General features: G+C 43.6%; 4 protein-coding genes, 1 long non-coding RNA gene and 1 pseudogene across 7 annotated transcripts; 2 read left to right on the top strand and 4 right to left on the bottom strand.

The window, feature by feature from the left end:
- Window positions 1-8,329: 8,329 nt before the first annotated feature.
- Window positions 8,330-14,564, top strand: LOC308254344 (general transcription factor II-I repeat domain-containing protein 2-like). 2 transcript variants are annotated; one of them, XM_080680322.1, is made up of 7 exons: window positions 8,330-8,630; window positions 10,313-10,392; window positions 11,118-11,167; window positions 11,477-11,586; window positions 11,676-11,743; window positions 12,195-12,258; window positions 12,661-14,564. In XM_080680322.1, the coding sequence occupies exons 3-7, from the start codon at window positions 11,143-11,145 to the stop codon at window positions 14,503-14,505; spliced, it is 2,112 nt and encodes a 703-aa protein (XP_080536448.1). In that variant the 5' UTR covers window positions 8,330-8,630; window positions 10,313-10,392; window positions 11,118-11,142; the 3' UTR covers window positions 14,506-14,564. The 2 variants fall into 2 exon arrangements, with proteins under 2 accessions (XP_080536448.1, XP_080536449.1); XM_080680323.1 differs by lacking the exon at window positions 11,477-11,586 and having other exon boundaries at window positions 8,352-8,630.
- A 1,063-nt stretch (window positions 14,565-15,627) lies between these two features.
- On the bottom strand, window positions 15,628-25,118 carry LOC308252592 (polyunsaturated fatty acid lipoxygenase ALOX12-like; annotated as a pseudogene). Its single transcript has 6 exons — window positions 24,945-25,118; window positions 23,633-23,822; window positions 20,568-20,683; window positions 17,176-17,336; window positions 16,527-16,670; window positions 15,628-15,909 (listed from the first exon to the last, which is right to left on the bottom strand). The product of its transcript is annotated as a polyunsaturated fatty acid lipoxygenase ALOX12-like (transcript).
- An 11,784-nt stretch (window positions 25,119-36,902) lies between these two features.
- LOC308254347 (polyunsaturated fatty acid lipoxygenase ALOX12-like) lies at window positions 36,903-49,523 on the bottom strand (the record flags this gene model as incomplete). The annotated part of the gene is made up of 14 exons (XM_080680325.1): window positions 36,903-37,082; window positions 37,207-37,377; window positions 37,482-37,582; window positions 40,392-40,513; window positions 41,235-41,404; window positions 41,644-41,730; window positions 44,399-44,608; window positions 45,251-45,394; window positions 45,928-46,088; window positions 46,354-46,457; window positions 46,551-46,673; window positions 46,777-46,858; window positions 48,633-48,834; window positions 49,389-49,523. The coding sequence occupies 14 exons, from the start codon at window positions 49,521-49,523 to the stop codon at window positions 36,903-36,905; spliced, it is 1,992 nt and encodes a 663-aa protein (XP_080536451.1).
- Window positions 49,420-101,641, top strand: LOC308254354. Its single transcript, XR_013961217.1, has 3 exons — window positions 49,420-49,531; window positions 53,581-53,732; window positions 99,580-101,641. It is a non-coding gene; the product is annotated as an uncharacterized lncRNA (long non-coding RNA).
- Window positions 72,879-86,237, bottom strand: LOC308254349 (polyunsaturated fatty acid lipoxygenase ALOX12-like; the record flags this gene model as incomplete). Its single annotated transcript, XM_080680326.1, is given in 15 exon segments — window positions 72,879-73,058; window positions 73,186-73,356; window positions 73,485-73,585; window positions 76,998-77,010; window positions 77,014-77,119; window positions 78,443-78,612; window positions 78,843-78,929; window positions 81,191-81,400; window positions 82,040-82,183; window positions 82,717-82,877; window positions 83,132-83,235; window positions 83,329-83,451; window positions 83,555-83,636; window positions 85,497-85,698; window positions 86,103-86,237. Coding segments are annotated over 15 exon segments (1,989 nt in total).
- Window positions 101,642-114,895: 13,254 nt separating the features above from the next.
- On the bottom strand, window positions 114,896-129,355 carry LOC308254346 (polyunsaturated fatty acid lipoxygenase ALOX12-like). The gene is made up of 14 exons (XM_080680324.1): window positions 128,939-129,355; window positions 128,223-128,424; window positions 127,099-127,180; window positions 126,883-127,005; window positions 126,663-126,766; window positions 126,285-126,445; window positions 124,990-125,133; window positions 123,719-123,928; window positions 119,230-119,316; window positions 118,639-118,808; window positions 118,015-118,136; window positions 115,917-116,017; window positions 115,625-115,795; window positions 114,896-115,503 (listed from the first exon to the last, which is right to left on the bottom strand). Exons 1-14 carry the CDS (start codon window positions 129,071-129,073, stop codon window positions 115,324-115,326), a joined length of 1,992 nt encoding a protein of 663 aa, XP_080536450.1. The 5' UTR covers window positions 129,074-129,355; the 3' UTR covers window positions 114,896-115,323.
- Window positions 129,356-143,731: the final 14,376 nt, after the last annotated feature.

Below are 143,731 nucleotides of genomic sequence, written 5' to 3'. Positions count from 1 at the left end.
TCCATCTTGCCCTGTTCTATGTAATTCTTTAGCACCTGCCAAATTCTTTAGCAAAGGCCCAGGCATAGAGGTCGTCTGGCCACCACTCAAGATGTGCCTCGTATGTAAGTCCCCTTAATGAACTCATGATGAAATACTGGAGTTGTCAGCCTCCTTCTTCATTAAATCTCTTGGCCCCTGGAAGATTTTCTCAACATCCGCCTCTGAGAATCTGCTCCTGTAGGATTTTCTGTGGACAATATTGGAGAACATGATCTGTACTACGCAATACTTGGCTCTACAGAGGTTGTGCCTTTTCTTCTTGTGTGTGTGTGTGTGTGTGTGTGTGTGTGTGTTTATATCCTCATCTGAGGATATTTTTTCCATTGGGAGGGAGGAGGCGGGGGTGGGGGGAGAAATTTCAACACGAGAGAGACACATCAATTGGTTGCCTCTGGGGGGATCAAACCTGCAACCTAGGTATGCGCCCTTGACTGGGAATCAAACCTGCACACTTCAGGGCCAGTGCTATATCCAGGATGACGCTGTGCAGTTTTGAAAGGTGCTGATAAGGATCTTGGCAGAGATCCTCATTTTTTTTAAATATTTTATTGATATTTTACAGAGAGGAAGGGAGAGGGATAGAGAGCTAGAAACATGAGAGAGAAACATCGATCAGCTGCCTCCTGCACACCACCCACTGGGGATGTGCCCGCAACCAAGGTACATGCCCTTGACCGGAATCGAACCAGGGACCCTTCAGTCCGCAGGCCGACGCTCTATCCACTGAGCCAAACCGGTTTCGGTGAGATCCTCATTAATTATTCCTTTATTGCTGCAAATCACAACTGCAAATCAACAGTTTTCAAAAGAATCCCAACCATCCACCAACTCAGGTGGAAAATTGTGTCCTCCCAGCTTTCATTCTGAGTGACTGTTTCATTAGAGCTATATTTATTAATTTAAAGGGCCCTCTGGAATATGCTCAACTATAACATTTTCCTGACATATCAGAAAAATTTGACAAGCGGCTCCAGGAGGAGAAAACTCCGGCCTGTGATGCCTTCTCAGTGTACCTAACACTACCTGAATGATAAAGAGAAGGTAGATTGCATGTTAACAACCAATCTTTATTAACTATGTGATTCAGGCTTTTTCGTTTAAGTATTTCCCCTCTCTGTTTGCAGGAATTCTAGGTCAGGTTATCATTCACAATTCCAGAGACACTATAAAGTAACCATCATTATATTTTTAGTTGTAGGTAATATATAGGAGAGTTATTGCAACATTCTAAGCATGGTAACTGGTGTTCCTGGGAGTATCCAGGACAACAGTCACTTCTGGAACTATCTAAGGCCTTATGGTATCAAACACACATCTGAATGGAAAATATATCTGACCTGAGCCAGTGGATGGTTGGGATTCTTTTGAAAGTTGTTGATTTGTAGTTGTGTCAAAAATACAAAACTGTTTTTACCTATAACCTGCTTGAGAGTAACCATATACGTAGTCAATTCTCCAAACTACTTTGCCATTGAGGGCATTTTAATTATGTTAATTACATAAAAGCAAAAATAGAGCAACACTGCTCCCCGGCAGGGCAGTGAAACATCACTGGTTCCCCTCCTTGTTGTGCATTTCAGTCACTTCCAATTGTCCTCCAAAGCACGTCTCCTAAAGAAAGTATTTCTTTTTTCATGCTCACTCAGTTTAACACCCTCTTCTGATTTGTCTAACCAGGAATAGTAATTCATCTTCATTTTAAGAAGTACATACTTCATAAGTTAGGTTTCCTTAAATTCTTTCTAAAGACAAATCTAGTTTAGTTTTATAACTATTTAACAAAAAACACACTGATTCCAAGTTTTTTTTTTTAAAAGAATATTATTTATATCTAGACTATAACATTTTAAAATTAATAGATTTTATTTTTAGAGCAATTTTAGGTTTACAGAAAAATTGGGTGGAAAGTAGGAATTTATTTTTTGAACAGAAATTCTTAAAAGCTCATGAAGTTCCAAAGCCTATCATGATTGTTGGGCTCCTATTCCAATGAGCTTGTGCTAATAAGCTCAATACTTATAACCTAGAAGCCTGTAACCAAGTGCAAGTTAGTACCCATTAAAAGTCCATGAGTGATATATTTTGCTTTGAATCACAAGGCTGTGAATTACAGGTTTTATATACCTATATCCTCACTGTGCTATTTCTATACCATAGTTGCTGTTATCCTCAATATAGTATTTCTAAAAATGTCCATATTACTTTTGGCATCGTTAAAGCATGATCTAGAAACTGAACTTCCCCACACTGAACCCACCACCATTTCTTCTGTTTAAGTACAGTGAGTTGACCTGGCCAGCATGGCTCAGTGGTTGAGCATTGACCTATGAACCAAGAGGTCATGGTTCAATTCCCAGTCAGGGCACATGCCTGGATTGCAGGCTCAATCCCCGGTGTAGGGGATGCAGGAGGCAGCTGATCAATGATTCTCTCTCATCACTGATGTTTCTCTCTCTCCCTCTCCCTTCCTATCTGAAATCAATAAAATATATATATATATTTTTAAAAAGACAATGAGTTGTGCAAACCAAAGTTACAGAGCAGGGTTGATACCTCTTGGATTTCATGTGTGAACTACTGAATGGCTCGGAAACCATCCCCAAGGTCTGACTAGAGGGTTTTATTCTTTCTAAAGTCACAAGCAGAATTTCTTTTACTACTAAGTTTGCCTAAAATGGTTTGAGCATCTCTACATTCATCACTTTCAAGAAGGTTTCTGAGGTGGTCTCCATTCAGTAGGAATGTCCCCAGTCTTTTCTATGCTATTTGTGGTTTCAGAAGACTTGTCTCAGATCAATTGTGTTGCTCAAGGAGGTGGGGTAATCCAAATGACCTACTTTGTGGCCCAGAAGGCCTGAAAAAAATATATTCCAGGCCCCTGTTTTTGTGAGTTTCCCCCCTTATTCATAAGTTTTATTGTATCTGTGAATCCCTTGAAATTGGATGCAAATTTCCTGTAGATGAGATTTCTCTGGAGAGTTTTCAACTTTTATCAGGTTCTTCAGGAAAGGATGCATCCAAAAGGATAAGAGCTACCAGTCCTATCAATTTCCTTAATCTACTATAACTTATACAACCTGCTGCTTGTTTGTATTTCTAACCAGTGAGAAATGAATTGTTTTTACCAAGATCTTAATCTTAACAGTCCCTCCCAGGCTGTGCCTCTTTTTTGCTATAGTTCTTTTCACTTTGCTGCTATCACTAACCTTCTTAGGACCCATGGTGATAATAAGCAGTATTTAGTAATAATAAGCAGCAACAAAAGCAAAGAAAAAACCATGAAAATATTCGCAGTACAATTTCCTGAGATGTTAACACCACCACTGACTCATACTCGTGCTTCTCTCTTTTGTTTGTCGCCTGAGAGATGAATGACTGATCATATAGGTATCAGCATAAAAGGGTTGTTGGGTCAACACCTGTTTTTTTTCGACAACCAGGACATTTTTTTCTGTTAACTTGGTCAAGAACTGAATTGCTTGAGATGGGAGACATTTGAGAACCAAGGTTTGACTGTACTTCCCCCCCTTTTCTGAATTAGAAGCTACCCATTGTATTTCTTTTGTGTGTGTGTTTAACTTTATATTTTTAAATCACAAAACTATAAATTTTCTTTTTTTTGTTTGTTAATTTTTTTTTGTTAATCCTCTCCCAAGGATATTTTTCCATTGATTTTTAGGGAGAGTGGAAGAGAGAGGGAAAGACATAGAGAAACATCGATGTGAGAGAAAAATCAATTGATTGCCTCCTGCAGGATCCCCAAGCAGGGAGGAGCCTACAACCAAGGTACGTGCCCTTGACCAGGATGGAACCCAGAACCCTTTGGTTTGAAGGCCGACACTCTATCCACTGAGCCAAACCAGCTAGGGCTATAAATTTTCTTTAAAATCTTAAAAATGGTTGTTATGATTGTTTCCTTATAGTGGCTAATCAAATCCCTTAAACAAAAAATTAATTAAAGTGAACAACGTATTTATATATTTTTGTACTCTTGACATCCCATGCCTTCCTTCTGAGATACTCTCTCTTCTCAAGGAAGTACATATCTTTCAGTAGTTAAGTAGTTGAGGACCTCAAGTGATATATATATATATTCCAATTTTTCATTTTTGAAACTATAAAGAACAGCAAACCATAAAGAACATCGAACAACAAAGGGAATTAAAATCTAATTTTCAGCAATACAGGAGACAGAAAAATGCTTCAAACTCAAAACTATGTGCACATGTGTCCAAAGGCAGCAGAGGCACAGAAAGCTCTTCAGTAAGAGCTCCGTGGAAGAAGGTGTAGTTACAGGGTCTTACGCGTAGCAGAACTCAGAAATAACCCATTTGGAAGTGAGGAGATGACACTGAAAGACACTGGCTGGGTCCCTTGGCAGTGCTCAGTGAAGGGACCAAGCCTTCTTTCTTGAACTCGCATGGGTTTGGGGAGGCACACATATTTAAAAACATCATATTTGAAGGATAGGGCCTATCTTTCTAGAAACAGGAAAGGGAACCCTTGAACTGCACACCACAGAAGGCTATTCTTGTCCCTCCATTACCCAGTCTCAACAGGAAATTTCTGCAAATAACTGATAGAGAAAAATTTAACTCATTCAAATATAAGTTAAAAAAGCAATGAACACAATATTTAAATAGAGATAGTATATACTTTTAAACATAAAAATAGGATGAATGATTTCTATAGAAAACACTAATCAGAAATATATTTTCACGAATTGAATAAAAACATATATCCAAAGATACCACCAGGAACTTAAAAATATGAAGCAATTGCCACTAAAAACACTGTAAAGTAGAAAATACAATAATTCAGTAATGATTTGACCAGACAATAGCAGGGATGAAAATGAGAATTAATAGAACTCAGAAAAGAAATAGAAGTAAAAGAAAAATCACAACAGTAATAAAGACAAAAGAAGTACAATGGAGGAACAGATATTACAGAAAGCACAGTAACCTAGAAGATAAAAATGAGATAAGTGAATATAATGAAATAAATTAAGAAAGTGATCAGGAGATTAAGAGCACTGAGAGGTACAGAATACAGGTAACAGCTTGGTAACGTACACACAACAGAAGTCCCTGGGGAGGAAACCATGGCTCCTCTCTCCCACTAATTGCAGCTGTGAAAGACCCGAGAAGGATGCATGCAGCAGCTTTTTAAGGGCTGCGATAGTAGCAGTAGCAGGTGGATTGAGGGAAATGACCAGAATGCAAACCGGGCAGTTTACTATTTCCCCCTCCAGTAATTCCTAAGCTGACTTCAAGGCAGCCTAAAGCCCAGAAGTGTTTGTCAGCATGGACAGAGGACGCTTCAGGGGAAATCATCAGGTCTGGCTTAAAGAGTGGGAATGACCACAGAGTGGGAACCTACAACTCTGAAGAAGGGGAACCATCCTCTCCAATCAGAAGAGGTGTAGTCCCAAGAGAATGGGGAAAACCCCAATTGCTTTTTTTCTCTCTCTGTCCTCTTACCACTTGAATTCAGATGAAGGCACAGTTGCAGTAAGTGTATGGCAGAGTAGGGTAAGTTAAACCCCAACTTTTGCTTGGAGGATCAAAAAGGGAGAAGCCAGGAAACAGGGAAGCACTGGAGATATCAAACAGATGGAGCTTAGGAAAGGAAACCCAAAATGTTGTTTATGAACTCCTGAGCTCACTCCTGAATTGCATATGTCAAGATCGTATCACAAACAGAGTACCAAAGACTGTGAAACTGGAATTGAGACAAGCCACCACCCAGGTTCCAGACTTGCCATTGGGTGGTACACACATGGGACAGATCTAAATAGCATTAAAAAAGTCTGGAAAACAAAGCTGGCATTAAAACCACCACCACAGAAGACTGATGGGAATTTGCTACTTAAACCCAACCAGCCCAACAGCCTGATAAAACAAAAATATCAGCATTCTCTAACAAGATTGAGTCTCATACCACTACATTCAAAACACCCAGAATATAATCCAAAATCCTTGGGCAGGTGGCCACCTGTGGCTGAGTAGCACTCTCATTTTGTGTAAAGCAAGTACACTCAGAGCTTCCCTTCAGCAAGGGCTGTGGATGGGGCAGACTTCCATATAAGGGGACAAAGGCATAATGATTGCCATTTGGACACACAGCTGCACTAAACCTTGGTTGGACAACCATGCCATACACTTTCACCCCCCTAAGCCTTTATATGGCCTACTCCTTTTTCCTGGAATGTCTTTTCCTCTTCTCTGCCTAGAAAACTTGTATATGTTCTTTAAAACCAGCACAAAGACTAAGTTGCTCCCTCCCTTCCCAGTCCTCACTGCCCTCACTGCCCAACAACCTCGATTCAAACATTTAATATGCTGTTTGACACTGCTTGTCTATGCATTTGTCTCCTCAGACAGACAGCAAGCTCCCAAGGGATGGATTCAGAAGATACTCATTGCTGCATTCCCACTATCAAACACATTCATTCATGCATTCAGTTAGTCATTCAGCAATTATTAATTAAATGTCCACTGTGTATGAGTCACTGTACCCGCCACTGGGATGCAAATGTGAGCAAGTCAGATAGGCCTCTGATCTTTCTCAGACATTAAGGTTTTCACATATACAAAGCAGTGGACAGTTAACTGGGCCATAAACTACCCCTCTATAATAACTCCAAGAGGCACCTCAAACTTGGTTTGTCAAAGAGCAGGTTTATCATATTCCCCAGTCTTTCCACTCCTTATGAGTCCCACATCTCAGTAAATGACATCATCCTATAGCTGGTTGCCCGAGCCAAGAACCAGGGCATCATACTGGATCAATCTTTCTCCCCCTCCCTCTCTCTCACATTCTTCTCTCCCTATCAGCACCAGCTGAAAATGGAGTCTTCCACTTCCTTAGCATCTATTTTACTCTCCTCCAATTCTATTTCTGCTAACGCTGCCTTGTTGCAGGCCCTTGTAATCTCTCCCCAGCACACCCCACGTCTCCTCATGGATCTCCTGTTTCTTTCCCACCACATCACTTACCTCTTCCTGGTCCCAGCCTCATGAGTTTCCTTAAAATTTACCAGCTCTCTGAAACTCTTGCTGCCTATTTGCTCAGAATGTATCCCCTCTCCCAATCCTCCTATACTCCCTTTGCCTATCAAATTTCAAGGCTCAGTTCAAGTACTTTCCCTGAGAAGCCTTTTCTGTTTCCCCAAGGTAAACCCACCCCTCCTTGCTTTGGGCCCCACAACACCCTGTACAGAATTCTTTCTTTTTAGTAACACTAGAAGCCAGATGCACGAAATTTGTGCAAGAGTAGGCCTTCCTTCCCCTGGCTGCTGGCACTGGCTTCCCTCTGGCACCCAGGGCCCACACTTCCCTTGCAGCCTGGCTTTGGCTGGAAGGTTGTCCGGAAGGACATCCAGGCTAATTAACATATTACACTTTTATTATTATAGGTACCGTTGCATTTTTTTACATATTTATCTCCACCCTAGACTAGAAACACCTTAAGGGCAAAATCTGTTTTTATCACTTATTACCTCAGTACCTGGTGCTCAATAAACACTTTAAAAAATTGATTTTATAGAGGAAGGGAATTCATTCACTTTTTAAGTGAATTCAGTCCTGTTTAAAAATAATTTTTATTTTTATTTTTCAATTACAGTTGACATGTAATATCATATTATTTTCAGGTGCACAACATATTGATTAGATATTAATACAACTTATAAGGTAGTCACCCTGCTAAGCCTAGTATCCACCTGACACCATATATAATTATTACCCATATTATTGACTATATTAGCCATACTGTACCTTATATCCCTGTGACTGTTTTTATAACTGGCAATTTGCACATCTTAATCTTTTCCCTGTTATCACCCATCCTCCCAACCTCCTCCCATCTGGCAACCATCAAAATGTTCTCTGTATCTATGAGTTTGTTTCTGTTTTGTTTATTTATTTAATATATTTTTATTGTTGATAGTATTGTTGATAATATCTCCCATTCCCCCTTCCCCCCAAGCCTCTATTCCCCCCCCCCCCCCCCCGCCGATCTTCACTACCCTATAGCCCATGTCCGTGGGCTATGCATAAAAGTATAAAAGTTCTTTGGTTTATCTCTTCTCATCCTCCCAGCCCCACATACAAGCTGAGGGCTGCCAACGCCCTTTTGCAGGGTGGGCTGCGCAGACTTTTGGCGCCAGGCCCGCGCGCACGAGCAGGACGTGTAAAGCTTGGAATGGGAGGGGGCGCGCGCTACCGGGAAAGCACGCGCGCGCATCCGCCGCGGCGGAGGGGTGGGGCCCGCTTGGGAGTGCGCGTGCTCGGTGGGAGCCCGGCTAGTACGTGGAGGAGGTGGGGGTGAGGAAGGAAGGAGTCAGGTTGAAGAGGGCTTGTGCGTGAGGGGTACTGCGCGGGAAGAGGGGCTCCTGAGCACGCGCGTGGCGACGAGACTTTGAGAACTCTCGCGAGATCTTCTGGTGCTGTCTCCTGTTTCTGCACTGCAGAAGCTGTTCCTGTCCGCCCGCCTTCTCTCTCACCTAAGTGCGTGCTACCACCCCATGGAAGATTCTGTGGACATGGACATGAGCCCTCTGAGGCCCTAGAACTACCTTTTCGGTAACTACTGGGGTGTCGGAGGGAGGCCGAGCAGGACCTAGTGGCTTTGAGTTGGGGGGCCGGGGGGTGGGGGTGGGGTGGATATGCGGTCGAGGCCCGGCTGTGGAAGGAAGCAAGGCAGGCTGGAGGCCTGAGAGAGTGGGAAGCTAGATGGTAGGGCCTTGCAGCCTAAGGGATGGAGAACCAGGAGGGGTGAGCACTAAGGGATGGGAAGGAGGGGTGGCCTGAAGCTTGGGGGTGAGCGGTTCGAGACCCAGAGTCTGGGGTTCCTTGGAACCGACTTGCTGAGGGTTCAGCATTGCCTGGGGTAAACTATAGAGCTCCAGGGGGTGTGTGAGTGCATAGGCTTTTGATTCTCTGCCAGTGTCTGGTGCAGGGCCCCAGATTGGTGCAGGAGGTTGTGTGGGCTCATGGTGTGGGGCGTAGGCCTTCTCTCAGGAGGAGAGGATGGATAGAGCCTGGCCTTGCTCTCCATGCCTCAGGAATTCTAGAGCCCAGACAGCCCCAGTGCTCAGGGGCAGGGGTGGCGCAGGCGCTGGGAGCACGTGGTTGCTACGTGGTTGGGGGAAGGAATGGTGTGGGCGCTATATCCAGGGCTCACTGGTGTCTTGTCACCCCTGAGCCCGGGATCCTGGGGCTTCATTGGGGCTGTTGGGCGGGAAATGTTAGGTGAAGTGGTTGGTAGCACCGGTATGGTGGAAGTCTTTGTGCAGGCAGGCCTCACCAGACTTCACCCCGAGAGGTGGGAATTGCCCACTAGGCAGGTGAAGATAGTGATGCTCACAACTAAAGTGACTTAAGGAAGGTTGCACTTGCAGGTAAATTGATAAGATCTAAACCACAATTCTTGACTCCAGAGCTGGCGCATTATAAATGACATTTCTTTAATGTGTGGAATTGTGCAAACAGCTTTTTTTTTTTTTTAAGATGAGAGATGTGCTCAGGTTCAATTTGGGTCAATAAGACTTGGTACTGTTACTATACTATATACCAAGGTTTTGGGATTGCGCCTCTTCCCAGGACAGTACATATCATACTAAGGAAAGAGCAGAATTGGTGTTCAGTAAACTTGTTGAAATGTTCTTTGTGTCAGTCAGGCTTCAAGTAACTGCAAATTCTGCCCCAAGTTTATTTTGTTTCGTATGCCATGCTGAGTTTTGTTAATTAAGAAATAACATTTAAACATCTGTGTACTAGTAACTATTACAGTGCAATTAAATGGAATCATTTAAATTAATTAAAATTTTACTCTGATGGTACTTAAAACAATTTGCTTATTAGTGGAATAGCTAGTATGCACTGTACATTAGTGCTTTTATTTCTAGCCATTTTGAATAGCTGGGTTTCTGATCAATTGATATCAAGATATTTTTTGTTGACCCTTTTCATTGGAAATATTCCCTAGGATATGTCAACATATTGTTGAAGTAACAGAAATGATGTACATTAAATTATGTCAGAAATTATGTTTAAGGCAAGAATAGACATATTCTAGGGATGGTAAAAGCCTGTATGGATGTTATTTGATTGTAGGCATTTGTGTTCAAGAAATCTAGGAAGAGCGGCCTTCTGGTAGAATAGTGAAAAATCACAAGTTAATTATTTCCTTTTTGGTTACCCATACTGAAGTTTCAGTATTATTTTTTCTCCATGTTATAGTTGCTTTTTTTCTTCATTTACAGGTTGTGAACTAAAGGCCGACAAAGATTATCACTTTAAGGTGGATAATGATGGAAATGAGCTCCAATTATCTTTACAAACGGTACTTAAACTTTTCAAAATAAACTACTAAACCTTTCTCGATTTCAGCCTTAGTTCCTATTCATGTGGCTTAATATTTAATTTTTATGATAGTATTTTTATAACTGAGTATTGTATATACTGATTTTCTGTATACCTGTGATACAAAACTTGGCATTTTTATCACTCCTTTGGTAATCATATAAAAATCCAGTTACACTACTGTTCAACTTTTCATATTTATATACTTAAGTTGCCTTATAAAGTCCTTTAGGGTAGTGGTAAATCTTCTTTGTCTCCTGCAGAGACTAGCCCATAGCTTGCTGCTCAACTTGTAGGTGGTCAATAAATATTAGATAATCATACTGTAGATAGGTGATGACATGTACAACTATAGGGTGTCTCCCCAAAATGTATACACACACTTTAAATAATTATAAAGGTGGTGTTTATTAAAATGCATTTCGTTTAATTGAACTATCGGCTATTAAAGTGTGTATGCAATTTTTGGGGGCACACTGTATGTCATCAAATGCATTTTTATGCATTTGTTCAAATTTATTGAATATGAGAAATTGTCAAAGTCCCATAAAACTTGAAGACAACATTGTGCACAAATTAGTTTTCCATCAGTGGTAACAGTGAAAAGTTTATAAGTAACTTTTTTTTTTTTTTTTTAACATAAGAACTCTTGGGGGATTGCATAATACAGAAACTTAAGTTGAAGTGCTGTTTTTCTGTTCACAGGTCAGGTTAGGGGCTGGTGCAAAGGATGCAAAGTGGACAGCACTTAGTAGGTATGTTATTTTTATTATCTTATGCAGCTACTTGTCCCAGCTGGACTACTGTCTTTATAGTAGGTTCAAAAGGGAATCTAGTAGTTATATTACTAATTTGTAACTGGAAACATCTGTTACTTTGCATATAAAACCTAGTAATGAGTGTTAGGCCCCACAGTTACTTTTTGTAAAAAATTTTGTTTGCTTTTTGCCTTGTTTAAGTAGTAGAATCTGTTTTTAAATACTGATTACTGTATATTAATGCCCTTTTTTCTGAGTTCTTGCTTCTGGGTTGAGTTTTAGTAGTGGCTAATAAATTTATTTTAGCTGTGGAGGAAGATGCAGAGTCAGAAGATGACGAGGAGGAGGAGGATGTGAAACTCTTAAATATGTCTGGAAAGCGTTCTGCCCCTGGAGGTGGTAGTAAGGTTCCGCAGGTATAGATGTAATTTATTACAGGTATCTTATTCTGGTTTTTGGTTTGGGCACTTGCTCATGATGTTTTTTATTGTTTTTCTTTTTAAAGAAAAAAGTAAAACCTGCTGCTGCTGAAGATGATGAGGATGATGATGAGGAGAAGGATGATGATGAAGAGTAAGTATGGCCCTGGCCGGTTTGGCTCAGTGGATAGAGTGTCGGCCTGTGGACTCAAGGGTCCCAGGTTCGATTCCGGTCAAGGGCATGTACCTTGGTTGTGGGCACATCCCCAGTAGGGGGTGTGCAGGAGGCGGCTGATTGATGTTTCTCTCTCATCTGATGTTTTTAACTCTGTCCCTTTCCCTTCCTCTCTGTAAAAAATCAATAAAATATATTAAAAGAAAAAAGAGTAAGTATGGATTCAGAAGCTTGATGAGGTTGTATGGGGGAGTTTTCTAAAATCTTCCTGTGAAATTGAATAATAGCTTTAAATAAAGGGTAAATGGTCAGTGGTTGTCATTTTGGGTTAAAGGAGCCGAGTTAAAGGATACTGTTGGAACTATGAACCTTTAAAGTTTTGCAGTGCATTGAGAATTTTCAGAACTATTTCCCTGATGTGTTTGACTAGGTACCGCAAGCATGTCAAACTTGCAGCCCACAACGAATATTTTTGCGGCCCAGCCAATACAACGGTATGTGAGAAACGTTTTAATAAAAAGTTTGTAACTTAATTTTTACAATATCCTGTTATACATAATTATTTATAATGTACTTACGTTCGCTAATGACTGATTACAGTAATTATGTTGCATTCATTTCCCTTACGCACCTTATGCGCAGGCGCACCATTTCTCTCCATTAATACTAGCGTGAATGTTTTAGCAGCCGATTGCCACATCATTAGTCTTGTACTGACTTGTTTGGTGTGCGCAACAGGAAATATTTCGCTTTTGGAGAACAAGAAAAATAGGTTTATTTGCGTTACGCTTATTAATTTGTGCAGTTATTCAGTGTCTGGTAAGTTAATGTTCAAGAAAAAATATTAATTTTTATTAAAATGTTTTATTATGTTAATGATTACTCATTTATTTCAGCCCTTTGTATTCAGCATGTCTCTATCGAAATCAAGTGGTAGCAAAAATAAACGAAAAATTGCTGATGAACATCGAAATTTTCAAGAAAAGTGGGAATTGGAGTATTTTTGCTGTGAAGTAAAAAATAAAATAATCTGCTTGATATGTAATAACGCTATTAGTGTACCAAAGTTATACAACATTAATCGTCACTATGAACAACATAAATCAAAATATGATAATTACGAGGGATTAATGAGACAAGAAAAGTTGAAAGAGCTCAAGTTGGGACTGAATAAACAACAGTTCATGGTTACTAAAGTATCTCAAGAAAGTGAAGCAGCGGTGCATGCAAGCTATGTCCTGTCTGAGTTGATAGCTAAACACTCGAAACCTTTTAGTGAAGGTGGTTTCATCAAGGAATGTCTAATTAAAGCTGCAGAAATTATTTGTCCTGGAAATGTGAAGTCTTTTCAAAGAATCTCTTTGTCTCGAAATACAGTTGCGGAAAGAGTTACTGATTTGGCCGACAATTTAAGTATTCAGATCAAAGCAAAATCATCTAGTTTTGAAGCTTTCTCCATTGCCTGTGACGAGAGTACTGATATTGGAGGCGTAGCTCAGTTAGCTGTGTTTCTTCGCGCTTGTGACACGGATTTCAACATTTTTGAGGAATTGTTGGAACTAGTACCAATGCACAACACTAGTACAGGACAAGATATATTTAATTGTGTTTTTAAGCTTCTGCAAAAATACAATCTACCTCTCTCAAAATTAACTTCTGTAGCTACAGATGGAGCTCCTTCAATGACCGGAAACAATGGTTTCGTAGAATTACTGCAAAAAAAACAAAGTGAAATTTATGACGGATCCAAGATTCATCATACGCATTGCATTATACATCAAGAAGTATTATGTGCGAAGGTAATAAACATGGAAAATGTGTTGACATCTATCAAAAAAATTATCAATTTAATAAGATCTCGAAGTTTAAATCAGCGACAGTTCTCTGCTTTCTTAAGTGAATTAGACAGCGAATATTCCAGCTTGTCCTACTATACTGAGGTACGTTGGCTATCCTGCTCCAAGGTTCTTAAACAATTCTGGGACTTGAAAGAAGAAATATGTCAGTTCTTAATAACTAAAAATCAAGACACAAGCCTGTTTTTTGACACAACATGGTTGCAGGATTTATCCTTCATGGTTGATATAACAAAACACTTATATGATTTAAACTTAAAACTGCAAGGAAGAGATCAGATTATTACAAACATGTGTGACCAAGTGAAAGCATTCAAATGTAAGCTAGTTCTTTGGGAAAAGCAGTTGAAAAATGAAGATTTAACGCATTTTCCAACATGCAACATGAACAAATCAAGTTTAGGTGAAATTGCATCGTATCAAAAATACGCAGAAAAAATTTTAAGCCTTAGAACTGAATTTGAAACAAGATTTGCAGATTTTAAGTTTTTAGAGGACAAGTTTTCTTTGTTTTCTTCGATTTTTTCAATAAATATAGAATCAGTACCTAGTCAATTGCAAATGGAGGTAATTGAGATCCAGTGTGATTCAGATTTGAAGGCAAAATTCAGTGAAGTTGGTGTGCCTGAATTTTACAAATATTTACCTGCCAGGTTTGAAAATACTCGAAAATTCGCGTATGAAATTATTTCTATGTTTGGAAGTACTTATCTGTGTGAGCAGTTATTTACAATTATGAAAGGAAATAAGTCTCCTGTCAGATCCAGAATTAGTGACGTTCACCTTGGGTCAGTTTTGAAAGTAATCACTGCGAACAAGATTTCCCCTGAAGTAGGGAAGATAGTAGCAGAGAAGAGATGCCAAGTATCAGGAAGAAAACATTAATTTTATCATTGCTCTTTTTTTTTTATACTATTTGAAATAAACCTACATTTCTATAAAAATTGAAGCTTTTGTGTTTTTTTTGCAGCCCACATAAACCTTGTTTATTTGGCCCATATTAGCCTTTGAATTTGAGATGCTTGATTTACACAGCATGTACTCACATAACTTGCTACCACTATAAACTCCATGTATATGAAACTGAACATATCTTTGACTTCAAAATGGGCTTCTGTTGAATATTGTTTCTGACAATTGTTCTGGTTCATAAGCTTGTACCTTTCTTGCTCCTGCTGCTAGTGTCATCAAGATTTCAGAAATGTTTTGTAGGCTAGCAAAAGGCTATTTTTGCTGCCTTCTGGTTAGCAATAGCTACTAGGCTCACTACTGTGTATAACAATATTTCTGGATCAGTACAACTGTATCTAGTTGTTGCAGCAGCCCAGACCGCTGAGCTTTCTCTCCAGTCTTGCACTCGGGCATGCTGCAACTACTATTTCCTCTCATCACAAAGTCTCTGCATTTTCCTTTCCATTGATCTAACTACCATGTCATGCACCTCTCATTGGGCAGGTTAAATAACCTCTTGGGCTGGTCTTTTGTCCCTTTGACCTTCTATTTAATGAATCCTAAATTGTGGTGGAAAATTCTCCATAAAAAATACGGTGTTTATTGCTTTCTCTTGATTTCTCACTCTGTATCTAGTTCTCTGATTATTTTTCATGTGTACCATTTGTCTTGCCAGTTAACTGCTAGCTCTTTGAAAGCAGAGCAATACTTTTATCAAATTACATTCCTGCTCTACAGCAGACTCTGCTGGAGAATATCAGAACTGCCTTAGAATAAATGCTGAATATTTGCTAAGTAATTTGACTTAATAAAATAGATGGCACCTCTCTGTATTATTTCTTCAAACTGCATGAAGACCTATGATTACCTCAGAATAAAATAATTTAAAAATTAGAAATACAGCCATAAGTTGCAAGGTCCTGACACAATAATTTCCCCTTGTCTGTTTACAAATTGCTATAAAGATTTTTTTATTACAATAACACGGGCACACATTCAATTAGAAGAAGCTTTGTTAACTTCTTCCCAAACCAGGTGGCTTCTGCTTTTTAAATCCTAGAGAATTGTTGCGTTGTTTCCTTCCTCTGGCATGTGAGGGAGATGGGACACGGAGGGTAGAGGATGTACTTTGAAGACAGGGTGCAGTTCTGGGAGGCACCTCATGGTGGCCACAGAGATGACCTCACGCAGCAGATGAGTGTTCAGCAAGTGATACTGGAGCTCATACAATTGGAAATCTGAACTTCGGACCCAGGGCTTTGCCAAGAGCAAGGCAAGTGGAGGATCTGAGGGCAGGAACAGTGGTGGAGTGGAGCAGCTGGGGCTGGGAGACTGGATCTGAAACGGGAGCTAAGCATTCATTGTCTTCATCCTATGTTAGAAACTGCTTATTATTCTGGGGGAAACACTGGTGACTGATTATTGTCTCCCAGGGATTATAATATAGTAGGAGGAATGAAGGCCCTTCCACTCATCCTCTCAAGCGCTGTGGGGAAGTGTCAGTGCCATGATGGTCAGGTTCAAAGCAAGAGGAATTGGAAAGAGGTGTCTAGTATGACTGAGGGAAACTTGATGCGGGTGTGAGTTAGGATGGTAGAATCAGAAGGAGAAGCTGGACATGTGAGATAAATGACAGTTCTTATGGACTGATAGATGAGAAAAGTAAGAGGGAAAACATGAAAACCAAGGGAGAAAATATGTCAAAGAAGGGATATTCCACAGAATCATAGGTCAAAAGGATTAAGTAGCCTTATCATGAGAACTAACAGCATTCTGACTCAAAAAGGCAATTCCAGGTGAGTAGTAAGTAGGCTGTAAGGTAGGAGATACTGAATACAAGGGCAGGTATCAATGAGGCAGGGGTGGGTGACAAGATCCTGCTGTCTTTGTCCCTTGGCAGAGGTTGGGGATGAACACAGAGTAGTGTTGGGAGGAGGATACCATTATCACCTCACCTGGATGACCATGGGTAGCAGCTTCCCACTGGGCTCCATCTTCAGCATGACAAAGGGGGCAGCCAGGTACTGCTTCTCTCCTTGGATCACATTGGCTGGAATTCCATCCAGTAGGATGAAATCAGCCTCAAAAAGAGAACCTTTCTAAGGAAAGAGGAATGTACCCATGGCCAAGGAAAGGGGGAGACAATGTAAAGACATTCTCTCACTTGCCATTATCCCCTATCAGTACCAGATCCCAGTGGCAGAAGTGAAGGAAGCACCAGAGCATCAAGTTCAAGTTCTCTTATTTTACAGGGAGGACTAAGACCCCATGAAAGGAGGCTTCCCTACAGACATGCAGCTTGTCTGTGTCAGAGGCAGTTTTAGGACTAAGTATGCCAGTTGATTCTGTAGCACAGGTATGCCCAGCGCTCCCCTTGTCAGGCTGCCCAAGCTCCTTTCCCCACCATCTCCTAATGGTCAGCTTTACTGGCAGAATCCAGCTTCGATGCTTTCCCTACATTTTCACCTCTAGGTTTTTCCAGCAGAGGACTCTACCCACAGGGATAGTGGGTTACCACAGCCTCCCTTTCCAGACTCAACTTTGGTTCCTCCCCTTCACCACCTCACAGACAAGGAGAAGACAATCAAGGGCTGGAGGGTGTACCTGGAGTTCTTTCTCCAATTGGGCTTGAAGCTCCTCCATCCCTGAGGGCAGCACCAGCCTGGGGGGCAGAGAGGTGGAGCGTCTCAACAGCATGGGGTTGGCGCCATTGAGGAACTGCTAGCCAAAAAGCTCATCATCCTGCCAGCGCTGGTGAACCTTCTCTGTGGGGTCAGAGTGGAAGTTAGGAGGAAGATATTCACCATAACTGATGTTCCTCTCCTTCAGGGTCTACTACAGGGATTAAGTCACATGACTCCTCCATACCCAGCCCATATATTTTCATTCATGAGGCCTTTGTGAGATCCCTAGTTCTTAAATTTTTTTTGTTTTTATTTTTATTTTTTTTTCTTTATTAAGGTATTACATATGTGTCCTTATTCCCCCCCCACCCCCCACCTTCCCCCACTCATGCCCTCACCCCCCTGACGTCTGTGTCCATTGGTTATATACATGCATACACGTCCTTTGGTTGATCTCTCCCCCCTTACTCCTGCCCTCCCTTACTGTTCCCTCTGAGGTTTTATGGTCTGATGGATGTTTATCTGTTTTTGTTCATCAGTTTATGTTGTTCATTATATTCCACAAACAAGTGACATCAGGTGATATTTATCTTTCTCTGACTGGCTTATTTCGCTTAGCATAATATTTTCCAGTTCCATCCATGCTGCTGCAAATGGTAAGAATTCCTTCTTTTTTACTGCAGCGTAGTATTCCATTGTGTAGATGTACCACAGTTTTTTAATCCACTCATTTGCTGATGGGCACTTAGGCTGTTTCCAAATCTTATGGTGAATTGTGCTGCTATGAACATAGGGGTGCATATATCCTTTCTGATTGGTGTGTCTAGTTTCTTGGGATATATTCCTAGAAGTGGAATCACTGGGTCAAATGAGAGCTCTATTTTTAGTTTTTTGAGGAAACTCCATACTGTCCTCCACAGTGGCTGTACCAGTCAGCATTCCCACGAGCAGAGCACAAGGGTTCCTTCTCTGCATCCTTGCCAGCACTTGTCATTTGTTGATTTGTTAATGATAGCCATTCTGACAGGTGTGAGATGGTACTGCATTGTCATTTTATTTGCATCTCTCCGATGATTAGTGACTTTGAGAATGTTTTCATATGTCTCTTGGCCTTACTTATGTCCTCTTTCGAAAAGTATTTATTTAGGTCTGTTGCCCATTTTTTTTTTCTCTTAAAAGAAACAATATTTTATTTTATTATTTTTTTAATAAATCTTTATTCAGATTATTACAATTGTTTCTCCTTTTCCCCCCCTATAGCTCCCCTCCACCCGGTTCCCACCCCACCTTCTGCCCTTACCTCCCCACCACTGTCCTCATCCATAGGTGTATGATTTTTGTCCAGTCTCTTCCTGAACCCCCCAAACCCCTTTCCCCCTGAGAATTTTCAGTCCACTCCCTTTCTATGCCCCTGATTCTATTATATTCACCAGATTATTCTGTTCCTCAGGTTTTTAATTCACTTGATTTTTAGGTTCACTTGTTGATAGATAAGTATTTGTTGTTCATAATTTTTATCTTTACTTTTTTCTTCTTCCTCTTCTTTAAGAATACCTTTCAGCATTTCATATAATACTGGTTTGGTGGTGATGAACTCCTTTAGCTTTTTCTTATCTGTGAAGCTCTTTATCTGCCCTTCAATTCTGAATGATAGCTTTGCTGGGTAGAGTAATCTTGGTTGTAGGTTCTTGCTATTCATCACATTGAAAATTTCTTGCCACTCCCGTCTGGCCTGCATAGTTTCTGTTGAGAAATCAGCTGACAGTCGTATGGGTGCTCCCTTGTAGGTAATTAACTGTTTTTCTCTTGCTGCTTTTAATATTCTCTCTTTGTCTTTTGCTCTTGGCATTTTAATTATGATGTGTCTTGGTGTGGTCCTCTTTGGGTTCCTTCTGTTTGGGGTTCTGTGCGCTTCCTGGACTTGTAAGTCTATTTCTTTCACCAGGTAGGGAAAGTTTTCTGTCATTATTTCTTCCAATAGGTTTTCAGTATCTTGCTCTCTGTCTTCTTCTGGCACCCCCATAATTCTGATGTTGGTACGCTTGAAGTTGTCCCAGAGTCTTACACTATCTTCAACTTTTTGGATTTTTTTTTTCTTTTTGCTTTTTCGGTTGAGTGTGTTTTGCTTCTTTGTATTTCAATTCTTTGACTTGATTCTTGTGTTCCTCTAGTCTGTTTTTGGGTCTCTGTATAATATTTTTTATTTCAGTCAGTGTATGTTTAATTTCTAGTTGGTCCTTTTTCATATCTTCGAGGGTCTCGTTATATTTATCGGCCTTTTCTAGGATATTCTTAAAAAGCCTTATAACCGTGGTTTTGAATTCTATATCCAGTTGTTTGTTTTCCTCTATTTCTTTCGTTTGTGATCTGTTTCTTTGACATCGCATTTTCACTGCTTCCCTGAGTTGGTAGGGTAGATTTGTGTGCTAGGTTTCCTATATGGCCCAGTGGGTTGGCCTCCCCAGTTAACCTGAGGTGGACACTCTTGGTGCACCCCTTTGTGGACTGTGTGTACAGCCTTGTTGTAATTAAGTCTTGATTGTTGTTGGTATCACTGGGAGGAATTGACCTCCAGGCCAGTTGGCTGTAAGGATCAGCTGTGTCTATGCTGGGAGAAGTTCGGTGCTGGAGACAGCCTTATAGGATTAGACTTGCCAAATTGCAATAGCCTCTGTGCTCAGCTTGGATGGGGTGGAATCTCAGGGCGGAGCAGAGAGTCTTGGCTTCCCGTCAGCCTTGCCCTTGCGCGCACGCGCACGCCTTCAGACCTCTGCCTTCCCCGGCTCCTGAGTCTCCGCCCGAGAGTCCAGATTCCCCCCACAAGAGCGTGGGTTTCCAGGGGCTCGCCTGGAACTGGGGTTCAGTGCAGTCAGAACTGGGGTTCAGTGTGGTCGGGGGCTTCCTTCCCCCTTCCGCCAGAGAAAGTCAGCCAGGCTCTCAGCCGCCCTTCCTCTCTGCGTGCACAAAGACCATTTGCTGTACCTCCAATTCTCTGTGAGCTTTTCTCTTTCCTTCTAGTTGTAGAATTTTTTACTCAGCCAGCTTTCCTGTGGTTCTGGATGGTGTCCGTTCTTTTAGTTGTAGTTTTGAAATTGTTGTGCGAGGCAGCAGTTTAGGTGCTTACCTATGCTGCCATCTTGGTTTCTCTCCTGTTGCCCATTTTTTGATTGGGTTGTTTATTTTGTTAAGTTGTATGAGTTCCCTGTAAATGTTGGAGATTAAACCTTTATTGGTGATAACATTGGCAAATATGTTCTCCCATGCAGTGGGCTTTCTTGTTGTTTTTAAATTATTTTTTGGCAAGAAGTTTTGGAGACTATTCAATGTGATACATGCCTCTTCAATAGGGTCATCAAGGGGTTATGAGGCTCCCATCCAGGGCAGTCTTTTGTCCCCAGAAGATCTGATCAAAATCTTCCAGGAGTTTTCAGGGCCTAGGAGGGTGTAAACATATTTGAGGTCCATCTCCATAAGCCTAGAGCAGATACCTAGGATGAAACCATCAATTTACCAAATCCTACCTGTTTCTGGATCCACCAGCTCCACTCCATTCTGACCATTTCCTCACCCTGCAATCACTGTTCATTCATAGTGAAGCCTCTTCTGCTCATAGAATCTCATATTTGGAGGTAGATCATCTATAGTGCCTTCAGCAGTTGTCTTGGGTAACCTTTCCTTCCAGGTGGCCCAGCTAGGATATGGGGACAAAGGTTAATGGAGGGGGTAGAAGTCATTGATGGAGAAAGTTGTCAGGGAAGGGGGTACAGCTGGGAGGCTTCTAATAAGGTGGTCACCAGTAGGTTTGCTGTCTTTCCTCCAGTTCCTTTTCTCGATGGTTCTGGAGCACATCCAAGGTATTGTTTCCTGCCAGGCAGGCTGTGGAGACATCAAAGCAATTCTCTTCAATGCTTTCTTCAGTTTCATGCTATGCTCTGGCTTCGTCCAATATCCTGTTTTTTTATTTTTATTTTTAAACTAGAGGCCTACTGCATGAAATTTGTACACTCGGGGGGTTCCCTCAGCCTGGCCTGCACACTTGCAGTCTGGGAGCCCCTGGGGAGCCAGCCCAAGCTGTCAGTCGGACATCCTTAATGCTGCTGCGTAGGCAGGAGAGGTTCCCACCACCGCTGTTGCACTGGCCCGCTGTGAGCCCAGCCTAGGGCTTCTGGCTGAGTGGTGCTCCCCATCTGGGAGCACACTGACCACCAGGGGGCAGTTCCTGCATTGAGCGTCTTCCCCCTGGTGGTCAGTGCGCATCATAGCAACCGGTCATTCCACCATTTGGTCAATTTGCATATTAGCCTTTTATTATATAGGACTAGAGGCCCTGCACACTCTCGCAATCCGGGACCCCTCAGGGGATGTCTGACTGCCGGTTTAGGCCCTATAAACTGGTAGTCTGACATCCCTCTTGCAATCCGGGACTGCTGGTTCCTAACTGCTTGCCTGCCTGCTCGCTCCTAACCGCTAGCCCCTAATCACTCTGCCTGATTGCCCCTAATTGCTCGCCTGCCTGATCGCCCCTAACTGCTCACCTGCCTGCCTGCCTGATCACCCCTAACTGCTCTGCCTGCCTGCCTGACCCACCCTAACCACTCTGCCTGCCTGTCTGATCGCCCCTAACTGCTTGCCTGCCTGCCTGCCTGCTCAGTGCATGTCATAGCGACCGGTCATTCTGCTGTTCGATCGATTTGCATATTACCCTCTTATTATATAGGATTGTTGACAGTATTATAAATGTTCTCCAGTTATTACCTCCTTTTACTCCTCCTCCCAGCCCCTGCCCTATATGAGGTCTTCACCACACTATTGGATGTATCCATTGGTTATGCATGTATGTACATAAATTCTTCGGTTAAGCTCTTCCCATCTCAACCTCCATCCCCACCCCCACCTCTGAGTATGTCAGTCTGTTCCATGCCTCTGACCTTTTTTTGTTCATTAGTTTATTGTGTTCATTAGATTGCACTTATAAGTGAGATCATGTGATATTTGTCTTTCTCTGACTGGCTTATTTCACGCAGCATAATATTGTCCCATTATTACCCTTTGCAACAGCAGGTCTATCCATGCTGTTGCAAAGGGTAAGAAAGCCTTCTTGTTTACAGCTGCATACTATTCCATTGTGTAAGTATACCACAGCTTTTTATCTACTCATCTAATCATGGGCACTTGAGCTGTTTCCAGATCTTAGGCATTGTAAATAATGCTGCAATGAACATAGGGGTGAATATATTTTTTCTGATTGGTGTTTAGGGTTTTTTAGGATATATTCCTAGAAGTGGGATCCAAATCTCCTGTTTCTTAACTGTATGGCATCATACTCCTTTGCTTTTTTTTTCTTGCTCTGTCTCCCCTGCTTAATTCTTTAGTCATTCATCTTCATCCTCTCCATTTTCTTGATTTCACCAATCTCCAATATCATATTTGTCCCAAGAGGAAAATCCAATATTTTGATGCCTTATTTTAACCATTAACTCAAAATTTTCTATCACTGTTCTTCATTACAGTAGCTATAAACTTCATTCTTAATCAGCTGAAATGTCCACACCGTCCACACCTATCCTACACCATCCCATATTCCTTTGTTACTTTCCCCTGTCCTGGTCCTCCCCTGTCCACACCTTAAGCTGTTCTCCAATATGACATCTTTCAAGTTAGGCACACTTACATACTCTGACCTCAACCTACTTCCACTGTCACCTGTTCCTTGGGATAAGGTATTCTATGTGTGCCAAACCAAGTAGTAGACCCACATTGCTACTTTACCTGGCTTCACCTCACCTATCCTCAACTTCACATAGTTTATAGTTGGCAACCTGGCTTAATCCTGCCCTCATCGGTACCTATACTTACTTTTGCCTCAAAGACATTTTAGTTCAGGTTTCCAGTCTTACCTGTCATTTCCCTCAATTGTCTCTCGTACTTATTTCCTAAGGTGGCAGATTCTGTTTGCTGTCCTCATTCATCCCCACCCCAGTCAGTGTACTTCCTGTCCTCACAGTTGTTTTTCATGTTTTCTCACCCAAACCAGCTCTTCACATCATATTATTTGTTGCTTCCCTTCCCTGCCTCCTCTCAGGGTTCCCATGTACTAGCCTTACCTGTCCTTGTCCCAAATTGCTCCCAGTCACATGGAGATCTCCTGTCCAATTTACTTTAGCTCTTCTGTTTCCCAGCATGGATGCCCCTCCCATTCCCTCTGTTCACCTTTTGGGGAAGTGGGATGTACACATCACTCATTTCCCTGTCCAGTCTCACTTCTAGCCCTTTTAATTCTATGCATAACTTTTCTCTTGTTTCCTGTCTTGTCCACCTTTAACCTGCTGAGCATGTACCTTTTCAATCCCTAGGACCTTCCTCAGTGCTATCCCTGTCTCCCCCGAACTCCAGTAATCCTTGGGTCCCCCACCCACTTCCCTGAGGCGGCCCCTCACCGGTGCCCTCAGGCAGGGTCAGCAGGCCCTTGCCCTGCACCCAGCGGTAGCAGGGGAAGGCGGCCTCCTCTAAGGCTCCTGGGCCCTGCACAGTGATGCAGTCGCAGAACCAGGCGTCATGGTGTTTGTGCAACTTCACGAACTGCAGTGGCCCCAAGTACTCAGGAACTTCCTGCTCAAACTCCTCCACCTGTGGGGACCAGAACCCGGTGGGACTTAGTAGCGGGGACCCGGGAGAGGATGTTTAACTGAGGCTGTGGGGTCCTTTGTGGAGTCCAGTGACAAGGCCTCCAGATACAGCATTGCCTCTTCCCAACACCTGTGCTGTGGTCTCTGACGCACATTTGATTTCTGAGAGAGCGAGAGAGAGAGAAAAATCAATGAGAAAGAATCATCCATCAGCTATCTCCTGCACACTCCCTATTGTGGATTGAGCCTGCAACACGGGAATGTGCCCTGATTGGAATTGAAAGGTGGCCTCTTGGTTCATAGGTCCATGCTCAACCACTGAGCCACACCGGCCAGGCTGAAGGAACTTCTTGAGGGACACTACAGAATTCAGGGATAAGTCAGAGTATTTTCTGTAATAAGACTTTTGGCGTCCATGCACCTAGAGTAGGTAATGCATCCCTCTTCTCCCTTTTTTTATCCACATCCCCTTTCCAAGACAGACAACCAATGTCAAAATCTGCTGTTTCTGCTTGCCCACTCCTTTTTGTTGATAGGATTGCTTCATATGGCTTGGGTCATTTCTTCCACAAAAATGAGGTCTCACTCTACATTTTACTTTCCACAGTTAACAATACATGGCCCTGGCTGGTGTGGCTCAGTTGGTTGGAGAATCGTCCAGTACATGGAAAGGTTTTGTGTTTGATTCCCGGTCAGGGCACATACCCAGGTTACAAGTTTTATCCCTAGTTGGGGTGTGTACAGGAGGCAACCAATTGATATCTCTCTCTCTCTCTCTCTCTCTCTCTCTCTCTCTCTCTCTCTCTCTCTCTCTCTCTCTCTCTCTTTCTCTCTCTCTCTCTCTCCTGAGATCACTCCTGAATTGCACATGTAAAGATATCACAGGCTACCAACAACTTTGAAAATGGAATTGACACAAGCTACCACCCAGGTTCCAGACTTGCCATTGGGTGGTACACACGTGGGACAGATCTAAATAGCATTAAAAAAGTCTGGAAAACAAAGCTGGCATTAAAACCACCACCACAGAAGACTGATGGGAATTTGCTACTTAAACCCAACCAGCCCAACAGCCTGATAAAACAAAAATATCAGCATTCTCTAACAAGATTGAGTCTCATACCACTACATTCAAAACACCCAGAATATAATCCAAAATCCTTGGGCAGGTGGCCACCTGTGGCTGAGTAGCACTCTCATTTTGTGTAAAGCAAGTACGCTCAGAGCTTCCCTTCAGCAAGGGCTGTGGATGGGGCAGACTTCCATATAAGGGGACAAAAGGCATAATGATTGCCATTTGGACACACAGCTGCACTAAACCTTGGTTGGACAACCATGCCATACACTTTCACCCCCCTAAGCCTTTATATGGCCTACTCCTTTTTCCTGGAATGTCTTTTCCTCTTCTCTGCCTAGAAAACTTGTATATGTTCTTTAAAACCAGCACAAAGACTAAGTTGCTCCCTCCCTTCCCAGTCCTCACTGCCCTCACTGCCCAACAACCTCGATTCAAACATTTAATATGCTGTTTGACACTGCTTGTCTATGCATTTGTCTCCTCAGACAGACAGCAAGCTCCCAAGGGATGGATTCAGAAGATACTCATTGCTGCATTCCCACTATCAAACACATTCATTCATGCATTCAGTTAGTCATTCAGCAAATATTAATTAAATGTCCACTGTGTATCAGTCACTGTACCCGCCACTGGGATGCAAATGTGAGCAAGTCAGATAGGCCTCTGATCTTTCTCAGACATTAAGGTTTTCACATATACAAAGCAGTGGACAGTTAACTGGGCCATAAACTACCCCTCTATAATAACTCCAAGAGGCACCTCAAACTTGGTTTGTCAAAGAGCAGGTTTATCATATTCCCCAGTCTTTCCACTCCTTATGAGTCCCACATCTCAGTAAATGACATCATCCTATAGCTGGTTGCCTGAGCCAAGAACCAGGGCATCATACTGGATCAATCTTTCTCCCCCTCCCTCTCTCTCACATTCTTTTTTTTTTTTTAAATAAATCTTTATTGTTCAGATTATTACAGGTGTTCCTCTTTTTTTCCCCCTAGCTCCCCTCCACCTGATTCCCCACCCCACCCCAAGCCCTTACCCCCGCCACTGTCTTCATCCATAGGTGTAAGCTTTTTGTCCAGTCTCTTCCTGCACCCCTCACACCCCCTCCCCCCTGAGAATTGTCAGTCCACTCCCTTTCTATGTCCCTGATTCTATTATATTCACCAGTCCATACTGTTCTTCAGATTTTTTATTCACTTGATTTTTAGATTCACTTGTTGGTAGGTATGTATTTGATGTCATTTTGTTGTTCATAATTTTTATCTTTACCTTTTTCTTCTTCTTCCTCTTCTTAAAGAACACCCTTCAGCATTTCATGTAATCCTGGTTTGGTGGTGATGAACCCCTTTAGCTTTTTCTTGTCTGTGAAGCTCTTTATCTGACCTTCAACTCTGAATGATAGCTTTGCTGGGTAGAGTAATCTTGGTTGTAGGTTCTTGCTGTTCATCACTTTGAATATTTCTTGCCACTCCCTTCTGGCCTGCATAGTTTCTGCTGAGAAATCAGCTGACAGTCGTATGGGTGCTCCCTTGTAGGTAACTAACGGTTTTTCTCTTGCTGCTTTCAAGATTCTCTCTTTGTCTTTTGCTCTTGGCATTTTAATTATGATGTGTCTTGGTGTGGTCCTCTTTGGATTTCTCTTGTATGGGGTTCTGTGTGCTTCCTGAACTTGTAAGTCTATTTCTTTCACCAGGTAGGGAAAGTTTTCTGTCATTATTTCTTCTAATAGGTTTTCAATATTTTGCTCTTTCTCTTCTTCTGGCACCCCCAAAATTCTGATGTTGGTACGCTTAAAGTTGTCCCAGAGGCTCCTTACACTATCTTCATATTTTTGGATTTTTTCTTTTTGTTTTTCTGGTTGGGTGTTTTTTGTTTCCTCATATTTCAGATCTTTGGTTTGATTCTTGGGGTACGTTGATCTATAGTTGAGTTTCTGTATATTCTTTATTTCAGACAGTGTATGCTTAATTTCTGACTGGTCCTTTTCCATTTTTTTGGCATTCTCATTAAGGTCCTTGAAGGTCTCACTAAGCTCCTCGGAGGTCTCATCAAGTTTCTCGGCGGTTTTTAGAAGATTCTTGAGTAACCTTATAAATGTGGTTCTGAACTCTATGTCGTCCATTAGTTTGCTTTCCTCCATTTCTCTCATTTGTGACATGTTTCTTTGTCTCCGCATTTTGCTGCTTCCTTATGTTGATGGAGTGGCTTTGTGTGGTAGGTGACCTATAGGGGCCAGTAGCTCAGCCTCCCCAATCACCTGAAGTGGACGCCTTTGGTACACCCCTTTGTGGGCTGAGTGCAAAGTCTTGGTGTAGTTAAGCCTTGATTGCTGTTGGTACACTGGGAGGAATTGACCTCCAGGCCAATTGGCTGTGAGGACCCGCTGTGTCTATAATGGAAGAACTGCTGCACTGGAGACACGCTTATGGTGCAGGACTTGTTTCAGTGGGGCTTTGGTGCTCACTGAGTCTGCCTCTTGAATGTATCACTTATGGATGTGAGGAGTTGAAATCTGGTGTCTCACACTGACCACTAGGTACACTGGCTTCTGGATCTCCAATGGGGTGCAGGTCAGCTACTGTCTGAGGCCACCCAGCAGGAGCTACAGCAAGAACTACAGTTTTCTCCTCTTTGCTTGGAGTTTGGAGGTTTTGGAGCTGTCTGACCCGGGCTGCAAGTTTGCCAGGTTAAGCTGCGATAGGGCAGGCCATTCATATGCTAAAGCCACTGCTTGGAGCTTGGGTGGGTTCGTAGATTGTGCAGGGCGGGGTCTCAGGGCGTGACTAGGCTAGGGCGTGGCAAACAGCGAGGGCTGCTAGTAAGTGGGCTCTGTGGCTCTGCGTCTCCGACCGTGTCCTCGTGTCCCGGGCCCCAGCACAATAAACAATTGTTCCTGCGCGCAGCCCTGCAAGCAAGCCTCCCTCACTTTCCGACCCCACGGGCAGACAGTCCAGCTTCTCCCCGTAGGAGTTTGGGTCCCCTGCGTCTCCCCAGAAACGAGTTCGGAGTAATCGGGAGCTTATCTCCCTTCGGGTTGAAAACAGCAGGGCTTTCAGTCACCCGTAGCCAGCCCGATTCGCGCGTCTCCGTACCTCAGCTTTTCAGCGCTTGTGCACCCCTCAATGCTATTTGCTCTTTCCTTCTAGTTGTAGAACTTCCACTCAGCCAGCTTTCCTGTGGTTCTGGGTGATAGATGTTCTGTCTTTTAGTTGTAGTTTTGAAATTGTTGTGCGAGGCAGCAGTTTAGGTGCTTACCTATGCCGCCATCTTGGTTTCTCTATCACTTCTTTTGTAAAAGTATTTTTTGTTCGTTTGTTTTTCATTGATTTCGGAGAGAGGAAAGGAGAGGGAGAGAGAAAGATAGCAACATTAAGGATGAGAAGGAATCATTGATCCGCTGCCTTTTGCACCTCTCTACTGGGGTTGAGCCTGCAACCCGGGCATGTGACTGGCCTGGAATCCAACTGTGACCTCCCCTCTCTCTCACATTCTCCTCTCCCTATCAGCACCAGCTGAAAATGGAGTCTTCCACTTCCTTAGCATCTATTTTACTCTCCTTCAACCCTATTCCTGCTAACGCTGCCTTGTTGCAGGCCCTTGTAATCTCTCCCCAGCACACCCCACGTCTCCTCATGGATCTCCTGTTTCTTTCCCACCACATCACTTACCTCTTCCTGGTCCCAGCCTCATGAGTTTCCTTAAAATTTACCAGCTCTCTGAAACTCTTGCTGCCTATTTGCTCAGAATGCCTCCCCTCTCCCAATCCTCCTATACTCCCTTTGCCTATCAAATTTCAAAACTCAGTTCAAGTTACTTTCCCTGAGAAGCCTCTTCTGTTTCCCCAAGGTAAACCCACCCCTCCTTGCTTCGTGCTCCACAACACCCTGTACAGAATTCTTTCTTTATAGTAACATATCGGTGCATTTATTTTTTACCTATTTATCTCCTAGACTAGAAACACCTTAAGTGCAAAATCTCTGTTTATATCACTTACTAGAAGCCTGGTGTATGAAATTCGTGCACGGGGGTTGGGGAGAGAGGAGGGTCCCTCAGCCTGGCCTGCACCCTCTCCAATCTGGGACCCCTCTGGGGATGTCTGACTGCTGGTTTAGGTCTGATCATGGGAAGCCTGGCCACCCCCTAACTGCCCCCCCTGCTGGCCTGGCTGCCCCCTAACTGCCTCCCTGCCAGCCTGATTGCCCCTAACCGCCTCTGCCTCGGCCCCCGCCACTGTGGCTTTGTCTAGAAGGATGTCCAGACGATGTCTGGTCTAATTAGCATATTACCCTTTTATTAGTATAGATTACCTTAGTACCTGGAGTATAATAGGTGCTCAATAACACTTTAAAAAATTGATTTCGGAGAAGAACGGAATTCATCCACTTTTTGAATGAATTCAGTCCTTTTTAAAAATATTTTTTATTTTTAAATTATAGTTGACATGTAATATCATCAGTTTCAGATGTATAACATATTGATTAGATATTAATATAACTTATAATGTAATCACCCTGATAAGTCTAGTACCCATCTGACACCATATCTAGTTATCACCCATATTATTGACTATATTAGCCATACTGTACCTTACATCCCTGTGACTGTTTTTATAACTGGCAGTTTGCACATCTTAATCCTTTCACCATTATCACCCATCCTCCCAACCTCCTCCCAACCATAAAAATGTTCCTGTATCTATGAGTTTGTTTCTGTTTTATTTATTTAATATATTTTTACTGTTGGTAGTATTACAGATATCTCCCATTCCCACTTTCCCTCCCTCCTCTAAGCCCCTATCCACCCTCCCAGATCTTCACTACCCTATTGCCCGTATCCATGGGCTATGCATATAAGCATGAAAATTCTTTGGTTTATCTCTTCTCATTCCCCCCAACCCCACATCCAGGTATGTCAGTCTTTCCTTGCCTCCATGTGTTGGGTCTTATTTTGTTTGTCAATTTATTTTGTTCATTAGATTCCACCATAAGTGAGATCATGTGATATTTGTCTTTCTCAGTTTGGCTTATTTCATTTAGCATAATATTTTCCAGGTGTATCCATGCTGTCCAAAATGGTAAGAGATCCTCTTTATTTTTACAGCTGCATAGTATTCCATAATACCTTCCAGGTCTATCTATGTTGTGGCAAATGGCAACATTTCATCCTTTTTTTATAGCTGAGTAACATTCCATTATATATATGTACCACCTTTATCAGTTCGTCCATTGATGGACATGTAGGGTGCTTCCATATTTTGGCCATTGTGAACAGTGCTGCAATAAACATAGGGATGCATATGTCTTTTCAAATTATTGTTTTGGTTTTCTTTGGATAAATAATTATTGGTGGAATAGCTGGGTTTCCAGTCAAGATGGTGGGGTAGGTAAATGTAGTAAAATTACACATCAAAATTACAACTAAACTACAGAACAACCATCATTCAAGTCTAGCTGAACAACAGTCCTATAACTAGAGACACAGAAGAAGCCATATGGAGATTGGTAGGAGGGACAGAAAAAGAAGAACCCACTGGTCCCACACCTATGTGTGGTGGTTAAAGATTGAGAGGATGTCCCAGCTACGTGTTCCCTGAGGAGCAAGGGGTCCCAACCCCACATGAGACTCCGAAGCCCAGGGTTCCAGTGAGAGGAAGAGAAGTCCTCATAGCGTCTGGTTGTAAAAACTATTGGAGAGGGTGGCTGAGTGAGACAGAGGTCTGCTGGAGCCCAGGCACTCAATTAAAGGGCCTGCACATGGACTTCCCTGGACTCACTCTGAGTCCCAGTGCAGGGGCAGCAGCTTGAAAGGTGCCAGGCACATATGGGGAGGAACCAAATTGTCTGGCATCAGGGCAAGTTTTGGAGGGGCAGCTTTCTCCCAGATAGAAGTGCTGGAAGAGGTCATTGTTCCTTTTCTGAGCCCTTTCCCCACAGAGGTGGCAGGAGGGCACCATATCTGAGTCTCCATAACCTGGCTATCTCAGTTCCACCTGCCCTGGTGATTCCCTGAGATCCTACCCCACCTCACCCAACATTCAAATACACTGAAGCCATTTCTAGCAGCTTTTCGATACAAATGGCCTGTTTTGGTTCATGCTGTGGACTTTGCTAAAATCCCTCAAAGGTTCACAAACCCAAAAGGAGCAGCATTTGGACTCAGTGTCCCCATACTTCTGGCTAGGTGGCCCCAGGCTTGGCACTGGTGGCAAGCGGACTGGTTTGCAGCTTGCCTCTCATGGGCATCTCCAAGTCCAGCACAAGTGGTAGCCAGATATCTGCAGATCACTTTGTAGCTCCTAACAGGCGGCTCTACAACCAAGATTACTCTACCCACCAAGGCTATCAAGAGTTAAAGGTGCTTCCTTAAGGAGAATAAAAAAATAAAAAATATGAATAATAAAATAGCAATAACTATATACCTACCAACAATCACTGTAAATATAAATGAATTAAATAAAAAAAGGTGGATGGATGAATAAGAAAACAAGACCTATACATATGTTGCCCATAGGAGACTCACTTCAGATAGAAAGACATACAGACTGCAGGGGGTTCACGTACATGTGAATTAAAAAAAAATAAATACATGCAGTGCTGTAAATGTATTTTCTCTTCATTATAATTTTCTTAACACTTCTTATTACCTTATTGTAGCAATACAGTATATAATACATATAACATACAAAATATGTGTTAATTGACTATGTTATTAGTAAGACTTCTGGTCAACAATAGGCTATTGGTAGTTAAGTTTTTGGGGAGTCAAACATCATATGCAGATTTTCAATGGTGGTGGCCGTTGTTCCTTTTCTGAGCCTTTCCCCCACAGAGCCGGCAGGAGGGCACTATATCTGAGTCTCCATAACCTGGCTATTGCAGTTCCACTTGCTCTGGTGATTCCCTGATACCCCACCCCACCCCACACAACATTCAAACACACTGAAGCCATTTCTAGTGGCTTTTCCAGTTGTTATTGGGTCAACTGTACTTCTTTTCCTTCCTTATTGTATTAACTGGACTCTTCACAAAGAATGTGGAATAATTGAGGTGATAATGGTGATCTCTGTCCTGGTCCTGATTTTAGATGAAATGATTTTGTTTAATATAACATTTTCAGTTCATTTCTTATATGCTTTGTAATATGAATAAAGTTTTCTTGTATTTCTGTTTTACTTAGATGCTTTATATGGGATGGATGCATAATTTCAACAAATGAACTTTTAGCATCTAGTTATAGAATTTTATTATTACTAGTGGCCTGGTGCACGAAATTGGTGCACATCAAAAGGGGGACCCAGAGTCAAGTCCCTGCCCACCCACATGCACCTCAAAATCGCGTGAGACCCAGACCTGCCCCCCCCCCCCATTGGGCTAGATCCAGACCCGGCCAGTCCCACCGTTGTCAAGCCCCGCTAGGTGGGGGACACGGCCTGAGATCCCCTGTCAAGCCCCGCTGGGTGGGGGGCATGGCCTGAGGTCCCCCGGCATGGTGCCAAGGCAGGAGGCACGGCCTGAGGTCCCCCAGCTTGATGCCAGGGTGGGGGGCACGGCCTGAGGTCCCCTGTCAAGCCCCACTGGCAGGGGGTGCAGCCTCAGGTCCCCTGTCAAGCCCCGCTGGACGGGGGGCATGGCCTGAGTTCCCCCGACCCAGCACTGGGGGTGCACCGTGAGGTCCCCATCAAGCCCTGCTGGGTAGGGAGCACAGCCTGAGGTCCCGTCAAGCTCCGTCAGGCAGGGGGGCGCAGCCTCAGGTCCCCTGGCCTGGTGCTGGGGCGGGGGTACGGCCTGAGGTCCCCCCATTAAGCCCCACTGGGCTGGGGTGCAGTCTGAGATCCCCGGCCTGGTGCTGGGTTGGGGGAAACAGCCTGAGTTCCCCTGACCCAGCACTGGGGGTGCACCTTGAGGTGCGGCCTGATGTCCCCCGGCCTGGTGCTGGGGTGGAGGGCGAGGCCTGAAGTCCCCTGTCAAGCCCCACCTGGTGGGGGGCGTGGCCTGAGGTCCCCTGTCAAGCCTTACGGGGGGGGGGGGAGGGCATAGCCTCAGGTCCCTGCTGATTGCTTGTTAAGGCTCCTTATGGGAACTTGGCTTCAGCTGTGGGTGCAGCCATCTTTGTGACAGAGTGATGGTCAATTAGCATATTCCCTCTTTATTAGATAGGATTATTTTTCCTATTAAGGCAATAAATCATTACAGCAGAGTGCTTGTTATTGCCTATCTGCAGGCCTCCATGGCTCCAAAGAGCTTAGAGTAAGTTTGCCCTTCTGCCCAGGTTCTTTGGGCAGCAGTTGATTTAGGGAAGTGCAAGGCGCTGGAGTAAGACTGTCCCTTTGCCTGGGTCAGCAGGCTTCAAGTGAGAGCCCCAGAAATGAGACTTCATTTTTCTTCCCCACACCCTCCAAACCTCATTATGTCAATCTGCTTTTGGATTATTGAGACGAATATTTCCACACTCTGTGTCCCTGTTTATATCACTGATTACAAGTTGTCCAATTTTTCTGGACTCTAATCTCCAAGAATTTCTTTTTGTTCCTTTTCATGATTCCATGAATTCTCTTTCTGCAGTATTGAAATTTTAATGTTGTATCCCCTGGGAGATTAAAAGTTGGTATAGGCTAAATGTTAATGTCTACCTTTTCCCTCTCAGTTCATATATTGAAATCCTAATGTCCAATGTGATGGAATAAGGAGTTGGGGCTTTTGGGAGATGCTTATGTCCTGAGGGTAGTCTTCATGAATGGGATTAGTGCCTTTATAAAAAGGCCTTAGAGAGGTTCCCTGTCCCTTTGCCATGTAAGGATACAAGTCTGCAACCTGGAAGAGAGCCCCCTCCTGACTATGCCAGCATCCCGATCTTAGACTTCCAGCCTCCAGAACTGTGAGAAATAAATTTGGTGGTTTATAAGCCATACATGTGATATTTTGTTCTACTAACCCAAATGGACTAAGACAAATGTTCTTGTTCCTCACTGACACTTCTAGGTCATTTCCTCTCTCTCCTTCTTAAACATAACCAGTTCTGAATCTCTTCATCAATTTCTACCAACTACTTTTTTTTTTTTGTAGTAATTATCTACTTATTCTCAAATCAGTTCCCCTCATTCCTAGAAGATTTCATTTCTAGATCATGATCTCTATTCCCAATACTATTTTTTTTAAAGCATACTCAAGGCATTGTTTTTTTTTAAAAAAAATATATATTTTTACTGATTTTAGAGAGGAAGGGAGAGGGAGAGAGAGAGCTGGAAACATCAGTGATGACAGAGAATCATGGATCGGCTGCCTCCTGCACATCCCACACTGGGGATCAAGCCTACAACCTGGGCATGTGCCCTGACGGGAATCGAACCTTGACCTCCTGGTTCATAGGTCAATGCTCAACCACTGAGCCATGCCAGCCAGGCCCTATTCCCAATACTATTATCATAATTCCTGGTGAGTAAAAAAAAGTGTTGATATATTCTGCCATATCTCCCTTTTCTACAGGTGAAATATCCCTATCATAAAAACAGGCCAACCCTTCACTTGTGAATTAGGTGCCATTATCTCTCACCTACCCAAAGACATCATGCTAACTTTTCTTATGCATTACCAATTTTTCTTTCTCTCTTGGATCTTTTTCATCAGCACTGAAGCATGCTGTTAATTTTCCCCATCTTTAAAGTCCCTGTATTCACATTCTTTTTCTTAAAATGAGGTCACACTTTTGGTAGATTAAATATCCAACTTATGAAATTAGAAAAAGAACTAAAGAAAAATCCCAATAAGAGTAGGGAGAAGAAATTGTGAATATAAAAACATAAAATATAAAACATATTAGAAAACAAAAACATAATTGAGAGGAACAAAAAGTCAAAAATTGGTTCTTTCAGAATATCAGTATAACTGATAAACTGCTGGCAAGATTGATCAAGAAAAAGGAAGTTACAAACAGCCATATTAGCAATGAAAAGGAACAATAATAGCATTTGCTGTATATAACTAAGAAAATAATATTGAAAAAACTAAATGACAATAAATATAATGAAATGTAAAAAAAAAAAAAATCCTAGAAAAGGTAAAGCTAAATCCGACTAAAGAAGAAATAGAAAACTTGAATAGCCCTATAACTATTAAACTTAATATGTATTTTTAAATCTTCCCATGAAAAAAACCACCAGACCTATATAATATCAACAGGTGAAATTCTATAAAACACTCTAGGAAAAGGTAGTTTCAATCTTAGATAAAATCTTCCCCCAAATAACACAGTATGAGGACGACTACCCTACTTATTCTTTGGGGAAATGACAGCCTTCTTAACGAAAATGTGACAAGGATAGCTCGAGATAATTATAGGCCGGTCTTATTCATGAACACAGATGTGAAATATGTAAACAAAATAAGCAAATTCAATTCACATTGTTTTAGATAACTCAGGGTATATGTTTCAGAAATGCAAAATTGGCTTAAGATTTTAAAAAAATTATGTAGATGGAAAGCAACGCCAATAAAAAATTGTAAGTGGTTTTATTTGTGGAACTAGAAAACAGATCCTAATCTATATAGATATATATAAAAGCCTAATATGCTAATTGTCCCTCTGACTGTTTGACCATTCGACCAATTGCTATGATGCGCACTGACCACCAGGGGGCAGACACTCTGACTGGTAGGTTAGCTTGATGCTTGGGTCCAGCCAATTGGGACTGGGCGAGACGGGCCGGACACACCCTGGAGCCCTCCCTCGGTCCCTCCCTGGCCCCGATCGTGCACCAGTGGGGGTCCTTTGGCTTGACCTGCGCCCTCTTACAATCCAGAACCCCTTTGGGGAAGTTGGATAGCCGGTTTTGGCCCGATCCCCACAGGCCAGGCTGAGGGACCCCACTGGTGCACGAATCCATGCACTGGGCCTCTAGTATCCTATATAATAAAAGCCTAATATGCAAATTGTTCAACTGGGAGTTTGACTGGGAGTTCAACCGCTTACTCTGATGTGTGCTGACCACCAGGGGTGGCGCAGAACATGGTGGGCCGCAGCTGCTGGGACTGCAGGGGACAGTCGGGTTCCTCATGGGTTCACGCAGGAGCTGGCCTGTGAGGCCGGCCGGGAGAGAATGTGCTGCCCACCTGGCTTCAGTGCGGTGCTGCTGGGCAGCCCAGAGGCCCATGCGCCCTGGCCTGTGGCGTCTGGCCATGCTCACCGTATCTCCGCGTGGGGACTCAGGCGGGGGGCGGGGGGTGAGCGGGGCCTGGGGACCCAGGTGCTGCTCAGGGCCCAGAGGTCAGCTGGGACCTGCCCTTCCATGCCAGATGCTCATGCTTCGATCACTGGCCAGGCCTAGGGACTGCACCCGTGCACAAATTTCGTGCACCAGGCCTCTAGTTTATATAGGAAGCCAGAAGCCCAAGGAAAGCTAAATTACCTCTAAAGAACAAATTGGATGAATACGTCAGTAAAAGGCAGGCTATGTTAAGTATAAAGCTGTGGCAATTATGTTAGAGTGGTATAAATACTGGACAGCTAAGAACTTATTTATATATAGATGGCAACTTAATCTATGTCAGCATTATAGATTATTAGGGAGGATGGGCTTTTCAATGAACAGTGCTGTGATAACTGATATCCAGATCAGAAAAAAAGGAATGGAATTAACTTCTATCTCCCACTGTATTAAAAATTAGGTACACCATTAAAATATTTTTAAATCACTTATATCAATGATAATGTAATGTCGTTATATAATGATTTATTGACAAATGGAGAAGGCAAAATATCCAAAGGAAAGAAAACATTACATGAGTAGCTATTTGCTTTCTCTAAGGGAGTTGGTTTCAAGTTAAAGATCATTCTATTAAGGAAACTGGAAGTAAGGACAATGCCTCATGCAGGTGAGATATTCAGGTAGGGAACCCAAGAGGAGAAAATAGAACCATAGCAAATCAGACCCATGAAAACAGTAAAAATCAGGGGGAAATGTTAAGCATGGTGGTGGCCTCAAGTATTTGAAGGGTGAACAATTTGGGCTCAGATAGTGACACTGCTCTCTATGAGGCTGGGCTTCAGGTATTCATAGGGAAGTTCTAACTGCTCATTCCGGGCCACAATTTCCCTTTCCAGGTTGTCCAGATCAGCCTGAAACTGCCTTAAAACAGCCTTGGGCTCAGGACCTGAGAAATACTCTTCTTTGTGATGCCCCAGTGGTACCTGAAGCAGAAAGAAAGGATCAATCATCTTCTAGTTCTAAGAAAAAGGAACCCAAACTCCAGTCCCTCACCCTTAAGTCTTGTCAGCCATCAGTCCCCTCAGAATTCCAGAGGTCCCCTCTCACCATGTCTAGCGGGGGCTGGCTAACGAGCCATGTGGCTAACATTTGAAGACTGGTCTGCCAGACATTAGGCAGTGAGCCCATCACTGTGTCCATTGTGACATCGTCTTTGGTGGTGGGTGGGGGCATCCGCATTGAGCTTGGGGCATTAGGGACCCAGGCATACCAGTCGAACTGAAAGAAGAATAATCTGGAGTCACTTAGAAACTCTGATTCAGGACCTTAGACCCCAGCTCTGTTCCTCAAGTATCCCCAAGCTTTCTCTCAGAGACCCAGACCTGGCCCGTGTTGACTGCTGCATGCTGGGCAGAGCATGTGAAGATGCACATGGTAAGGAAATGGCAGAGCTGAGCTCGAGACTGGAAGGACACAGGGAAACCTAGAGAAAAGAACAAATCTTAGACACTGCAGTTCCAAAGGAGATAAGGAAATAAATGCTGATATCTTGGCATGTCTTTATGTTAGAATTAGTGTGTTCATTCATTCATTATTTAAAAAGTCATGAACTACTATGTACCAGATATTATATAGGCACTGGGAATATGTTGGTGGACAAAACAGACTGTAGTAGTGAAGAATGATAATAAACAGAATAACTAAGTAAAATTAAACACAGTTTGTTAGATAGTGATAAATATATAAGTAAGGCAGGAAAAGGAGATATGAGATGTAAAGGGGGATAGCTAATAATTTAGTCAAGAGACCAGTCCTGCATTACCTTGGACTGACTGCTTAGCTTCTCTGAGCTATTTTTTTTTTTTTACTAAGAAAATAGAGATAATAATTGTTACCTTATAAAGGGACCATTCATGCAAAGCCCCTCAGTCCATTGTAGGTATGTTTATAAGGTGGAGAGTGGGCAGGGCCGAGAGGCTGGTTGGTCAAATATCCAGCGTTCAAAAAGTGGTTAAAAGCAACAGGAGAGAGGTAGACAACCCAAAATAAAATGGTACAAAAGAGTAACAGGCTCCACACAAAGGAGGATATCCATGTGGCTACTAAACCTAGGACAAGTTCCTCGGTTCTACCAGTCACTGGGAGAATACAACTTAAATGTGAAAACATAACATATTCACAATATGACCAAAGTATGTTTTCAAATATTTGAGAAGATACTGACTATACCTCATACGCTGTGGAGGGTGAGTATATGTATACAAGCACATTGGAAAACTGTCAGAAACCACTAAAACTGAACATACACATATCCTATGACCATCAATTTCACTACTAGATACATAACCAACAGAATTGTACACACAACATTATTCACAGCAGCAATGACATTAATAGCTTCAAAATGGAAACAACCCATATGCCCATCAATGGGAGAAAAGAAAAATAAAGTCCACCATATTCACAAAATAGAATAACATACATGAGAACAATGAACTACATGCTACATTTCACAGCAGCATGGGTATATTTCAAACAATTTGGAGACATTAGCGAGTGCGTGTTTTTGTGTAAAGTTCAAACAGGTAAAACTAACTTGCACAGTATGAAGTGGCTACCTTTGGGTGGGCAAGGACTGGAATAGCACAAGGGGCTTTCTGGGGAGCTAGTAATGTTTTTTTGTACTTTGTGCTAATTATACAGGTATGTCACCTTACTAAAAGTAACTTTTCTCTAGGTTTATATTATTTTAATAAAATTTCCAACCTCCCCCAAAGCGGTTAAGAATACCGAGGTTGCTCCCCTATTTCCGGAAAGCAGTTTCAGGTATCTGGGCTATAATGTAGAAAAAAAGAGAAGTCATAGACTCATTTTGGAACTGGAACACCATCAAATCCACTGTCCCATCCACTCAATTTACAGTTGAGATGCTGCTCAGGTGTTTAAGGACCTGTTCACATATTACACTTACTGACCATATTGGGGAGATAATTTTTTGGAGTGGGGCATAGGATCACAATAATTTTATATTGATTGTTTTTACACATTTCAACTTTGTCACATTCATTATTTCAATTGGGACAAGAAATACATTCATTTCAGTCAAAGTATATTAAAAGTCAATGAGATTAAATAGCTTTCTCAAGCATAGTTCTGGGAAGAGAAAATCTTAACACACTGCCTTTAATGAGGGTGATGAGAGAATGTGGCACAAAGAGAACCATGAAAGTTGCCGGAGACACAGTGTGGGTGCAAGAGGTTAAAGCTCATATTCAAATAAGTATTACAAGTGCTCTGATGTGGATATTTCACGGGGAGAAGCAAGAAAGAGAGAATGAGAAGGGTGTTTTGGATCAGATGGAGCCTGATGGCCAGAACTGAGACATACTACAGAGATTTTGGTCATGAAGGGCTTTGGAGGTGTTCTTGGATGAATGGGGAAGGTACAGCCCCAGATAATTTGAGATAGGACTCCAATCCATGGTAGGCGTGTGGTTTATGATGTGCGCACCCCCTGGGCCTGGTTATAAGTAATAGATCTTAGCTGTTGGCTACAGTTATTGCACAGAGGGAGTGTAAGGGATTCAAGGTATTGGTGTGAAGACTGAAGGGGGAAGGAGCTAAAGGATGATTCAAAACAGTCCCTTCTGGCCTATGTGTATTAGAGGAATATGAATCTAGGAAGAGTTCAAGAAAGGCTATTTCTTCCTTATGGATATAAAATGGGGTAGGGGACCTACAGGTGGTTAGTTCACTGGTGAGGAGTACACTTTTTCCTAAGAAACTTCAGTCCCAAGGATCATGACACTGAGTTTGGGTTTAAGTCAAATATATACAGTACCGAGACTACACCTAGAAATGGCCCTGCACTTGGCAGGCGTGTAGGATGTCTGGATCCTGTGTGAGTGCTGGACAGTATTAAGAAGGAGAAAAAGGGAGGGAAAGCTAGGGTGGGCTTTCATGGGCTCCCCATTTCTATCCTTAATAAAGAAAACAGACAATAATTAGAAGAGAGCCTGGCAGGGCCTGGGCAGATCCCTTACTGACTATGGTTCTGGCCTTATCAGTCCTTATGACAGATTAGGGGCCTCTATGAAAAGGAGGGGGAGAACAATTCTTTGGTTTCTAGAATTGTCCTGAGACTTAGGAAGTGGGAATGGGAATAAGATGCTCCATGTGTGGAGGGACTGGGGCTGATGAGGGGTTGGGATCATGTTCCCAGAAGGGCAAGGCTGAAAAGGGCCTCTGGTCAGAGGGTTTAAGGTGCTCCCTTATCTAGGGAGGGATCTTACCTCGGTCCTGGGCCTGGCACAGCCCCACCTCAGTGATCTCCCGACACCAGGCCTGCAGTTCAGGGTCCCCTCTCACGATATCATCCCCGTGGTAGAAGAGGTGGACAATCCCCTCCACATACCTGCCCAGAGAAGGGAACTGAGCTCCTTGAGAGTAGAAGCTCTAGTCTCTGGCTACTACTCCTTTTCTGTGGTGTCTATCCAGCTGATTCTCACTGTATCTGGGGACAGATCTGATAAGACTTTCCTTTTGGGACATCCTGAAGCTCTTTCTACACGCTAGTTTAGAAAGGAAATGTGGGACGTTAGTTTTAAGAATTTCGTCTGGCCAATGTGCTTCAGTGGTTGAGTGTGGACCTATGAACGAGGAGGTCACAGTTCAATTCCTAGTTGGGGCACGTGTCTGGGTTGCTGGCTAGATCCCCAGGAGGGGCCAGCAGGCGGCAGCCAATCAATGATTCTCTCTCATCATTGATGATTCTATAACTTTCTCCCTCTCCCTCTCTGAAATCAATACAAAGAAATATATAAAAAATAGCATTGCAAACACATGGTTTATAGTCACTCTTCATAACAAAATGATCTACCCTCTTTAACTTTAGTATAGGTGTCTGATTCCACCAGATACCTTAGGTTTACTCACCCACACAACTCTGCTTACTTATACTGTCTATTTCAGCCTTCTCATCCTACTCTCTGTTCCTCATCTCTTCTCGATAGAGTCCTATGCTTCTCCTGTCTGGACTTTCTTATTTCATATTCCTTTGGCCTCATTGTGACCTTAGGTTAAAGCCCCATTCTCACTGTTCCCAATGTCCTTTTATTTCTCCAACTCTCACCCACCGAGCAATGATCTCCCAGAGCCGTAAAGCATCATGGGCATAGAGGGCACTTGGTATTCCCAGCAGGCCCCGGTCAGCCAGATCATCAGGAGGACAGAGGGAGCGGTAGGTCAGCTGAGTCATGGCCCGACGGAGCACCTGCACATGACCCCCTCCGCCTGTGCTCCATCCCTGTGACAACAGAAATGAGAGACAAACAGAACTTGAGGGGACAAATAGAACTAGAAAATATGGCATACTATATAAAGTGGTCAGATGTGGCCTTTTCGATTCAATTACATTGGTATAAAGGGACAAGGCTCCTGGGTTTAAGGGTCAGGACATTCACACAGGTGCCCCCAGAATGTTGAAAGTGATAGGAGGTCATGCAGACTTGGGTGATTAGGTGGTCTCACAATCCAACTCCTTACCTTATCAAATAAACCTCCATCTGAGATGAGTTGGTTCCGTGCCCTGGTGTTGATGTCCATGGTGTAGCGGGTGTGTGGGATCAGGAGCTGGATGGAGAAGATTGGAGGGGGTGGTTTATGTACAACATGCTTGGATTCTTCTTTATTAGTGAGTGGCACTCAGCATGGTGGCTTTCTCTCCCTCTTCTCTGGATGCTTTCCTACCTGCTGGTGCCTTTGCCGGATAGTCTCCTCCCTCTCTGATCTCTCAGCCTCATATTCTCCTATTCTCCTGTGAGTTGAGCTTTGGAGTCTGACTGACCTGGATTTTAATATACACTTCACCACTTACTTTGATACTTGACCAAGATAATAAACCCTCTAAGCACCCATCTCTTTATCTCTTTACAGGGGATGACAATAGGGTCTCATCACAGGTGCTGTGGTGATGCTTATGTGTATTACATATGAGAGTGTTCAGTACATTGCCTAGCACACAGATGTCCTTGAATGGTAGTTGTTATCATTATTATTATTCCCACCTTGAGTATAGGTGTCATTTGAGAATCAGTCCTTTATCTTTGGATTTTAAAAATAATTTTTCTAGCATACACATCCTTACAGTTTAAACTAGCCTTTCTATTAATTTTCAAAGTTGCTCCTCCAACCTTTAGTTATTTTACTCTTGCATTTTTAAAATTTCGGGGTTTGGTAGGGTACTTCCAGTCACAATTAAAGGAACCTTATTGATCTACCCTCTTTAACAGCAGAGGGGCTATTGTCAAATCTCCTCCCACCTCCCAATTAGGCACTGTTAGTTAGGGCCGCTCTCTCCTGCTTTCCCTTTGCCCTTCAAAAAGGCCATCTGATCTTCATGTGCATTTCCTTTTGTCTTAGACAATTTTGTCTTCATCCTGAGATGGGGGATTCATGCAATATTGGTATTTATGTGAGTTGGTGATGCTGCAGAGAGGGAAGGACCCAACTGAAATAATTGGTACCAACATAACAAAGCAACTCACATTGGTCTGAAACCTCTGAAAGACCATTAAGGATGCTGAGTGTCATAGGTAACCCAAAGTCTACATGAGGAGGGAAGAAACCAGAAGACAAAGAACTAATCATAATAGCAAGAACTACTATTTTTTGTCGCATTTAATCTATGTAACGCTGTTATTCACCTCCATGATAGAGTGCCCATTATCCCCATTTAGAGATGAGGACCCTGAGCACACATCTGGTAAGAACTGAGTCCAGGATTCAGGATCCAAACACCAGCAGTCTAATGCACAGCCTGCACAGGTAACCTTTATGAAGGGGGCAGGCCTAGCCCTCCTGGGTGGCCTGATAACAACTCAGTTATTTGCTGTGGGATGAAGTTGTTATGGTGAGGAGAGACAGGTGTAGAGGGAGCTGTGAAAGGGGGGTTTTGAAATGTAAAAGTTGGTTCAATCACTAAGATATACAGCAAATAGTGATGAAAAAGCATCATAAAGTCAATTAACTCCAACATCAAGGAATTCTGTTAAGGTCTATTTTGTCTATGCTACCCCAGGACCCAAAGGGGTCACTGCTACCAATGGACAGGTTTGGAGATGAAAGTTGGGACTCCTGGAAGAAACACAATTCAGATGTTCTACCCAGCATGCACTCACATATCTTGCCACCACTTCCAACTCCATGTACCTAAAACCGAACATATCTTTGACTTCAAAATGGGCTTCTGCTGACTGTATTGTTTCTGACAATTGTTCTGGTTCATAAGTTTGTACCATTTTTGCTCCTGCTGCTAATGTCATCAAGACTTCAAAAATGTTTTTAAAGCAAGCACATGGCTATTTTTGCTGCCTTCTGGTTAGCAGTATATTCTAGGCTCACTACTGTATAAAATTACAGTATTTCTGGATCAGCACAACTGTATCGACTGGGTGGGCTCCTAGTTGTTGCAGAAGCTCAGACCACTGAGCTTTCTCTCCAATCTTGCATCCAGGCATGCTGCAACTACTATTTCCTCTCATCACAAGGTCTTTGCATTTTCCTTTCCATTGATCTAACTACCATGTCACACACCTCTCTCATTGGCAGGTTAAATAACCTCTGGGGCTGGTCTTTTATTCCTTTGACCTTCTACTTAATGAATCCTAAGCTGAGGTGTTTATTGCTTTCTGTCTTGATTTCAACTTTATATTCAGATTCTGTTCTCTGGTTCTTCTTCTTATTTTTTTTAATTTTAATTCTTTATTGTTTAAAGTATTACATAAGTCTCCTTTCCGCCACCCCCCATTGACCTCTCCCCAGCTGCTTGGTTATTTTTCATGTGTACCGTTTGTCATGCCAGTTAAATGCTAGCTCTGTGAAGCAGAGCAATACTTTTTATTTATGAAATTATATTCCTGCTCTACAGCAGACTCTGCTGGAGAATATCAGAGCTGTCTTACAATAAGTGTTGAATATATGCTAAGTAACTTGGCATCTCTCTGTATTATTTCTTCAAACTGCATAAGAATCTATGATTATCTCAAAATAAAATAATTTAAACTTCAGAAATAAAGCCACAAGTTGCAAGGTCCTGACACAATAATTTCCCCTTGTCTGTTTACAAATTGCTATAAAGATTTTTTTATTACAATAACACGGGCACTCATTCAATTAGAAGAAGCTTTGTTAACTTCTTCCCAAACAGGTGGCTTACGCTTTTTAAATCCTAGAGAATTATTTCGTTGTTTCCTTCCTCTGGGATGTGAGGGAGATGGGACACGGAGGGTAGAGGATGTACCTTGAAGACAGGGTGCAGTCCTGGGAGGCACCTCATGGTGGCCACAGCGATGACCTCACCCAGCAGATGAGTGTTCATCAAGTGATACTGGAGCTCATGCAGTTGGGAATCTGAACTTCGGACCCACATCTTTGCCAGGAGCCAGGCAAGTGGAGGATCTGAGGGCAGGAACAGTGGTGGGGTGGGGCAGCTGGGGCTGGGAGGCTGGATCTGAAACAAAGAGCAGCTAAGCATTCATTGGCTTCATCCTATGTTAGAAACTAAGCTTATTATTCTGGGGGAAATACTGGTGACTGATTATTGTCTCCCAGGGATTATAATATAGTTGGAGGAATGAAGGCCCTTCCACTCATCCTCTCAAGCGCTGTGGGGAAGTGTCAGTGCCATGATGGTCAGGTTCAAAGCAGGAGGAATTGGAAAGAGGTGTCTAGTATGACTGAGGGAAACTTGATGCGGGTGTGAGTTAGGATGGTAGAATCAGAAGGAAAAGCTGGACATGTGAGATAAATGACAGTTCCTATGAACTGATTGATGAGAACAGTAAGTGTGAAAACACATTAAAACCAAGGGAGAAAATATGTCTAAGAAAGAAAGAATATTCCACAGAATCATAGGTCAAAAAAGAGATTAAGTAGTCTTATGGTGAGAACTAACAGCATTCCGACTCTCAAAAAGGCAATTCCAGGTGAGTTGTGAGTAGGCTGTAATGTAGAAAGGACATATTTGATACAAGGACAGGTGTCACTGAATGAGGCAGGGGTGGGTGACAAGAGCCTGCTGTCTTTGTCCCTGGGAAGAGGTTGGGGATGAACACAGAGCAGTGTTGGGAGGAGGATACCATTATCACCTCACCTGGATGACCATGGGTAGCAGCTTCCCACTGGGTTCCATCTTCAGCATGACAAGGGGGACAGCCAGGTACTGCTTCTCTCCTTGGATCACATTGGCTAGAATTCCATTCAGTAGGATGAAGTCAGCCTCAAAAAGGGAACCATTCTAAGGAAAGAGGAATGAATGCAGGGTTAGAGTTGAAAGCATACCTCCACAGGTCCAAGGCAAAGGGGAAGCAATGTAAAGACATTCACTCACTTGCCATTATCCCCTATCTGTACCAGATCCCAGTGGCAGAAATGAAGGAAGCACCAGAGCATCAAGTTCAAGTTCTCTTATTTTACAGGGAGGACTAAGACCCCATAAAAGGAGGCTTCACTACAGACATGCAGCTTGTCTGTGTCAGAGGCAGTTTTAGGACTAAGTATGCCAGTTGATTCTGTAGCACAGGTATGCCCAGCTCTCGCCCTGTCAGGCTGCCCAAGCTCCTTTCCCCACCATCTCCCAATGGTCAGTTTTATTGGCAGAATCCAGCTTCGATGCTTTCCCTACATTTTCACCTCTAGGTTTTTCCAGCAGAGGACTCTACCCACAGGGATAGTGGGTTACCACAGCCTCCCTTTCCAGACTCAACTTTGGTTCCTCCCCTTCACCACCTCACAGACAAGGAGAAGACAATCAAGGGCTGGGGGGTGTACCTGGAGTTCTTTCTCCAATTGGGCCTGAAGCTCCTCCATCCCTGAGGGCAGCACCAGCCTGGGGGGCAGAGAGGTGGAGCGTCTCAACAGCATGGGGTTGGTGCCATTGAGGAACTGGTAGCCAAAAAGCTCATCATCCTGCCAGCGCTGGTGAACCTTCTCTGTGGGGTCAGAGTGGAGGTTAGGAGGAGGATATTCACCATAACCTGATGTTCCTCTCCTTCAGACTCTACTTAATCTAGGGATTTAGTCACACGACTTCTTCATACCCAGCCCACATGTTTTCATTCATGGGGCCTTTGTGAGATCCCCAGGCCTCAAATTATTAATTACTTTTTGGCAAGAAGTTTGGAGACTATGCAATGTGACACATACCTCATCAATAGGGTCATCAAAGGGTTATGGGGACCTGGGCAAACAACTGACCAGCCAGGGCAGTCTTTCGTCCCCAGAAGATCTGATCAAAATCTTCTAGGCATTTCCAGGGGCTTGGGAGGGTGTAAACATATTTGAGGACCATCTCCGTAAGCCTAGAACAGATATCAAAGATGAAACCATCAATTTACCAAATCCTACCTGTTTCTGGATCCACCAGCCCCACTCCATTCTGACCATTTCCTCACCCTGCAATCACTGTCCATTCATAGTGAAGCCTCTTCTGCTCATGGAATCTCATATTTGGAGGCAGATCATCTATAGTGCCTGCAGCTATTGTCATGGGTAACCCTTCCTTCCAGGTGGCCCAGCTAGGATATGGGGACAAAGGTTAATGGAGGGGGTAGAAGTCATTGATGGAGGAAGTTGTCAGGGAAGGGGGTACAGCTGGGAGGCTTCTAATAGGGTGGTCACCGGTAGATTTGCTGTCTTTCCTCCAGTTCCTTTTCTCGATGCTTCTGGAATACATCCAAGGTATTGTTTCCTGCCAGGCGGGCTGGGGAGACATTACAGCAATTCTCCTCAAATGCTTTCTGCAATCTCATGCTATGCCTGGTTTCATCCAGTATCCTGTTTCTTTTTATTTTTAAATTGTTGACAGTTTTATAGATGTCCTCCAATTATTCCATCCTTTCTGTCCTCCTCCCAGCCCCCGCCTGACTTTAGGTCTTCACCACACTTTTGGCTGTATCCATTGGTTATGTATGTATGTATATAAGTTCTTTGGTTAAGCTCTTCCCATCTCACCCCCCAACCCACCTCTGAGTATATCAGTCTGTTCCATGCCTCCATGTCTCTGGACCTTTTTTGCTTATCAGTTTATTGTGTTCATTAGATTCTGCTTATACGTGAGATCATGTGATACTTGTCTTTCTCTGACTGGCTTATTTCATGCAGCATAATATTCTCCCATTATTACCCTTTGCAACAGCAGGTCTATCCATGCTGTTGCAAAGGGTAAGAAAGCCTTGTTTACAGCTGCATACTATTCCATTGTGTAAGTATACCACAGCTTTTTATCTACTCATCTAATCATGGGCACTTGAGCTGTTTCCAGATCTTAGGCATTGTAAATAATGCTACAATGAACATAGGGGTGAATATATTTTTTCTGATTTGTGTTTAGGGTTTTTTAGGATATATTCCTAGAAGTGGGATCCAAATCTCCTATTTCTTAACTGTATGGCATCATACTCCTTCGCTTTTTCTCTCTGTCTCCCCTGCTTACTTTCCTAGTCATTCATCTTCATCCTCTCCGTTTTCTTGATTTCACCAATCTCCAATTTCATATTTGTCCCAAGAGGAAAATCCAATTTTCTGTCGCCTTATTGTAACCCTTAACTAAAAATTTTCAATCACTGTTCTTCATTACAGTAGCTATAAACTTCATTCTTAATCAGCTGAAATGTCCATACCATCCACACCTATCCTACACCATCCCATATTCCTTTGTTAATTTCCCCTGTCCTGGTCCTCCCCTGTCCATACCTTAAGCTGTTCTCCAAAATGACATACTTCAAATTAGGCACACTTACATCCTCTGACCTCAACCTACTTCCACTGTCACCTGTTCCTTGGGATAAGGTATTCTATGTGTGCCAAACCAAGTAGTGGACCCACATTGCTACTTTACCTGGCTTCACCTCACCTATCCTCAACTTCACATAGTTTATAGTTGGCAACCTGGCTTAATCCTGCCCTCATCGGTACCTATACTTACTTTTGCCTCAAAGACATTTTAGTTCAGGTTTCCAGTCTTACCTGTCATTTCCCTCAATTGTCTCTCGTACTTATTTCCTAAGGTGGCAGATTCTGTTTGCTGTCCTCATTCATCCCCACCCCAGTCAGTGTACTTCCTGTCCTCACAGTTGTTTTTCATGTTTTCTCACCCAAACCAGCTCTTCACATCATATTATTTGTTGCTTCCCTTCCATGCCTTCTCTCAGGGGTCCCATGTGCTAGCCTTACCTGCCCCTGCCCTAACTTGTTCCCAGTCACATGGAGATCTCCTGTCCAAGTTACTTTGGCTCTTCTGTTTCCCAGCATGGCTGCCCCTCCCATTCCCTCTGCTCACCTTTTGGGGAGGTGGGATCTACACATCCATTATTTCCTTGTCCAGTCCCAATTCCAACTTTTTCATTCTCTGTATAACATTCCCCTTTTTTCTCGTCTTGTCCACCTTTAACCTGCTGAGCACGCGCTTTTTAAACCCTCAGGACCTTCTTCAATGCCCTGGGTCCCACACCCACTTCCCTGAAGCGGCCCCTCACCGGTGCCCTCAGGCAGGGTCAGCAGGCCGTCGCCCTGCACCCAGCGGTAGCAGGGGAAGGCGGCGGCCTCTAAGGCTCCTGGGCCCTGCACGGTGATGCGGTCGCAGAACCAGGCGTCGTCCACCAGGGAGCGGTGTTTGCCCAACTTCACGAACTGCAGTGGCCCCAAGTCCTGGGGAACGTCCTGTTCGAACTCCTCCACCTGTGGGGACCAGAACCCGGTGAGACTTAGTAGCGGGGACCCGGGAGAGGACGTTTAACTGAGGCTGCGGGGTCCTTTGTGAAGTCCAGTGACAAAGCCGCCAAAGACAGCATTGTCTCTTCCCCAAAACCTGCGCGGTGGTCTCAGACGCCCCATCTCACAGGGAAGACCCGGAACGCGGGACGAAGCCCTGAGTATTTTGAATTGAGGACTGAGCATCATCACCTACACCTGTCCATTATCTGAGCTCTCGCAGCCTTCGCGCTCTCCTGGGACCTTTTCTTTGACCACTGACCCCACAGTGACACTGGCCTCTGGTAAATTGGGGAAGTAGTGGCGGCTGCGTGGACCACTAGCGCAGGGAGCTCAGCGCCGGCCCTGACTCTGAATCCTTCACCTACTCAGGTACAGGCGTCCCTTCTCATTGGAAGTCCCAGCCGGCGTGGTTGTGCTGTGACTGGCTCTCAGCTTCCCAGGTCCCACCCTCCCGCCCTCCCTCACGCAGCAGCGAGCCCAACCCAGTTGAGGTCTGAGTCCCCGCTTGCCCCGCCCACCTGGCCCCGCTCTGGCCGCAGGTGCAGCTGCAGCTCGGCCTCCCCGCGCTCCCCCACCAGCCACAGCTGCACGCGGTTGAAAGACCCAGAGAAAAGCCAGGCCCCGGTGGCCACGTGGATGCGATAGCGGCCCATGGCAGCAGGTGGGCTCTCCTGGGTGGCAGAGGTCCCGTTACTGGTACCAAAGATTCTGCGGCCAGGCTTGGTCCTGCTGCCTCAGGACAAGTCCAGGGCTTAATAAAGCAGGACTGGGTGTGCCAACCCACTACAGGATTGGGCCCCACCCCAGACAAACCAGAACCTGGATTAGCCCAGAGGGCGGGGGAAAGTGGCTGCTCCTCTCAGCAAAGTGCTGAGAATGGGGCTTAGGGGAAGATGAGGGGCTGAGGCTGGGTGCAGGAAGAGATGGAGAGGGGGAGGGAGAATCGACCAGAATTTTCTTTCTAGGCCCTCATTCTCCCCTTATGTACACTAGGCTAGAGTTTTACTATTGAATAGCGTTTTCTGAAGGTGCCTGGGTTCCAATCCCTTTTCTTGCTGGCAGTGCCTGATGTCCTTGGGCGATTGTACCCATTTTCTCTTTACCTACTTGCTAAACGAGCATTGGGATTGTCATTGTGGGCCATAGAAGGCCCTGCTTCTTCTTTTAAAAAATATTTGTATTATTTGTATTATTTATTTATTTATTTTTATTAATCCTCATCTGAGGATATTTTTCCATTGATTTTTAGGGAGAGAAGAAGGGAGGGGGAGAGACACAGAGGGAGAAACATCTATGTGATAAAAGCACATGGGTTGGTTGCCTTCCACTTCCCCTCCTCCTCCTTGACTGTGGCCTGCATGGAGCCTGCAACCCAGGCACATGCCCTTGACAGGAATTGAAACTGGGACCCTTCAGTTGGAGGGCTGACGCTCTAACCACTGAGCAAAACTGGCTAGGGCTAAATATATATATATTTTAATTGATTTCAGAGAGAGAAAGAGATAGAAACATCAATGTTGGGAAAGAATCATCAATCAGCTGTCTCCTGCACGCCTTCTACTGGGGATTGAGCCTGCAGCCCAGGCATGTGCCCTGATGGGAATTGAAAGGTGACCTCCTGGTTCACAGGTCCATGCTCAACCACTGAGCACACAGACTGGGCTGAAGGACCTTCTTGAGGGACACTATAGAATTCAGGGATAAGTTAGAATATTTTCTGTAATAAGACTTTTGGCGTCCATGCACCTAGTGTAGGTAATGTATCCCTCCTCTCCCTTTTGTTTTCTATCCACATCCCCTTTCCAAGACAGACAACCAATGTCAAAATCTGTTTCTGCTTGCCCACTCCTTTTTGTTGATAGGATTGCTTCATATGGTTTGGGTTATTTATTCCACAAAAATGAGGTCTCACTCTACATTTTACTTTCCACAGTTAACAATACATGGCCCTGGCTGGTGTGGCTCAGTTGGTTGGAGAATCGTCCAGTACATGGAAAGGTTTTGGGTTTGATTCCCGGTCAGGGCACATACCCAGGTTACAAGTTTGATCCCTGGTTGAGATGTGTACAGAAGGCAACCGATTGATGTCTCTCTCTTTCTCTCTCTATCTCCCTTCCTCTCTCTCTAAAAACAAAACAAAACAAAACAAAACAAGACAAAAAAACATGAAGAGAATATCTCCAGATCCATAGATGGAGATTTAACTGCTCTCTTTGATAGCTTAAGGATTACTGCCTTGATGGGCATTCAGTATTAACTGTGATGAGTGTTTTAATGAATACCTTCATATGTATACCCTTATATTTATAGTATAGATTCCATAAATAAGATTTGTTTTTTTCTTTGTTTTTTTAAATAAATCCTTATTGTTCAGATTATTACAGGTGTTCCTCTTTTTCTTCCCCCCCCATAGCTCCTCTCCACCTGATTCCCCACCCCACCCCATGCCCTTACCCCGCCACTGTCTTCATCCATAGGTGTAAGATTTTTGTCCAGTCTCTTCCTGCACACCTCACACCCCCTCCCCCCTGAGAATTGTCAGTCCACTCCCTTTCTATGTCCCTGATTCTATTATATTCACCAGTCCATACTGTTCTTCAGATTTTTTATTCACTTGATTTTTAGATTCACTTGTTGGTAGGTATGTATTTGATGTCATTTTGTTGTTCATAACTTTTATCTTTACCTTTTTCTTCTTCTTCCTCTTCTTAAAGAATACCCTTCAGCATTTCATGTAATCCTGGTGTGGTGGTGATGAACTCCTTTAGCTTTTTCTTGTCTGTGAAGCTCTTTATCTGACCTTCAACTCTGAATGATAGCTTTGCTGGGTAGAGTAATCTTGGTTGTAGGTTCTTGCTGTTCATCACTTTGAATATTTCTTGCCACTGCCTTCTGGCCTGCATAGTTTCTGCTGAGAAATCAGCTGACAGTCGTATGGGTACTCCCTTGTAGGTAACTAACGGTTTTTCTCTTGCTGCTTTCAAGATTCTCTCTTTGTCTTTTGCCCTTGGCATTTTAATTATGATGTGTCTTGGTGTGGTCCTCTTTGGATTCCTCTTGTATGGGGTTCTGTGCGCTTCCTGAACTTGTAAGTCTATTTCTTTCACCAGGTAGGGAAAGTTTTCTGTCATTATTTCTTCTAATAGGTTTTCAATATTTTGCTCTCTCTCTTCTTCTGGCACCCCAATAATTTGGATGCTGGTACGCTTAAAGTTGTCCCAGAGGCTCCTTACACTATCTTCATATTTTTGGATTCTTTTTTCTTTTTGTTTTTCTGGTTGGGTGTTTTTTGTTTCCTCATATTTCAGATCTTTGGTTTGATTCTTGGGGTATGTTGATCTACAGTTGAGTTTCTGTATATTCTTTATTTTAGACAGTGTATGCTTAATTTCAGACTGGTCCTTTTCCATTTTTTTGGCATTCTCATTAAGATCCTTAAAGGTCTCACTAAGTTTCCCAGAGGTTTTTAGAAGATTCTTGAGTAACCTTATAAATGTGGTTCTAAATTCTATGTCATCCAGTAGTTTGCTTTCCTCCATTTCTTTCATTTGTGATGTGTTTCTTTGTCTCTGCATTTTGGCTGCTTCCCTGTGTTGATAGAGTGGCTTTGTGTGGTAGGTGACCTATAGGGGCCAGTAGCTCAGCCTCCCCAATCACCCGAGGTGGACGCCTTTGGTACACCCCTTTGTGGGCTGAGTGCAAAGTCTTGGTGTAGTTAAGCCTTGATTGCTGTTGGTACACTGGGAGGAATTGACCTCCAGGCCAATTGGCTGTGAGGACCCGCTGTGTCTATAATGGAAGAACTGCTGCACTGGAGACACGCTTATGGTGCAGGACTTGTTTCAGTGGGGCTTTCGTGCTCACTGAGTCTGCCTCTTGAATGTGTCACTTATGGATGTGAGGAGTTGAAATCTGGTGTCTCACACTGACCACTAGGTACACTGGCTTCTGGATCTCCAATGGGGTGCAGGTCAGCTACTGTCTGAGGCCACCCAGCAGGAGCTACAGCGAGAACTACAGTTTTCTCCTCTTTGCTTGGGGTTTGGAGGTTTTGGAGCTGTCTGACCCGGGCTGCAAGTTTGCCAGGTTAAGCTGCAATAGGGCAGGCCATTCATATGCTAAAGCTACTGCTTGGAGCTTGGGTGGGTTTGTATGTTGTGTGGGGCGGGGTCTCAGGGCATCACTAGGTAGGGCATGGCAAACAGTGATGGCTGCCAGTTAGCCGGCTCTGTGTCTCTGACCGCGTCCCCGCGCCCCGTACCCCAGTGCAGTAAACAGTTATTCTTGCACGCAGCTCTGCAAGCGAGCCATCCTCACTTTCTGACCCGATGGCAGACAGTCCAGCTTCTCCCCGTAGGAGTTTGGGTCCCCCGTGTCTCCCCAGAAACTGGATTTCAGAGTAATTGGGGGCTTGTCTCCCTTTGGGTTGAAAAAAGCAACGCCTGCCACCAGCCCGGATCGCGCGCCTGCGTACCTCAGCTTTTCAGCGCTTGTGCACGTCTCAATGCTGTTTTCTCTTTCCTTCTAGTTGTAGAACTTCCACTCAGCCAGCTTTCCCGTGGTTCTGGGTGATAGACGTTTTGTCTTTTAGTTGTCGTTTTGAAATTGTTGTGCAAGGCAGTAGTTTAGGTGTTTACCTACGCCACCATCTTGGATCCTCCCCATAAATAAGATTTCAGACTAAAATGTATACATATTTTTTTATATTAGATGTTTTCCTCCCATATGCACCATGACCGGGGATTGAACTTGCAACCTGGCTATGTGCCCTGATTGGGAATCAAACCAGTGAACTTTCAGTACATGGGACCATGATCAACCAACTGAACTACACCAGCCAGGGTGAGAAAACCACCTTTGAGGTATGCTTGACATGTAAAATCTGTACATATTTGATGTCTACAATTCAATGAGTTTGCCAATAAGTATATACCAATGTATATTATTGTCACCTTGTTTCCCCAAAAGGCTATAGCATGGTACCAGAGGGCTCTTTTCTCTGCATCTCCACCAACACAGAAAGTTATCACTTTTGAATTTTTGCCAATAGAATGTGTGTAATTTTCAAGAATAGTGAAAGGTCTGTGATTTTACCCAACTTAAAAACTAGTTAGATTTGCTGTTTGAAGGATGATGGCAGAAGACACAAAACTTCTAGTTTAGTAAAAAAGGGGGCATTATTACATGGAACAAAAGCAATAGCCACAGCTCCTCACATTCATATCAGTTCCTCATGCCCAACCAAGTCCCATGAATATGATGCAGGTGTGTCTAGGTGAGTGGCAGCACATACAGGGGGCTCCATTATAGGAGAGGACCACGGAGTTTGGGGAACTCATCACTCTTATGGTAAGCAGGTCATGTTCATTCTCTGTCTACAGGAACATGACCTTATTGCTCATGGTTACTCACTGCAGAAGGCAGTCAGGGCTTTGCATTTCTGACATACCCAGCAGGAAGACCAAGCTGCACGCAAGGCCCATGACCAATCCCACTAGAATGATGGTATCAGCTGCTTAACCCCTTCTAAGAGCTTCCTAATGAATAAAAAATAAAATCCATGTTCCTCACCAAGGTGTGGTTTCCACAGTCAAACGTGCTGTCTGTGTAATGATAAGGAAATATGTAGAAAAGGGAAGTATAGAATTGTAGCCCATAGAAAGTTCTATATACATTAAGAAGGTAAACCCTGTGTTTTGATAGAGCATGGCCTACACATTTTTATGGATCTAATACTATAGCAGCAAGCCTATTATCCCAGGCTCTCTGCCCTGGTGGGTCTGCACTCTGCATGAGTACAGTGACCACTGAACATCTAACATGCCTCCACCAGAAAAGGTACTCGACAGGAAACCACAGCTACCTCACTCCCTCAGACCCCAATGCTTGATCTTCGGTATATCACATAAATGACATACTTGCAGGTGCAGCAATAGACTGACCCTTAAACCAATTCCAATTCCACATTCTTGCAAACTTCTAATCCAGACATCTTTATGCAATATTTCACTTCTTAGGTATATTCAGGCTTAGAAATGATGCAGGAATGATGGAGTTAGAATACCAATAGTTTGCAAAACCTAATAATACATCTAACAATGGTTATCTGTAGTGGCTAAATTCACAGGAAGATACATTGGCAATAATTATGTACCCATGGCAGAAATATTAAGCACCAACTATGAAGGCATCTTGAAACATAAATAGTGATTCTCATAGAATCTATGGATATAACCATTAACGTGTAGGAAGTATAGAGGATAAAGGAACATGTTAAACCACCAGGAAATAACTAGAAAAAATCTGTTTGAGGAGGCAAACAACCTTGTTTCATCACCATAAACATGGCAAGACATGAAAAGAGAGAGAAAATGAGACATACAGATGAAATACGAGTGACTTCAGAAACAATTGTAGCACATGAGCCATAAATAACATTGATTGTGGGGTTGGGAGTTGGCAGGGGACTGTTGCTTTTCACTACAATTTTTTTGTGTCAGTAGAATGTTTGAACATGGTGTTGTGATTGATAAAATCACAGCAAAATTCCTACAATTAAAAATAATGAATGACTGTTAGGGAAGATGAATATAAGGAGGTCATGTTGGTGTTATAGAGAAAAGAGGGGCCAGAATGCAGCAAGAAGTGTGAGAGGTCAAGGCAGGAATTCTCTTTGGAATGGAATAGGTTTGAGGATATTTGGATGGCAAAGAACTAGTAGAGAGAGAACATTTAAGATGCAGAGTGCAGAAGGCATAGCTGAAGAAGGGACAACATGATGGGTGTGGGATGATGAAATTCAAACCATATATGGAAGAACTGATGTTGGATGGACAGGGAGACTCTTCCTTTCTAACAGAAGGCAGGGCATAGAAAATTCCATGTAAGGATATTGAGGAGGTTCCCATCTCACAGTTTCCATGTTCACCCCACCCCTCTTCCTAACCCTAGATGTACTCTACTTCTCAAGGACCCAGGTATCACAGTCCCAGAGCTGGGCCACAATGGCAGCACTGACCTTCTCAGTGCTCAGACAGGCAAGGTTAAATTCCAGATGAGAATGGAGCCCACCTAGCCTGCAGAGGGGGCAAAGACTACCTGACTTGGGGGGAGGTGTCTCTGCTTACAGTTCCAAGATCCATTTACATTTATTTTCACCAGCTCTTTTTTATTGAATTTTTGGTTTACATTGGTCAATCAAATTATATAGGTTTCAAGTGTACAATTCTGTAATACTAGTACATCATCTGCACATTGGATTGTGCACTCAAAATCCAAATCTAGTCTTCTGTCATCATTTATCCCTGTTTACCCTCCTCCATCTGCCCCCACTCCCCTTTCCCTCTGGTAATCACCATAGTGCTGTCCGTGTCCATGAGGCTTTTTTCCTTACACCTTTCACCAATTCATTAGCTCTTGTTCTAATATCTTTCCCTCATTATTTCAACTTAAATCATTACTTGCCTACTGGTGCTGCTCTCTGCTCTGCTCAGATGACCCAAACTTAAAAGCTATTCCTCCCAGAATGTTGTTGCTCATGCAGTCACACAAGTTTTCTAAAAGTTGGCATAATGGAGTGAAGGATTATTTCATCACATCTATACTAATAAAAGGGTAATATGCTAATTAGACCGGGAGACCTTCTGGATGTCCTTCTGGACAAAGCCATGGTGGCGGGGCCAAGGCAGAGGCAGTTAGGGGTGATCAGGCCAGGAGGGGAGGGCAGTTGGGGGTGATCAGGTCAGCAGGGGGGGCAGTTGGGAGCGAGAAGGTCGGCAGGGGGGCCAGTTGGGGGTGAGCAGGCTGGCATGGGGTGGCAGTTGGGGGCGAGCAGACCAGTGGGGGGGCAGTTGGGAGTGAGCAGGCTGGCAGGCAGAGTGGTTAGGGGTGATCAGGCAGGCAGGCAGGTGAGCGGTTAGGAGCCAGCGGTCCCAGATTACGAGAGGGATGTCTGACTGCCACTGTGGGGTTGGGCTTAAACCGGCAGTCGGACATCCCCTGAGGGGTCCCAGATTGGAGAAGGTGCAGGCCGGGCTGAGGGACACCCCCACCCCGTGCACAAATTTTGTGCACCGGGCCACTAGTAATATAATAATATAGTCAGCATAATGGCACTTGTTGTAAGACATTTATATTGTTAAATGTTTTATGGCTTTCTTTACAACAGGATTTCCCTGTGCTGTCTTTATTCTCAGTACTTCCCCTAACACACACACACACACACACACACACACACACACACTCTCTCTCTCTCTCTCTCCCCCCATATGGCTCAGGTCTCTCACTTTCTCTTCCAGGCACTCTCACAATGCTTCCCTTTCCCCATTTCTATTTTAATTACCATTGGAAAACAAAAATTCTCCCATTTTATTTTAAAGAAGAATTCAAATAATTTGACCATTTATTGTTTGAGCAGCATAAAGTAAAGGCAGAGAGTTTGGGAGATCATTAATAGGGTCAATTCTTTGCCATCACCTCTTTCCCAGCAGTTGTAAGTAGAAAGAAGTAGATATTGATTCTCCCAATTGTTTGATTTAAGTGCCACCAACACTCTCAAAGAAAAAGTGGCTACGATCAGTTTTCTGGTGGAACAAAAATATAAAATGCCTTTCATTTAGTCCTTGCAAAAAGTCAGTGAGGTAGCTCTCGTTGTACCACTTTTTAAAAATTATGTTTTATTTTTATTGTTGACATTATTACAGATGTTCTCCATTCCATCTCCCCATTTGCCACTTTTCACCTAGACCCTGCCCTCCCCTCCCTCTGGCCCTCACCACATTGTTGTCTGTGCCCATGGGCTATGCATATATGTACTTTGGCTATTCTCTTCACCTTCTTTCATCCTGTCCGCCCCACCACCTCACCTCTGACATCTGTCAGTCTGTACCATGTATAAATGTCTCTGGGACTGTTTGGTTCATTAGTTTATTTTGTTCATTAGATTCCATATGTAAGAGAGACCATATGGTATTTGTCTTTCTCTGACTGATTTATTTTGTTTAGTATAATTCTCTCCAGGTCCATCCATGTTGTTGCAAAAGAGTTCCTTTCTTTTTTTTATTTAATAAATCTTTATTGTTCAGATTATTACAATTGTTTCTCCTTTTCCCTCCCATAGCTCCCCTCCACCTGGTTTCCACCCCACCCTTTGCCTTTATCTCCCCCCACACTGTCCTCATCCATATGTGTACGATTTTTGTCCGGTCTCTTCCTGCACCCCCCATACCCTTTCCCCCTGAGAATCATCAGTCCACTCCCTTTCTATGCCCCTGATTCTATTATATTCACCAGTTTATTCTGTTCCTCAGATTTTTAATTCACTTGATTTTAGGTTCACATGTTGATAGATATGTATTTGTTGTTCATAATTTTTCTTTTTACTTTCTTCTTCTTCCTCTTCTTAAAAAATACCTTTCAGCATTTCATATAATACTGGTTTGGTGGTGATGAACTCCTTTAGCTTTTTCTTATCTGTGAAGCTCTTTATCTGACCTTCCATTCTGAATAATAGCTTTGCTGGGTAGAGTAGTCTTGGTTGTAGGTTCTTGCTATTCATCACTTTGAATATTTCTTGCCACTCCCATCTGGCCTGCATAGTTTCTGTTGAGAAATCAGCTGACAATCGTATGGGTGCTCCCTTGTAGGTAGTTTCCTGTTTTTCTCTTGCTGCTTTTAATATTCTCTCTTTGTCTTTTGCTCTTGGCATTTTAATTATGATGTGTCTTGGTGTGGTCCTCTTTGGATTCCTTTTGTTTGGGGTTCTGTGCGCTTCCTGGACTTGTAAGTCTATTTCTTTCACCAGGTGGGGGAAGTTTTCAGTCATTATTTCTTCCAATAGGTTTTCAGTATCTTGCTCTCTCTCTTCTTCTGGCACCCCCATAATTCTGATGTTGGTACACTTGAAGTTGTCCCAGAGGCTTCTTACACTATTTTCAACATTTTAGATTCTTTTTTTTTTTTTCTGGTTGAGTGTTTTTTGCTTCTTTGTATTTCAAATCTTTGACTTGATTCTTGCGTTCCTCTGGTCAGCTGTTGCGTCTCTGTATAATATTTTTTATTTCAGTCAGTGTATGTTTAATTTCTAGTTGGTCCTTTTTCATATCTTCAAGGGTCTCGCTAAATTTATTGGCCTTTTCTAGGATATTCTTGAAAAGCCTTATAACCGTGGTTTTGAATTCTATATCCAGTCGTTTGTTTTCCTCCATTTCTTTCATTTGTGATCTGTTTCTTCGTCTCCCCATTTTTCACTGCTTCCCTGAGTTGGTAGGGTAGCTTTGTGTGCTAGGTTTCCTATATGGCCCAGTGGGTCGGCCTCCCCAGTTAACCTGAGGTGGACACTCTTGGTGCACCCCTTTGTGGACTGTATGTACAGCCTTGTTGTAGTTAAGTCTTGATTGTTGTTGGTATCACTGGGAGGAATTGACCTGCAGGCCAGTTGGCTGTGAGGATCAGCTGTGTCTATGCTGGGAGATTTTCGGTGCTGGAGACAGCCTTATAGGATTAACCTTGCCAGATTGCAAAAGCCTCTGTGCTCAGCTTGGAAGGGGTGGAGTCTCAGGGCAGAGCAGACAGTCTTGGCTTCCTGTCAGCCCTGCCCTTGTGCGCGAGTCTCCAGACCTCTGCCTTCCGCGGTTCCTGAGTTTCTGCCTGATAGTCCAGATTTCCCCCGTAAGAGCGTGGGTCCCCAGGGGCTAGCCTGGAACTGTGGTTCAGTGCAGTCGGAACTGGGGTTCAGTGCAGTCAGGAGCTTCTGACTCCCTTCCGCTAGGGAAAGCCTGTGGTAACCTCCGCAGTCAGTCTTTGTGCGCACTTGTGCCTCCAGACCCCTGCCACCGCAGCTCCCCCAAGTCTCCGAGTCTCCGTGTGCCTTTCTCTCTACCTGACAGTCCAAACTCCCCCTGTATGAGCATAGGCCCACAGGGTTTTGCCTGGAACTGGGCTTCAGTGCAGTCAGAACTGGGGTTCAGTGCAGTCGGGGGCTTCCTTCCCCCTTCTGCCAGAGAAAGTCAGCCAGGCTCTCAGCCGCCCTTCCTCTCTGCACGCACAAAGACCCTTTGCCGTACCTCCAATTCTCTGTGAGCTTTTCTCTTTCCTTCTAGTTGTAGAATTTTCACTCAGCCAGCTTTCCTGTGGTTCTGGATGGTGTCCGTTCTGTCTTTTAGTTGTAGTTTTGAAATTGTTGTGCGGGGCAGCAGTTTAGGTGCTTACCTATGCCGCCATCTTGGTTTTTTAGTTCCTTTCTTTTTATAGCCTCATAGTATTTCCATTATATAAACATAACACAGCTTTTTTATCCCCTCAACTACTAATTGGCACTTGCATTGTTTCCAGATCTTGGCTTTTGTAAACAATGCTGCTATGAACATAGGGATACATATATTGGTACATAAATTCTTTCTGATTGGTGTTTTGTTATTCTTCGGATATATTCCCAAAAGTGGGATCACTGGGTCAAAAGGCAGGTCTATTTTCAAATTTTTGAGGAGACTCCATACTGTTTTCTCCACTGGCTGTACGAGTCTGCATTCCCCCCAGCAGTGTACTGGGGTTCTCTTTTCTCCACATCTTCTCCAGCACTGTTTTTTAAAATTTATTTATTGACTAGAGGCCCAGTGCAGGAATTCATGCACGGGTGGAGTCCCTCTGGGTAGCCTGCAGGGATTGGCCCGAAACCTGCAGTCCAATGCTGCCTGCAGCTCCTACCTGCCGCTCCTGCTCATCCTGGCCCCACTATGCCTGCTGTGGGCTCACGCCCCATCAGTCCTGATCGGGAGAGGCTCATGCTGCCGTAGCCCTGCGTCTGGCGCCCTCCCAAGGGGAGTGGCCTGCAGGATCAGGCTGAAACCGGCTCTCAGACAGCCCCCGAGGGGTCCCAGATTGCGAGAGGGCACAGGCCAGGCTGAGGGACCCCGCCAGTGCATGACTGGGCTGGGGAGGGACAGCAGGAGTGCTCCAGGGCATGTCTAGCCAATCTCACTCAGTCCTGATCTGCCAGACCCCAGCAGCAAGCTAACCTACTGGTTGGAGCATCTGCCCCCTGGTGGTCAGTGCATGTCATAGAGAGCATTTGAGCAGTCTTAGCATGTCATTAGCATATTACACTTTGATTGGTTGTTCTGCTGTTCATCTATTTGCATATTACCCCTTTAAAAATATTTTATTGAGTTTTTACAGAGAGGAAGGGAGATGGATAGAGAGTTAGAAACATCAATTGGAGAGAAACATCGATCAGCTGCCTCCTGCACACCCCCCACTGAGGATGTGCCTGCAACCAAGGTACATGCCCTTGACTGGAATCGAACCTGGGACCCTTCAGTCTGCAGGCTGATGCTCTATCCACTGAACCAAACTGGTTAGGGCATACCCTTTTATTATATAGGACTAGAGGCCTGGTGCATGAAATTTGTGCACTGGGGGGAGGGTGTCCCTCAGCCCAGCCTGCACCCTCTCCAATCTGGGACATCCCTCTCACAATCCGGGACTGCTGGCTCCCAACCGCTCGCCTGCCTGCCTGCCTGATCAGCCCCTGACTGCTTCTGCCTGCCAGCCTGATCATCACCTAACCACTCCCCTGCCAGCCTGATCGACGCCTGACTGCTCCCCTGCCTGCCCTATTGCCCCCAACTGCCCTCCCCTGCTGGCCTGATCGCTCACAACTGCCCTCCCCAGCTGGCCATCTTATGGCTGTGGGCACCTCCATCTTTGAGGGCGGGGCAGTCAATTAGCATATTCCCTCCTTATTGGCTGTGGGCACCTCCATTTTTGCAACGGTGTGAGGGTCAATTAGCATATTCCCTATTTATTAGATAGGATGGTAGCCATTTTGGCAGATGTGAGGTGATTTCTCATTGTGGATTTAATATGGATCTCTCTGATGATTAGTGATGTTAGGCACTTTTTCATGTCTATTGGCCATCTGTATGTCCTCTTTGGAAAAGTGTCTATTCAAGGGAGAAACCAAGATGGCGGCATAGGTAAGCACCTAAACTGCTGCCTCGCACAACAATTTCAAAACTACAACTAAAAGACAGAACGGACACCATCCAGAACCACAGGAAAGCTGGCTGAGTGAAAATTCTACAACTAGAAGGAAAGAGAAAAGCTCACAGAGAATTGGAGGTACGGCAAAGGGTCTTTGTGCGTGCAGAGAGGAAGGGCGGCTGAGAGCCTGGCTGACTTTCTCTGGCGGAAGGAGGAAGGAAGCCCCCGACTGCACTGAACCTCAGTTCTGACTGCACTGAACCCCAGTTCCGGGTGAGCCCCTGGGGACCCACGCTCTTACGGGGGGAGTCTGGACTCTCGGGCGGAGACTCCGGAGCCAGGGAAGGCAGAGGTCTGAAGGAGCACGCGTGCCAGTGTGCACAAAGGCTGCGGAGGTTGCCAGAGGCTTTCCCTACTGGAAGGGAGTCAGAGGCTCCTGACTGCACTGAACCCCAATTCTGACTGCACTGAACCTCAGTTCCAGGTGAGCCCCTGGGGACCCATGCTCTTGTGGGGGGAGTCTGGACTCTCGGGCGGAGACTCAGGAGCCGGGGAAGGCAGAGGTCTGAAGGAGCACGCGTGCCAGTGCGCACAAAGGCAGCGGAGGTTGCCACAGGCTTTCCCTAGTGGAAGGGAGTCAGAGGCTCCTGACTGCACTGAGCCCTAGTTCTGACTGCAGTGAACCCCAGTTCCAGGCGAGCCCCTGGGGACCCATGCTCTTGTGGGGGGAGTCTGGACTCTCGGGCGGAGACTCGGGAGCTGGGGAAGGCAGAGGTCTACGCGTGCGCGCAAGGGCAAGGCTGATGGGAAGGCAAGACTGTCTGCTCCGCCCTGAGACTCCACCCCATCCAAGCTGAGCACAGAGGCTATTGCAATTTGGCAAGTCTAATCCTATAAGGCTGTCTCCAGCACTGAACTTCTCCCAGCGTAGACACAGCTGATCCTTACAGCCAACTGGCCTGGAGATCAATTCCTCCCAGTGATACCAACAACAATCAAGACTTAATTACAACAAGGCTGTACACACAGTCCACAAAGGGGTACACCAAGAGTGTCCACCTCAGGTTAACTGGGGAGGCCGACCCACTGGACCATATAGGAAACCTAGCACACAAATTTACCCTACCAACTCAGGGATGCAGTGAAAATGCGGCGTCCAAGAAACAGATCACAAACAAAAGAAATGGAGGAAAACAAACGACTGGATATAGAATTCAAAACCACAGTTATAAGGCTTTTCAAGAATATCCTAGAAAAGGCCGATAAATATAACGAGACCCTCGAAGATAGGAAAAAGGACCAATTAGAAATTAAACATACACTGACTGAAATAAAAAATATTATACAGAGACCCAACAACAGACTAGAGGAACACAAGAATCAAGTCAAAGAATTGAAATACAAAGAAGCAAAAAACACTCAACAGAAAAAGCAAAAAAAAAAAAAAAAAAAAAAAAAAATCCAAAAAGTTGAAGATAGTGTAAGAAGACTCTGGGACAACTTCAAGCGTACCAACATCAGAATTATGGGGGTGCCAGAAGAAGACAGAGAACAAGATACTGAAAACCTATTGGAAGAAATAATGACCGAAAACTTCCCCCACCTGGTGTAAGAAATAGACTTACAAGTCCAGGAAGCACACAGAACCCCAAAAGGAATCCAAAGAGGACCACACCAAGATACTGAAAACCTATTGGAAGAAATAATGACCGAAAACTTCCCCCACCTGGTGTAAGAAATAGACTTACAAGTCCAGGAAGCACACAGAACCCCAAAAGGAATCCAAAGAGGACCACATCATAATTAAAATGCCAAGAGCAAAAGACAAAGAGAGAATATTAAAAGCAGCAAGAGAAAAACAGTTAATTACCTACAAGGGAGCACCCATACGACTGTCAGCTGATTTCTCAACAGAAACTATGCAGGCCAGACGGGAGTGGCAAGAAATTTTCAATGTGATGAATAGCAAGAACCTACAACCAAGATTACTCTACCCAGCAAAGCTATCATTCAGAATTGAAGGGCAGATAAAGAGCTTCACAGATAAGAAAAAGCTAAAGGAGTTCATCACCACCAAACCAGTATTATATGAAATGCTGAAAGGTATTCTTAAAGAAGAGGAAGAAGAAAAAGGTAAAGATAAAAATTATGAACAGAAATACATATCTATCAACAAGTGAACCTAAAAATCAAGTGAATTAAATACCTGAGGAACAGAATAATCTGGTGAATATAATAGAATCAGGGGCATAGAAAGGGAGTGGACTGATAATTCTCAGGGGGAAAGGGGTATGGGGGGGGTTCAGGAAGAGACTGGACAAAAATCATACACCTATGGATGAGGACGGGGGGGGGGGGGGAGGTAAGGGCAGAAGGTGGGGTGGGAACCGGGTGGAGGGGAGCTATGGGGGGAAGAAGGAGAAACAATTGTAATAATCTGAATAAAGATTTATTTTTTTTTTAAAAAAAGGAAAGTGTCTATTCAAGTCCTTTGCCCATTTTCATTTTTAAATTTTAATTAATTAATTAGGTAATTAATACATTGGATTAATGTTGAATTGTATAAGTTCTTTATATATTTTGGAAATTAACTCATCAGATATATCACTGGTGGATATGTTTACACATACAATGAGCTCCCTTTACATTTTGTTGATGGTTTCTTGCTGTACCACTTCTTTTATATAAAGACATTCAGGTTCAAAGAGATGAAGAGATGTCCAAGTCACCTGAAATACTGATGGATGATCCCAGAAAGAGTCAGGAACACTCACTGATTCATATCCTAACCACCCATTCTCTATTTGAGCCTATGGGTGTTGGGTTCTGGCCTTAGTTTTCTACTGAAACTTCTCCTAAAGCTTCTTTATGGCATGTTGATTTTTAAATCGCAAAGTTGTTTTTCTCAGTGATCACTGTTGTCAAAGCCTCTGATGGTTTTACATTTTGTCACTTAGCTGCATTGTTGCCAGAGGTTCTGTTATAGTTCATTGACCTCTGGCCATTCTTCTGTTTCATTTGGATGCCCTGGGGTTCAAGGAGCAGAGAAAGTGTATGTCCACAAACCACATCTCCTTCAGCCTCACCAAATCATGGACTGTTTCATTTCCTATTCTTGACTAACCAATCCTAGCAGAGTAATCTGAGAATATACAGTATACATCCTGTACCACCCAACCTACAATCCTGAAATAAACTGCTCTGGTGCTGATATATTCCACAGGGTCTAGGCTTTTACCCTGTTACATGTTTTTAAAATAAACACTAAAATATGATAGGATCTTTTAAAATTGACAAATATGAACCTGATACAGAATTCTAAAATCTGAGTGTTGTATGTAGGAGTCACTGTGATACTGATTCATTATAACTACACTAAATGGAAAAAAAAATAATTATACCAAATCATACACACAGCATTTTATTTCTGAGCTATTAAATATATACTTTTTCTGTTTTCTTTTTTTATTGATCTTTTTTTTTTTACCAGTTCTTCATTTATGTTGAATTCTTGTTCATTAGTCTAAGTTATTATTTGACTTAAATTTTTTGTTTTATAAAGTATTGAAAGTGTTGCTTTTGCTTTTGTGGTAAAATAAACATAATATAAAACTTACAATTTTAACCAATTTTTATTTTACAGTTTAGTGGCATTAAGTATATTGACATTAATGGACCTATCCTTCTCTAGAATTTTTTTCATCTTCCATAACTGTAACTCAGTATCCATTAAACAAAATCTCTCTGTTTCCTCTTCCCACCCGACCCCAGCAACCACTATTGTACTTTCTATCTCCACAAATTTGGCAATACTAGGTTCCTTATATTAATGGAAACATGCAGTATCTGTCCTGTAACTGGCTGATTATATTTAGCCAAATGTCCTCAAGGTTAAGCTATGTTATGCCATGTGTCTGAATTTGCTCATTTTTTAAGGCTGAATAATATTTTGTCCTGTGTATATGTCACATTTTGTTTATCCATTCAGCTACTGATGGACACTGGATTGCTTTCATTTTTTGGCTATTGTAAATAATGCTGCTGTGATTAAAAGTGTGCAAATAACTATTTGCATCCCTGCTTTCAATTCTTTTGCTTATATATCAGAAGCAGGATTACTGGATCATATCGTAATTGATTTTTAATTTTTTTGAGGATCTACTACACTGGTTTTTACAGTGGCTGCACCATTTTGTGTTTCCAGCAGCAGTGCACAGGGATTTTAATTTCTCCACATCCTTGTCAGCACTTGTTATTTGTTTTATTGATAGTAGCCATCCTAATGGATGTGAGATGACATTTCATTGTGGTTTTCATTTGTATTTTCCTAATGATAAGAGTACCCTTTATTAATTTGACATTAACACCTTATTAGATATATGACTAGTACACATTTTCTCCCATTTTATGGATTGCCTCTTAACTCTCTTGCTAGTGACTTTTGATGTACACAAGTTTTAAATTTTGGTGTAGTCAAAATTATGTAGTCAAATTGATGTTTTTTAAAAAATTTGTTACCTATATTTTGGTATCATATCCAAGAAATAATTGCAAACCAATGACATAAAGTTTTCCCCTAAGTGTTTTATAGTTTTACCTCTTGCATTTTGGCATTGATTCATTTTCAGTCAATTTTGTATATGGTGTCTGGTGAGGGTCCAGCTTCATTCCTTTACATGTGGGTATCGGTTTTCCTAGACAGCACCATTTGTTGAAAAGACTGCCCTTTCTCCATTGAATGGTCTTGAGGTCCTTGATGAAAATTGTTTGACTATCTGTATATACAAAGTTTTCTTCTTGAGCAATGTATTGTGCTCTATTGGGCTATACACTGAGTGGCCAGATTATTATGATCTCTGAATGCATAATAATCTGGCCACTCAGTGTATATCCTATATAATAAAAGGCTAATATGCAAATTGTCCCCTTGACCAGGAGTTCGACCAGCAGGAAGGCTGGCCAACTGCCCATGTCCCCTCTCCCTGGCCAGGCTGGCCGGACCCCACCCATGCACGAACTCATGCACCGGGCCTCATATATATATATATATATATATATATATATATATATATATATATATATATATATATATATCTCCTATCTAATAAAGAGGGAATATGCTAATTGACCCTCACGCCATTGTAAAGATGGCGGCACCCACAACCAATAAGGAGGGAATATGCTAATTGACTGCCCTGCCCTCAAAGATGGCGGCGTCTACAGCCACAAGATGGTGGTGCCCAGTCCCCTCAGCCCCCCAGCCGCCCAGGGCTGGCTCAAGGCACAGGCAAGCCTCAGATGGTGGCTGCCTGGGCCACCCAAGGCTCAGGTAACCAGGGCCGGCCGAGGCTTGTGCTGCCAGCAGTGGCAGCAGCAGAGGTGTGATGGGGTGTCGCCTTCCCCTGATCGCCGGATTGCCTCCCGCCCTGAGGGCTCCTGGACTGTTAGAGGGGGCAGGCCGGGCTGAGGGACACCCCCCTCCAGTGCATGAATTTTCATTCCCTGGGCCATATATCTATATCTATATCTATATCTATATCTATATCTATATCTATATCTATATCTATCTATATCTATATCTATATCTATATCTATCTATATCTATATCTATATCTATATCTATATCTATATCTATATCTATATCTATATCTATATCTATCTATATCTATATCTATATCTATATCTATATCTATATCTATATCTATATCTATTGAGTGGCCAGATTATTATGTGTTCAGAGATCATAATAATCTGGCCACTCAGTGTATGTCTGTTTATAGCTCAGTACCACACTGTTCAGACTATTGTAGTTTTGTAGCATTTTTTGTAATCACAAAATGCGGGTCCTCCAATTTGTTCTTTATATGATAGTTTGGCTATTTGGGGTTCTTTTGCTATGCAGAAGCTTTTTATGTTAATGTGGTCCCATTTGTTTATGTTCTTCTTAGTTTTCCTTGCCTTAGGAGATGTATCTGCAAATGTATTGCTACGAGAGATTTCTGAGATTTTTCTGCCTATGGTTTCTTCTAGGATTTTTATAGTTTCATGACTTACATTTAAGTCTTTTATCTGTTTTCATTTTATTCTTGTGTATGGTGTAAGTTGGTCTAGTTTCATTTTTTTGCCAACACCCTTTTTTTAAAAAAAATAAATCTTTATTGTTCAGATTATTACAGGTATTCCTCTGTTTTTCCCTCATAGCTCCCCTCCAGCTGATTCTCCACCCCACCCCATGCCCTTACCCCCGCCACTGTCTTCATCCATAGGTGTATGATTTTTGTCCAATCTCTTCCTGCACCCCTCACACCCCCTTTCCCCTGAGAATTGTCAGTCCACTCCCTTTCTATATCCCTGATTCTATTATATTAACCAGTCCATTCTGTTCTTCAGACTTTTTATTCACTTGATTTTTAGATTCACTTGTTGGTAGGTATGTATTTGATGTCATTTTGTTGTTCATAACTTTTATCTTTACCTTTTTCTTCTTCCTCTTCTTAAAGAATACCCTTCAGCATTTCATGTAATCCTGGTTTGGTGGTGATGAACTCCTTTAGCTTTTTCTTTATTTTTATTTCTCTCTTTTTTTTAAAAAATAAATCTTTATTGTTCAGTTTATTACAGGTGTTCCTCTTTTTTTTCCCCTAGCTCCCCTCCACCTGATTCCCCACCCCACCCCATGCCCTTACCCCCCGCCACTGTCTTCATCCATAGGTGTAAGCTTTTTGTCCAGTCTCTTCCCGCACCCCTCACACCCCCTTTCCCCTGAGAATTGTCAGTCCACTCCCTTTCTATGTCCCTGATTCTATTATATTCACCAGTCCATACTGTTCTTCAGATTTTTTATTCACTTGACTTTTAGATTCACTTGTTGGTAGGTATGTATTTGATGTCATTTTGTTGTTCATAACTTTTATCTTTACCTTTTTCTTCTTCTTCCTCTTCTTAAAGAATACCCTTCAGCATTTCATGTAATCCTGGTTTGGTGGTGATGAACTCCTTTAGCTTTTTCTTGTCTGTGAAGCTCTTTATCTGACCTTCAACTCTGAATGATAGCTTTGCTAGGTAGAGTAATCTTGGTTGTAGGTTCTTGCTGTTCATCACTTTGAATATTTCTTGCCACTGCCTTCTGGCCTGCATAGTTTCTGCTGAGAAATCAGCTGACAGTCGTATGGGTACTCCCTTGTAGGTAACTAACCGTTTTTCTTTTGCTGCTTTCAAGATTCTCTCTTTGTCTTTTGCTCTTGGCATTTTAATTATGATGTGTCTTGGTGTGGTCCTCTTTGGATTCCTCTTGTATGGGGTTCTGTGTGCTTCCTGAACTTGTAAGTCTATTTTTTTCACCAGGCAGGGAAAGTTTTCTGTCATTATTTCTTCTAATAGGTTTTCAATATTTTGCTCTCTCTCTTCTTCTGGAACCCCCAAAAATTCTGATGTTGGTATGCTTAAAGTTGTCCCAGAGGCTCCTTACACTATCTTCATATTTTTGGATTCTTTTTCCTTTTTGTTTTTTGGTTGGGTGTTTTTTGTTTCCTCATGTTTCAGATCTTTGGTTTGATTTTTGAGGTACATTGATCTACAGTTGAGTTTCTGTATATTCTTTATTTCAGACAGTGTATGCTTAATTTCAGACTGGTCCTTTTCCATTTTTTTTTGGCATTCTCATTAAGATCCTTAAAGGTCTCACTAAGTTCCTCAGCGGTTTTTAGAAGATTCTTGAGTAACCTTATAAATGTGGTTCTGAACTCTATGTCGTCCAGTAGTTTGCTTTCCTACACTTCTTTCATTTGTGACATGTTTCTTTGTCTCCGCATTTTGCTGCTTCCCTGTGTTGATGGAGTGGCTTTGTGTGGTAGGTGACCTAAAGGGGCCAGTAGCTCATCCTCGCCAATCACCTGAGGTGGACACCTTTGGTACACCCCTTTGTGGGCTGAGTGCAAAGTCTTGGTGTAGTTAAGCCTTGATTGCTGTTGGTACACTGGGAGGAATTGACCTCCAGGCCAATTGGCTGTGAGGACATCTGTGTCTATAATGGAAGAACTGCTGCGCTGGAGACATGCTTATGGTGCAGGACTTGTTTCAGTGGGGCTTTGGTGCTCACTGAATCTGCCTCTTGAATGTGTCACTTATGGATGTGAGGAGTTGAAATCGGGTGTCTCACACTGACCACTAGGTACACTGGCTTCTGGATCTTCAATGGGGTGCAGGTCAGCTACTGTCTGAGGCCACCCAGCAGGCACTACAGTGAGAACTACAGTTTTCTCCTCTTTGCTTGGGGTTTGGAGGTTTTGGAGCTGTCTGACCAGAACCGCAAGTTTGCTAGGTTAAGCTGCAATAGGGCAGGTCATTCATATGCTAAAGCTGCTGCTTGCAGCTTGGGTGGGTTTGTAGGTTGTGCAGGGTGGGGTCTCAGGGCGTGACTAGGCTAGGGCGTGGCAAACAGTGATGGCTGCCAGTAAGCCAGCTCTGGGTCTCCGACCACGTCCCAGTGTCCTGGGCCCCAGTGCAGTAAATAATTATTCCTGCACGCAGCCCTGCAAGCAAGCCTTCCTCACTTTCCGACCCCACGGCAGACAGTCCAGCTTCTCCCCGTAGGAGTTTGGGTCCCCCGTGTCCCCCCAGAAACTGGAGTTCGGAGTAATCGGGAGCTTGTCTCCCTTTGGGCTGAAAAAGCAGCGCTCCCAGTCGTCCGTCACCAGCCTGATTCGTTCGCCCCCGTACCTCAGCTTTTCAGTGCTTGTGCACCTCTCAATGCTGTTTGCTCTTTCATTCTAGTTGTAGAACTTCCACTCAGCCAGCTTTCCAATGGTTCTGGGTGATAGACGTTCTGTCTTTTAGTTGTCGTTTTGAAATTGTTGTGCGAGGCAGCAGTTTAGGTGTTTACCTACGCTGCCATCTTGGATTCTCGCCAACACCCTTTACTGAAGAGATTGTCTTGACTTCATTGTATGCTCTTGCTTCCTTTGTCAAATATTTATTGAGCATAATGGCTTGGGTTGATTTCTGGAGTCTGTTCTGTTTCATTGATCCATATGCCTTTTCTTGTGCCAGTACCAGGCTGTTTTGATTACAGTGGCTTTGTAGTATAACTTGATATCCAGTATTATGATCCCCCCAGTTTTGTTCTTCTTTCTTCTTTCTCAAGATTGCTGCTGCTATTTGGAGTCTTTTTTGTTGTTGTTGTTCAATATATATTTTTGGAGTATTTGTTCTAGATCAGTGAAATATGCTGTTGGTATTTTAATAGAGATTTCATTGAATCCATAAATTGCTTTGGGTAGTACAGACATTTTAATGATGTTAATTCTATCAATCCATGAACATGGTATATTCTTCCATTTGTTTATATCTTCCTCTATCTCTTTTTTCAACACCCTGTAGATTTCTGAGTACAAGCCTTTTACCTCCTTGGTTAAGTTTACTCCTAAGTTTCTTAATTTTTTTTGTTGCAATGGTAAATGGGATTGTTTGTTTAGGTTCTCTTTCTGAGAATTCATTATTGGTGTATAAAACTGCCATTGATTTCTGCGTATTAATTTTGCATCTTACTGCATTGCCAAATTCATTTATTAAATCTAGTAGTTTTTGGTGGAATCTTTAGAGTTTTCTATGTACAATATCATGTCATCTGTGAGTAATGAGAATTTTACTTCCTCCTTTCCAGTTTGGATGTCTTTGATGCCTTTTATTTCTTCTTCTTGTCTGATCGCTGTGACTAGGACTTCCAGTGCTATGTTGAATAAGAGTGCTATCCTATATAATAAAAGCCGAATATGCTAAGTGTCCCGTCTTCCAGTCGGCCATTCAACCAATCAAGTGTAATATGCTAATGATATGCTAAAGGCTGCTCAACTGCTCGCTATGACATGCACTGACCACCAGGGGGCAAACAGTCAACTGGTCTACCAGTCGCTATGATATGCACTGACCACCAGGGGGTAGATGCTCCAACCGGTAGGTTAGCTTGTTGCTGGGGTCCAGCCGATAGGGACTGCATGAGATGGGCTGGATGTGCCCTGCAGCCCTCCCGTGGCCCCTCCCTGGCTGGCCAACCTCCCACATCCTCCTGGCCCAGATCTGCACCATTGGGACCCCTCGGCCTGGCTTGTGCCCTCTCGCAATCTGGGACCCCTTGGGGGATGTCGGAGAGCCGGTTTTGGCCCGATCCCACAGGCCAGGCTGAGGGATCCCATTGGTGCACGAATATGTGCACCAGGCCTCCAGTGTTAAGAATAAAGTTGTAGCAGTTATGTGAGTGTGGGTACAACTACTGGACAGTTGAGAACGAATTCATTCGTAGATGGCAACTTAATCTATGTCAGTGTTATAGATTAATGGGAGGGATGGGTTTTTCAATGAACAGTGCTGTGATGGATTATTATCCAGAGCAGAAAAGAGATATAGAATTGACTTCTATCTTCCACTGTATTAAAAAATTAGCTACACCATTAAAACACATTTTTGAATCACTTATGTCAATGATAATGTAATGTCATTATATAATGATTTATTTTTATTTTTTTGTTGATTTCAGAGAGGAAAGGGGGGGGGGGAGAGAGAGAGAGAGAGAGAGAGAGAGAGAGAGAGAAAGAGAGAGAGAGAAACATCAATAATGAGAGAGAATCATTGATTAGCTGCCTCCTGCAAGCCCCCCATTGGGGATCGAGCCTGCAACCCAGGCATGTGCCCTTGACTGGAATTGAACCCAGGACCCTTCAGTCCACAGGCCAAACTGGCTAGGGCTATAATGATTTATTGATGAACAGAGAAGGCAAAATTTCCAGAGGAAAGAAAACATTACGTGGGTAGATATTTGATTTCTCTAAGGGAGTTGGTTTCAAGTTAAAGATCATCCTATTAGGGAACAGAAAGTAAGGATAATGCCTCATGCTAGTGAGATATTTAGGTAGGGAACTCAAGAGGAGAAAATAGAACCATAGCAACTCAGACCCATGGAAACAGTAAAAATCAGGTGGAAAATATTAACTATGGTGGTGGCCTCAAGTATTTAAAGGGTGAATGATTTAGGCTCAAATAGTGATACTGTTCTCTATGAGGCTGGGCTTCAGGTATTCATAGGGAAGTTCTAGCTGCTCATTCCGGGCCACGATTTCCCTTTCCAGGTTGTCCAGATCAGCCTGAAACTGCCTTAAAACAGCCTTGGATTCAGGACCTGAGAAATTCTCTTCTTTGTGATGCCCCAGTGGTACCTGAAGCAGAAAGAAAGGATCAATCATCTTGTAGTTCTAAGAAAAAGGGACCCAAACTCCTGTCTCTCATCCTAAAGTCTCTTTGTCAGCCATCAGTCCCCTCAGAATTCCTGAGGTCCCCTCTCACCATGTCTGGCTGCGGACGGCTAAGGAGCCATGTGGCAGACATTTGAAGACTGGTCTGCCAGACATTAGGTAATGAGCCCATCACTGTGTCCATTGTGATATCTTCCTTGGTGGTGGGTGGGGGCATCCGCATTGAGCTTGGCGCATTAGGGACCCAGAAATACCAGTCCAACTAGAAAAAGAAGAATCTGTAATCACTCAGAAACTCTGATTCAAGACCCTAGACCCCAACTCTGTTCTTCAAGTGTCCCCTAGACCAGACACTGCCTCTCACAGACCCAGGCTCTCGGTTGTCCAGACCTGGCTCTGGTTGACTGCTGCATGCTGGGCAGTGCATGTGAAGATGCACATGGTAAGGAAATGGCAGAGCTGAGCTCGAGACTGGAAGGACACAGGGAAGCCTAGAGAAAAGAACAAAGCTTAGACACTGCAGTTCCAAAGGAGATAAGGAAATAAATGCTGATATCTTGGCATGTCTTTATGTTAGAATTAGTGAGTGTTCATTCATTCATTTATTTAAAAAGTCATCAACTATTATGTACCAGATATTATATAGGCAGTGGGAATATGTTGGTGGACAAAACAGACTGTAATAGGGAATAATAATAATAAACAGAATAACTAAGTCAAATTACACACAGTTTGTTAGATAGTAATCCTATATAATAAAAGGTTAATATGCAAATTGACAGAACAGTGGAACAACCAGTCACTATGACACACACTGACCAGAAGAGGGCAGACACTCAATGTAGGAGCTTCCCCCTGGTGGTCAGTGCGCTCCCACAGGGGGAGCACCTCTCAGCCAGAAGCCGTGCTCACAGCCAAGCCCAGCAGCGGTGGCAGGAGCCTCTTCCGCCTCCATGGCAGCGCTATGGATGTCCAACTGACGGCTTTGGCCTGCTTCCATAGTTGGACATCCTCCAAGGCTCCTGAACTGTGAGAGGGTGTAGGCCTGGCTGAGGGACCACCCTCCCCACCGCCCGCCCCCCCCCCAAACCCAGTGCATGGATTTCGTGCATTGGGCTTCTAGTAAGAATATAAGTAAGTTAAGGAAAGGAGATATGAGATGTAAAGAGGGGTAGTTAATAATTTAGTCAAGAGACCAGTCCTTGCTTTACTGCTGACTAACTGCATTACCTTGGACTGACTGCTTAGCTTCTCTGAGTTTCTGTTTATTTTACTATGAAAATAGAGATAATAATAGTTACCTTATAAAGGGACAGTTCATGCAAAGCCCCTCAGTCCATTGTAGGTATATTTATAAGGTGGGGAGTGGGCAGGGCCGAGAGGCTGGTTAGTCAAATACCCAGCGTTCATAAAGTGGTTAAAAGCAACAGGAGAGAGGTAGAAAACCCAAAATAAAATGGTACAAAAGAGTAACAGGCTCCACACAAAGGAGGATATCCATGTGGCTACTAAACCTAGGACAAGTTCCTCGGTTCTACCAGTCACTGGGAGAATACAACTTAAACTCAAATGTGAAAACATAACATATTCACAATATGACCAAAGCATTTTTTTAAATATTTGAGAAGATACTGACTATATCTCATACTCTGTGGAGGGAGAGTAAATGTTTACAAGCACATTGGAAAACTGTCAGAAACCACTAAAATTGAACATACACATATCCTATGACCATCAATTTCACTTCTAAGATACATACCCAACAGAACTGTACACACAACATTGTTCACAGCAGCAATGACATTAATAGCTTCAAAATGGAAACAAACCAAATGCCCATCAATGGGAGAAAGGAAAAAATAAAGTCCACCATATTCACAAAATGGAATAATATACAATGAGAACAATGAACTATATGCTACATTTTGTAGCATATAGCTCAGCTCTGCCATTTCCTTACCATGTAGCATGGGTAATTTCCAAATGTATTTTGAGACATTAGTGAGTGCATTTTTGTATTTTCATTTGTGTAAAGTTCAAACAGTTAAATCTAACCTGCACAGTATGAAGTGGTTACCTTTGGATGGGCAAGGGGTTTCTTGGGGAGCTGTTTGTTTGTTCTTTGATAGATATGTCACCTTACTAAAAGTTCAGGTTCTAGGCCAATGATTTATAACATTAATTTTCTTTAGGTTTATTTTATTTTAATACAATTTTCACTCTCCCCCAAAACAGTTAAGAAAACCGAGGTTGCTCTCCTATTTCCAGAAAGTAGTTTCAGGTATCTGGGCTATAATGCAGAAAAAAAGAGAAGTCATAGACTGATGTTGGAGCTGGAACAGTATCAATTCACAGTCCCATCCACTCAATTTACAGTTGAGATGCTGCTCAGGGCGTTTAAGGACCTGCTCACCTATTACACTTGCTGATTAAATTGGGGAGGTAAGTTTTTGGAGTGCGGCATATGATTACAATATTTTTACATTAGAGGCCTGGTGCACAAAAATCCATGCACTGGGGTGGGGATCACTCAGCCTGGCCTGCGCCCTCTCGCAGTTCAGGAGCCATCAGTCGGACATCCTTAGTGCTGCTGTGGAGGCAGGAGAGGCTCCCGCTGTGCTTGCCAGCTGTGGGCGTGGGGGTGGGAGCACTGTTCAACCAGAAGTTGGCTCACTGCTCCTTAGTGCTGTCCCTGCTCCCACCCACTACTAGGGGGGCGATCGGGGGCTGGGCTGTTGGGGGGAGGCCCCGTGGGAGATTGAGGTGCTGTGGTCCCGCCCTGTCCCACCTCTGTGGAGGCGCTGGGACCGCGCTGCCCCCTCTCCCATTGCCTCTTCTGAAGGGGCAGCACTGGGACCACCATGGCTGGCCTGGCGGTGCAGGCTTGCTGGCCATGCCCCCCCGCCCACTGGTTGTTCTGGAACAGCCGTGGGCAAACTACGGCCCGCGGGCCGGATCCGGCCCGTTCGGCTGTTCTATCCGGCCCGCGGAGCCGAAAGAGCAGAGGGTTCTCTTGCTCTCCCCTCCACTCCTTCACCAGCAGCAGTGTTAACATGGCAATGTTGGGAAACACAGCCGCAGCTCCTTCTTCTGAGTGGGCGGATTTATATCCGCCCATTCAGTAGAAGGAACAACCTCTCAATCTTCCAGAGGCTCCTTGTAATGCCCGCGGACGCGTCCCCCGACATCACCCTGGGAATGTGTAGACACGTTATCGTGGTGATGTAGGGAGACACGCCCCTGGAGAGCACAGTATCAGAGCATTAGCTAAAAAGGAGACCAACAACACTGTTCCCACTGAAGTTGATGTTTTAAAGACCAAAAACCTTTCAACCCAGTCTACATTGCCATCTACATCTACGTCCCGGGCATAATTTGGAAGTTGCACTAAAGAAAATGTTTAATTTACTGTTTACACAGTTTGTTCTTTTCTATTTGTTTTAGTTTTAAATTATTTTATTATATTTAAGTTTAATTTGAAAGGCTTTTGTACCTTTCCTTTGTTAGGCAATTTTATTTTGCCTTTGCCATCTTCAATATAAGGTATGTTATTGTGCTATGATTCCTCCATTTTTTGAAGTTTCAAATTATAATAATTAGTGTTTATATTCTTCTTGTTAAAATGTTTGAAATGAATAAAACTATTGAAATAATAATAATAAAAAGACAGTACCCTTTTATGTAATGATGTTTACTTTGAATTTATATTAGTTCACACAAACACTCCATCCATGCTTTTGTTCCGGCCCTCCGGTCCAGTTTAAGAACCCATTGTGGCCCTCAAGTCAAAAAGTTTGCCCACCCCTGGATGCGGGGTTGGGGTCATGTCCCAGAAGGGCAAGGCTGAAAAGGGCCTCTGGTCAGAGGGTCTAAGGTGCTCCCTTCTCTAGGAAGGGATCTTACCTCGGTCCTGGGCCTAGCATAGCCCCACCTCAGTGATCTCCCGACACCAGGCCTGCAGCTCAGGGTCCCCTCTCACGACGTCATCCCCGGGATAGAAGAGGAGGACAGTCCCCTCCACATACCTGCTCAGAGAAGGGAGCTGAACTCCTTAAGAGTAGAAGGCTCTAGCCCAGCCGTGGGCAAACTACGGCCTGCGGGCCGGATCCTGCCCGTTCGGCTGTTCTATCCGGCCCGCGGAGCCAAAAGAGCGGAGGGTTCTCTTGCTCTCCCCTCCGCTCCTTTACTTTGAATTTATATTAGTTCACACAAACACTCCATCCATGCTTTTGTTCCGGCCCTCCGGTCCAGTTTAAGAACCCATTGTGGCCCTCGAGTCAAAACGTTTGCCCACCCCTGCTCTAGCCTCTCGCTGCTACTCCTTTTCTATGGTGTCTATCCAGCTGATTCTCACTGTACCTGGGAACAGATCTGACAAGATTTGCCTTTTGGGACATCCTGGAGCTCTTTCTACACACTAGTTTAGAAAAGAAGGAAATGTGGGACATTAGTTTTAAGAATTTCGCCTGGCCAATGAGGCTCAGTGATTGAGTGTGGACCTATGAACGAGGAGGTCACAGTTCAATTCCCAGTTGGGGCACATGCCTAGGTTGCTGGCTAGATCCCCAGGAGGGGCTAGCAGGCTGCAGACAACCAATGATTCTCTCATCACTGATGTTTCTTTCTCTCTCTCCCTCTCCCTTCCCCTCTGAAATCAGTACAAATATATTAAACTAGAGGCCTGGTGCACAAATTCGTGTACAGGTAGGGTCCCTTGGCCTGGCCAGCAATCGGGGCCGATCAGGGCTGGGCCAGCCAGGGGGAAGGTCCATGGGAGGTTGGCGGCTGGCTGTGGGGAGGAACCACGGGACATCAGTGGGCTGGCCAGCAACCCCATGGGCCGATTGGGGGGGCCAGCCAGCTGCAGGGAGGGACTGGAGGACATTGGCCAGCTGCAGAGGTTGGCTGTGGGAGTGCACTGACCACCAGCGGGCAGCTCCTGCATTGAGTGTCTGCCCCCTGGTGGTCAGTGCACATCATAGCAACTGGTCAACCGGTCATTTGGTTGTAACAGTCGCTTAGGCTTTTATATATATAGGTAATAAAGAAAAAGAATTCCAAACACATGGTTTATAGTCACTCTTCATAACAAAATCCCTGATTCCACCAGATCCCATGGTTTCACTCACCCACACAAGTCTGCTTACTTACACTGTTTATTTCAACCTTCCCATCCTCAGACCCTACCCACCATATCCTCACTGTTCCTTATCTCTTCTCAATTGACTCCTTTGCTTCTCCTTTCTGGACTTTTTAATTTCATATTCCTTTGGCCTCATGGTGACCTCAGGTTAAAGTCCCATTCTCACTGTTCCCAATGTCCTTTTATTTCTCCAACTCTCACCCACCGAGCAATGATCTCCCAGAGCCGTAAAGCATCATGGGCATAGAGGGCACTTGGGATTCCCAGCAGGCCCCGGTCAGCCAGATCATCAGGAGGACAGAGGGAGCGATAGGTCAGCTGAGTCATGGCCCGACGGAGCACCTGCACATGACCCCCTCCACCTGTGCTCCATCCCTGTGACAATAGAAATGAGGGGTTTTGAGGGGACAAACAGAGCTGGAGAACATGGCATACTATATAAAGTGTCAGATGTGGCCTTTCAGATTCAAAGATATTGGTAAAAAGGGGCAAGGCTCCTGGGTTAAAGGGTCAGGACAGTCACACAGGGGGGCCTGGAATGTTGAAAGTGACAGGAGGTCATGCAGACTTGGGTGATTAGGTGGTCCCACAATCCACCTCCTTACCTTATCAAATATACCTCCATCTGAGATGAGTTGGTTCCGTGCCCTGGTGTTGATGTCCATGGTATAGCGGGTGTGTGGGATCAGGAGCTGGATGGAGAAGGTTGTTTATGTACAATATGCTTCGATCCTTCTTTATTAGTGAGTGGCACTCAGCATGGTGGCTTTGTCTCCCTCTTCTCTGGATGCTTTTCTACCTGCTGGTGCCTTTGCCAGATAGTCTCCTACCTCTCTGACCTCTTAGTCTCATATTCTCCCATTGCTCTGTGAGTTGAGCTTTGGAGTCTGACTGACCAGGATTTTAATCTTCACTACTTACTTTGATACTTGACCAAGATAATAAACCCTCTAAGCACCCATCTCTTTATCTCTTTACAGGGGATGACAATAGGGTCTCATCACGGGTGCTGTGGTGATCCTTATATGTATAACGTATGTATAATGTATGAGAGTGTTCAGTACATTGCCTATCACACAGACATCCTTTAGTAGTAGCTCTTATCATTACCTTTATTATTCCCCCCTTGAGTATAGGTGTCCTTTGAGAATCAGTCCTTTAACTTTTGATATTTTAAAATAATTTTTCTAGCATACACATCCATACAGTTTAAACTTGCCTTTCTATTAATTTTCAAAGCTGTTCCTCCAACCTCTAGTTGTTTTAGTATGCATTTTTAAAATTTCAGGGATTGGGATGGGCAGGGTACTTTCAGTCACAATTAAAGGAACCTTATTGATCTACCCTCTTTAACAGCAGAGGGGCTATTGTCAAATCTCCTCCCACCTCCAATTAGACACTGTTAGTTAGGGCCGCTCTCTCCTGCTTTCCCTTTGCCCTTCAAAAAGGCCATCTGATCCTCATGTGCATTTCCTTTTGTCTTAGACAATTTTGTCTTCATCCTAAGATGGGGGATTCATGCAATATTGGTATTTATGTGAGTTGGTGATGCTGCAGAGAGGGAAGGACCCAACTGATATCATTGGTACCAACATAACAAAGCAACTCACATTGGTCTGAAACCCCTGAAAGACCATTAAAGATGCTGAGTGTCATAGGAAACCGAAAGTCTACACGAGGAGGGAAGAAACCAGAAGACAAAGAACTAATCATAATAGCAAGAACTACTATTTTTTTGTTGCATTTAGTCTATGTAACGCTGTTATTCACCTCCATGATAGAGTGCCCATTATCCCCATTTAGAGATGAGGACCCTGATGGACAGGTTTGGAGATGAAGGTTGGGACTCCTGGAGGAAACACAATTCAGATGTTCTACCCAGCATGCACTCACATATCTTGCCACCACTTCCAACTCCATGTACCTGAAACCGAACATATCATCTTTGACTTCAAAATGGACTTCTGCTCACTGTATTGTTTCTGACAATTGTTCTGGTTCATAAGCTTGTACCATTTTGCTCATGCTGCTAGTGTCATCAAGATTTCAAAAATGTTTTTAAAGGAAGCACATGGCTATTTTTGCTGCCTTCTGGTTAGCAATAGATTCTAGACTCGCTGTTTTATGAAATTACAGTATTTCTGGATCAGCACAACTGTATAGACTGGGTGGGCTCCTAGTTGTTGCAGCAGCTCAGACCTCTTAGCTTTCTCTTCAATCATGCACCCAGCATGCTGCAACTACTATTTCCTCTCATCACAAGGTCTTTGCATTTTCCTTTCCATTGATCTAACTACCATGTCACGCACCTCTCTCATTGGCAGATTAAATAACCTCTGGGGCTGGTCTTTTATCCCTTTGACCTTCTACCTAATGAATCCTAAATTGTGGTGGAATATTCTTCATAAAAAATATAGTGTTTATTACTTTCTGTCTTGATTTCAGCTTTATATTCAGATTTTGTTCTCTGGTTATTTTTTTATGTGTAGCGTTTGTCTTGCCAGTTAAATGTTAGCTCTGTGAAGCAGAGCAATAAGTTTTGTTTATCAAATTATATTACTGCTCTACAGCAGACTCTGCTGGAGAATATCAGAGCTGCCTTACAATAAGTGCTGAATATATGCTAAGTAACTTGATTTAATATAATAGATGGCATCTCTCTGTATTATTTCTTCAAACTGCATAAGAATCTATGATTATCTCAAAATAAAATAATTTGGACATTAGAAATAAAGCCACAAGGGCAAGATCCTGACACAATAATTTTTTTCTGTTCACAAATTGCTATAAAGATTTTTTATTACAATAACATGGACATTCATTCAATTAGAAGAAGCTTTGTTAACTTCCTCCCAAAAAGGTGGCTTATGCTTTTTAAATCCTAGAGAGTAGTTGCATTGTTTCCTTTCTCTGGGATGTGAGCAAGAAGAGACATGGAAGGTAGAGGATGTACCTTGAAGACAGGGTGCAGTCCTGGGAGGCACCTCATGGTGGCCACAGCGAAGACCTCAGCCAGCAGATGCATGTTCATCAAGTGATACTGGAGCTCATGAACATGGAAATCTGCACTTCGGACCCACATCTTTGCCAGGAGCCAGGCAAGGGGTGGATCTGAGGGCAGGAACAGTGGTGGGGTGGGGCAGCTGGGTCTGGGAGGCTGGATCTGAAACAAAGAGCAGCTAAGCATTCATTGACTTCATCCTATGTTAGAAACTATGCTTATTATTCTGGGGGAAATACTGGTGACTAAGATTATTGTCTCCCAGGGATTATAATATAGTAGGAGGAGTGAAGGCCCTTCCACTCATCCTCTCAAGTGCTTTGGGAAGTGTCAGTGCCATGATGGTCAGGTTCAAAGCAGGATGAATTAGAAAGAGGGAATGAAGTATGATTGAGAGAAACTTGATGCGGGTGTGAGTTAGGATGGTAGAATAGGAATGAGAAGCTGGACATGTGAAATAACTGACAGTTCTTATCAACTGATAAGAACAGTAAGAGTGAAAACACATTACAACCAAGGGAGAAAAGATGTCTAAGAAAGAAGGAATATTTCTTAGATTTATAGGTCAGAAACAGATTAAGTAGCCGTAAGGTAAGAAGCAACTGAGACCATTATGACTCTCAAAAATGCAATTTCAGATGAGTTGTGAGTAGGCTGTAAGGTAGGAGATATTGGATATAAGGACAGGTGTCACTGAATGACGCAAGGGTGGATGACAAGAGCCTGCTGTCTTTGTCGTTTGGCAGAGGTTGGGGATGAACACAGAGCAGTGTTGGGAGGAGGTTGTCAAGGACACCTCACCTGGATGACCATGGGTAGCAGCTTCCCACTGGGCTCCATCTTCAGCATGACAAGGGGGGCAGCCAGGTACTGCTTCTCTCCTTGGATCACATTGGCTGGAATTCCATCCAGTAGGATGCAGTCTGCCTCAAAAAGGGAACCATTCTAAGGAAAGAGGAATGAATCCAGGGTTAGAGTTGAAAGCATTCTTCCCCATGGCCAAGGCAAAGGGGAAACAATGTAAAGATATTCTCTCTCTTGCCACTATCCTACATCAGTACCTGAGTCCCAGTGGCAGAAGTGAAGGAAACATTGAGTATCAAGTTCAAGTTCTTGCATTTTACAGGGAGGGCTAAGACCCCATGAAAGGAGGCTTCCCTACAGACATGCAGCTTGTCTGTGTCAGAGGCAGTTTTAGGACTAAGTATGCCAGTTGATTCTGTAGCACAGGTATGCCCAGCGCTCCCCTTGTCAGGCTGCCCAAGCTCCTTTCCCCACCATCTCCTAATGGTCAGTTTTATTGGCAGAATCCAGCTTCGATGCTTTCCCTACATTTTCACCTCTAGGTTTTTCCAGCAGAGGACTCTACCCACAGGGATAGTGGGTTACCACAGCCTCCCTTTCCAGACTCACATTTGGTCCCTCCCCTTCACCACCTCACAGACAAGGAGAAGACAATAAAGGGCTGCAGGGTGTACCTGGAGTTCTTTCTCCAACTGAACCTGAAGCTCCTCCATCCCTGAGGGCAGCACCAGCCTGGGGGGCAGAGAGGTGGAGCGTCTCAACAGCATGGGGTTGGTGCCATTGAGGAACTGGTAGCCAAAAAGCTCATCATCCTGCCAGCGCTGGTGAACCTTCTCTGTGGGGTCAGAGTGGAGGTTAGGAGGAGGATATTCACTATAACTGATGTTCCTCTCCTTCAGGCTCTATTTTAGGGATTTAGTCACATGACTTCTCCATACCCAGCCCACATGTTTTCATTCATGGGGCCTTTGTGAGATCCCCAGGCCTCAAATTATTTTTTTGGCAAGAAGTTTGGAGACTATGCAATGTGACACATACCTCATCAATAGGGTCATCAAGGGGTTATGGGGACCTGGGACAAACACTGACCAGCCAGGGCAGTCTTTTGTCCCCAGAAGATCTGATCAAAATCTTCTAGGCATTTCCAGGGGCTTGGGAGGGTGTAAACATATTTGAGGACCATCTCCGTAAGCCTAGAACAGATATCAAAGATGAAACCATCAATTTACCAAATCCTACCTGTTTCTGGATCCACCAGCCCCACTCCATTCTGACCATTTCCTCACCCTGCAATCACTGTCCATTCATAGTGAAGCCTCTTCTGCTCATGGAATCTCATATTTGGAGGCAGATCATCTATAGTGCCTGCAGCTATTGTCATGGGTAACCCTTCCTTCCAGGTGGCCCAGCTAGGATATGGGGACAAAGGTTAATGGAGGGGGTAGAAGTCATTGATGGAGGAAGTTGTCAGGGAAGGGGGTACAGCTGGGAGGCTTCTAATAGGGTGGTCACCGGTAGATTTGCTGTCTTTCCTCCAGTTCCTTTTCTCGATGCTTCTGGAACACATCCAAGGTATTGTTTCCTGCCAGGCGGGCTGGGGAGACATTACAGCAATTCTCCTCAAATGCTTTCTGCAATCTCATGCTATGCCTGGCTTCATCCAGTATCCTGTTTCTTTTTATTTTTAAATTGTTGACAGTATTATAGATGTCCCTCAATTATTCCCTCCTTTTTATCGCCCTTCCTGTCCCCGCCCCACTTGAGGCCTTCACCACACTATGGGCTGTATCCATAGTTATGCATGTATGTATATAAGTTCATTGGTTTTAATCTTTTCCCATCTCCCCTCACTCACCACCCCACCTCTGAGTATGTCAGTGTGCTCCATGCTTCTATATCTCTGGATCTATTTTATTCAACAGTTCATTGTGTTCATTAGATTCCACTTATAAGTGAGATCATGTGATACTTGTCTTTCTCCAACTGGGTTATTTCACTCAGCATAATATTCTCCAGGTCAATCCATGCTGTTGTAAGGGGTAAGAAATCCTTCTTGTTCATAGCTGCATACTATTCCATTGTGTAAATATACCACAGCTTCTTTATCCACTCATCTAATGATGGGCACTTGAGCTGTTTCTAGATCTTAGGCAATATAAATAATGCTGCAATGAACATAGGGGTGCATATATTCTTTCTGATTGGTGTGTAGGGCTTCTTAGGATATATTCCTGGAAGTGGGATCACAGTCTCCTATTTCTTAACTGTATGGCATCATACTCTTTTGATTTTTTTCTCTCTGTCTCTGTCTCCTCTGCTTAGTTCTCTAGTTATTCATCTTTTCCCACTCCCTTTTCTTAATTTCACCAATCTTCAATCTCATATTTTTCCTGAGAGGAAAATCCCATTTTTTGACACCCTATTGTAAACCTTAACTAAAATTTTCCTATCTACCGCTGTTCTTCATCACAGTGTCTATAAGTTTCATTCTTAATCAGCTGAAATGTCCATACTTATCCGACATTACTCCATATTCCTTTGTTAATTTCTCCTGTCCTGATTCTTTCCTGTTCACACCTTAAGCTGTTCTCCAAAATGACATATTTCAAGTTAGGTACACTTACGTTCTCAGACCTCAGCCTACTTCCACTGCCACTGTTCCCTGGGATAAGGTATTCTATGTGTGCCAAACCAAGTAGTGGATCCACATTGCTACTTTATCTGGCTTCATCTCACCTATCCTCAACTTCACATAGTTTATAGTTGGCAACCTGGCTTAATCCTGCCCTCATCGGTACCTATACTTACTTGTGCCTCAAAGATATTTAGTTCAGGCTTCCATTCTTACCTGTCATTTCCCTCAATTGTCTCTTATACTTATTTCCTAAGGTAGCAGATTCTCTCTTTGCTGTCCTCATTCATCTCCACCCCAGTCAGAGTGTGTAGGGCTTCTTAGGATATATTCCTGGAAGTGGGATCACAGTCTCCTATTTCTTAACTGTTTTTTTTTTTTTCATGAAAACATGGAACTCATCTCTTCACAAACCAGCTCTCCACCTCATATCATTTATTTGCTCCCCTTTCCTGCCTCCTCTCAGGGGTCCCATGTGCTAGCCTTACCTGTCCCTGCCCTAACTTGTTCCCAGTCACATGGAGATCTCCTTCCCCCTTTACTTTGGCTCTTCTGTTTCCCAGCATGGCTTCACCTCCCATTCCCTCTGCTCACCTTTTTGGGAGGTGGGATCTACACATCACTCATTTCCCTGTCCAGTGGCATTTCCAGCCTTTGTAATTCTATGTATAACTTTTCCCTATTTTTCTGTCTTGTCCACCTTTAACTTGCTGAGCATGCACTATTTCAACCCCTATGGCCTTCCTCAGTGCTACCCTCTGCCTCCCCCCACCTCCAGTACTCCCTGGGTCCCCCACCCACTTCCCTGAGGCAACCTCTCACCTGTGCCCTCAGGCAGGGTCAGCAGGCCCTTGCCCTGCACCCAGCGGTAGCAGGGGAAGGCGGCCTCCTCCAAGGCTCCTGGGCCCTGCACGGTGATGCGGTCACAGAACCAGGCATCGTCCACCAGGGAGTGGTGTTTGCGCAACTTCACAAACTGCAGTGGCCCCAAGTCCTGGGGAACATCCTGCTCAAACTCTTCCACCTGTGGGGACCAGAACATGGTAGACCTGGAATGCGCGGTGAAGACTTGAGTGTTATTTTATTGAGGACTGAGCATCATCACCTACCCTGTCCATCAACTGAGCTCTCACCGCACCCACGCTCTTGGAGGACCTTCCCTTTGACCATTGATCCCAGAGTGATACTGGCCTGGGATGAATTAGGGAAGCAGTGGAAGCTGAGTGGACCACAGTCGCGGACAGGGAGAGAGGGGTTGAGCCCAGCTGGGCTCTGGCTCTGAACCTCCAACCCACCCAGTTGCCCGCGTCCCTTCTCACTGGAAGTTCCAGCACGAATGCCCATCACTGGCTCCTAGTCTCCAGCATCCTGCCCGCCCTCATGCATTGAGCCCCGCCAGGGTGCCTGAGTTCCAGCTTTCCCGCCCACCTGGCCCAGCGCTGGCCTCAGCTGCAGCTCCAGCTCTGCCTCCCCGCGCTCTCCCACCAGCCACAGCTGCACGCGGTTGAAAGACCCGGAGAAGAGCCATGCCCCGGTGGCCACGTGGATGCGATAGCGGCCCATGGCAGCAGGTGGGCTCTCCTGGATGGCAGAGGTCCCGTTACTGGTACCAAAGATTCCGCGGCCAGGCTTGGTCCTGCTGCCTCAGGACAAGTCCTGGGCTTAATAAAGCAGGACTGTGTGTGCCAGCCCACTACAGGATTGGGCCCCACCCCAGTCAAACCAGAACCTGGATTAGCCCAGAGGGTGGGGGAAAGCAGCTGCTCCTCTCAGCAAAGTGCTGAGTTGTGAGGCCAGGAGGAAGATGAGGGGCCGAGCCTGGGTGGGGCAAGAGCTGGACAGGGGAAGGGCAAATACACCCTAGGCCCTCATGTCCCTTTCTCTCTACACCCGGGGGCAGTTTTACAACTGATAGCATTTTCTGAAGGGGCCCTATTCTTGCTGGCAGTGCTTGATGTCCTTGGGCGATTGTACCCACCTTCTCTTCACCTTTGAGGTCTGCTTGCTAAAGGAGAATTGGGATTATCATTGTGGGCCATAGAAGGCCCTTCTTCTTCTTTTAAAAACTATTTTAAAAATGTTTTTATTTAAAAAAATTATTTATTTATTTATTTATTTATTTATTTATTTATTTATTTATGTTAATCCTCACTTGAGGATATTTTTTCATTGACTTATAGAGAGAATGGAAGGGAGGGGGAGAGACATACACAGAGAAACATCTGTGTGAGAGAAACACATTGATTGGTTGCCTCCCACAGGTGCCCGGATTGGGACTTGGATACAGTCAGCAATGGAGATAGGTGCCCTTGATGGGAATCGAACCAGGGACCTTTCAGTCCGAGTGCTGAAGCTCTATCCACTGAGCCAAACTGGCTAGGGCTAAATATGTTTTCTATTGATTTCAGAGAGTGGAAGGGAGAGGGAGAGAGAGATAGAAACATCAGTGATGAGAGAGAATCGTCCATCAGCTGTCTCCTGCATGCCCCTACTGGGGATTGAGCCTGTAGACCTGGCATGTCCCCTGATGGAATCAAAAGGTGACCTCCTGCCCTAACTGGTTTGGCTCAGTGGATAGAGCATCGGCCTGCAGACTGAAAGGTCCCAGGTTCGATTCTGGTCAAGGGCATGTACCTTGGTTGCAGGCACATCCCCAGTAGGAGGTGTGCAGGAGGCAGCTGATCAATGTTTCTCTCTCATCAATGTTTCTAACTCTCTATCCCTCTCCTTTCCTCTCTGTAAAAAATCAAATATATATATACTAGTGACCCGGTGCATGAAATTTGTGCACATTAAAAGGGGATTACTTAGAGGAAATAATTTAATATTGCTATTTTCCCTTTCTCTATAATAGAAGTGTCAGAGATGAAAGAAAATTAGTAAAATGTATATGAAAACCTTCCTCCTGTCAGAGTCTGAGGCCCAGAGCACAAGACCCAGAGTCAAGTCCCCACCCACCCACATGCACCTCAAAATCACTTGAGACCCAGACCCGGCCACCCCCTGCATTGGGCTAGATCCAGACCCTGCCAGTCCCACCCTTATCAAACCCTGCTGGGCAGGGTCGTAGCCTCAGGTCCCCTGGCCTGGTGCCAGGATGGGGGGTGTGGCCTGAGGTCCCCCAGCCCAGACCCAGGCAGCGGGCATGCCTTGAGGTTCTCCGTCAAGCCCCGCCAGGTGGGGGACATGGCCTGAGGTCCCCTGTCAAAACCCATCGGCAGGGGGGCGCAGACTTATGTCCCCTGTCAAGCCCTGCTGGGCAGGGGCACGGCCTGAGGTCCCCCGACCCAGCACTGGGGGTGCACCTTGAGGTCCCCTGTCAAGCCCTGCTGGGTGGGGGGGCATGGCCTGAAGTCCCCTGTCAAGCCCAGCCAGGCAGGGGCCGCAGCCTCAGGTCCCTGGCCTGGTGCTGGGGCAGGGGGTGTGGCCTGAGGTCCCCTGTCAAGCCCCGCTGGGCAGGGGGTGCGGTCTGAGGTCCCCCCGCCTGGTGCCGGGGTGGGGGGAATGGCCTGAAGTCCCCTGTCAAGCCCCATCAGGTGGGAGGCATGGCCTTAGGTCCCCCGGCCTGGCATTGGGGTGGGGGGAGCAGCCTGAGGTCCCCTAGCCCAGCACCAGGACAGGAAGTGCACCTTGAGGCCCCCTGTCAAGCCCTGCCAGGTGGGGGGCACAGCCTGAGGTTTGGGGTAGGGGGAGCAGCCTGAGGTCCCCTAGCCCAGCACCAGGACAGGAAGTGCACCTTGAGGTCCCCTGTCAAGCCCCACGGGGGTGGGGGAGGGCTTAGCCTTAGGTCCCTGCTGTTTGCTTGTTAAGGCTCCTTATGAGAACTTAGCCTTAGCTGTGGGTGCAGCCATACGTGATGGTCAATTAGCATGTTCCATCTTTATTAGATAAGATATATATATATATATATATATATATATATATATATATATATATATATATATATATATAATAGGTGACCTCCTGGTTTACAGGTCCATGCTCAACCACTGAGCACACAGACTGGGCTGAAGGACTTCCTTGAGGGACACTCCAGAATTCAGGGATAAGTTAGAGTATTTCCTGTAATAAAACTTTTGGCGTCCATGCACCTAGAGTAGGTAATGTATTCCTTTTCTCCCCCTTTTTTTTTCTATCCACATCCGCATTCCAAGACAGACAACCAATGTCAATATCTACTGTTTCTGCTTGCCCCCTCCTTTCTGTTGATAGGATTGCTTCATATGGTTTGGGTTATTTCTTCCCAAAAATGAGTCACACTCTACATTTTATTTTCCACAGTTAGCAATATATGGCTCAGTTGGTTGGAGCATTGTACAGTACACTGAAAGGTTTTGGGTTTGATTCCCAGTCAGGGCACATACCCAGGTTATCAGTTTGATCCCCGGTCCTGGTGTACAGAAGGCAACCGATTTCTCTCTCTCTCTCTCTCTCTCTCTCTCTCTCTCTCTCTCTCTCTCTCTCTCTCTCATTAAAAAAATACACTAAAATATTACATGATGGTAATATTTTCAGATCCATAAATGGAGATTAAACTGCTCTCTTTGATAGCTTGAAGAATTACTGTCTTGATGGGTATTCAGTATTAATTATCATGAGTGCTTTAATGAACACCTTTGTATGTATACTCTTATATTTATAGGATAGATTCCCAGAAATGAGATTTCACACTAAAATGCATGTATATATTTTATTTTATTTATTTTTATTTTTTTAAATATATTTTATTGATATTTTACAGAGAGGAAGGGAGAGGGATAGAGAGCTAGAAACATCGATGAGAGAGAAACATCGATCAGCTGCCTCCTGCACACCTCCCACTGGGGATGTGCCCGCAACCAAGGTACATGCCCTTGACCGAAATCGAACCCGGGACCCTTCAGTCCGCAGGCCGACGCTCTATCCACTGAGCCAAACCGGTTTCGGCTATTTTATTTTATTTATTTATTTTTACTAATAAATCTTTATGATCAGATTATTACAGTTTTCCTCTTTTTTCCCCCCATAGCTCCCCTCCACCCAGTTCCCACCCCACCCTCTGCCCTTACCCGCCCCCTCCACTGTCCTCATCCATAGGTGTACGATTTTTGTCCAGTCTCTTCCTACACCCCCACACCCCTTTCCCCCCCGAGAATTGTTAGTCCACTCCCTTTCTATGCCTCTGATCCTATTATATTCATCAGTGTATTCTGTTCATCAGACTTTTTATTCAGTTGATTTTTAGATTCACTTGTTAATAGATATGTATTTATTGTCACTTTGTTGTTCATAGTTTTTGTCTTTAACTTTTTCTTCTTCTTCCTCTTCTTAAAGAATACCCTTCAGCATTTCATATAATACTGGCTTGGCGGTGATGAATTCCTTTAGCTTTTTCTTATCTGTGAAGCTCTTTAACTGACCTTCAATTCTAAATGATAGCTTTGCTGGGTAGAGTAATCTTGGTTGTAGGTTCTTTTTTTAAATTAAAATCTTTATTGTTCAGATTATCACAGTTGTTCCTCTTTTTTCCCCCCATAGCTCCCTTCCACCCGGTTCCCACCCCACACCATGCCCTTACCCGCCCCCCCCCCCCCCAACATGGTCCTCATCCATAGGTGTTTGATTTTTGTCCAGTCTCTTCCTGCATCCCCCATACCCCTTTCTCCTCGAGGATTGTCAGTTCACTCCCTTTCTATACCCCTGATTCTATTATATTCACCAGATTATTCTGTTCATCAGATTTTTTATTCACTTGATTTTTAGATTCACTTGTTGATAGATATGTATTTGTTGTTCATAAATTTTATCTTTACCTTTTTCTTCTTCTTCCTCTTCTTAAAGAATACCTTTCAGCATTTCATATAATACTGGCTTGGCTGTGATGAACTCCTTTAGCTTTTTCTTATCTGTGAAGCTCTTTATCTGACCTTCCATTCTGAATGATAGCTTTGCTGGGTAGAATAATCTTGGTTGTAGGTTCTTGCTATTCATCACTTTGAATATTTCTTGCCACTCCCATCTGGCCTGTATAGTTTCTGTTGAGAAATCAGCTGATAGTCATATGGGTACTCCCTTGTAGGTAACTAACTGTTTTTCTCTTGCTGCTTTTAATATTCTCTCTTTGTCTTTTGCTCTTGGCATTTTAATTATGATGTATCTTGGTGTGGTCCTCTTTGGATTCCTTTTGTTTGGGGTTCTGTGCACTTCCTGGACTTGTAAGTCTATTTCTTTCACCAGGTAGGGGAAGTTTTCGGTCATTATTTCTTCAAATATGCTTTCAATATCTTGCTCTCTCTCTTCTTCTGGCACCCCCATAATTCAGATGTTGGTATGCTTGAAGTTGTCCCAGAGGCTCCTTATACTATCTTCTTTTTTTTGGATTCGTTTTTTTTTTTTTTTTTTGCTTTTCTGGTTGGGTGTTTTTTGCTTTTTTGTATGTCAAATCTTTGACTTGATTCTTGGGATCCTCTAGTCTCCTGTTGGATCTCTGTATATTAGTCTTTATTTCAGTCAGTGTATGTTTAATATCTAGTTGGTCCTTTTTCATATCCTCGAGGGTCTCATTAAATTTATCAGTGGTTTCTAGAAGATTCTTGAGTAACCCTATAACTGTGGTTTTGAACTCTATATCCAGTAGTTTGCTTTCCTCCATTTCTTTTATTTGTGACCTGTTTCTTTGTCTCTGCATTTTGGTTGATTCCCTGAGTTGGAAGGGTAGCTTTGTGTGCTAGGTGTCCTATAGGGCCCAGTGGCTCAGCCTCCCTAATTACCTGAGATGGATACTCTTGGTGCACCCCTTTGTGGGCTGTGTGCAGAGTCTTGTTGTAGTTAAATCTTGATTGTTGTTGGCATCACTGGGAGGAATTGACCTCTAGGCCAATTGGCTGTGAGGATCAGTTGTGTCTGTGATGGGAGAACTTCTGTGCTGTAAATACCCTTATGGGGCAAGACTTGCTTCAGTGGAGCTTTGGTGCTCACTGAGTCTGCCCCTTGAGTGTGTCTCTTATGGATATGAAGAGTTGTAGTCTGTATGGTCTCTGTCTGACCACTGGGTACACTGGCTCTTGGATCTCCAAGGAGAGAGGCCACCCAGCAGGAGCTACAGAGAGATCTGCAGATTCATTCTCTTTTTTTGGGGTTTGGAGGTGCCCAGATGAGGCTCAGCTGTGAAGCAATGCAAGCTGCTGTTTAGCTTTGGGTCTTCTTTTGGAAGCTCTGGGGCTTTGTGACCCAGTTGCAGTATGTTAGGTTTCAGATTGCAAAGGGCCAGGCCATTCATATGCAAAAGCCTCTGCGCACAGCTTGGGTGGGGTTGTAAATTAGGTGGGGCGGGGTCTCAGGGAATCCCCAGGGTGGAGCAAACAGCAATGGCTGACCATCAGCCCTGCCTGGAAGAGTTCCTGTATCTCTGTGTCCCGTGGCACCATGCAGGAACAATGATCGCTGCAAGCACCTCTGAGAGAAAGCCGCCCTCGAATTCCGACTGATGCCAGACAGTCCAGTTTCTCCCCGTATGAGTCTAGGTCCCCAGAGTCTCGCCTGGAACTAGAGTTCAGAGCAATTGGGATCTTGTATCTCCCTCCTGATTGAAAAAGACAACAGCGTACTCAGTTGCCAGCCCTTTCAGCATGCGCACCTCCGTACCTCTGCACTTCAGTTCTGCACCTCCGCACCTTCTCTGAGTCAAAGTGTGCTTTTCTCTTTCCTTCTAGTTGTATAATTTCCACTCAGTCAGCCTTCTTGTGGTTCTGGATGATACCTGTTTTGTCATTTAGTTGTAGTTTTGAAGTGGTTGTGCGAGGCAGCAAGTTCAGGTGTTTACCTATGCCGCCATCTTGGTTTCTCTCCCGCATGTATATATTTTATATTAGATGTTGTATATCCTTTTTAAACCACTATTTTGAGGTATGCTGGACATGCAAAGTCTGCACATATTTGATGTATAAAATTCAATGAATTTGCCAATAAGTGTACACTAATGTTGTCAAATTGCTTCCCAAAAGGCTGCAGCATGGTACAGAGGGCTCTTTTCTCTGCATCTCCACTATCATAAAAAGTTATAATTTTAAAAAATTTTCCAATAGGATGGGTGTAATTTTCAAGAACAGTGAAGGATCTAAGATTTTATTCAACTTAAAAACCAATAAGGTTGACTACTTGCTATTTGAGGAATGGTAGCAGAAGACACAAAACTTCTAGTTCAGTAACAAAGGGCATATTATTAGCCAAAACAAAAGCAATAGCCACAGTTCATATTCACATCAGTTCCTTATGCCCTCCTAAGTACCATGAGTGTGATTCAGGTGGGTCTAGGTGAGTGACAGCACACACAGTGGGCTGCATTATAGGAGAGGACCATGAGTTTGGGGAACTCACCATTCTTGTGGTAAGCAGTTCCATGTCCATTCTCTGTCTACAGAAACATGACCTCATCACTCAAGGTTGCTCACTGCGGAAACAACCTTGATAAATTTCTGAAGTAATGAGATGTCAGGGCTTTGCATTTCTGACATACCCAGTAGAAAGACATAGGGGCACTCAGGGTCCATGGCAGATTGCCAATCCCAATAGAATGAAGTGTTTTATCTGCTTAACCCCTTCTAAAAGCTTCATAATGAATATAAAATAAAACATAAGTTCCTCACCAAGGTGTGGTTGCCACAGTTAAACCTACTCTTAGTTTAATGAAGAGGAAATACTTAGAAAAAAGTAAATACATAAATGTGGCCAGAAGAAAGTTCTGTACACATTAAGATGGTGAACCCATGAGTTTTGATAGAGCATGCCCTATAACTTTCTGTGATCCAGTACTATAGCAGCAAGGCTATTATCCCAGGCTCTTTGCCCTGTGTGTAGGGGGGTCTTCACTCTGCATGAATACAATGACTACTGAACATCTAACACGCCTCCACCAGAAAAAGGACTCAACATGGAACTACAGCTACTTCATTCCACCAGACCTCTGTGCCTGATCTTCGCTATGTCCCTTAAACCTTATACTTGCAGACTTAGCAAGAAACTGACCCTTCAGTGAATTCCAAGTCCACATTCTTGCTGACTTCTAATCTAGACATCTTTATGCAATATTTCACTTCTTAGTTATATTCAGGCTAATAAATGACACAGGAATGATGGAGTTAGAATACCAACAGTTTGCAACCCCTAATGAAATAATACATCTAAGAAATGGTTCTGTGGCTAAATGCACAAAAAGAGACATTGCCAGTGATTATGTGCCTTTGGTAGAAATATTTTGCACCAACTATGAAGGTACCTTGAAACATAAAACTATTAGTGTTTCTCATAGAATCTATAGATATAACTACCAACATATAGGAAGTATAGGGGATAAAGAAACATGTTAAACCATCAGAAAATAACCAGCAATATACATTTGGGGAGACAAACAATCTTGTTTCATCAGCATAAAAATGGGAAGAAATGAAAAGAGAGAGGAAAATGAGACATACAGATGAACTATAAGTGACTTTGGAAACAATTGCAACATATGAGCCATAAATAACATTGATTTTGTATTTTGGAATTGTCTGGGGATTGTTGCTTCTCACTACAAATATTTTGTGTCAGTAGAATATTTGAATATAGTGTTGTGTTAAAAATAACACAAAACTGTCTACAACTGTAAATAATAAATGAATTTCAGGCAAAATGCATATAGGAAGGTCACATTGATGTTATAGTGAAAAGGGGCTAGAATGCAGCAAGAAGTGTGAGAGATCAAGGCCAGAATTCATAGTCCAAGAGTGGAGATAGAACTGCAGCTCCAGGACATCTCTGATTTCTCTTTCCATCTTGGACAGGCAAGGTTAAATTGCAAATGAGAATGGAGCCCACCTAGGCTGCAGAGGGGCAAAGACTACTTGATTTGGCGGAAGAAGTCTCTGCTTATAGTTCCAAGCTCTATTTATAATTATTTTCATTAGCTCATTTTTACTGAATTTATTGGAGTTACATTGGTCAATATATAAAAGCCAAGCGACCAGTATGACAGAACAACTGGAATGATGGGTTGCTATGATGCACACTGCAGTGGCCAACTGGCAGATCATGGCCTCGGTCAGCCGCCCCCTACCTCCCCTAGGCTGGCCCTGCCCCTGATCGCCCCCCCCTCCAATCGGGGGCGGGGCCAGCTGGCCAACTGCCCACAGCCCTTCCCCTCAGCCAGCCCCAGCCCCGATTGGCCCCCCCATCATCCCCCATTGGGGTTGGCTGGCTGGACCCCACCCATGCACGAATTTGTGCACCGGGCCTCTAGTAAAATTATATAGGTTTCAAGTGTACAGTTCTGTAATACATCATCTGCACATTGCACTGTGCATTCACCATCCAAAGTTTAGTCTCCTTCTGTCATCATTTATCCCCAGTTTACTCTCTTCCACCAGCTCACCTGCCCCCTCACTACCCCCCCCCCCCCCCCGCCGCATTCCCTCTGGTAATCACCATACAGTTGTCTGTGTCCATGAGCTTTTTATCTTACATCCTTCACTGATTTATTAGCTCTTGTCTAATATCTTTCCCTCATTATTTTCTCAACCTAACTCATTACTTGTCTACTGGTGCTGGTCTCTGTCCTGATGACCCAAATTTAGAAGCTATCCCTCCCAGAATGTGTTGCTTATGTAGTCACACAACATGTTTTCTACATGTTGGCATAATGGAGTGAAGGATTATTTCAACACCTAATGCAGACAGGACAATGACACTTACTGTAAGGCACTTATATTGTTAAATGTTTTATGACTATTCCTGACAACAGGATTTCCCTCTGCTGTCTTTATTCCCGGTACTTCCCCTATACCAAACACACACACATACACACACACACACACACACACACACACACACACACCCACACACACACACACTCCATGTTGCTCAGGTCTCTCACTCTTTTTTTTTTATTTCTAATCACTCTCACAATGCTCTCCTTCTCCCCATTTCTATTTCAAATATAATGGGAAAGCAAAAATTCCATTTTATTTTACAGAAGAATTCAAATAATTTGATCATTTATTGTTTGATCAGCATAATGTAAAGGTAGAGACTTTGGGAGACCATTAACAGGTTCAATTTTTTACCATTATCTCTTTCCCAGGAGTTGTAAATAGAAGGAAGTAGAAAGTGATTCTCCCAATTATATGATATGAGTGCCACCAATACTCTCAAAGAAAAAGTGGCTAAGTTCACTTTTTTGTTGGCTGGTGGAGGAGAGTGGGTGGGTGGGAGGTAATCAACCAAAGACCTTGCATAACCTGTGGACACAGACAATAGGGTGGTGAAGGCCTGGGGAGGGGGCAGGGTAGGCTGGAGGGGGTCACTGGGGCAAAAAAAGGAACATATGTAATACTTTCAACAATGAAGATTTTAAAAAATAGCTTCAATTTAATCCTTGAAAAAATGTAGTGAGGTAGCTATTGCTGTACCATCCTATCTAATAAAAGAGTAATATGCAAATTGACCATCACTCCAACACAAAAGATGGCTGCCCCCAGGTGGTCAAAGATGGCTGCCCCCATGTGGACACAAGATGGCCACCACAAGATGGCCAGCAGGGGAGGGTAGTTGGGAGGGACCAGACCTGCAAGGGAGGGCAGTTAGGGGCGATCAAGCCTGCAGGGGAGGGCAGTTAGGGGTGACCAGGCCTGCAAGGAAGGACAGTTGGGGGTGACTGGGCCTGCAAGGAAGGGCAGTTGAGGGGGACCCAGGCCTGCAGGGGAGAGCAGTTGGGGGGACCAGGCCTGCAGGGGAGGGCAGTTGCGGGGAGACAAGGCCTGCAGGGGAGGGCAGTTAGGGGTGACCAGGCCTGCAGGGGAGGGCAGTTAGGGGCAGTCAGGTTGGCAGGGGAGTAGTTAGGCATCAATCAGGCTGGCAGGGGAGTGGTTAGGGGGTGATCAGGCTGGCAGGCAGAAGTGGTTAGGGGCAATCAAGAAGGCAGGCAGGTGAGCACTTGAGAGTCAGCAGTCCTGGATCGGGCCTAAACGGGCAGTCGGACATCCCTCAAGGGGTCCCAGATTGGAGAAGGTGCAGGCTGGGCTGAGGGCCATCCCCCTCCTGTGCATGAATTTAGTGCACTGGGCCTCTAGTTTTTAATAAATGAAGACATTTAAGTTCAAAGAGATGAACTGATGTCCGCAAAGGTGCTCAAAATGCTGGTGGATGACCCCAGAAAGTGTCATGAGCACCCACTGACTCATATCATAACCACCCATTCTCTATTCAACATTATGGGTGTTGGCTTTGGCTTTAGTTTTCTACTGAATCTTCTCCTAAATCTTCTTTATGGCCTCTTGATATTTAAATCCCAATTTTTTTCTCAGTGGTCATGGTTGTCAAAACCTGTGATACCTTGGTTTTTTGTCTTATAGCTACATTGTTGGCAGAGGTTCCTGTTGCAGTTCATTGACCTCTTCCCAGTCTTCTGTTTCATTTGGAGCCCCTGGGGTTCAGGGAGCAGAGGAAGTGCATGTCCACAAACACATATCTCCTTAAGCCTCACCAAATCCTGACCTGTTTTATTTCCTATCCTCGACTAACCAATCCTAGAAGAGTAATATGAGTATATGCAGTATATATCTCTGTAACACCCAACCTACAATCATGAAATAAATTGCTCTGATGCTGTTATATTCCACAAGGCCTGCACTTTTATTCTTTTACTTATGTTTTTAAAATAAGTACCATTGATTTTTTTTTACTACTTCATCATTTAATGTGTTGCATTGTTGTGGGTCAGTCTAATTTATTATTTGACTTATTTTTGTTTTGTTTTGTTTTATGCAGAGGAGGGTGAAAAGGGGATGGTAAGAGATCGACCAAAGGACTTGTATACATGCATATAAGCATAACTAATGGACACAGATAGTAGGGGGGTGAGGGCCTGTGCTGGGCAGAGGGTGTGTGCTGGGAGAGATCAATGGGAGAAAAAGGAGACATATATAATACATTCAACAATAAAGAATTAAAGAAAAATAAAAGATAAAGAAGCTTGTAAACTGAAGCTTAGTAAATATCCAATATATACGAAAATAAATTGTACTTAGGAACCCCCCCACCCCAAATTTTTTGTTTTTGTTTTATAAAGTACTTAAATTTTTGGTTTTTCCTTTGTGGTAAAATAAACATAACATAAAATTTACCATTTTAACCGTTTTTTAGTTTATAGGTAAGTGGCATTAAGTATATTGACATTGGTGGACCCATCCATCTAAGAGCTTTTTTCATCTTCCATAACTGAAGCTCTGTACCTATTAAACAAAAACTTCCCATTTTCTCCTCTCACCAGACCCCACCAACCACTATTGTACTTTCTTTTTTTTAAATATATTTTATTGATTTTTTACAGAGAGGAAGGGAGAGGGAGAGAGAGTTAGAAACATCGATGAGAGAGAAACATCGATCAGCTGCCTCCTGCACACCCCCTACTGGGGATGTGCCCGCAACCAAGGTACATGCCCTTGATTGGAATCGAACCTGGGACTCTTGAGTCCACAGGCTGAAGCTCTATCCACTGAGCCAAACCAGTCAGGGCCACTATTGTACTTTCTATCTCCATAAGCTTGACAACTCTAGGTACCTCATATAAATGGAAACATGCAGTGTCCTCTGTGACTGGCTGATTTTTTTAAACTAAATGTCCTCAAGTTAATCCATGTTATGCCATGTGTCTGAATTTGTTCATTTTTTAAGGCTGAATAATATTCTGTTGTATGTATATGTTACATTTTGTTTATCTGTCCAGCCATTGATGGACACTGGATTGCTTTCACCTTTTGGCTATCTATACTAATAAAAGGGTAATATGCTAATTAGACTGGGAGACCTTCCAGGAGACCTTCTGGACGTTTTTCTGGATAAAGCCATGGTGGCGGGGCCGAGATAGAGGCAGTTAGAGGCCAAGAGGGGAGGACAGTTGTGGGTGATCAGGCCAGGATGGGACAGCAGTTGTGGGTGATCAGGCTGGTGGGGGGCGGGGCCATTGGGGGTAAGCAGACCAGCAGGGGGGCCAGTTGGGGGTGAGCAGGCCATCAGTGGGGGTCAGTTGGAGGTGATCAGGATAGCGGGGGGGCAGTTTGGAGTGAGCAGGCCAGCAGGGGGGCAGTTGGGGGTGAGCAGGCCTGCAGGGGAGGCAGTTGGGGGTGAGCACACTGGCACGGGGGGCAGTTGGGGTGATCAGGCTGATGGGGGGGCAATTGGGGGTGAGCAGGCTGGCAGGCAGAGTGGTTAGGGGCAATCAGGCAGACAGGCAGGCAGGTGAGCGGTTAGGAGCTAGCAGTCCCAGATTGGGCGAGGTGTGTCCGACTGCCGGTTTAGGCCTGATCCCTGTAAATTGGCAGTAGGACATCCTTCGAGGGGTCCCAGATTGGAGAGGGTGCAGGCCGGGCTGAGGAACACTCCCCCTGCCCGTGCATGAATTTCGTGCACCAGGCCACTAGTCTCTATTATAAAAATCCCTTGGTCGTGACACCATCACACTATAATGACCAAAGACTGGTCACCAGGTGGCTGCATGTGCGGCAAGGTGTGCGTGGGTGGGCAGGGACTTGAAACCACGTCCCCATGGGTGAGCCAAGTCTGGGTCTTGTGCAATTTCATGCGCTGGGCCTCTAGTTGTAAATAATGCTGCTGTGAATATATGTGTATAAATAACAAATGAGTCCCTGCTTTGAATCCTTATGGCTACATACCAGAAGTAGGATTACTGGATCATATGCTAATTCAATTTTTAATTTTTTGAGGATCCACCACACTGGTTTTCACTGTGGCTGCACCATTTTATGTTTCCTGCATCAGTGCCAGGGATTTCTGTTTCTCCACATCCTTGTTAGCACTTATTTTCTATTTTGTTGATAAGTAGAGTTACTTATTTATTTTTTTTAGAAGATAAAGGATCTGTGTTTATTTCCAGGCCTCTGAGCAGGGTGGTCACTGGGAGCGTAACTTCTTCTAGGACACTGTGTCAGAGCAGAACAAAGAACCAGCCAAGAAGAAAAGGAGAAAAGAAATGCTTGAGTTAATGTGCACTTAGGGGCTTCTGCTTTCTGTTTACCTGACAAGCAACACTACCCGCTTGTCCAACAGCCTGCACTGACGTTGGCCTCTTCGTTCTGAACCCATTGAAATCAGCTGCACCTTCTGTGACAGGTGGTCCTTCCTGGCAGGGCCTGCTACTGGGAAAGTGCAGCCTGAGTGTGGGTGCCTGCGCACCCAATGAGCTCCATGGGAGCAGTGCCCACCTCAGCAGGCTACGGGCCAGCTGGCCTGCCAACCAGGTGCATGTTCACCGACAAGCTGGGTCTCCACAACCTGCTCCAGTCAGTCACCTTTTTCAGTGTTGTCGACACTGACCAGTGTCTCAGGAAGGAAGTGACCATGGATTGTAAAACCCCCTCCAACCCGACTGGGATGGAAAGGATATATGGGATTCTCCAGGGTGAAGCGCTGGATATCTACCAGGTCCTGGAACTCACCAAAGGCTCCCTGGAAAGTAGAGTTAGTTTTTTATATTGTGTAATGTAAGGGCCCATCTTTATTCTTTTGCATGTGGATATCCAATTTCCTCGTCATCATCATTGTGGAAAAAACTGTCTTTTACCCATTGAATGGTCCTGGAACCCTTGTTAAAAAAAACCAAAGGATGAGGGCTGGGAACATCTATAATAGTGTTAACAAGAAAAATACAGTTAAAAAAATGAATAAGCATTCTTTTGGGTTTGAATCTTCAAAAAAATCAATTGACTATATACATGAGGATTTATTTCTGAGCTCCCTATTCTATTCCATTGGTCTATGTCTATCCTCATGCCAGTAACACACTCTTTTAATCACTATAGTTTTATAGGAAATTTTGAAATGGGAAAATGTGAGTCCTCTACCTTTGTTTTTGAAGATGTTTTGCCTATTCCATGTGAATTTAAGGATGGGTTTTTTATTTCCACAAAAAAAGTCATTGGGATTTTGATTGAATTGCATTGAATCTGTACATTGCTTTCAGTAGTAGTCATCTTTAAAATAGTAAGCCTTCCAATTCACGAAGGGATCTTTCCATTTATTTGGGTCTTCTTTAATTTTGTTCATTGATGTTTTATAGTTTTAATTATATAAGCCTTTTGTTCTTTGGTTAAATTTATCCCTACAAACTATTATTTTAAATATTTCTGATGCTATTCTAAATGGAGTTGTTAATTTCCTTTGTATAATATTCCTTGCTAATGTACAAAAATACAACTGACTTTTGTGTGTTGATTTTGTATCTTGCCATTTTGCAGCCTGGTGTGAAAAGTAAGAGGAATGAATACACCCCCATCTTTTATTGCTGGAAATACACTATATTTGTATTTGAGCCCAAATGGTGTGACTCTAGGGCCCATGCTTTTCATGTCTATGGGATAGTATCTCCCCAAATTAATTCTTCCCATCCAGAAGAAGGTTTCTCCACTCATTAACTTATTTTTTAATATCTTTCAAAAGAATGTTATATGTTTTTCTATAGATGACTTGTTTCTGTCTTATTAAATTTACTTATTTCATAATGTGTTACTAACAACATGGAGTCATTTTTTAATTTCAATTTTTAACTGATTATTGCTAACTAAAAGCAAAATTATGCTTTAAAATGTTTATTTAGTATCTTAGTACTTAGTTTTAAGTATTTATTTTGTATCCTATCTCTTATTAGTTCTGCTATCTTTGTCTCTTGATCTTTCTAGTAATATTATTATATTCTCAAATGATGATTATTTTGTTGTTTCCATAAACTTAACTACATGGGACCCTTGAACAACATGGGTTTGAAATGCATGGAGGTTCACGTATGCGTGAATTTCTTTACAATAAATAAATTCAGTGCTGAAATGTATTTCCTCTTCCTTATATTTTTCTTATTATTTCTTTCTCTTATTACATTATTATAACAATACTAGAGGCCTGGTGCATGAAATTCGTGCATGGGGTGGGGGGTGTCCCTCAGCCCAGCCTGCACACTCTCCAATCTGGGACCCCTCGAGGGATGTCTGACTGCCCGTTTAAGCCCGATCCCACCAGGATTGGGCCTAAACGGGCAGTCAGACATTCCTCTCACAATCCAGGACTGCTGGCTCCCAACCGCTCTCCTGCCTGCCTGCCTGATTGCCCCAACTGCTTCTGCCTGCCAGCCTGATCACCCCCTAACCACTCCCCTGCCAGCCTGATCGATGCCTAACTGCTCCCCTGTTGGCCTGGTCACCCCCAACTGCCTTCCCCTGCAGGCCTGGTTCCTCCCAACTTCCCTCTCCTACAGGTCTGGGTCACCTCCCAACTGTCTTCCCCTGCAGGCCTGATCACCTACAACTGCCCTCCCTTGCAGGCCTGGTCCCTCCCAACTACCCTCCCCTGCTGGCCATCTTGTGGCAGCCATCTGTGTCCACATGGGGGCAGCCATCTTTGACCACCTGGGGGCAGCCATCTTGTGTATTGGAATGATGGTCAATTTGCATATTACTCTTTTATTAGATAGGATAGTATATAATACATATACAAATGTGTGTTAATTGTTTATGTTATGGACTTCTGGTCAACAGTAGGCTCTTGGTAGTTAAATTTTGGGGGAGACAACTGTGGTGGGGTTGGTGTCCCTAACCCCTGTTGCTCTAGGTCAGCCGTGGGCAAACTACGGCCCGCGGGCCGGATCTGGCCCGTTCGGCTGTTCTATCCGGCCCGCGGAGCCAAAAGAGCGGAGGGTTCTCTTGCTCTCCCCTCCGCTCCTTCACCAGCAGCAGTGTTAACATGGCAATGTCAGGAAACGCGGCCGCAGCTCCTTCTTCTGAGTGGGCGGATTTATATGCGCCCATTCAGTAGAAGGAACAACCTCTCAATCTTCCAGAGGCTCCTTGTAATGCCCGCGGATGCATCCCCCGACATCACCCTGGGAATGTGTAGACACGTTATCGTGGTGATGTAGGGAGACACGCCCCTGGAGAGCACAGTATCAGAGCCTTTCTGAGGTAAGATTAAGAGCTCTACTCAAACACAATTTTTTCCTGTTCCCACATTCTGTACATCACAATGACTTGTTAATAAAACAACAAAGACTTTCAGCTGTTAGGGCTTGTATCCACTGCAGTTTTTTTTCCCACTGCGGACGCGCGCAGCAGGGAAAAAGACACACACAGGACATGTCACACTAGCCATGCTGCAGCTGCATTTTTTTGCTGATACAGATGCGGTATCAGTAACGCTACCGTGGCCACTAACCGCATGTGTTAGCGGCAAAACAAATGCATTTTGCGCTGCGTTTGCTTCTCCCCCTTGCGCCTGTAAAAATGCGTGCTACAGGGCATTTGTGTTAACATGCACCACTGCACATTAGCATCAATGCAAACATGATGGAAACCTGTGTACCTTGCATTAACCCTAGCTGCGCTGCATTGCAGTACTGCACCACCCTGCAACGGCAGCACGGCTAGTGTGAACGAACCCTAATTCAGTGAGTTGAACAAAAAGATTGTATAGAAATGTGATGAACTAAAGATTTTATTACAAAATCGCTTAATTTCAGGGTTTCAGAAGTAATTGGACAAATGAACAACTGAAAATCAAATGTTCATATCTAATACTTGGATGAAACCCTTTCCTGGTAACGACAGCCTGAAGTCTTGTACTATGGACATCACCAGGTGCTGGGTTTTCTCCTTTGTAATGCTCTGCCAGGCTGTCACAGTAGGGGTATATATATAAATATCCTGCCATTTCCAGCTTTTAATAAGAAAAACTGTTGCAATGGGCATTTAAAAGTGGCACTTGGTTGTTTTTATAGAGTCCAGTGGATGCAATCTGACATTGATAATGGGCTCTTTCACACTATGTGCACTGTGGCTGTTTTTTGCCAGTAACGGAAGTGCTAGTGGTAACTACTGGTTACCCATGTTTTGCACTGCCCTAGCACCTCCCATACAAGTGTGTCTGGAAGACACAGCAATGTGCAGCTATGTGTGTTACCATAAACAAAGGGCCTGTGTGAAAGATACACAGGTTCCTATGGAGGAAAGGGGTTGTTCTCTATGGTCAGGGTGTGCCTCTGTCCCATGACTGAACTTTTTCAGATGATTTTGTTATATATATATTTTTTTTAGAAGACAAAAAATGTTATAGTAGAGCAAATTTAATCACTTGTTTTTATACTTTACTGTCATATTTTAGTAAAGAATTTAATAAGAGCATGGTACTGTTGGTTTTAGCCCAATATTAAACATGAGTGGACCAAAGAAAAGGAAAGTGGACAGTGAATGCCAAGTGTTTAAGAGGGAGTGGACAACAAAATATTTTTTCACCGAAGTCTGATCAATGCCGGTATGTCTGATATGCCAGGAAACACTTGCAGTCTTCAAAGAGTACAATCTCAGCTGTCACTTTGCCACAAAGCATGGCAACTATACTGCACAGAGGTTGATGGCTAAATTCCAGGCTCAGCAAAATGTCTTTCACAGACAAACTGCAATTCAAGAGACAACTACCAAAGCAAGTTTTATGCTATCATTCAAATTAGCAAAAGCTAGCAAACCTCTCTCTGAAGGCGAGTTTTTGAAAGAATGTATGATAGAGACAGCAGGTCTCTTGTGTCCAGAGAGCAAAGGCAAGTTTGAAAAACTCAGCTTATTACGCAGGACAGTGACTCGTCGAGTGGAACTGATTGATGAAGACTTGGCCAGCAAGTTAAATAGTAAGGCAGAGTTCTTTAAGTTTTATTCACTAGCATTGGATGAAAGTAATGACATAAAGGACACTGCTCAGCTCTTAATTTTTATCCAAGGGATTAGTGACAATTTTGAAATTAAGGAGGAGTTTTTAGCCATGGAGCCACTGAAAGGAAAAACACGGGGAGAGGACTTGTATGACCGGGTGTCTACTGTCATCGAGAAAATGAAGCTACCATGGAGTAAACTTGCTAATGTCACGACAGATGGATCTCCAAATTTAACTGGAAAAAATGTTGGACTGCTAAAAAGAATTCAGGATAAAGTGAAAGAGGAGAACCATAACCAAGATGTTATTTTTCTTCACTGTATTATTCACCAGGAATCATTGTGCAAGTCTATATTACAACTTAATCATGTTGTTAATCCAGTCGTAAAGCTTGTTAATTTCATTCGAGCAAAGGGACTTCAGCACCGTCAGTTTATTAAGTTTCTGGAGGAAACTGATGCAGATCACCACGACTTACTTTACCACTCTTGTGTCCGCTGGTTGAGTTTGGGCAAAGTTTTCCAACGAGTGTGGGAGCTCAAAGAAGAGATTGGTGCATTTTTGAAATTAAAGGGGAAGTCTGACGAATTTACTGAGCTGAGTGACAAGAATTGGCTGTGTGACTTTGCATTTGCTGTAGATATATTTTCACATTTGAATGAGCTAAATGTGAAGCTACAGGGAAAAGATCAGTATGTACATGACATGTACACTAATGTGAAAGCCTTTAAATCAAAGCTGATTTTCTTTTCCAGACAAATTTCAGACAAAGTCTTCACTCATTTTGCCACACTAGCCACACAGAAGGAGACCATCCAAAATGTGAAGAAATACAGCAAATCACTGGATGACCTGCATGCAGAATTCTGTCGTCGGTTTTCTGATGTTGAAAAAATTGACCAGTCACTTCAACTGGTGGCCTGTCCTTTGTCACAAAACCCTGAAACAGCACCAGAAGAGGTGCAACTGGAACTCATCGATCTTCAGTCTGACTTTGTCCTAAAGGAGAAATTCAGCTCTCTTGAACTAAGAGACTTTTATGCTTCACTTAATGAAGCCACTTTTCCAAATATCCAGAGGATGGCACAGAAGATACTGGTGCTGTTTGGGTCAACCTATGTTTGTGAGCAGACATTTAGCGTCAAGAACATCAACAAAGCCCCTCACAGATCCAGCTTAACTGACGAACACCTCAGATCTATCCTGAGAATAGCCACAACAAAACTAACTCCAGACTTTGATGCATTACTAAAAAAGGAGACCAACAACACTGTTCCCACTGAAGTTGATGTTTTAAAGACCAAAAACCTTTCAACCCAGTCTACATTGCCATCTATATCTACGTCCTGGGCATAATTTGGAAGTTGCACTAAAGAAAATGTTTAATTTACTGTTTACACATTTTGTTCTTTTCTATTTGTTTTAGTTTTAAATTATTTTATTATATTTAAGTTTAATTTGAAAGGCTTTTGTACCTTTCCTTTGTTAGGCAATTTTATTTTGCCTTTGCCATCTTCAATATAAGGTATGTTATTGTGCTATGATTCCTCCATTTTTTGAAGTTTCAAATTATAATAATTAGTGTTTACATTCTTCTTGTTAAAATGTTTGAAATGAATAAAACTATTGAAATAATAATAATAAAAAGACAGTACCCTTTTATGTAATGATGTTTACTTTGACTTTATATTAGTTCACACAAACACTCCATCCATGCTTTTGTTCTGGCCCTCCGGTCCACTTTAAGAACCCATTGTGGCCCTCGAGTCAAAAAGTTTGCCCACCCCTGCTCTAGGTGAACTGTATTCTTTTCCTTTCTTATTGTCCTAATTGGATTCCCCCAAAGAATGTGGAATAATGGAGGTGATAATAGTGATCTCTGTCCTAGTACTGATTTTAAGTAAAATGATTTTGGTTGATACAAGATTTCCTTTTTTTAAAAGTGTTTTTTATAATATACTAGAGGCCCGATGCACAAAATTCGTGCAAGAGTAGGCCTTCCTTCCCCCGGCTGCCAACACCGGCTTCCCTCCAGCACCCGGGACCCAGGCTTCCCTCACAGCCCCGGCTTCATCTGCAAGGTCGTCTGGAAGGACATCTGGTCTAGTTAGCATATTATGCTTTTATTATTATAGATTTGTATTGATTTTAGAGAGGAAGGGAGAGGGAGAGAGAGATAGAAACATCAATGATGAATGAGAATCACTGAACCTGGGATCCTTCAGTCTGCAGGCCGACACTCTATCTACTGAGCCAAACTGGCTAGGGCAATATAAGATTTTCAATTAATTTCTTATATGTTTTGTCATATGAAGGAAGTGTTCCTATATAGTATTTCTATTTTACTTAGATGCTTTATATGGAATGAATGCACAGTTACAACAAAATAATTTTTAGCATCTAGTTATAGAATTGTATGTGTTTTTTTCTGACTAAGGCAATAAATCATTTTATCAGAGCACTTGATATTGGCCCTCTGCAGGCTCCATGACTCCACAGTGCTTATAGTAAGTTTGCCCTTCTGCCCAGGTTCTTTGGGCAGCAGTTGATTTAGGGAAGTGCAAGGCTCTGGAGTAAGACTGTCCTTTGCCTGGGTCAGCAGGCTTCAAGTGAGAGCCCCAGAAATGAGACTTCATTTTTCTTCCCCACACCCTCCAAACCTCATTATGTCAATCTGCTTTTGGATTATTGAGACGAATATTTCCATACTCTGTATCCCTGTTTATATCACTGATTACAAGGTGTCCAATTTTTCTGGACTCTAATCTCCAAGCATTTCCACAATCCCATCAGTTCTCTTTCTCCAGTCTTGAAATTTTAATATTGTGTCCCCTGGCAGATTAAATGTTATTATAGGCTAAATTTTAATGTCCACCTTCACCCTCTCAATTCATATATTGAAATCCTAACATCCAATGTGATGGCATTGGAGTTGGGTCCTTTGGGAGATGCTTATGTCCTGAGGGTGGAGTCCTCATGAATGGGATTAGTGCCTTTATAAAAAGGCCTTAGAGAGCTTACCTGTCCCTTTGCCATGTGAGGATACAATAAGTCTACAAACTGGCAGAGGGCCCCCACCTGACTATGCCAGCATACTGATCTTAGACTTCCAGCCTCCAGAACCGTGAGAAATAAATTTGGTGGTTTATAAGCCATACAGTCTGTATTATTTTGTTATAGTAAACAGAATGGACTAAGACAGGTATCCTTGCTCCTCACTGACAATTTCTAGGTAATTTCCTCTTCCTCCTCTTTAAACATAAGCAGCTCTGAATCTCTTCATCAATTTCTACTAAGTACTATTTCACCTTGTGGTAATTCAGGGGTCCTCAAACTTTTTAAACAGGGGGCCAGTTCACTGTCCCTCAGACCGTTGGAGGGCCGGACTATAGTTTAAAAAAAAACTATGAACAAATTCCTATGCGCACTGCGGGCCCGGGACGAGTCGGCTGCTAAGTAGGACAGGCAGCGGCACCTGGCGGGCCGGATAAATGTCCTCGGCGGGCCGCATGTGGCCCGCGGGCCGTAGTTTGAGGACCCCCGATGGCCTGATGCACGAAATCTCTGCAGATAGAGTCCCTAGGTCTGGCCTCCTCACCACTTCCTCCCCTGGCTCCCTCAGCACCCAGCACCCGCTGTTGTCACCACTGGTCAACTGCCATGTTCTGTGCCACCCCCTGGTGGTCAGCGCACATCACAGCGAGTGATGGAACTCGTGCTCTCCTGGTCAAACTCCTGAGTGGACAATTTTATAGATATAGATTCTCAAATCAGTTCTCTTCATTCCTTGAAGATTTTACTTCTAGATAATGATCTCTATTTCTAATACTATTATCAGCATTCCTGATGAGTAAAAAAAAAGTTTTGATAGATTCTGCCATATCTCCCTTTTTTACAGATGAACTATCCCTATCATAAAATAGGCCAAGCCTTCCTTTTGTGAATTAGGCCCCATTACCTCTCACCAATCCAAAGACATCATACTAACTTTCCCTATGCATTACCAATCTTTCTGTCTCTCTTGGATCTTTCTCATCAGAACTAAAACATGCTGTTAATTTTCTTAATCTTAAAAGTCCCTCTATTCACATCAATTCTCCTTCCAGCTACCACATTCTTTCTCTTACAGCGAAGTCACACTTTTAAAAGGTTAAACATCCAACTTATAAAACTAGAAAAAGAACAAAAGAAAAATCCTAATAAGGGTAGGGGAGGAAATTGTGACTATAAAAACATAAAACAACACATTGGAAAACAAAGACACAGCTGAGAGAAACAAAAAAGTCAAAAATTGGTTGTCTTAGAATATCAGTATAACTGATAAACTGCTAGCAAAATGGATCAAGAAAAAAGGAATTTACAAACAGCCATATGAAAAGAAACCATCATAGCAGTTTCTGTAGATAATTAATAACAGAATATAAGAAAACTAAATGGCAATAAATTTGATGAAAAGTAAAAAAAAAAAAATAACAGAAATAGTAAGGCTAAATCTGACTGAAAAATATAGAAATCTTGAATAGCTCTATAACTATTAAAGAATATTAATATGTATTTTAAAATCTTCCCATGAAAAAATGTCAGACCTCGGTAATGTCAACAGGTGGAATTACATAAAACACTCTAGGAAAAGGTAATCCCAATCTTAGATGAAATCTCCCCCAAATAACATGAATGAGGAACACTACTCTACTTACTCCTTGGGGAAATGGCAGCCTTCTTAACAAAAACATGACAAGGATAGCTCAAGAGATAATTATAAGCCAGTTTTATTCATGAACATAGATGTGAAATATGTAAACAAAATAAGCAAATTCAATTCATAATGCTTATAGATAACTCAGTGTGTGTTTTTCAAAAGTGCAAATTGCTTTAAGATTTTAAAATAATGTAGATGTAAAGCAATTTCTATAGAAATCATAAGAGGTTTCATTTGTGGAAGTATAAAAGCTGATCCTAATTTTTATATGGAAGGCCAGAAGCCCAAGGAAAGCCAAAGTACCTCTAAAGAACAAATTGGGTGAATATGTCAGTAAAAGACAGGCTATGTTAAGTATAAAGCTGTACTAGTTATGTAAGTACAGTATATCTATTGGACAGCTAAGAATTAATTCATTCATAGATGGTGACTTAATCTATGTTGTTATAGATTATTAGGGAGGATGGGCTTTTCAACGAACAGGGCTGTGATAACTGATTATCCAGAGCAGAAAATAAAGGAATTAACTTCTAACTCCCACTGTATTAAAAAAGTAGTTCTATCATTAAGACATATCTTTAAATCACTTATGTCAATGATAATATATTGTTATCATGTAATAATTTTATGATAAATGGAGATGGCAAAATTTCCAGAGGAAAGAAAACATTACATGAGTAGCTATTTGATTTCTCTAAGGGAGTTGGTTTCAATTTAAAGATCATTCTATTAGGGAAACTAAAAGTAAAGACATTGCCTCATGCAGGTGAGATATTTAGGCAGGGAACCCAAGAGGAGAAAAGAACCATAGCAACTCAGACACATGGAAAAAGCAAATATTAGGGGGAAATGTTAAGCATGGTGGGGGCCTCAAGTATTTGAAGGGTGAACAATTTGTGCTCAGATAGTGATACTGCTCTCTATGAGGCTGGGCTTCAGGTATTCATAGGGAAGTTCTAACTGCTCATTCCGGGCCACGATTTTTCTTTCCAGGTTGTCCAGATCAGCCTGAAACTGCCTTAAAACAGCCTTGGGCTCAGGACCTGAGAAATACTCTTCTTTGTGATGCCCCAGTGGTACCTGAAGCAGAAAGAAAGGATCAATCATCTTGTAGTTCTAAGAAAAAGGGACTCAAACTCCAGTCCCTCACCCTAAAGTCTCCTTGTCAGCCATCACTCCCCTCAGAGTGCCAGAGGTCCCCTCTCACCATGTCTGGCTGTGGCTGGCTAAGGAGCCATGTATGGACATTTAAAGACAGCTGTGCCAGACATTAGGTAGTGAGCCCATCAGTGTGTCCATTGTGACATCTTCCTTGGTGGTCGGTGGGGGCATCCGCATTGGCATCCGCATTGAGCACGGGGCATTAGGGACCCAGGCAAACCAGTCAAACTGGGGGAGGAAGAATCTGGAGTCACTCAGAAACTCTGGTTTAGGACCCTAGACCCCAGCTCTCTCCCTCAAGTGTCCCCTAGCCCAGAAGCTTTCTCTCACAGACCTAGGCTTTCAGCTGTCCATACCTGGCCCGTGTTGACTGCTGCATGCTGGGCAGAGCATGTGAAGATGCACATGGTAAGGAAATGACAGAGCTGAGCTTGAGACTGGAAGGAGACAGGGAAACCTAGAGAAAAGAACAAAGCTTAGACACTGCAGTTCCAAAGGAGATAAGGAAATAAATGCTGATAGCTTGGCATGTCCATATTTTAGAACTAGTGTTCATTCATTCACTTATTGAAAAAGTAGCAGACACTATATGGGCACTGGGAATATATTGGTAAGTAAGACAGACTGTTATAGGGAAGAATGATATTAAACAGAATATCTAAGTAAAATTGCACACAGTATGTTAGATAGTAATAAGAATACTGGTGTATCACTTGGAGGTAAGACTCCACCATAGGAAAGTGGTTTACTGATTGGCCATTCAGGGCCTGGTTATAAATAATAGCTCTTGTCTATTGCCTATTGTTATCCTATGGAGGGAGTGGATGGGATTCAGGGTATTGGTGTGAAGTGTGAAGGGAGAAGGAGCTAAAGGATGATTCAAAACCGTCCCAGCTGGCCTCTGTGTAGTAGAGAGAGGAATATGAACCTAGGAAGAACTCAAGAAAAGCTATTTATTCTTTTTTTAAATATATTTTATTGATTTTTTACAGAGAGGAAGGGAGAGGGACAGAGAGGTAGAAACATCGATGAGAGAGAAACATCGATCAGCCGCCTCCTGCACACCTCCTACTGGGGATGTGCCTGCAACCAAGGTACATGCCCTTGACCGGAATCGAACCTGGGACCCTTCAGTCCGCAGGCCGACGCTCTATCCACTGAGCCAAACCGGTTAGGGCAGCTATTTATTCTTTATGGATAAAAAAATGGGGTAAGGGAGCCCAGCCAACATGGCTCAGTGGTTGAGCATCCACGGCAGCCATGGTTAGATTCCTATCAGGGCATGTGCCCAGGTTGCGGGCTTGATCCTTATTGTGGGGCATGCAGGAGGCAGCCAATCAATGATTCTCTCTCATAATTGTTGTTTCTATCTTTCTCTCCCTCACCTTTCTTTTCTGAAAAAAAAAATATATATATATATATATATGGGGCAGGGGACCTGAAGGTAGTTCACTGGTAAGGAGGGCACTTTTGCCTAAGAAACTTGAGTCCCAAGGATCATGGTACTGAGTTTGGGTTTAAGTCAAAATATATACAGTATTGAGACTATATCTAGAAATGGCCCTGTACTTGGCAGGCATGCAGGATGTCTGGATCCTCTGAGAGTGCCAGACAGTAGCAAGAAGGAGGAAAAGGGAGGGGAAGGGTGGACTGTTATGGGCTTTGCTATCCTTAAGTAAGAAAATAGACAACCATTAGGAGAGAGTCTGGCAGGGCCTGGGCAGATAGATATTCCTTACTGGTTGTGGATCTGACCTTATTGGGCCCCATGGCAGGTGAGGGGCATCTGTGAAAAGTCGTGGGATCTCTGAGGAGGACAATCCTTGGGTTTCTAGAATTGTCCTGAGTCTTAGGAGGTGGAAATGATATCCAGATGCTTCATGTGTGGAGGGAGAGGGGGTCATGTCCCCAGATGGGCAAGGCTGAGAAGGAGCTCTGGGTAGTGTGTCCAAGGAGCCCCTTGTCTTGGGAAGGATCTTACCTCATTTCTGGGCCCAGCACGGCCCCACCTCAGTGATCTCCCTACATCAGGCCTGCAGCTCAGGGTCCCCTCTCATGACGTCATCTCTGTGGTAGAAGAGGGGGACAATCCTCTCCACGTACCTGCCCAGAAGAGAAGAGAGCTGAGCTCCTTGAGAGTAGAAGGCTCTAGCTTCTGACCTCTACTACTGGTACTTCTTTCTGTGGCATTTAGCCAGCTGACTCTCATTGTACCTGCGGAGAGATCTTACAACACTTGTCTTTTGGCCATCCCCTAAATCTTTCTGAAAACTAGTTTAGAAAGAAAAAAAGCATGGATCATTAGTTTTTTTTTTTTTAAATATATTTTCTTGATTTCTTACAGAGAGGAAAGGGAGAGGATAGATAGTTAGAAACATCGATGAGAGAGAAATATCAATCAGCTGCCTCCTGCACACCTCCCACTGGGGATGTGCCTGCAACCCAGGTACATGCCCTTGACTGGAATCAAACCTGGGACCCTTCAGTCCACAGGCCGACGCTCTATCCACTGAGCCAAACCGGTCAGGGCCGGATCATTAGTTTAAGAATTCCATACACATAGCTTATAGTCTCAATGAATTGTAGACATGAAATATGTACAGATTTTACATGTCAAGTGTACCTCAAAAAGTGGCTTTCAAAAACAGAACATCTCATATAAAATAGATACAAGCATATTAGTTGAAATCTCATTTCTGGAAGTCTATACTTTAAATATAAGGGTGCACAAGGGTATACATACCAAGATGTTTATTAAACACTCATCATAGTTAATACTGAATATGAGACCATATCATAGTGTAATAATTTAAAAATACATATATGTATATTGATTTCAAAGAGGAAGGGAGAGGGAGAGATAGAAACATCAATGATAAGAAGAATCATTGATTGGCTGCCTCCTGCATGCCCCACAATGGGGATGGAGCCTGCAACCCGGGCATGTGCCCTGATTTGGAATCAAACCATGACCTCCTGGTTTGTAGGTCAATGCTCAACCACTGACCCACACAGGCTGGGCTCACGGTAAAATCTTAAAGCTAGCAAAGACAGCAGCTAGGTCTCCATCTATTGATCTCATCATCTATCGTTTGTGATGAGGGAAATTTTATTTATATACTAGAGGCCTGGTGCACGAAATTAATGCACTGGGGGGTATGTGTGTCCCTGAGCCCAGCCGGCACCCTTTCGCAGTCCAGGAGCCCCGAGATTGATTGCTCCTCAGAGGGAGGCCCTGCCCACCCACCACAGCACCAACGGTCAGTGGCCTGGGCCTCCCTTTGTGGGGTGATTGATCATGGAGCCCCCCCCCCCCCGCCCCATTGATCACCCTGCAGAGGGTGGCCTGGGCCTCCCTCTTTGGGGTGATCATGGAGCGCCCCCCTCATTGATTGCCCCACCGGTCAGTGGCCTGGGCCTCCCTCTGCGGGGCTCGTGGGGTGATGGTGGGGCCCCTGACCAATCGCGTCACAGCCACCTTTGCTGGCCTGGCACCAGTGTGTGTCATAGCGTGGTCGTCCGGATGGTCATTCTGCTGTTCGGTCCATTTGCGTATTATGCTTTTATTATTATAGAAAATTGAATTAAAATACTAAGATGAAAAACATGAATAAAATTGTGGAGCTTTCTTGGCATTGGGAATATTTAAGTAACATTTTGTTACCAAACATGGAATACTAAGTGGTTTTGGATGCCAAATCCAGGAAAAATATGTGTGTCAGGAAAAGCCTAGGGAAAGTAGACTCTGAGTAGGTTGTGAAGGTGCGTGGTCCTGCTAAATGTACTGGAGAAATAAATACACAAAACGTCACTTTGCTTCCCTACTGTATACTAAGGAAGCAGATTATAGGCCCTTTGAATAAGGTAGGGGACACAATTTTAAGAATATGAGTAAGTCATTCACTCCAAAGAAAAAGTTTGTATACTTCACTGGTAAGAGACTGGTTTGTAATAATCATTCAGGGAAATGCATGTTTGAGGAACACAGTTCTGTTCTGAGCTTGTTCCTAGCCTAGTGAAGACAGTGATCAAAGCATAACTGAGAGGGGTCATTTTGAACCCAAGACCCTGGAACTAGACAAACCGTTAGCATAATTTTGTGGTACTTTTCCATTTATTCTGTGCATATTGTTCTGAAAAGGGTGGTGAAAGAAAACATAGAACCTGGATCATAGGTAGTGACTCCAGTGGACTAAAGGGACTGGGAAAATGGCCTTGAGACATGAATTTCATGTCTATTTTGTTTGAGACTATTTGGGGAAGGAAGCCAAATGATTTTAGTCTGCTCTAGGAGCATCTTTCTTATTCCAGGGTACGTGTCTGAATAGGAGAAATAGAGGTGGAGGGAAAGTTGCGAAAGAATAGAATCAGGAATTTTTAAGTTGGCCACCAAGCATGAAGTCTAGCTCCTGGGAAAGGAGAATTAGTTGAGGTAGTTCATTTCTCCAAGAAACCTTCCCACCCACCCCTGAGAACATTCTCTGGATGTTTTCAAGTAGTGTCAGTGCCTCAGGCCAGTTTTTTGTATTTTTACATGTTGTAAACCAAAAGAAGAATATTTTGTGACATGTGAAGTTCACATTTCACTGCCCATGAATAAAGTTTTATTGGAGCACATTCATACTCATTCATTTTCATATTGACTGATTTTTTAAAAATATGTATTTTTATTGATTTCAGAGAGTAAGGAAGAGTGAGAGAGAGATAGAAACATCAATGATGATAGAGAATAATTGATCAGCTGCTTCCTACATGCCCCTTACTGGGGATCAAGCCTGCAACCTGGGCATATGCTCTTAACCAGAATTGAACCTGGGACCCTTCAGTCTGTAGGCCAATGCTCTATCCACTGAGCCAAACTGGCTAGGGCAGATATTGGCTGATTTTTGCTACAACGGGAGTTGAGTAGTTGTGACAGAGACTGTGTGGCCTACATAGCATACAATTTTTATTTGGCCTTTTACAGAAAAAGTTTGTCACGTGCGCTCACCCCCCTCCCCCACCAGTGGGATTACTGATGTAGAGAATTTATTTCGGAGAGCTGAAAGTCTCCAGGAGAAGGCACCTTAGAGCTTAGATAGTGATACTGTTCTCTATGTTGCTGGGCTTTAAGTATTCGTAGGCAAGGTCAAGTTGCTCATTCCGGGCTGTAATTTCCCTTTCCCAGTTTTCCAGATCTGTTTGGAATTGGTTTAGTACAGCTTTGGTCTTGGAGCCCGAGAAATACTTTTCTTTGTGATGCCCCAGAGGAACCTAAGAAAGAACAAAGGATCAGTCAGTTTCTAGTTTGAAGGCTGAAGCACCTTGAGCCTAGCCCCTCACTCTGATGTTCCCCTTCCGTAATCATTTCTCTTTCCCTAGAGTCCTCACTTACCATGTCTGGCTGGCGTCGACCCAGATGCCATGTGATGGTCATCTGAAGACAGGCCTGTTTGACATCAGGGAGTGAGCCCATCACTGTGGCCATTGTCACATCTTCCTTGGTGGTGGGTGGGGGCATTCGCATTGTGCATGGGGCATTAGGGACCCAGGCATACCAGTCCAGCTGGGGAAAGAAAGTACAACCTAGGATCCTGGCACTTAGGGTTTGAACCCCTATCTCTCCCTAAGGCATCCTGAGGTCCTGACACTTGCTTTCAGGGACCTGGGCTTTCAGCTGTCCATACCTGGCCCTGGTTGATGGCCCCATGCTGGGCACTGCACGTGAACACACACATGGTAAGGAAATGGCAGAGTTGATTCAGAGACTGGAAGGAGACAGGGAAACCTGGGGAGGAAAGGAACAGCATGAGAGGAGGGAAATAAAGGTTGATGTCTTGGGATGTCTGCATATTGGAATTGATGGGTGTTGGTTCATTTATTCAAATATATTTGCTTCAGACCTGATTTTCAGTTCAGGCTCAAGCAATCTAGTTTGGATACCTTAGCCAGTGGTCAGCAAACTCATTAGTCAACAGAGCCAAATATCAACAGTACAACGATTGAAATTTCTTTTGAGAGCCAAATTTTTTAAACTTAAACTTCTTCTAATGCCACTTCTTCAAAATAGACTCGCCCAAGCTGTGGTATTTTGTGGAAGAGCCACACTCAAGGGGCCAAAGAGCCGCATGTGGCTCGCAAGCCAGTTTGCCGACCACGGCCTTAGGCCAATTAACTTCTCTGACCTCAATTTCTTCACCTGCAAAGTGTAGATGATACTTACCTTATAAATGAGGCAATGTATAAAAAATTGATACAAGTGCTTAGTAAATAATAATTATTGTCATTATGGAAGGGTTGGAGGCTGAAAAGATTGACAAATCAAATATCTTCTGCTTTAAAAAATGGTTAAGAATTTAGGGTTGCTTCCCCCTATTCCCAGACAGGGAATTATAAGTGCCTGAATTATAAGGTGAGGAATAAGAGAAGTCATGGATTCCTAGTGTCACAGCCAAGAGAGGCTTTCCGAAAGTTATCCCAGGCCACCCTATAATCCTATCAGTTAAGCAGAACAAGTATAATCACTCTACTTTTATAGATAAAATGGACACAGTTGGGAAAAGGCAGAGGCTGACCTTGAACTCAGGATCCTGACTGCTAATTTCTGTTAGTTTTTAATCTTAGCATATTTCCTTTACAAGTCTGTTGGGAAAAATTGGGTAAAAGTCAGCTATGAGAACTAGGGGGAGAGAATGAGAGGCAGTTAGTTGGAGGTTAAAGTTAACATGTGAAAGTTGTATTTTCCAAATGTAGTTGATACTAGTTGGGGAAAACAGGGCCAGGCAGAGGAAGTAGAGACTTGGGGGCAAGTGGAGCCTAAGGGATGGTACTGAGATGTCCTAGAGAGTTTGGTCCTGGGAGGGTGGGGATGGTGCAGCCTCAGATTCCACAGGGAGAGGCCCCTTCAGAGCCCAGGTATTGGTTTATTGCTCACTGCATCTCCAGGGTATGGCCACAATGGCTCCCCAATAAATGTCTGTAGGTGTCCTACAGAGGCAGAGATGCTGGTGTGAAGTGTGAGGAGCAGGGACTGAAGGACGATTTGAAGCAGTCCAGGTTGGTCCATGTGTGCTAGAGAGAGGTGGATGAACCTAGGAGAGCTCAAGAAAGGCAATTTCTTCCCCAGCAGTTAAATGTGATTAGGGTATGCTGAAGATAATGACTAAGTTTTAAGTCAGTGGCTAGATCCTAGCAGGGGCGGGGCGGGGTGGGAGTGGGGAGGACAGATTGGCAAAAGGAATGTGAGCCCCGGACAGGGAACTGAGTTTAGATTTGAGCCAAAGGTACAGTACTGAGCTTGCACCTAGAATGACCTTGCATTCCTGGACCCTCTGTGTGCACTGGATAGTAGTAGCAGACAGGATAAGAGAGGAAAACCAGAGTGGGTCATTGTGGGATTTGATGGAAAAATCTTCCCATTCATATCCTCAGGCAGGAAAATAGACACCATGGGAGAGATGACTCTAGTAGGGCCTGGGCAGATCCCCCACCCACTGGCTGTGGTTCTGGACCCACTGGGCCCCATGCTGTGGCAGGTTGGAGGCATCTGTGACTAGGCAAGGGGGAAGTACATAAAAGTTGATGGTCAGGGTCTCTGAGGGGAATAATCCTTGGATTTCTAGGATGGTCCTAACACCTAGGAGGTGGGAATGGGATTCAGATACTTCATGTGTGGAAGGAGAGAGGGTAATGAGGGGTTGGGATCATGTCCCCAGAAGGGCATGGCTGATAAGGGGCTCCAAGAAGAGTGTCTGAGGAGCTTCCTTCTCTGGGGAGGGATCTCACCTCGGTCCTGGGCTTGGCACAGCCCCACCTCAGTGATCTCCCGACACCAGGCCTGTAGCTCAGGGTCCCCTCTCACGACGTCATCCCCGTGGTAGAAGAGGTGGATGATCCCTTCTACGTACCTGCCCAGAGGAGAAGGGAGCTGAGCTCCTTGAGAGTACAAGGGTCCCTCTAACCTCTACTCCTTTTCTGTGGCCTCTGTCCAACACACTCTTACTGTGTCTGAGTGTAGATCCTTCAAGACTTGTCTTTTGGGACATTCCCCAGCTCTTTCTACACATTAGCATAGAAAAGAATGAAAATGTGGGTCATTACTTCTAGAAATTCTCTATATATGGTGTAGTCATTCTTCCTGACAAAAACCCTGGTTTGTCCAGATCCCTTTCCTCATCCACAGCTATCTCAGCCGAGGCTGTCTACCCCCATCCTAGTCTATTCCTTATCAGACCGTACCTACTGTCTCCTCATTCTTCCTCTTCTCTTTCAGGATTGAGTCCTCTGCTCCTCATGTCTGAACCTTCTTTTTTCATGTTCCCTTTGCCCCATGCTAACTAACCTCAGGCCAAAGCCCCATTCTCATTGTCCCCAATGGCCCTTCCTTTCTCAGCTCCCACTCTCACCCACCGGGCAATGATCTCCCAGAGCCGTAAAGCATCATGGGCATAGAGGGCACTTGGGATTCCCAGCAGTCCTCGGTCAGCCAGATCGTCAGGAGGACAGAGGGAGCGGTAGGTCAGCTTAGCCATGGCCCGACGCATCAACTGCACATGGCCCCCTCCACCTGTGCTCACAGCCTGGGACAAAGAGATGAGAGGCCTTAAGAAGACAGAGCATAGTATACAAGAGGTTCAGATATGGGGTTCTCACATTTAATGACATTGGTATAAAGGGACAGGCTCCAGGGTTTAAGGGTCAGGACATTTACACAGGTTGGTCTGGGATTTTAAAAAAATGTTTTTATTGATTTTAAAGAGAGAAAAAGGGAGAGGGAGAGAGATACATCTATCAGCTGCCTCCTGCACATCCCCTACTGTTGATTGAGCCTACAACCAGGGCATGTGCCCTGACCAGCAATCAAATAGTCACCTCCCGGTCCATGGGACAATGCTCAACCAAATAAGCCACACCAGCCAGGTCAGTCTGGGATCTTAAAAGTGACAGGAGGTCATGCAGAGTTGGATGATTAGGTAGCCCCACATTCCATTACCTCCTTACCTTATCAAATACACCTCCATCTGAGATGAGTTGGCCCCGTCCCCGTGTGTTGATCTCCATGGTGTAGCGGGTGTGTGGGATCAGGAGCTGAATGGAGAAGGTTGGAGGGGTGGTTTATGGAGGACATGCTTGGGCCCTTCTTTATGAGGAAGTGGTGCTCAGCATGGTGGCCTCCTGTCCTCTTGATTCTTTCCTCCTTGCTAATGTCTTTGCAGGCTGGTCTCCTTCTACTTCTCTGGTCACTCATTCTCATGCTCTTTACTCCCCTGTGAGTTAGGCTTTGGAGCTAGACTGACCTGGGTTTCAATCTACACTTTGATTCTTGTCCAAGGTATTGGACCCTCTAAGTGTTAATCTATCTCCTCCCCTATCTATCACCTCATCTGCGAACAGGGGGTGATAATAGGGTTTCTTATTTCAGGAGGCAGTGGTGATGCTTAGGTGAGTGATGTATGAAGAGTGTTTAGTACACACAGAAGTCTTTAAGTCTCAACTGTATTACTTGTTTTCATTATTTCTACATTGAGTGTTTTATTTTAAAGAATCAGCTCCTTTTGATTTTCTTTTGTTATTCTATCATTTGCATCCTCGTAGCTTATAATTACCCCTCTACTCATTATCAGAGCCACACCCTTATCCTCTGGTCGCTTCACTGTTGGCTTTTAGGGGGTGAGCACCTTTCGTCAGAATGAGAGGAGCCATTCTGAGCTACCTACTTAAGCAGCGGAGGGGCTGTCGTCAAATCTGCCCAACCCCCAGTTAGGCAGTTAGGTCCCCTCTATCTTTAACAGCTTTTAAAAATATTTAGTTTTTAATTGACTTCAGAGAGGAAGGGAGAGGGAGAGAGAGATAGAAACATCAATAATGAGAGAGAACCATTGATTGGCTGCCTCCTGCATGCCCCCTACTGGGATTGAGCCTGCAACCCAGGCACATGCCCTTGGCCAAAATCGAACCTGGGACCCTTTAGTCTGCAGGCAGACGCTTTATCCACTGAGCCAAACCAGCTAGGGCAGTGGTTGGCAAACCGTGGCTCGCGAGCCACATGCGGCTCTTTGGCCCCTTGAGTGTGGCTCTTCCACAAAATACCACGTGCGGGCGCACACATACAGTACGATTGAAACTTTGTGGCCCATGCGCAGAAGTCTGTTTTCGGCCTGGGCGAGTCTATTTTGAAGAAGTGGCGTTAGAACACTCAAGGGACCAAAGAGCTGCATGTGGCTAGTGAGCCGCGGTTTGCCAACCACTGAGCTAGGGCTTTAATAGCTTTTTAAAAAATAGCTTTCCTTAGGTAAGGCCCCCTGATCCTCACATACATTTCTTTTTATCTCAGATTATTTTGTGTTCATTTCGACCCAGTTTATATACAGCTCTTCTGTAGTGTTGGTATTTATCTGAGTTGATGCTGGACATGGGGAATGTGATACCTCTGGTGTCAAGATGTCAAAGCAGCTCACAGTCTGAAACTTTTCAGAAAGTTGATGAAAGAGGCTGAGTGTCATAGAAAGTCCAAAGTCCACAGTAGGAGAGAAGATACCTGAGGACAATTAATTCCTAATAAGAGTAATAATAATTACAATTGCAAGAACTAATGGTTTTTCTAGCTTTTGGCCTGGCCTGGGTTACATTGTTATGTCATTTTATCCTTCAACAACCCATGGTGGAGCTCCTGTTGTCCTCATTTAGAGACGAGGACACTGAAGCAAGCCTCTGGTCAGTTCTGAGGACAGGATTCAGGATTAGATGCTGGCAGTCTGAATCCAGAGCCTGCCTACATTTACAGGTTAGTTCTCCTGTGTGTCCTGATAACAGCTCAGCGGTTTGCCAGGAGATGAAGCTGTTTTGGTGACTGGATGGAGGTGTGGAGAGGGATGAACTAGTAAAGGGGGGTGAGTAGCAGACTGTGAGGGAGGAGCATGATGAGGTCAGTAAAATCCAAGATTCTATTAATCACACTGGGTTCCATCTTGTCTATTTTACCCCAGACTTAATGAGGCCATAGCTACTATTGGGCAGGTTTTGGGGTCAAGGTGTAAACCCCCAGCTTGAAACACAGTTCAGTTCTCCTTACCCAGGTATTCATTTGCATATCTTGCCCACACCTCAAACTCCGTGGACCTAACATTGAACATCTTGTGTTTGCTTCCAAACTGGCTTCCTCTCATGACTTTGCTGTTTTTGACAGTTGCTCTGGTTCATGTATTAGTGTTGTCCCTTCTCTACCATGTTCCCTGTATCTAAAGTGTCATCAAGATTTTGAGAATACTTTCAAGCAAGCACAAGTCTTACTTTGCTGCCTTGTGCCTAGCAGTAGACACTGAAATCCTCTTTTATAAAATTACAACCCACCCATCCTGTGGACTCTTAGGTGTTACAGCTTAGACCTGTGACCTTTCCCTTTTCACTCTTATTCACAGGCATGTGCACCTGCTGTTTCCTCCAAGTCTTTAATCTGTTTTCTTGTCATTCCTGTAACCACCCTGCATGCCTTTCTCCACCTATTTCCTGGGCAGGTATAAGTAACCTACTGGGGTGCTCTCCTTGCCTTTTGATCAATTCCTACAGCAGACTCCTCACTTGGGGTGGGACATTCTCCACCAATACTAAAGTGTTTATAGGCTGTTTCGTGATTTCAAATTCTAGTTCCAGATATTATTCACTGGTTGGTTCTTATGGGCATCACTTTTCTTCCTGGATAAACAATAAATCTCCCAAGATAGGAGCAAGGATTTTGTTTACTAACAACAGTCCAGCAGTACTCCAGGCTCATTGCTAGATTGTCAGGTCTCTGGAATTTCAGAGGGTTCCCTTATAACATGTCCTGAAGAAACATTAGGTGACTTGATGAAATTAAAATATAAGTCTTAACTGTATTACAAAGCCACGGTTCTTAAAACAGCCTGGTACTGGTACAAGAACAGACATATAGATCAATGGAATAGAATAGAGAACCCAGAAATTGACCCAAACCACTATGCCCAATTAATATTTGACAAAGGAGGCATGAACATACAATGGAGTCAAGACAGTCTCTTCAACAAATGGTGTTGGGAAAATTGGACAGATACATGCAAAAAAATGAAACTAGATCACCAACTTTCACCACACACAAAAATAAATTCAAAATGGATAAAGGACTTAAACATAAGACAGGAAACCATAAAAATACTAGAGGAATCCACAGGCAGAAAAATCTCAGACATATGCCGAAGAAACTTCTTCACTGATACTGCCCCTAGGGCAATGGAAACTAAAGAGAAAATAAACAAATGGGACTACATGAAAATAAAAAGCTTTTGCACAGCAAAGGAAACAATCAATAAAAAACAAGAAAGCCCACTGCATGGGAGAACATATTTGCCAATGATATCAATGATAAAGGTTTAATCTCCAACATTTACAGAGAACTTATACAACTTAACAAAAAGAAGATAAACAACCCAATCAAAAAATGGGCAACTGATCTAAATAGACACTTTTTGAAAGAAGACAGAAGGAAGGCCAAGAGACATATAAAAATCTGCTCAAAGTCACTAATCATCAGAGAGATGCAAATCAAAACAACAATGCGGTACCATCTTACACCTGTCAGAATGGCTATCATCAACAAATCAACAAACAACAAGTGTTGGTGAGGATGCGGAGAAAAAGGAACTCTTTTGCACTGCTGGTGGGAATGCAGTCTGGTGCAGCCACTATGGAGAACAGTATGGAGTTTCCTCAAAAAACTAAAAATGGAACTTCCATTTGACCCAGTGATCCCACTTCTAGGAATATATCCCAAGAAACTGGAAACATGAATCAGAAAGGATATATGCACCCCTATGTTCATAGCAGCACAATTCACCATAGCTAAGATTTGGAAACAGCCTAAGTGCCCATCAGCAGATGAGTGGATTAAAAAACTGTGGTATATCTACACAATGGAATACTATGCTGCAGTAAAAAAGAAGGAGTTCCTACCATTTGCAACAACATGGATGGAGATGGAGAGTATTATGTTAAGTGAAATAAGCCAGGCAGAGAAAGATAAATATCACTCATTTGTGGAATATAATGAATGGCATAGACTGATGAACAAGAACAGAACTAGAGACTGAGAAACGTCAACGAGAAACTCAAACCTCAGAGAAGGAGGGGGTCGGTGGGAGTAAGGTGGAGAGATCAACCAAGGGACTTGTGTGCATGCATATGAGCCTAATCAATGGACACAGACAACAGGTGGGTGTGGCATGAGTGGGGGGGTGGGGGTTAATGGGGGAATAAGGACACATATGTATAAAAATAATAAAATAATAAAATAAAAAATAAAAAAATAATAAAAAATATAGAAAAGAAATTGTGAGGTAACCAGAAAAAAAAATAAGTCTTAAAATATGGATACAGTCTTCCTTCTACTCTTCCCTCTTTCTTTCACAAATTGGTATAAACAGTTTTTGCTGCTGTAGTATCATTTGAGATTGGCCAGCATGGAGGGTAGAGGATTTACCTTGAAGACAGGGTGCAGTCCTGGGAGGCACCTCATGGTGGCGACAGCGATGACTTCAGCCACCAGATGAGTGTTCAGCAAGTGATATTGGAGCTGGTGCAGTTGGAAATCTGAATTTCGAACCCAGGACTTTGCCAGGAGCCAGGCAAGTGGAGGATCCGAAGGCAGAAACAGTGATGGGGTGGGGGAGCTGGGGTTGGGAGGCTGGATCTGGGAAAAAGAAATTGAACATTTACTGAACTTCTACTTTATGAATGATGCTATGGTCACCATTCCCGGGGAAACAGAGAGGACTGAGTAAGGTTATTCTTTTCCAGGAAGTTATACTCTAGAAGGAGGAATGAGGACCCTTCCACCCTGCCTCTCACTGGCTGTGCGGCCATATGAGTGCCGAGTCGTGATGGTCAGGTTGAATGCAGGAGAGTCAGAAGCAGGAGCCCAGTAAGGAGATTCTAACAGTGGTTTGGGAGAAATGTGGTGAGGTTCTGAGTTAGGGTGGGGGGATTGAAAGGAGAAGCTGGCCCTAACCGGTTTGGCTCAGTGGCTAGAGCGTCAGTCTGCAGACTGAAGGGTCCCAAGTTCCATTCGGGTCAAGGGCATGTACCTTGGTTGCGGGCACATCCCCAGTAAGGGGTGTGCAGGAGGCAGCAGATCGATATTTCTCTCTCATCGATGTTTTTAACTCTCTATCCCTTTCCCTTCCTCTCTGTAAAAAATAAATAAAATATATTAAAAAAAAAAAGAAAAAAGGAAAGGAGAAGCCGGATGTGTGAGAAAAATTGACAGTATTTGCTGACTGCTGAGAACTTTGGGAGAAAAGATATTCAGGAAACAATATGTATTTAGAGTCAAGGCTACTGAGAGAGTAAGTAGTGATTCTCAAAGTGTGTTCCCAAACCAGCAGCATTAGCATCACTTTGGAACTTGTTAGCAAGGCAAATTCTCAGTCCCCACCCGTGATCTACTGAATCAGAAAATCTGGTGGTGGACCCAGAACCTGTGTTTTAACTAGGTGGTTCTAACGCACACTAAAGTTTGAGAACCACTGAGTACAGGGTGAGAACTCCAAGAGGCCATTATGACTCTTGAACTGGTACCTCCAGTTGGGTGAGTCAGGGAAAACCAGGCTGTAAGCAAAGACTGACATGAGGACAGGTCTCACTGTGTGAGGATGGAGTTTGGGAGCCAAGAGCCAGAGGGCTGGGTCCCTGGGAGCAGAGGTTGGATGAACAGAGAGCAGTGATGGGAGGCAGATGCCCCAGGTGCCTCACCTGGATAACCATGGGCAGCAGTTTCCCACTGGGTTCCATCTTTAGCATGACAAGGGGGGCAGCCAGGTACTGCTGCTCTTCTCGGATCACATTGGCTGGAATTCCATCCAGAAGGATGCAGTCAGCCTCAAACAGGGAACCCTTCTGGGGAACAGAGGAACATATCCATGATTAGAGTTCAAGATCTACTCCTAGGGGAACAGGGCAAAGGGGGAAAGATAGTTAAAGACATTTATCTTTTATTAACTAATATCACCCCAATAAATTTAATTAAAAATAAAGATATTTATATACTTCTTGCCATTATCCTAATCAGTACTAGAGTTCTATTGGCAGAACCAGAGCTTCTTGTCCAATTCCTCTCATTTTATTTTTATTAATCCTCACCTGGGGATATTTTTCCATTAATTTTTAGAGAGAGTGGAAGGGAGTGGGAAAGACAGAGAGAAACATTGATGTGAGAAAGACACATTGATTGGTTGCCTCCTGCACACACCCTGACCAGAGCCAGAGAACCTACGTGCCCTTGACCACACTTGAACCCGGGAACCTGAGTCTGTGGGCAGACACTCTATCCACTGAGCCAAACCAGCCGGGGTTCCAAATCCTCTCATTTTAAATAAATGAAGAAACAACCTAGTGTGGGTTGATGGCTTGTGCAGGCTTTGTGGTAGCAGGTGTGGGTTTAGAACCTGGCCTCTCAGTCCAGTTTGTATTGTAGGCATTGCAAACTCTCCCATTGTCAAGATGGCTGTGCCCCTTCCCCAGCATCCCCCAGCGCTCTGCTCCCTGTGTTGGGCGCCCATCAGCTCAGCAAACACTGTTTCACTCACTGTCCAAATCTCACCTCCTCTGCCAAGTAATCCACAGAGGTTCCCAGACACATGCACACGGACATGCTCACATCCTGCTTTGTTCATCTGCCTTATATCCAGCTCATCCTTTCTGTATCCAGCTTTCCTCCTCCCCGAAACCTCCTCAGTTCTCCCCACCTGACAGTGCATTCTTCATCCTTCTTGCTGCCCAAGAACACTGGTGTTGGGAGCACTGACATCAGCCAGGGAATGTCATGTCCCAGTTAACATCTTTGGCCCCACTGTATGTGCCTTGGACATCTATGCTAGGAGTTCCTCATAGTTTCTCCTACATATTTTATCGTCTCGGGGTTTTTTCCAGCACAGGATTCTGCATTCAGGGATAGTGGGTTACCATAGCCTCCTTCCTTCCTTTGGTCCCTCCCCTTTACCACTTCTTCCCACACCGACAAGAAGCCAATAAAAGGCTGGAGGGAGTACCTGGAGTTCTTTCTCCAACTGGCCCCGAAGCTCTTCCATTCCTGAGGGCAACACCAGCCGGGAGGGCAGAGAGGTGGAGCGTCTCAACAGCATGGGGTTGGCGCCATTGAGGAACTGGTAGCCAAAAAGCTCATCATCCTGCCAGCGCTGGTGAACCTTCTCTGTGGAGTCAGAGTGGGGGTTAGGAGGAGGATTTAAAAAAAAATTGATATATTTTATTGGTTAATAAAATTATATAGGTTTCAGGTGTATAATTCTATAATACTTCATCTGTATACTGTATGTTCATCACCCCAAAGAGAAGGAATATATTCACCACAACTCACTGTCCCTCCTCCAGCCAGTCAAGGGGTTATAGACACCTGGGGAACCACTGACCAGCCAGGGAGCTCTTCTGGCCCCAGAAGATCTGATCAAAATCCTCCAGTTGATTCCAGGAGCTCAGGAGGGTGTAAACACGCTTGAGAGCCATCTCCAGTGCCCTAGGACAGGCATTGAGGCATGAACCCATTTGCTGATTCCTCAGCCCCTCACTATTTACCACCATTCTTGGGTCTCCCAGCCCTTACTCTACTCTGAGCTCCAGGCTTTTCCTCACCCAGCCTTCAGTGTCCACTCAAAGTCCAGCCTCTTCTTCTCGTGGAATCTCGTATTTGGAGGTAGATCATCCTCACTGCCTGCAGCTATTGTCAGGGGTAACCCCTCCTTCCAGGTGGCCCAACTAGGACATGGGGACAGGGTTCAGGTCAGTGATGTGGGTAGGGTCAGGGGATGGGGGGGTGAAACTTGGGGCCTAATATGGGTGGGTGGTCACCAGTATATTTGTTGTCTTTCCTTCAGTTCCTTCTCTCGATGTTTCTGGAACACATCCGATGCATTGTCTCCTGCCAGGCGGGCTGGGGAGACATGAAGACAATTGGCCACACAGTTTTGTGTGGTCCTGTGCTGTTTGTCCTCACCGTCCTTTTTGTATCGTAGTCCATGTGTTCAGTTGTGCTCTGTTGCTTTTATCCCCGGCTGTGCCTCAGTTCATTGAGTCCCCAGACACATTTATCCCAACTCTGCACTCCTGGTCTCACTTACCTCAGCCCTCATCTCTTGCCTTGAGGCCAAAGTGTCATGTTTGCCACCATTTTCTTGTCCCTTAAAATTCATCTTTCCCTACCTGATCCTATTTCATCAATAGCTATGGTTGGATAAATCACCTGGATTAAGGTGATAACATCTTAATCACCCCTATGCCCATATCTTTTTTTCTACTATATATTTGGTAAATATTCACTTCTTGAACCTCACCTGCCACACCTCAATAGCTCTATGTGTTTCTATATTTACTGGCTTCTTCCTACTCTTATCACTACTTATACCTATACCAAAACCATACATTTCATATTTCCAACCTTATTTGTTCTTGCCCTCATTGTCTCTGTATTCCTCTCTCATTTCCCACAGCAACTATTTCAATATTTGCTGTCCTCACTCATCCCCACCCCAGTCAGAGTGCTCCCTGCCCTCACAGGTGTCTTTCCATGTTTTCACAGCCAAACCAGCTCTTCATGTCATATCATTTTTTGCTTCCCTTCCCTGCCTCCTCTCAGAGGTCCCATGTGCTAGCCTTACCTGTCCCTGCCCTAACTTGTTCCCAGTCACACGGAGATCTCCTTTCCCCTTTACTTTGGCTCTTCTGTTTCCCAGCATGGCTGCACCTCCCATCCCCTATCCCTCACATTCTTGGAAGGTGGGATCTACACATCACTCATTTCCCTGTCCAGGCCCACTTCCACTCTTTTTAATTCTATGTATAACTTTCCCCCATCTCTCTCTTGCCCACCCTTAACCTCCCGAGGACGCACTTTTTCAAGCCTCAGTGCAATTCTCCTCCCCCCACCCCCACTAATCCCTTGGCCATGCTCCCACTTCCCTAAGGCGGCCCCTCACCGGTGCCCTCAGGCAGGGTCAGCAGGCCGTTGCCCTGCACCCAGCGGTAGCAGGGGAAGGCGGCCTCCTCTAAGGCTCCTGGGCCCTGCACGGTGATGCGGTCGCAGAACCAGGCGTCGTCCACCAAGGAGTGGTGTTTGCGCAACTTCACGAACTGCAGTGGCCCCAAGTCCTCAGGAACTTCCTGCTCAAACTCCTCCACCTGTGGGGACCAGAACCCGGTGAGAACTAGTAGCGGGGACCTGGGAGAGGACGTTTAACTGAGATGCGGGGTCCACTCTGGAGCCAGGTGACAAGGCTTCCAGGGACAGCATTGCCTCCTCCCAACACCCGCGCTGTGGGTTTCAGATGCTCCATCTCACTGGGAAGACCTGGAAGGCGGGGCGAGGCCCTGAGTGACTTGAATTGAACGCAGAGCATCATCACCTACCCCGTCCACTCACAGCTCTCACCGCGCCCGCGCTCTTGGAGGACCTTCCCTTTGACCATTCACCCCAGGACACTGGCCTGGGGTCAACTGGGAAAGTAGTAGAGGCTGCGAGGACCACGGTCGGTGGGGGAGGGAGAAAGGGGTTGAGCCCAGCCCCACCTCTCCCCTCTTAGGGGCAGGCGTCCCAACTCCTGGAAGTTCCAATGGGCTCCTTCGAGCTGTTACTAGCCCCCAGCCTCCTGCCGTGAGCCCGGCGGGGATAGGGGTCCCAGCTACCCGCGCTGACCTGGCCCTGCACTGGCCGCAGCTGCAGCTCCAGCTCTGCCTCCCCGCGCTCCCCGACCAGCCACAGCTGCACGCGGTTGAACGACCCGGAGAAGAGCCAGGCCCCGGTGGCCACGCAGATGCGGTAGCGGCCCATGGCGGGACTCTAGTAGCCAAGGCGATGGGGAGCCGCGTCCTGCGATTCTCAGGACCACTCAGGGCCACGGGCGGGAGTACAGAAGCTCTAGGGCCAGTTTGGGTCTTTAAAGACTAGAAGCCAGATGCACGAAGATTCGTGCAAGAATTGGCCTTCCTTCCCCTGGCTGCCAGCACGAGGCGGGCTCGCTCCAGCAGCCTGTGCAGCGAGGCAGAGGTGGCAAGCCCTGTGCGCTCTGGCGCTGCTTCCTCCTCGCCCTCCTTCTCTGGAGAGTTCTTCTGTGCAGCGCTGGCGCTCCCGGGGAGGCCTGAGGGGAAGAGGTGGGCGGAGCGAGGCAGGGGGGAGGATTGGAGAGGTTGGGTGTGGTTAGTGCGTTTCACTTTCCCATTGTGAAAGTGGGATGCAACTGGCCCCCTTCCTCATCCTCTTCCTCCTCTGCCCACTCTCCACGCCCATCGCCCTTCCCCTCTTGATTTGGCGAGATAGGGAGGAGGGAGATCTGATAATTTGGGTTACTGTGTAGGTGGCCTCTTTCATCTATTCAAAACAAAGCTGAGCCACCTGCCACTGTCACCAACTTCGCCTCTTGGCTGGCCCGGGGCTGCTCCAACTCTAGGGTTTTGTTTACCAGAGCAGCTGGGCAGAGGTGGGGTAAGGGTAGAGGGAGACGCCAGACACCGGGAGCTACGACCTCAGGCACCAGAGGGTTGCCTCTGAGGCCGGGGGCTGGTGATACTTTCTCCCCTCTCTACTGTACTATGAGGTCACAGGGCAGTTGGGGTGAATACCCAAGAACAGTAATCCAAGCTACTGCAGGAGCTAAATGAGTTAATGTTTAAAACACTTAGAACAGTGCCTGGCACATAGTCCTTGTATGTATTAGCTGCTAGTATTATTTGCAGAGTGGAAACAATTTCCAACTGAATGCCAGCATCACTCCTCCAGAAATGCCTCTGTCTTTGCCTTTGGCTCTTCTGTTTTTTGTCAGGGGTAACCCCTCCTTCCAGGTGGCCCAACTAGGACATGGGGACAGGGTTCAGGTCAGTGATGTGGGTAGGGACATGGAGAAACCACATATTGTTTCTCCATGTCCCTCCAGGTCCCAGGTCTCACTACTCCAGACCCTTCCTCCCACTTTTCCTCTTTTCCTCTTTAAGTTCACACATTATGTTGGGGGGAAAATAATTAAAAACAGTTTCCCAATCCTGAAAAACCTCTCCATGAAGGTAGTAAAGAAAGAGAATGGATTTATTATTTTTTTAAAAATATTTTTATTTATTTAGAGGGGAAGGGAGAGGGAGAGAAAGATGGAAACATCAATGATGAGAGAGAATCATTGATTGGCTGTCTCCTGCACAACCCACATTGGGGATTGAGCCCACAAGCCCAGGCATGTGCCCTGACCAGGAATCGAACCCCGACCTTCTGGTTCACAGGTCAATGTTCAACCACTGAGCCCTACCAGCCGGACTGGACTTATTATTGAATAAGCATTAACCAGTGAGATTGTAAAGGCAGAGACATCTCATCCTTTTATGTAGCCAAGCAGACACAACATTACACACATGTTCTCAAGATAGACAATAACTGCTCCTCAAGGAAGGGGCTTGATGCCACCATTTGTCACACATGGTTTATTCTAACTTCACCTGGTAATTAGTGACTATCTGCATAACTAATAGGCTTAATTATAGGAAAAACAAAGTTCTTATATCTTTTTAAAAATATCTATTTTTATTGAGTGCAGAGAGGAATGGAGAGGGACAGAGAGATTCATGCACATTGAAAGGAAATTAATTATTAATTAGAAGAAATATTTTAATATCGCTATTTGCCCTTACTTTATAATAGAAGTGTCAACCAAATTCACAATCGACAATGACAGATTGAAACACTAGTGTGTGATTGGTGCCAGCGAGAAGCTTTATATATATATTGTGCATGCGTGAGTCAACTTAGCCTTTTATAGATATAGAATAAACTTGCTTAATTAGACCTGCTTTCTGATTTAGCTAAACTTTTTCCAGCCCAGTGAATCACCCCAACTTCTCTTTCAGGTAATTGTCAGCAACACAGCAGTAAATATCAACATGAAGCAGATTATTATTATAAATCATGCAGGGAGAACAAAGGGTAAAATATTTAACTGCAGCAGTGTTTGACTATATTCTGTGCAGTGAGAAAACCTGAAGCCATTTGCAAGGTCCACCATTCTTACTTCTTTTCAGTCGGGTCAAGTTTCTAAACTTTCTATGTCTCCATTTTCTGACCAATGCAAAGAAAATAGGATTCTACTGAGTCTTTTATCTACCTACTCCATGACTTCCCTGAGGATCAAATGAGATGAAGTATGGGAAAATGCTTCACAAACATTATGTTAAAGTGTAAAATATTTGCACCTGGTTATAAAGCAAGTCATGTTCCTGGGCTGAAGAGGAAGCCAGGTGTTGCTACATGACATCATTACCCGGACAGACACTTAGCATATTAGCCATATATATATGTAGTTTTGCAACTTAGAGCAAGGAGCCCATCTCAGTTAGGCTCCCACCCTCTCACAGAAACTGGGAGATAGGGCTGCTGTCTTCCTAGATTTCAAAAAGCTGGCTCCCAGGTCCTTAGGAAAGACATTCCTAAGGCACAAAACTGACAAGAAGTTTATTTAGCTTCTAGAAAGATCTACACACATTTCAAAGAGACAAAAGAACTTACAATTACAAGTTTGCTAAAGTAAATGCTCTAAGAAAAGGGAGGGTGGGAAAAATCTATGTCCAACAGGGAGAATCAAGCCTCTTATTTACCATGTTTGATTTGTCCTTACAGTTACCGTTTTTCCTTATGTGTGCCTCAGGAAGGACCGAGGGCTTGACTTTGCCTGGGCCTTTTGCAGCAGGGAAGCCCACATCTGCCACATGTGCATGCCAAAGCTAAACTCCCAGGGCTCTGGTCTCTGTGCCAGTAACTGATTCCCACGTTCTCATTACCTCTCTTTGCAGAACAAGTTAGCTTCCTGATCAAACTTTCTCTCACTGTTGTTCCCCAGAGGGTATGGGTGAGGGGGATGGACCTTACATTTCATAGACAATAAAGATTGTTTTAAAAAATATTTGTGCTGCACTATATACATTTTCTGGAAGCTTGCTTTTCTCACTCAAGAAACAGATCTCTTGCAAACCTCTGCAGTTCAATAGTTATGCATCTGACTCATTCTTTTAAATGGCTGCATGGTGCTTCCCAGTGCACCCAGCCATTCCTCTCTTGATGAGCATTCAGTGGTTTCCACTGTTATGACAGATGCTGAATGCTACAAAGGGCGTGCTTGTACTTACATTCTTAAGTACTTGACAGTTTTACTTCTTTGGGTTAGAGCCCAAGGAAAGGGTGCAAAGGATAAAAGGCTACCAGAATAGAAAAACACCCAGGAACAAAGTAAAACAAAGAAATAAAGGAAAAACTACACAGCTGTCTTTACTTTTCAGACAGAGGAATGCACCACAAAAGACACTGGCTGAGTTGTCACGGAGAGGAGTAAGTCAAGCATTTTTAAAGGGGGTGTTCCTAATGTTTACACTAATTACAGTTGAAAGCTTATACCATGGGCAGGCAGGGCGGATTGACTACACAGGTTGGTACACAGTTGGTTGAAGCAACTCCTGTTGTTCTTTTTTAAATCCATACCTGCAGATATTTTCCCATTGATTTTTAGAGAGAATGGAAGGGAGAGGGAAAGACAGACAGAAACATCGATGTGAGAGAAACACATCAATTGGATGCCTCCTGCATCCACCCCAACCAGGGCCCGGGCTGGAGAACTGAGGTACGTGCCCTTAACCAGAATTGAACCCAGGACCCTAGAGTCTGCAGGCCGATGCTCTATTCACTGAGCCAAACTAGCTAGGCCTGTTGTTCATTAGTTGACAGAGTCTTGGGTCCCCTAAGGGTGAGGCATACCTGTGTTACTGGATATTCATGGTTATTTATCATCTCCAGCTTGCTAGAAACAGTTGTGAACACCAGCATTCAGTTTTGCTATCTCCTAGGCAAGCGCTGCTAAAAGTTCTGTTACATGGAATTGCTGGCTGAAAGAGTATGCGTGTGTGGGAGACACAATTCATTTGTGAAATTGTGGAGAACAGGTTCAGTAGAGAGATGGAGGCAGAATGCAGACCAGAGTGCAACCTGCCTTTCAAGAAATAAGGTCAGAAGGGAACAGAGAGAAGGCCATAGCTGGAGTTGAGTGAGCAGCAGAGCCAGTGAGAGGGAGAGGCTGGGATGCAGGAGAATGAGGGTAAGTGATGAGGAGAAGACCCTGAGGGAGGAGATAAACCTGGAAAATGTGAAGGAACTGGCCTCAGATTGTGCACTCTCACAGTGGGGCAACAACGTCTTAGTTATTACAGTGGTTGGTGGCCTTCTAAAGGGCCATGTACATAAACAGATTGAAGTTTCATGGAGCCAGGACAGAGAGCGATTAGGAAAAACATGTCTTACAGGCTTTGTAGGGGCTACAATGGGGGAAAAGGTAGAGAAACATGGCTCAGGGGTGATTTCCCTAGCAGTACTCACACTTGGTTGTTGACAAGAAAAATGAAAGGTTGGATTCATCCAGAACAAGGAGTGGAACAGGGATCCAGAGGCTCTGTGCCTTGTTCTTACCTCCCCAACTTCATTGGTGGAGGAGGTATGGACTCCACGCATTCTTGTTTGTAGCCAATTTGCATTTTAAGCAAACCTGGTGTCAAGATAAGCCTCTTAAACTGCCTGGCCAGGAAACTGGCATCTCTAGATGACTTGGATTTACTTGTTCTGAAGCTGGCTTTCTCAACATTTGTGTAAAGAGATTGAGAGGTTAATCCTGTTCACTCCCTCCAGCCCCACTGGAATCTATTTTCCTCAGGGATCCAACATCAGTTCTTGGCCTCTCTTTTCAGGACTGAACTGCCGGGCCAGACCCACCGCATCTTGGGCTTCTCACTCCATTTTTGAGAAGTAAAGATTGAAGGACAAGTGTGTTGTGCAGTCCAGCAGAGGGTACAGAGGATAGAGAAATTCCATTTCTTCTCTGGGATCCTTGCCAGCACCCTCTAACCATCCCAAACACTGTTTATCTTAAATTATTCAAATTCTTATTCACACTGACTTTAGACAATTTTTATGTATGTCTACTGTTGATGACTTCCTTGCTCCATCCTGTGCTGAACCATTTTTAAAAGCTATCACTAACCCAAATGTGTTCCACCTAGCAGACTAGTACTAAAGCTTTGAAGAGGTAGTAACCAGGGCAGGGACTGGGGTGAAGTGAGTGAGGTATTTAGCTTCAGGTGCAACACTTAAGGGGCCCCACAAAAACCCAGTAATCAAGATAAATAACCATGATGAACAAAATATCAAAATTTTATTTTATTTTTTAAAATACATTTTTATTGATTTCAGAGAGGAAGGGAGAGGGAGAGATAGAAACATTAGTGATGAAGGGGAATCATTGATGGGCTGCCTCCTGCATGCCCCACACTGGGGATCGAGACTATAACCAGGGCATGTGCCCTGACTGGGAATTGAACGGTGACCTCCTGGTTCATAGGTCAACACTCAAACCCTGAGCCATGCCGGCTAGGCAAAATATCAAAATTTTAAATAAAGACAGGGTCATTTGTAAGGATTTATATTAGCCATCTATATTTTTAACATTTTTTTTTGCAATCATTCCTGCCACCAGAAATTGCTCTGTGGCCTACTTGACTCCCCAGTACCCTCATGTCCAACCCACAGGTTCCTTGTTATGGAAATATCTTACCTTACCTTGTTTTTGCTTATTCCCAGGCTGTCTCACCTCTCCCTCCCTCTCTCCCCTCCCCATTAATGGCATACTTGAGGAAAGTCAGTATTATTCTTAGTTTATTATGTAAAACAACTTATCTCTCAGTCTCATCTTTGTTCTGCTCTGCCTCCTGGCTTTCCAAAACCAAAGTGGCTCTTGGGATGTTTTGTAAATAGTCATAGGCCTGTTGTACTTTACCAACATATTTATGATCTTCAAAATTAATTCTCAGCCATCACTGTTTTTTTTATTAATGTCTATAAAATGAAAAAAAGCAGAGATTGACTTTCTTAAGATTCATACACTGCCACCCCCATCTCCAAAAAACAATTGGCAATTGGCTGACAATCCAGGTGTGTGTGTGTGTGTGTGTGTGTGTGTGTGTGTGTGTGTGAAAACAGAATGAATGTGTCTACTTTAATCTTACAAAAGAGTCAATCTTATCCCTGCTTTATATGTGAGGGGCTAAAGTTCAAGGAGGGGAAGGGGAATGGGTGAACTAGCCCAGAAAGTGTCATGGGCTTGATTTATATTGTTACCACCCATTCTCTGACACTCAGTGTAATCTTTTGTCCTTGTCACTTTGATGAATCCACTCCCAAGTTTTATTTATGACTTCTTCATTCTTAAATTCTTATGTGCTCATTGTTTTAATAGTTGCCTTGATTACGACTCCTCCTAGGATGTACAGGGTCTAAAGCAAATAGTTTTTTGCAGGCCCTTTATCTATATAAACAACTTGATTAAAAATACATAACACAATTCACGGGCCTATGTGGTTTATCAGTGAATTTTTAGGATAATGGTTAGTGAGATAGTACTTAATATTTGTTTATTATTCAGCTAGTGCACATGGAGCCTGGCAGGTCCATCTATTCTAGAAGTTTCCTGAGAAAGAGTGATTAAGAGGTACATTTTAAAATATCTTGCATATTTGAAAAAAATTTCATTATTCAACTCTCATTTGATTGGTAATTTTTCCAGAAATAGAATCCTAGATGGGAAATAAACTTCCCTCAGATTTTTGAAGGTATTCCTGTTAGTGTAAGTATCAGCTAAGCTCCATAACAAAGAAGCCCTACAACAAAATGACTTAAAATGTCTGATTAAGTTCCTATATTCTCTCTTCTATTTTTCAGCTCTTTTTTAGTATTTTCTTGAAGACTTTCTCTCTCTCCTATTGAATTAAAAATGTCTGCTATTAAGTCTTTCCTGTTGTATTCTTTATTACTTTTAGAAAACACTTTTTGTTTTTGTTTCAAGGAAGTTAAATCTCATATTTCTGAACATGGTAATTGCAGTTTAAAAAAAACGCATGTTCCTGCACTATTCCTGTTTTCTTAAGTCCCTTTTTCTTTCAAATGTCTCACCAGACATTTAGCTTTCTCTTCATATTTAAGAGGATGGCACTAAATTTCAGAACTACAAATTGGTAGTTACAAAATAATAATGGGGAATGTAAAGTACAGCTTAGGAAACATAGTCAATAATGTTGCAATAACTATGCATGGTGTCATGGTTTCAATGCACTTTCTTCACCCCTCTAGTTGTGTAATTTCCACTCAGCCAGCTTTCCCGCGGTTCTGGGTGGTGTTGTTCTGCCTTTTAGTTGTACTTTTGATGTGGTTGTGAGAGGCAGCAAGTATAGGTGTTTGCCTATGCCGCCATCTTGGTTCTCCGAAGTCTCTGTGTTTCCATCCTGGTTGCTTGTTGACTACAGGCAGACCCCATTTTATTACTCTTCAGTTTACTGCGCTTCACAGATGATGTGTTTTTTAACAAATTGAAAGCACGACTCTCCACCAGCAAAAAGATTATGACTCTCTTTATTGCAATCCTTGCTTTGTTGTGGTGGCCTGGAACCGAACCTGCAACACCCCTGAGGTGGGCCTGTATAGACCTGTTGACTCTTGACTCTAGTGGCCGCACATGAGGAAGGTATCAGAGAATAAAAAACAGAGAGGAAAGCAAAGCTGTGTCATGGAGGGAAAGAGAGGGACTGAGTCCTGATGATACTGTTTGAACCCCTTGGCCCAGCCATACCTGAGGTCACACAACTCCTGCCTTTTTAAATCATAGGAGCCAATAAATGTCTTTGCTTTGTAAAAAGGCACTTTGAATTGATTTTCTGTTACATGGAACAAAGAGTCATGGATAATGCCAGGGGTAAGGCAGTAGCACAGTCTTTAGTTGGAGCTCCCGGGCACCTACTAGTTTTGTCTGGGTCCAAGAGACAGTGACTTGAAACAATGGGCCAACCTGTGAGAGCATCTCCCCAGGCAGCCCAGGATCTGTGTGAGTGAGTTAGATGAGGAGTGAATTTCTCACTGCCTTCCTAGGATCCTCTTCAGAGGGTATCCTTCTCTTAATTGCTGGAAACTTCTCTCAGAGGGTGGGAACTTGGCATCTCCTTGCTTTTTTCATATTTCTAGAACTTCTCTGAGTCAGCCAGTTTAAAGGGAACTGCATTTGGGTATGTATGGGAAGACTGCCCAGTGATTGGCCTTATATTTTCACTTTGACTCATTATTTAATATTTACTAGTATTTTTTTCTTATCTATTTCTTTCTCTCTTTTTTTCTAGATCATTGTTTATTTTGAGGTTGAGTTTGTCTTGGTGCCTGTCTGTGAAGCTCAGAGGGGTGGCAAGATAGTTCTGTCCACCAGTTTTTCTAGAGGAGGTACTTAAAAATAAGTCACCTTGATATGGCTTTTCCTACTCAATTTGTATTTATTCACAGATAATATTCCAAATCTTTCTATCACTAGATAGGGAGCATCTGTCCACTAGCCAACTAGCTTATGTTAATTTTATTATAATACTTGTCTTTTCCATAGTTCCTAGCATTTGGAAGTGTTTCTGTGAGCAGTGGTAATAGTGAACCAATACATTTTTGGGGGTGTATTTTGGGTGCAGTTGTATAAATCTTCCTTCCACAAATACACTCTCAAGCATTAACATGGCCTAACATCAAAATATAAAGACAATGACATCATTAAAGTTTCACCGAAGTGTGTTCCAAAATGTCACAATTTCTGTTCAGGCCACAGTGTCACCAACATTCAAAAAAATATTTAGTGATTTATTTGACAAAGGAATAATGTTTTTTAAACTTTAGAATAGTTTTAGATTTATAGGAAAATGGTGAAGATAGTACAGATACCAATATTTTGAAATTTGTTTGAAAATTTTTGGCTGGGGTTTTCTCTGGTGTTATGTGGTGGTGACCCTGTGTTTTGTATACGGGCTCAGTAGAATATTTCAGGCAGTAGCTGGAACTCAGGATCTCTTGTAATCTGAGTGGATTATATCAAGAAACCCTAATATTGAAGAATCACTCTCCTCTCATTATATTTGTTCAACTATGGTCACTTTCTGATTTCTGGTGGGATATGCTTCTACTGGTCAGTGAAGTGATTGATGAACACAAATAGGCCTTGATGGTTCCACTTAACAGTCTTTGAGGATATTATGAGGGTATACAATTTATGAATATTAATTTGGAGTATATATACAACATGTCAATGTTAGCAAAGTTTTTGTGTATGAACTGAGTATTACAAGTGGACTTGTCTTTCTCAGCTATTTTATACCCAAATGGCCAAGGAAGCCATATCTTACCTTTACTATTATTTTTTAGTGTTTTTAAACTTTATTTTTATTGCTGACACTATTACAGCTTTCCCCATTTTCCCCTCCTTTGCTCACCTCCACCCAGTCCCCATCCTTCCTTCCCCCTGGCCATCGCCTCACTATTGTGTGGGTCTATGGGGTATGCATATATGTTCTTTGGCTACTCTCTTCACCTTCTCTCATCCAGTCTTTCCTTCCCTCCTCCCCTCTGATGCCTGTCAGTCTATTCCATGTATTCATGCCTCTGGTTCTAGTTTGTTCTTCAGTTTATTTTGTCCATTAGATTCCACATATAAGTGAGATCATATAGTTTGTCTTTCTCTGACTGGCTTATTTCACTTAGCATAACAATCTCCAGGTCCATTTATGTTATTGCAAAAGCTAATATTTCCTTCTTTTTTATGACCACATAGTATTCCACTGAGTAAATGTACCACAGCTTTTTTATCCACTCATCTACTGATGGACACTTGGGCTGTTTCCAGATCTTGGCTATTGTAAATAACACTGCTATGAACACAGGGGTGCATATATTCTTTCAAATTGGTGTTTCAGGATTCTTAGGATATATTCCCAGAAGTGGCATTGCTGGGTCAAATGGCAGTTCTGTCTTTAATTGTTGATTTATTGGTGGTAGCCATTCTGGCAGGTGTGAGGTGATATCTCATTGTGTTGGCTTTTTAAAAAAATCCTCACCCGAGGCTATTTTTCCATTGATTTTTAGAGAGAGTGAAAGAGAGAGGGAAAGGCAGAGAGAAATATTGATGTGAGAGGAAGACATCAATTGGTTGTCTCCTATACCCACCCTGACCAAGGTATGTGCCTTTGACTGGAATTGAACCCGGGGCCCTTCTGTCTGCAGGCCAAACCAGATAGGGCTCATTGTGGTTTTAATTTGCATGTCTCTGATGATTAATGACGTTGAACATTTTTTCATATGTCTATTGGCCATCTGTAGGCCATCTGTATGTCCTCTTTGGAGAAGTGCATATTCAGGTTTTTTGTCCATTTTAAAATTCGATTGTTTGTCTTCTTGGTGTTGGAGTTTGTGTAAGTTCTTTATGTCTTTTGGATATTAACCTATTATCAAATGTATCATTGGCGAATATGTTCTATATAGTGGGTTTCCTTTTCATTTTATTGATGGTTTCTTTTGTTGTGCAAAAGATTTTAGGTTTGATATTGTCTTTCATTTTTTTTTTTTTTTTTTTTTTACCAAGAATACCAATGTTTATTGAGTAGTTACTACATGCTAGACAGCACACTAGGTTTTCTTCAGGTATTCACTTTTCTTCTTCTTTTTTTCTTTTTTAATTTTTATTTTTTTCCCATTTTTTTAAATTGTTTGAAGTATTACAAATAGTAGTACATATGTCTCCTTTTTTCCCCCCCATTGACCTCCCCCCAGCCTCCCCTACCCCCCAGTACATGCCTTTACCTGCCCCCCACCACAGTGTCTTGTATCCATTGGTTATGCTTATATGCATGCATACAAGTCCTTTGGTTGATCTCTTACAGCCCCCCCCCACCCCAACCTCTCCTCCCTTCCCGCTGTAGTTTGACAGTCTGTTCAATGCTTCTTTGCCTCTGTATCTATTTTTTCCCCATTTCTTTCCTTTAAAAAATTTTGCCTCTGCAGACTAGAAGTAAACATATAATAACAAAAAATGTTTGAGTCCCAATTTCAATGTCCAACAGTTCTGAGTCTCCGTTTCAATGTCAAACAGTTCCTTATGTGTACATGTTAGCAATGATATCTGGATGGTGGGCACATGGTGGCAATGCAGGTCTGACCCTCTCTGGTTTGGTCCTAGGCAACCTGCTGCGTCACACAGCTGCTGACTGCTAGCGTGGCAAGGCGTCGTCAGCATCTTCCATCTCTGGACTGTTTCTCCTCTTGTCTTCGTGGTTGGAGCAGACCTGTCAATTCCTCTCTCTTGCAGGAATCGACATGGTCTTGGAGTTGTTTTTTGAAAATATACAAACATATTCTCGACCAAAAGTTAATAAAGGAATCTTTTCTATATAATTGATTTGGGATCCTTTTTATTTTTGCCCAAATGATTTTCCTTTGTCTTATTTAGACACCATGTGTGTTTTTCATGGGTGTCTTGCTGTTAGCATTGATGTAGTCTTTTTTGTTTATTTTTCCCTTGCCCTAGGAGACACACCTGCAAAAAGATTTCTGCGAGATATCTGTGATTTTACTTCCTATGTTTTCTTCTAGGATTTTTATGGTTTTGAGACTTACATTTAAGTATTTAATCCATTTTGAGTTTATTCTTGTGTATGGTGTAAATTGATGGTCTACTTTCATAATTTTACATGTACCTGTTCAATTTTCTCAACACCATTTATTGAAGAAACTGTCTTTATTCCATAGTATGCTCTTGCCTCCTTTGCCAAATATTAATTGGCCATAAACACATGGGTTGCTTTCTGGGGTCTCTGTTCTCTTCCATTGGTCTACATGCCTGTTCTTATGCCAATACCAGGCTGTTTGATGGCTTTGCAGTATAGTTTGATACTGGATATTGTGATACCTCTACCTTTGTTCTTTTTTCTCAAGATTGTTGATACTATTCAGGATCTTTTTTGGTTCCATTTACATTTTTGGAATATTTGTTCTAGATTTGTGAAACATACCATCAAGTAAGCCATATTTTATAACAAAATTTACAATTACATATTTTATTGCATATGAAAATATTTTGTTCTTTTCTTATTCATAAAATATGATTTGATGATTTTTTGTTTTATTAAGAAGTGATTTTTAAATTGATTTTAGTGTTGTACAGGTTTATGTACAATAAAATACATTCATTTTAAATGTACATTCCCATGAGTTTGACAGATTTATGCCTCCTTATATTTATGATCACATAAATATATGCAGTGGTTTCATTGCCCCACAATGTTCTTTGTGCCTCATCAGTGAACCTTTCTGGTCCCAGGCAACTACGGGTTTGCTTTTTGTCACTATAAATTAGATTTATTTTTTCTATAGTTATATATAAAAAGAATCATACATCATATACTCTTTTGCATTTGGCTTTATTTACTTGACATAATGTCTTTGTGATTTATCTGCATTATTATATATATTAGTGGTTCGTTCAACTTTTTATTTTGAAATATTTATAGGTTCCCAGGAAACTGCAAAGATAGGACAAAGAGGTGCCATGCACATCTTAATGTTAACTGCAGTACAATATCAAAACCAGGAAATCAACATGGGTACAGTGAGTATATATCATTCTACATGTATAGATTTGTGTAAACACCATTGCAAGTGAGATACAGAAGTATTCCATAACACAAGATCTTGGTTTCACATTCTTTCTTCACCCATCACCATCCCTAACCCCTGGCAATCACTAATCTGTTCTCCATCTCTATAATACAGCATGTGACCTTTGAGATTGACTCTCCCCCCCACCCCACCTTCCCGCACTCAGCATACTGCTCTTGGTTATAGCTGTGTCATGTTTTTAAATCCACTCTGCCAACCCACTGGGCTTCCTCTGACTCTGGTGGGGAGGGAGAGTCGCACCTTGTTATTGCCATGTGGGATGGAAGTCTAGGATCCCCATGTGGTCTTCCCTGACATTTTGGGAGATCTCAGCAACACCAAGTGGGGATGGAAGTCCTATATCTCCACCCAATCTTCTTGATACCTCCTCCCCCACTCCCCACCCCCAGGAGGGGAATGTGAGAGGTGCCTTGTTATAGCCAGGCAAGAGTGGTAGTCTAGGATCCCATTCAGCATTTGCTGATAGGGAGGGGATGATAGGGCTGTGGTTCTTTCTGTGATTTTGGCTGGGATAGAGCGATTATATATCTAAAAGTTTTCTGTTTTGCTAGTTGGCCCCTTTCCTCTTCCTTTGGCCAGAGAGATTATTTTTTTTTTTTGTGCCCATTGGTGCTTTAGGTTGGCAGCTTCTCCAGCACCCAGACCCAGATATATGAGGCAAAAAAGAAAACCCAGGGAACTCACTGTCATGTCATTTCTGAGCTGGTCTTCTTCTTATCTCTACCCTTTAGAGTCTTATATTTGCTTTATGTGTAATGTTCCTGAGTTTTAACTGTATTTAATGAATAGTATAGGGAGAAGTGTATTCATCTCTTCTTCAGTCCACTCCTTTTTTTTGCCCAGTAATATTTTATTGTCTAGAAATACCACAATTTGTTTATTTATTTACCTATTGATAAACATTTGGATTGTTTCCAGTTTTTGACTTTATGAAAAATGCTGTTTTGAACATGATTCACTATTTCTATGAACACATATAATCAAGTTTTTCTTTTAATTCTAAAAAATATTTTCAAATACATTTTTTATTGATTTCAGAGAGGAAGGGAGAGAAAGAGAGAGATAGAAACATCAATGATGAAAGAGAATCATTGATCGGCTGTCTCCTGCACACCCCTTACTGGGGATCGAGCCTGCAACCTGGGCATGTGTCTAGACCAGGAAAGGAGCTGTGACCTCCTGGTTCATAGGTCCATGCTCAACCATAGCCATGCTGGCTGACTATCATCAAGTTTTTGTGTGGACAGATATTTTTATTTCTCTTGGATAAACACTTAGAGGGGGAATTGCTGAGTCATATGGTAATTAAATCTTTAACTTTATAAGAAACTGTCAAACTGTTTTCCAAAGTAGTTATACCATTTTACTTTTGATTCTCAATGTTCCAGTTTCTTTCCATCCTCACCAACATTTGGTATCAACAGTCTTTCAAGTTTTAGACATCCTAGTTTTAATGTGCATATCCCTAGTGACTGATAATGCACCAGGTGCTTATTTGCCATTCACATATTTTCTTTGGTAATGTGTCTCTTAAAACATTTGGTCTACTTTGTTTTATTGGGCTGTTTGTCTTCTTATTATGGAGTTGTAAAAGTTCTTTTTACATTCGGAATACAAATTTTTAATTAGATGCTACATGCTTTATAAATACTTTCTTCTAGTCTGTGGTTTGTCTTTTAAGTGTCTTTTGATGAGAGTGGTTGCTAATCTCTCAGTGGCCTCACCATCCTGTATTTGGTTTCTGAGCTTTTCCATTTCCTGTGTAACCAATTCTGTTTATTTGGCTTGTAAACCCAGGTGGCGTTTGTTTTCCTGACCGGACCTGACTGGCACAAGTAGCGTGCTCATCTTCCTTGGTCTGATCTGAGTGACTTGTGGAATGGGGTTGCATAG

This window comes from Plecotus auritus (genome assembly GCF_963455305.1).
Source record: "Plecotus auritus genome assembly, chromosome: 7".
Classification (NCBI taxonomy): Eukaryota; Metazoa; Chordata; class Mammalia; order Chiroptera; family Vespertilionidae; genus Plecotus; species Plecotus auritus.
The sequence above is the reverse complement of the archived record's forward strand: the minus strand, read 5'-3'. Positions and strand labels throughout refer to the sequence as shown.

Excerpts from the sequence above, each read along its gene's own strand:
- LOC308254346 (XM_080680324.1), bottom strand. The coding sequence starts at position 129,073 with ATGGGCCGCTACCGCATCTGCGTGGCCACCGGGGCCTGGCTCTTCTCC. Across the intron at positions 123,929-124,989 it reads TGCTGCCCATGGTTATCCAG|ATCCAGCCTCCCAACCCCAG; the intron begins GTGAGGCACCTG and ends TCTTTTTCCCAG. Across the intron at positions 116,018-118,014 it reads GTGCCAAGCCCAGGACCGAG|GTTTCCCTGTCTCCTTCCAG; the intron begins GTGAGATCCCTC and ends TTTCCTCCCCAG.
- LOC308254344 (XM_080680322.1), top strand. The coding sequence starts at position 11,143 with ATGCAAAGTGGACAGCACTTAGTAG. Across the intron at positions 11,168-11,476 it reads AAGTGGACAGCACTTAGTAG|CTGTGGAGGAAGATGCAGAG; the intron begins GTATGTTATTTT and ends AATTTATTTTAG. Across the intron at positions 12,259-12,660 it reads GCGGCCCAGCCAATACAACG|CCCTTTGTATTCAGCATGTC; the intron begins GTATGTGAGAAA and ends CATTTATTTCAG.